This window comes from Sorex araneus, chromosome 1 (assembly GCF_027595985.1).
Source record: "Sorex araneus isolate mSorAra2 chromosome 1, mSorAra2.pri, whole genome shotgun sequence".
NCBI classification, from domain to species: domain Eukaryota; kingdom Metazoa; phylum Chordata; class Mammalia; order Eulipotyphla; family Soricidae; genus Sorex; species Sorex araneus.
This window is the reverse complement of record NC_073302.1, coordinates 4744631-4871618: the sequence shown is the minus strand read 5'-3', so window position 1 is coordinate 4871618 and position 126988 is coordinate 4744631. Positions and strand designations below refer to the sequence as shown.

The window sequence follows — 126988 nt, the reverse complement described above, 5'->3', positions numbered from 1 at the left end:
TTCCTGGCGGTGCTGCGGGACCCTATGGGATGCTGGGAATCAAACTCAGGTCAGCTGTGTGCAAGGCAAACGCCCTCCCCGCTGTGCTATCACTCCAGCTCCCCCTTTTTTTTTTTAAAGTGATGCGGGGGACACCAGACAGAGACAGACAGGGGTGCAGGCCTGGCACTGCCTGCGGCTGAGCACGTTTATGTTATTTCTAACACCATAGTTCTCGAGCAGCGTCAGGCGCTACCCTGCAGGCACCCCCGGCTCATCCCCGGCATCCCGGCATCCTCAGCTCTTCCTACTGAACCACTCGCCCACTGAGAGTCCCAGAGAGGCCTCCTGCTTCAAGAGAATAAAAACCAACCAACCAATCAAACACCCAAACAAGAAACACTTTTTTTGCGGGGGGTGGGGGTCCCGGCTGTGCTCAGAGAACCATTTGCTGCTGGGACTCAAACCCGGGCCTTGAGTTAGTTCTCCTGTCTGGGGTCTGAATATTTTTAAAGGGGGATGTAGGATAGACTGTTTTCACATTAAAGGTTTTCGAAAATGTACTCTGAGACTGTTTATGCCAGGGCAGGCCCAGGTGAACAACTTTGGAACCAAATCTTTGTCCTGTTCTGGGCCACACGTGCCGTGCTCAGGCTGCCGGCATCCCACTGTTCAGGGTTCGCCCGCCGCAGTGCTCGTAGGTCCCCACGTGCTGGACTCTGGCTTCCCGTGTGCCAGGCGCGTGTGCAACAGCCCTCCAGGCCGGCACTGTGGCCTGGAGCCCCGCCTTTCACCAGCCCTGAATTATTATCTCAGGATCAGTTGAGTAAAAGAAAGAAGTGCTGAGTTGAGTAGAGGAACATTTAAAAAATAGTTTCTGAAAATTTTCACGCTGGACAAGAACTGAGTGTTAAAAGTAGGTAAAGGGATAAAACTGATAACCTGGTGACCTTTCAGTATCTTTTGTGCTGCAAGGCACAGTGCCCAAAAGGGGGGGAAGAAAGGGGGAGAGAGAGAGAGGGAGAGAGAGAGGGAAAGAGCGAGAGGGAGAGAGAGAGGAGTGGAGAGGGAAGAGAGGAAGAGAGAGGAGAGAGGGAGGGAGAGTGAGGGACAGAGGGAGAGAGAGAGGGATGGAGAGTGAGGGACAGAGGGAGAGAGAGAGGGATGGAGAGGGAGGAGAGGGAGGGAGAGAGAGAGAGGGAGGGAGAGAGAGAGAGGGAGAAAGGGGGAGGGGAGAAGGGGAGAGAGAGAGAAAGAGAGGGAAAGAGAGAGAGGGAGAGAGAGAGGGATGGAGAGGGAGGAAAGGGAGAGAGAGGAGAGAGGGAGGGAGAGAGAGAGGGAGAAAGAAAGAGAGCATGCCTGCCACAGAGGCAGGCTGGGTGGGGGGTAGGTGGCGGTCGGGGAGGGACCCTGGGGACACTGGTGGTGGGAAATGTACACTGGCAGAGGGATTGGAACACTGTATGCCTGAAACCTAATCAGGACCAGCTTTGTAAGTACCTTTCTCAGTGATTCAAAGAATATATATTTTTAAAATGATTTTCTCAGCCCCAGAGAGATACTACAGTGGATTAGGCCGTGTTACCGGCCTTGCACCTGGCTGACCCAGGTTCCATGCCCGGCATCCCAGATGGTCCTCTGAGCACTGTCAGGCGTAATCCCTGAGTGCAGAGCCAGGAGTAACCTTTCAGCATCACCGGGTGTGACCCCAAAACAGAACAAATTTTCCCAGGAGGCCAGAGCAATAGTGTAGTGGGTCAGACATTTGCCTTGTGTGTGACCGACCCAAGTTTGATCCCCAGCACCCCAAGGAGTCCCCTGAGCCCCTCCAAGCAGTGACTCTTCAATGCGGAGCCAGAGGCCCCGGGTTTGATCCCTGGCACCGAGAGTGTCCTGGTGCCCACTGCCTGGCCGAGTGCGGACCCTTCCTTCCCAGACTCCAAGTATCGGGGCCACCACGAGCACCAGAAAAACAGCGGGGGCGGGGGGTGGCGCTTGCCTTTGGGTTCCCTCCCCGGACTCCCACATGGTCCCCAAGCACTCCCGGAAGTGATCCCTGCAGTCACCACGAGTGGCCCCAATACTCCGCACCCCCCAGCTGGGCGGCACTCGCAGTGGTGCCGAGAGTCCCGGCCTGTCCTCTCCCTGCAGGGTGCGGTGATGGCTCCGGCCACCCCAGCCCGCAGAGCCTGGGGTCTCACGGCTGCACCCGACAGCACTCAGGCGATCACCCCCCGAGACGAACAGAAGGAATAGAATGCTTTCTGGTCCCCAAACCTTTGTACACACTGTCCCGCCTGGAACCCCAGGACCTCTGTCCCCCTTTGCTTCCTCCTGGAAGCCTTCCCTGATGACCTGAGTGGAGGCTCGGTGAAGTGGTCGCTAGTCCACGTGACCTCTTCACTCCTTCCCATCTGTCTGCGTTCATTCACTTGCCACACACTTCCGAAGCCCCAAGCGTGCTGAGCCAGGCACCAGCCTTGGCAGAAGCTCAGGGACACGAGGATGAACCAACACTCCGCCTGGCATCCTGCTGGGGGGGCCATGCCAGCCCACGTAGGAACAGTGGGCACGCGGGTACCCGCCAGACCCCTGTGGGAGTTCGATATTCCTCCAGCTCTAAGAACAGAAGCCCCCATGTGAAGGGGTAGCTTGTGGCTGGAGACCGTTTCAGGATTAGAGGAGACGCCTGCAGGCAGGAGACCGGGGCTGGGTCCCCGGCAGCACAGAGGGTCCCCGGGACACAGCCAGAATGATCCCTGAGCACTGGGCCAGGAGTCAGCCCGAGGCACCACCAGGTGTGGCCCTAAAACAGCAGCCTTCGAGCACCCCTCCCGCACCTCCCCACCCACGGAGGCCTGAGTTAGTGCTGACCTAATCCCCTGGAGCCCTGCAGGAAGGGGCGAGGGAAGGAAGCCGACCCCCTGCTCTGAGTGTAGCCCTGGGGCTCGCTGGGGCCTTGGCCTGCCTGATTCCTTTTGTTTCCAAACCACAGGAAAATGTGGACAGTGAAGCTCTTGTCCTTCACTGGCCAAAAAAAAAAAAAAACTACTTATATGTAAACATTCTGGGACAGATAACACTTTGACATTGTTCCAACATTTCCACTGGCTGGCCGAAGAGATGGCGGCGGGTTGGTGGAGTGTAGACAGCGGGTTGGTGTGGAGTGTAGACAGTGGGATGCTGCTCCCTCCCTTCTCCCCAGAAGTCAGTGATAAGAGGTTTTATCGGTAGGTACAGGGTATATATACATGATAACCTGTCAGTACCCATATTGCAAACCATAATGTCCAAACGGAAAGAGAGAGGGAGGGAGAGAAAGAGAGAGAGAGGAAGAGAGAGGGAGGGAGAGAAAGAGAGGGAGGGAGAGAGAGAGGAAGAGAGGAAAAGAGAGAGAAAGACAGAGAGTGGGAGAGAGAGGGAGAGGGGGAGAGAGAGAGGGAGGGAAAGAGAGAAAGAGGAAGAGAGAGAGGAAGAGAGAGGGAGGGAGAGAGAGAGGGAGAGAGAAAGGAAGAGAGGAAAAGAGAGAAAGACAGAGAGAGAGGAAGAGAGAGGAAAAGAGAGAGAAAGAGAGAGAGAGGGAGGGAGGGAGAGAGGGAGAGAGAAAGGAAGAGAGAGGGAGGGAGAGAGAGAGGAAGAGAGGAAAAGAGAGAAAGACAGAGAGAGGAAGAGAGAGGAAAAGAGAGAGAAAGAGAGAGGGAGAGAGAGAGAGGGAAAAAGAGAGAGAGGGAGAGAGAGGGGGAGGGAGAGAGAGAGAGGGAGGGAGGGAGGGAAAGGTGCCTGCCGTGGAGGCAGACTGGGGCGGGGTGGCATGAGGGGATCTGGGAATGGTGGTGGAGTGAAAGTGCACTGGTGAAGGGACAGGTGGATTTGGAACATTGTATGACCAAAACCTAATCATGAACAACTTTGTAACTGTGTTATCTCAAGTGAGTTAATTTTTTAAAATTTTTATTTTATTTTTTAAAAAGGCTTCTTTCAGAAACAGTCTATGCAAACACACACATATATATATTTCAGGGTTTTGTTTCTTTTGGGGTCTTATTAAAAATGGAAGTTGGGGGGCTGGAGCAATAGCATAGCGGGGAGGGCGTTTGCCTTGCACGCAGCCGACCCAGGTTTGATTCCCAGCATCCCATATGGTCCCCTGAGCACCGCCAAGGGTGATTCCTGAGTGCAGAGCCAGGAGTGACCCCTGTGCATCGCTGGGTGTGACCCCAAACAAACAAACAAACACCAGTGGAAGTCAGGGCTGGAGCACTGGTGCGTGGGCGAGGCACTTCCCTCGCAGTGGGCCGAGTAGGCACAGTCCCCGGGATTCCAGCACGGTCCCCCCGAGCCCCACCAGGGTCCCTGAGTGAGGAGCAAGGGGTAAACCCCGAGCATTGCCGGGGGTGGCCCCCAAACAGAGCAAGACAGAAGCGAAAGGAGAGTTTGGGGACTGGAGAGACGGTACAGAGTCGAGGCGCTCGCTGGGCGTGAGGCCCACCCTCGTTTGCTCCCCAGCATCCGTGAGCACAGAGCCAGGAGTCAGCGCTGAGCACAGCTGTTACAGTCGGGACCAGCATACCCCAAAAGGGGGAAGTGTGGGGCTCAGGCCAGAGCAACGGCTCCACGCGCTGAGCGTGCAGGAGACCCGGGTTTGATCCCAGCATCGCCTGGTCCCCCGAGCACTGCAGGGAGGGCACCCTGTGCCAACAAGCCGGGAGTAGCCCCGGAGACCGCCGGGTGTGACCCCAAACAAACAGAACATACCCCACACCGGAAAGTCTCGTCCCAGCCCCATCCACAGCCCTGCTCCCTGCAGCCAGACGCTTTCCCACTGCGGCGGGCAGGAGTTCCCCACCCTGCTCACAGACAGGCAGTGACCTGGGCAATGACCAGCGCTCTCGGGGCCACCCTGACCTTCGCACTGGCCCGCCTGCCTCCTGTCGCCGGGCTAAGCCGTCTTCCGGTGTTTTTAACTGACTTCATTTATTTTTTTGGTCTTGAGCCCCCCCCGACCCCGCCGACGGTGCTCTTGTCCTACCCTGGCTCTGTGCTCAGGGATCGTTCCTGGCGGCGTGTGTGGGAACCACCTGAGGTGCTGGGAGGCCTGGGAGGCAGGTGCCCTCCCCCCTGTAATGCAATCTTTTTTTTTTCTTTTAGGGTCCACCTGGCGATGCTCAGGGGTTACTCCTGGCTCTGCACTCAGGAATGACCTCTGGCAGTGTTCAGGGGACCCTATGGGATGCCGGGGATCAAACCCAGGTCAGCCTCATGCAAGGCAAACGCCCTCCCTGCTGTACTATTGTTCCGGCCCAGGTAATGCCGTCTTAAAGGGACTCCCCAGTGATGTCGCTCTCCTCAGCATCACACAGACTTTGAAGACGAGTTCAGTGAAATCCAGGGGACCTGGAGGGGTTCTCAGGGACATGCTGGTGGCACGAAGCCGCAGAAACGCTCTTGTTTGTGAGTGGCATCTTCCACTGCCAGTGCTCAGGGGTCCTTGGACCCAGGAACAGAATGTCTCTCTAGAGAGCAAGGAATTGTCCAGAGAACACAAGGACGGGCATGTCCCAGCCGCCTGAAGGAGCGCCCAGTGGTCAAGGCCAGAACAACCCGAGCAACAAAGTAGCCAGAGGCTGGATGACAATGCAACGGCCTGAAGGCACCACAGCCGGTCAGCAGCGGGCAGAGCTGGGGGGGCGGAGCACAGGGGGAAGGTACTTGCCATGCATGCAGCCAACGGGGGCCTCCTCCCGGGCACCACATAGAGACCCCCAAGAGCACCACCAGGAGCGACCTCTGCGCAGAGCCAGGAGTGATCTCTGAGCACGGCCGGGTGTGGCTCCATCAGCAGTGCTCAACTAGCAAGGAGGAACGGGAGAGAAGGGCCGAAAGGTCCATCCGGTGGCTCCTGGGCGTGGACCACAAAGGCCCCTCCCCTGCTCCTGGCTTCCGGCTTGGACGAGCCTCGCAAGGGGAGGCCGACTGGCCGCAGGGAGGCAGCTGGCCTCCACCTCTGCCTTCAGGGGTGAAGGTCAGTCTCACAGGTGATGTCACTAGGCGAGGAAGCCCTCTGATGGGACGTTCCAGGGAGGGAGAAGCCCTTCCCGCCTCTGCTGGGATCCAACCCCCAACCCATAACCTCGAGCCAATGACGACAGCCAAGACCCATCCAGGTGGAGGGACATTCTACAGACCCTCTCGAGCTCACGGCCAGGAAGAACCAGGGCAGCCCGGCGGGAAAGGTGCTGACCTGGCTCATCCCGTAGGGCCCCCCTAGTGCCCCAAAGGGCGTGATCCCTAAATGCAGAGCGAGGATCAGGCCTGAGCACCGCCGGATGTGGACCAAAAACAAAAGCAAAAAAATAAACCAAGGGTAGATGAAGAAGCTGTCCCAAGCCACAAGAAATGGGGGGGGGGGGGGCGGTCAGAATGAAAGGCCTGAATGTGTTCTGGGGGCACCCTGGATCAAATAAATGACAAGACTAGAAGAAGGCAAGTTGTAGGTTACAGGGGTGGGGGGAAGGGTGCTCAGGGTTCGGTGCTGGGGCTAGAACCCATGCCCTCTGGTATCTCTCCGGCCCACGGACGAATCTGAATCTGAAGAGAGTGGATGTTAACAGTGCACCCAAGTGGGTTTCTCCCGCCCAAGCTCTTGGTGATCAAACTAGGGAGGAGCGGGCGTGGGGCACATAAGAACCCTCTGAACTACCTTTGTCCTTTTTCTTTTCTTTCTTTCTTTTTTTTTTTTTTTTGCTTTTTGGTTTACACCCAGCAATGCACAGGGGTCACTCCTGACTCTGCACTCAGGAATTACCCCTGGCGGTGCTCAGAGGACCATATGGGATGCTGGGGATCGAACCTGGGTTGGCCGCGTGCAAGGCAAACGCCCCACCCGCTGTGCTATCACTCCAACCCCCCTTTGTCGTTTTTCTAAAAACCAATCATTATTCTGAAATTTTAGGAGGTTATTGGCATCACTGGGAGTGGCCCCAAATGAAACAAGAGTCTATGGAGAGAACACCACGGTGTGTGGTCCAAAAGCCAAACCAGGGGCTGGAGCTATAGCACCATGGGGAGGGCGTTTGCCTTGCATGCCTTTGCTTTCCCAGCATCCCATAGGGTCCCCGAGCACCACCAGGAGTAATTCCTGAGAGCAGAGCCAGGAGGAACCCCTGTGCATCGCAGGGTGTAACGGTGTAACCCCCCCAAAAAAAAAACAGAAACTAATTTCAAGTGATAACTCTCTTCCTCATTTTCTAAGCCTTCACAACTTAGCAATGAGCAAAATCTATCATCTGGCTTTTCTTTCTCTAACTTGAATCTTGGTCTCTCTTGCGACCATCTGTTTTATACTGATGTGTCTTCTCTCAAGATTTTTAGACACTGTGGCAGCCACTGTGTGGAAATTTAAAGATGAAGTCAGCAAGCTGCATGCATTTGAAACGCATAGCCTCTCTCCTTACCAGAGTGTGTGGTTTGGTTGACAAACCAAAGCCCTGAGCTGGTCAGTAGGGCATAAGTGCAACCAACTTGCCTGCACGATGTCTCAAGGAGATGGAGGCCCTCAGTCAAGCTCCATAAAGCCCCTGAACATCTAACCCCTCTGGATGCTGATTTGCTCCTTCGAAGATGGAGTAGCACAGGGTCCAGCGCCCGCGACATCCTCCCTACCCCACACACAGCAGAGCCTGCATACACTAAGGTTGTGATGAATGAATGAACAAATAAATAACTGGATGGATGGTAGGATGGACGGATAGATGGGTGAGCGCTTTGCTATATGGATGGATGATGGATGGTAGGACGGATGAATAGGTAGATGGGTGAATGCATAGCTGGAAGAATGGATGAATGGGAGGATTGATGGATGAGTGAATGGGTGGATAGGTAGATATATGAATGGGTGAATGGGTAAATAGATGGATGGATGAGTGGGTAGATGAATAGGTGATAGTTCAATTGGGTGATGGATGAATGGCGGGTGGATGAATGGATGGGTGAATGGCTAATGGATACATGGATGATGAGAGAATGGGTAGATGGATGGGTGGGTGGTAGATAGATGGTGGTGGGGGTGGATGGATGGATGGATGAGTGGATGGGTGGGTGGGTGTGTGGATGGATGACTTGAATAAGGGCTTTGCAATCAGATTGCCCTACTCACACTGTCTGCCCAGTCTTACCCCATGGGAACCACGTGTGGGGACCTTGGATGAATGCCCTCACATCTCTGAGCCTCAGTTTCCCTTTTCACTGGAAGTACTCTGCTTTCATGTACAAGCAGGGCACAGGGCACCAAAACCCCCAGCATCTGACCTCCACGCACCTGGTGCTATTGGCTTGCAGATACACACGGATACACCTGGCCGTTTGCAAACAATTCCTGGGGCTCCGTGACCCCAGGTTCATCCTCCAAGGGCCCCACCCTCGGGGATGGGCCCAGCCCCGGAGAGGGAGAGGCAGGAGAGGGCACCGGTTCGAAGGCTGTGTTCCTGGCCAGGAACCCTGCTGGAGAGACAGGCTGTGCAGCCCTCCGCGGAGAGTGAAGGTTCTAGAATGTGCTCCATCAGCACCCGCTCCCTCTGGGTGGCTGGTCACACGGGGCAGCAGGAAAGTATCTCCAGCTCCTATTCCTGCGGGAGCGACGGGGGCCAGGGAGCCCCTCAAAAGTTGAGCAATTAGGCTGGGGTGGGGGTCAGAGGCAGCAGAGGGCCAGGCGCCCGGCTGGCTGGCATGTGGGCGCAGCAGAGCTGAGATGGTCTCCAACTTCACCCGCCCCCGCTCTCTTCGTCCTGTTCCCCTGCTGCCAGCTGGCATCTACACTGCCAGGACTGTCTGGGGACCCCCCGGAAAATGGCAGCGTCCTCGGCACCTCCCTGCAGCCAAACCCTTCTGCCCCACTGCCCCACTTCCTGCATATGGTTGAATGTCCCAGGACTCAGAAGCCCAGTGCTGGGGCTGGAGCAATAGCACAGCAGGGAGGGCGTTTGCCTTGCACGCGGCCGACCCGGGTTCGATTCCCAGCATCCCATATGGTCCCCTGAGCACCGCCAAGAGTAATTCCTGAGTGCAGAGCCAGGAGTGACCCCTGTACATGAGTGGGTGTGACCCAAAAAGAAAAAAAGAAAAAGCCCAGTGCTACTCCATCCCACACTGAGGTTTCAAGGGTGTCGAAGCGGGTTGGAATGTTTTTCTACCAGGACGGGCGTTTGCCTTACATGCAGCCAACCTGGGTTCAATACCTGGCACCACATATGTTCCCCAAGCCTGTTAGGAGTGATCACCGATGGCAAGGCCAGGGGTAAGCCCTGAGCACAGCTGGGTGTGGCCCAACCCACACCCCCACCTCCAAAAAACAGTGCTCTTCTACTAGGCTCATTGGCTGTTGATTGCTACTGGGGGCTGGGGGAGGGGACCCTCTCCCAGCAGTGCTTGGAAATAAAACCTAGGACTCCCACATGCAATGCACGCACTCCATGCATTTCCCCCCACACCCAGCAGTGCTCAAGAGCTACTCCTGGCTGGGTGTTTGGGTCCTTCCCTGGGGGTGTGCAAGAAACCATGTGGAACTGAACCTGGGCCTCTGGTGTGCAAAGCACGTGCCAGATCCTTTAAAGCATCTCCAGGTCCCAAGGAGCCCCCAAGATCTTCTTGAAGGCTTTTATAGGGGAACACTGGACTGTGCTCAATGCTTACTCCTGGCTCTGTGCTCAGGAGTTACTCCTGGCAATAAACAGTCGGGGAGCGTGTGCAGTGCTGGGATCCAGCCCGGGTAGACTGTGCGCAAGCACCTTACCTGCCATCCGATCTCTTTGCACTCCCTCCAGACTATTTTTTTTTCTCTTTTTGGCGGGGAGTCACACACCCAGCGATGCACAGAGTTTACTCCTGGCTCTGCACTCAAGAATTAACCCTGGCGGTGCTCAGGGGACCCTATGGGATGCTGGGAATCGAACCTGGATCAGCTGCATGCAAGGCAAATGCCCTCCCCGCTGTGCTATTGCTCCAGCCCCCAGACTATTTTTATAATATTTTATTTCCTACCACGTTTCCAGACTAAAACATGTACATATAAACAAATTCAGGCATTGGGCCAGAGAGATAGTATAGCAGATAGGGAGTTTGCCTTGCACAAGGCCGACCTGGGTTCGATCCCCGGCATCCCATATGGTCCCCCAAGCACCACCAAGAATAATTCCTGAGTGCATGAGCTGGAAATAACCCCTGAGCATTGCTGAGTGTGAAGGAAAAAATGCCTCGTGCATTTCAGGCATCCCAGGCTAGATGGAGGGAACCTGTCCAGCCCTCCCCCTCAGAGCTGCAAGGCCACAAAATCCCAGCAGTCTGGGGGTATTCGTCCAGATTTTTTATTTCATTTTCATTTTTATTTTGTTTTCTTTCATTTTGGGGGTCACCTCTGGCTCTGCTCAGGGCTTACTCCCAGCCCTGCACTCAGGGATCTCTCCTGGGGGGCTCAGGGGGCCCTATGGGGCTCAGGGGATCGAACCCGGGTCAGCTGTGTGCAAAGCAAGTACCGTTCCTGCTGTACTCTCACTCCGGCTCCCAGTCTTCTATTTTTGCTCTCCTCTGACAGATCACTGTGGCTTCTTTGTTTCCTCCCGGTGCGGTTCAGACCGGAACCTTCTGCACGCAGACCGTGCGAGCTCCCCCGAGCCAGCCCTGCCGGAGAACAGATTGCTTATCTGAAAGCATCGCACATGATCTGCTATCCCGTGCTCAGCGCTCAGGCACGAATCTCTTCACATGTGCCGGGGAGACCAGCACACGGCACCAAAGCGCATTTAGGTGGGGCCGGAGAGACAGCTCAAAGGGTTTGACTGTGGAAGGCCTGGGTCCTCCGGCCCGTGGCACCACTCCTGGATCTTTCCCAGATGGTCCCCTGAGCACTGTCACGAGTGACCCCCACAACCACCAAATCCCTGAGTATTGCCCAGGGTGATCCAGAAAGAAAACAACAAACAAAAATTTTTAATGTATTTAAGGGGGCTCTGTACAAGTGACTGACTCATCACAAGTGACCCCCCAAATATCACAGTAGAAAAACAAACACTATCTTTTTTTTTTTTTTTTTTTTTTGCTTCTTTTGGGTCACACCCAGCAATGCACAGGGGTTACTCCTGGCTCTGCACTCAGGAATTACTCCTGGCGGTGCTCGGGGGACCATATAGGATGCTGGGAATTGAACCCGTGTCTGCCTCGTGCAAGGCAAACGCCCTGCCCGCTGTGCTATCGATCCAGCCCCACGCCCCAGATTTCTAACCTCATAGGGAATAGAGGAACTTGGGGCACTTCCCAGACAGACAAAGAGGGTCCCACAGGGCGTCTCAGCCTGGAAGGTGGGGCCCAGCACACAGATGAGCACCCAGGGGTTGAGAGGCGGAGACGCGTTTCGGGGTGCACAGCTGTCGGGGAGGAAGCAGGGGCCACCCTGTGCTCTGACTCCTGCATCTTCCTCAGGCTCCACACCAGCGTCCCCTCCTCCAGTCTGCAAGAGCCTGAGAGGGAGCTTGGGGCTCTTCCTCCAGGCCAGCGGCCCAAGGGCGGGGGCTGGGGGGAGCTGACTCCCAGAGACTAGGCGGGTGAGAAGAAGGATCCAGAAGCCGGGCCCCGTGAGAGCTGAGCACCTGATACCATCAACCAAAACGCTGATCTTCAAGCGGAACCGGAAGCAGGATGCGGGTTAGCCTCTCGGGGCTGCGGCCCGCAGGGACATGGGTAACCAGCGTTGCATGCAGACGCTCTGACGGCCTCCTGGGGAGGGAGGCTGAGACACTCCGCAGATGGCCTCGGAGGCTCTTTGCCATGCTGGGAGGCAGAGCAATTCTTTGCCGCAAGGGGAGGCGAGGTCAGTGGACAGGTGTGGTGGCTGCTGTGACCCGGGGCCGCCCATCAGCCGTGGGCCCGGTCGCCCCTCAAAACTAAATGCACCATAAGTTTATCTCACACCAGAGATAATAAAAAAATAATACAGGGGAGGGGCTGGAGCAATAGCACAGCGGGGAGGGCGTTTGCCTTGCACGTGGCCGACCCGGGTTCGATTCCCAGCATCCCATATGGTCCCCTGAACACCACAAGGAGTAATTCCTGAGTGCAGAGCCAGGAGTGACCCCTGTGCATCACCAGGTGTGACCCAAAAAGCAAATAATAATAATAATAACAATAATAATAATAATAATAATACAGGGGATCGTGACAAAGATGGTTGGAAATGATCGCTCTGGATAAGAACCGCATGCTGCAAGTAAAGAAACAAATGTGATAACCGTTCTGGGTCTGTATCGCAAACCCTACTGCCCAAGAGGAAAGAGAGGGAAAGAAAGAGGGGGATGGAGTTCCTGCGAAAGTTCCTGCCTTAGAGACAGGCTGGGGGTGGGGGGTGGCGGGAGGGGAAGTAGGGATACCGGTGGTGGGAATGTAAATGTACACTGGTGGAGGGACGGGTGTTAGAACACTGTGACTGAAACCCGATCATGAGCAGCTTTGTAAAATAATAATAAATAAATAACTGTCACTGTCACTGTCATCCCGTTGCTCATCAATGTGCTCGAGCGGGCACCAGCAACGTCTCTCATTGTGAGACTTATTGTTACTGTTTTTGGCATATCGAATATGCCACGGGTAGCTTGCCAGGCTCTGCCGTGCGGGCGCAATACTCTCGGTAGCTTGCCGGGCTCTCCGAGAGGGCGGAGGAATTGAACAGGGTCGGCCGCATGAAAGGCAAACACCCAACCGCTGTGCTATCGCTCCAGCCCAATAAATAAATAAATAAATAAATAAATAAATAACTGCACCAAAACATAGAAAGAGGGGCTGGGGAGAGCACTGTGGGCAGGGCATTTGCCTCGCAATGCCCAACCCGGGTTTAGTCGCTGCCATCCCATATGGTTCCCCAAGTACTGCCAGGAATGATCCCTGAGCACAGACCCAGGAGGAGCCCCTGAGCATGGCCGGCTGTGGCCTCAAACCCAAAGGGAAAAAGGAAAATAGGGAGTTTGCTGGGCGAGGTCAGCTCCAGGCAGAACCGGGGTCCCGCATAACTTCCCTCTCCCAGAGGCACGTGGGTGGTGGGTCCTAGGCCGGCCCGACCCAGCACTGAGCCAGGCTCTGTCGTTGGGCACCGTGAGTGGACCGCCCTCCCAGGGACGGCCCTGGGCTCCCGGAGCCCACAGCCGGGGGTTCTGCAGGGCCTGGGAGGCCCCTGCCTGGGGAGCTGCTGGCCCCAGAGGAGGGAAGCGGCTCCAGGCACTGAGCGGAGAGGAAGGCCCGGCTGGAAGCCCAGGCCTTCACACTGCTGGGAACTTGATTTTCCCTTTTTCCTTTATTCTGGCATGTGGGCCACACCCCGCAGTGCTCACGGCCTCCTCCTGGCTCCGCGCTCAGGGATCACGGCTGGCTGTGCCCCGGGGAGCCTGTGCAGTGTGGGGGATCGGCCGCTGGCTGTGAACTCTGAGCCAACCCGGCCTTTCTCTGGCCCGACGATCAAAGGCCCCTGGATGGAGCTTTTCCAAACTCCCCACGGCAGAGGCAACCCGCGAAACGGGCGGCTCCCGGGCTGACTCAGTGCTGGGACTCGCGGGTCAGTTGACTTCACGGAGGCGTCTTGGCCTCTCTGAGCCCCAGTGTTCTCACCCCTGAGCCGCGATCCCTGATCTGGGGGGAGGCACCGGGAGGGGAGGCAGCTCAGCGGCAGGGCACTGCACGGCCTCGGGGGTGCGAGGTCCTGGGTGCTACTGGTTTGTTTGGGGGTCACACCCAGCAGTGCTCATGCCTTACTCCTGGCCCTGTGCTCGGGGTCACTCCTTGGGGGTTTCTGGGGGCCACCTAGGGGTACTGAGGATCAAACCTGGGTTGGCTGCATACAAGGCAAGCAGCCTACCTGCTGTACTATTGCTCCAGCTTCGGGCCCTGGGGTTTGAGGCCAGCATCAAGAGCACTGTTCTGTTGAGCTCACTTTTTGTTCTTTTTTTTTTTTTTTCAATGGTGCTGTCTTGAAGTCGGAGATGTCTCAACTGGCTGGACCATTTGCTTTGCATGCTAGGGCCCCAAGTTTGATCTGGTGTGCTGATTGTCCCTTGAGCACCGCCAGGAACAACTCCCAGCACTGAGCTGAAAGTAGGCCCCAAGGTCGAGCAGGTGTGGCCCCCTAACCCAAACAAAACCTAAGGCAATGCAAAACATAAAACACAGTTGTCCTGGGCTGGAATGATAGTACAGAGGGGAGGGCGCTTGCCTTGTACACCCAACCCAGGTTCCATCCCCAGCATCCTATAGGGTCCCCTGAGCACTGCCAGGAATAATTCCTGAGTCTAACGCTAGGAGTAACCCCTGAGCATCGCTGGGTGTGTCCAAAACCAAAACCAAACCAAAATAAACAAACAAACAAAAAAACCCACTGTTGGGGCCAGAGCGATAGCACAGCGGGTAGGTGTTTGCCTTGCACGCAGCTGACCCGGGTTCGATCCCCGGCATCCCATATGGTCCCCCAAGCACTTCCAGGAACAATTCCTGAGTGCAAAGCCAGGAGTAACCCCTGAGCACTGCTGGGTGTGACCAAAAAAAAACAAAAAACAAACAAACAAATAAAAAACCCACTGTTGTCTTGGACTGAGTTTAGCTGAGTTGTAGAGAATTTGCTGTTCATGTGTGAGTCTCTGGCACTACCAAACACAATATTAAAAATAGAATATCGGGGGCTGGGGCAATAGCATAGCGGGTAGGACGTTTGCCTTGCACACGGTCAATACAGGTTCGATTCCCAGCATCCCATATGGTCCTCTGAGCACTGCCAGGGGTGATTCCTGAGTGCAGAGCCAGGAGTAATCCCTGTGCATTGCTGGGTGTGACCCAAAAAGAAAAAAAATAGAATATCATCCTTGGGAGTGAGGGTGGAATCCAAGTCTCATCCTGGTGTAGTTTGTGTTGAAGCCACACTTGAAGATGCTCAGGGCTTACTCCTGGCTCAGTGCTCACGGGTCACTCCTGGTAGGGCTCAGGGGACGATGAGCAGTCCTGGAGATTGAATGAGGACGGGCCGTGTGCAAGGCAGGTACCTTAACCTCTGTATTGCCTCTCTAGCCGCTTTGTTTTATCAGATCCCTGGCACCCAGGACAGACTGGAGAGCCGTCTCCTGTGCCACTGTCCCGACAAGCCAGCCAGGACAGCGAGCCAGAGCAGTAGTACAGAGGGGAGGGCTTTTGCCTTGCACACAGTGGACCGGGGTTCTATCTCAGCATCTCAGATAGTCCCCGAGCACTGCCAGGAATATTCCTGAGTGCAGAGCCAGGAGTAATCCCCGAGCATCACTGGGTCTGGTCCAAAAGCAAAAATAAAAAGACAACCCAGGGGCTGGAGAGATAGCACAGCGGGGAGGGCGTTTGCCTTGCACGCGGCCGACCCGGGTTCGATTCCCAGCATCCCATAGGGTCCCCCGAGCACCGCCAGGAGTAATTCCTGAGTGCAGAGCCAGGAGTAACCCCTGAGCATCGCCGGGTGTGACCCATAAAGCAAAACAAAACAAAACAAAACAAAAACCAGCCCAGCGAGTGAGTGAACGGATGTGCCGGGGCGGTGAGGGCTGCCTTGGATTGTAAGGCTGCTGAACTGCAGACAAATACAACGATGGAACAAGGGTTTGTGTCTGGAGACCAAAACCAGGTTCCACTGAAGGACACAGCACTTCCTGCCAGCCGGCCCTGCAGCCCCCTCTCTGCTCGGGGCCGTGACTCTCTGGCACGTAGGCAGCGCTCCGAGCAAGAGCGCAGGGGCAAGACCCTGTTTTAGCCGTTATTCACCTGTTCCAGAAAAGGAAGGTTAGGGGCTGGAGCGATAGCACAGCGGGGAGGGCGTTTGCCTTGCATGCGGCCAACCCGGGTTCAAATCCCAGCATCCCATAGGGTCCTCTGAGCACCGCCAGGGGTAATTCCTGAGTGCAGAGCCAGGAGTAACCCCTGAGCATCGCCAGGTGTGACCCAAAAAGCAAAAAAAAAAAAGAAAGAAAAGGAAGGTTAGCTCTGGGGCCGGAGTCATGGTATAGAGGGGAAGGCACTGGCCTTGCACACGGCTGATCCGGGTTCAATTCCTAGTGCCTCTCCCAACCCCTGCCAGGGGTGACCTCCGAAAGCATACCTAGGAGTAAGCCCTGAGGACCCGCGGATGTAGCCCCCAAACAGAACAGACAGAAACCACAGGAGAGCCAGCTCTGCACCCAAGGTCCCCGTCCTCTTCTCTGTCATCCAGCGCCCATACTGCAGTTTGTTTGGGTTTCGTTTTCATTTGGCTTGGTTTGGTTTTGGGGTCACACTGGGCTTTGCTTTAACCCCCACAGTAAAAATCACCCATCGCACTTTAGATTTGCATACTTCCTACACAGCTCACTCTGTTTCATATTTCAGTTTCAAAATCTATTTTTTTTTTTGCTTTTGGGGTCACACCCGGCGATGCTCAGGGTCACTCCTGGCTCTGCACTCAGGAATTACCCCTGGTGGTGCTCAGGGGACCCTATGGGATGCTGGGAATCGAACCCGGGTTGGCCGCATGCAAGGTAAACGCCCTCCCCGCTGTGCTATCGTTCCAGCCCCTCAAAACCAATCTTTTGATGAGTTTTCTTTTGTCAATAATGTTCATAGCTGAGAATAGTGTTTATGTTTTTTTCTGAAAGGTTTTCTTTTCCCCCTGAACCACCTGCCCTAGTTAATTCCTTTTGTGGGGGAAGGGAGCCTCATTTGGCAGTGCTCAGGGCTTACGCCTGGCTCTGCACGAAGTGATCACTCCTGATGAAGTTTGGAGGGCCATTTGGGAGGCCAGGGATCGGATCTGAGTCAGATGCACATAAGCCAAACACCCCACCTATTGTACTCTCTCTCTGACCCTATTAATACTCTCTCTTTCTAACCCTAATTGATACTTTCTCCGGTAATTATTTTTTCTTTTTGCCCTTTGGCGCCACCAGGATGTGCTTAGGGCTTACTCCTGGCTCTGTGCTCAGGGATCATTCTTGTCAGGTGTTGGGAATATAACCTCGGTAATTAATACTGTTGTTATAACTTATTGAGCTATAACTGAGCAGCAGTAAATGGGGTGGTTCAATGACAAAAGGGCCTCTCTTGAACTCTCATGCCCCGAGTTCAGCCCCTGTGGGCTCCTGAGCATTATGGGACCCAAGTATTAAACCATCAATTTGATCCAAGTACTTCACCCTGGACCAAGAGGGTCCCCTGCCCCCTGCCCAGTGCACTTGGTTGGCCCAGTGGGGGAAAAAAAGTAGGTCTGTTGTGACAGCTCAAAAGCTTGTGGGACCCAGGGTTGATTCCCTGGACTATGGGGCTGGAGTGATAGCACAGCGGGTAGGGTGTTTGCCTTGCACGCGGCCGACCCGGGTTGGATTCCTCCGCCCCTTTCAGAGAGCCTGGCAAGCTACCAAGAGTATCCCGCCAGCACGGCAGAGCCTGGCAAGTTCCCCGTGGTGTATTCAATATGCCAAAAACAGTAACAGCAAGTCTCACAATGGAGACGTTACTGGTGCCCGCTCAAGCAAATCGATGAGCAACGGGATGACAGTGATACAGTGATGAGGTCCCTTGAATACTATGGGGTGTGGCCCCCAAACCAGAAAGAAAGAAAGAACAAAACGTGCAGTTTCGGGGCCAGAGCTGTAGCACAGCAAGTAGGGCAACTGCCTTGAATGCAACCAACCTGGGTTCGATCCCCGGCATTCCATATGGTCCCCTGAGCACCGCCAGAAGTGATCCATCCTTGAGAACCAGGAGTAAGCCCTGAGCATTGCAAGGCCCAACCCCCACCAACAAAAAATGTGCAATTTGATCTGTTTTGGCCCAACCTCCACAAAAAATGTGTAATTTGACCCATTTTGGCAAAGGTACAGCATCTGCCACCCAGAGTGTGACTAGCTTTGCCCCCCAGCTCCTCTCATGTCCCCTGTAATCCCATCCCTCCCCCACCTACGGGGCAACCCCCATCTCCTTTTCATCACATAGATCAAGTTTGTGTTCCCTGGGGTTTTACCGAACAGGAAACACAAGTCTGAGCTGCTTTTCACCTCTTCTTTTTGCTTTGTGACTGGAAATTCCTCTGTTGCTGCTTGGGTGGAGAATGCGTTCCTTCCCCACTTTCTTTCTTTCTTTCTCTCTCTCTCTTTTGTTTTGCTTTTTGGGTCACACCTGGCGATGCACAGGGGTTACTCCTGGCTCTGCACTCAGGAATTAACTCCTGGAGGTGTTCAGGGGATCATATGGGATGCTGGGAATCGGACCCGGGTCGTTCATGTGCAAGGCAAACGCCCTATCCGCTGTGCTATCGCCCCAGCCCTTTCTCTCTCTTTCTTCCTTTCTTCCTTCCTTCCTTCCTTCCTTCCTTCCTTCCTTCCTTCCTTCCTTCCTTCCTTCCTTCCTTCCTTCCTTCCTTCCTTCCTCCCTCCCTCCCTCCCTTTCTCTCTTTCTCTCTCTCTCTTTCCCTTCCTTCCTTCCTTCCTTCCTTCCTTCCTTCCTTCCTTCCTTCCTTCCTTCCTTCCTTCCTTCCTTCCTTCCTTCCTTCCTCCCTCCCTCCCTCCCTCCCTCCCTCCCTTTCTCTCTTTCTCTCTCTCTTTCTTTCTTGCATTTTTTGTGCCACACCCGTCCATACTCAGGGGTTACTCCTGGCTCTGCACTCAGGAATTACTCCTGGTGGTGCTCAGGGGACCCTATGGGATGCTAGGGATTGTATTATTGCTTTGGCTGCTTTTTTCCTCCTTTTTCTTTTTTTGCTTTTTGGATCACACCTGGCGGTGCACAAAGGTTACTCCTGGCTCTGCACTCAGGAATAGCCCCTGGCAGTGCTCAGGGGACCATATGGGATGCTGGAAATCGAACTCAGTTCGGCCGTGTGCAAGGCAAACGCCCTACCTGCTGTGCTATCGCTCCAGCCCCTTTTCTTCCTTTTTCTTTGCTGGGTCCTGGATATTTAACCCAGGGCTTCAGGCATGCAAGACAAGCTCTCTAGCACAGAGCCCTTCCCCATCCTAGTAAATCCTTTTGCATTCCCAGGCCGCGCCCTCTCTCAGTCTGCTCAGCCTCTGTCCTCGGAGATTGTGGCTGCTCTCACCGACGATGATTGAAGCTGCGAGGAGCATTTTCCTTTATTTATTTATTTTTGGCTTTTCGGGTTACACCCTGTGATGCTCAGGGGTTTCTCCTGGCTGCTCCCAGGAATTACTCCTGACAGTCCTCGAGGGACCTAGGAGATGCCGGGGATCGAACCTGGATCAGCCGCGTGCAAGGCAAAGGCCTTACCTGTTTGTTTTACTATTGCTCCAGCTCCTTAACTTTATTTGAGGGCCAGAGCGATAGAATAGTGGGGAGGGCGTTTGCCTTGCGCACTGCTGACCTGGGTTCATTCCCAGTATCCCATATGGTCCCCCGAGCACCACCAGGAATAATTCCTGAGCACAGAGCCAGAAGCAACCTCTGAGTATAGCCAGGTATATCCAAAAAGCAAAGCGAATGAATCATTAATTTAAAAAAAATTATTTTAGGTGGTTTTTGTTGTTGTTGTCTGTTTTTTTGCACACCAAGCAGGGTCAGGGCTTGCTCACTCCTGGCTCTACTTATGCCTCTTCTATTTGTTGTTCTTTTGGGGCCATATCCAGCAGTGCTCAGGGGTTACTCCTGGCTCTGCACGCAGGAATCACTCCTGGCGGTGCTCAGGGGACCGTATGGGATGCCAGAGATGGAACCCAGGTCAGCCGCGTGCACAGCAAATGCCCTTCCCTAGACTGTCTCTCCAGCCCCTTACTTTCTTCTCTAAATAGAGACAGTACCTGGCAGCCCTCGGGGTCGTGCCGCGCTGGCATCACACGTACTAGGCATGTGCTTTGCGACATGTGCCACCCTCCCCGTCCTGCTCTGAACATTTCCGAGCTTCTCTCGCCCACATGTGTGGATCGGTGGGTGTAGGGTGTATAGGGCAAGTTCCGGCCTGCCACACCCTCACCTGCTGGGCTCCCCCCACCCCGTCCCGGCCTCTCCCCATTCCAGTGGGCTCGCGTGGGATTCCGTGTGGCTTCCTTTGTACTTCCCCCGGACGGACCGGGTGGAGCATCTTTCGTGAGCGTATTGGTCACCTGTGTCTTTCGTCTGAGGCACTGTCCAAATATTTGGTTCCTTTGTAAAAATGTCTTGTTCTTGAGCTCTGGGCGTTGCTGGTGTATTCTGGGGCAAGCCCTTTGCCCAGAGAGGTATGCAACACTCCTCACAGTCTCACACCTGTCTGCTCTTCTCTTTATTTATTTGGTGAGGGGGCAAGAGGGGCGTGTTTCAGGTCACGCCCAGCGTGCTCAGGGATAGCACTCCTGCCTCTGTGCTCAGGGATTACTCCTGGTGGGCTTGGTGAACCCTGTGGGCTGCCGCGGATTAAACCTGGATGAACTTTGTGCAAGGCAAGAGCCCTCCCACTATTGCTCTGCCACCCTCCCTCCCTCCCTTCCTTCCTTCCCTTCCTCCTTTCTTTCCTTCCTTCTTTCTTTCTTTCTTTTTTTTTTTTGCTTTTTGGGTCACACCCAGCAATGCTCAGGGGTTACTCCTAGCTCTGCACTCAGGAATTACCCCTGGCAGTGTTTGGGGGACCATATGGGATGCCAGGGATCGAACCCGGGTCTGCCACGTGCAAGGCAAACGCCCTACCCTCTGTGCTATCGCTCCGGCCCCTCTTTCTTTCTTTCTTTCTTTCTTTCTCTCTCTCTCTCTCTCTCTTTCTTCTTTCTTTCTTTCTTTCTTTCTTTCTTTCTTTCTTTCTTTCTTTCTTTCTTTCTTTCTTTCTTTCTTTCTTTCACTTTCTGGCCACAGCCAGTGGTACCCAGGGCTTAGTTCTGACTCTATGCTCAGGGACCACTCCTGACAGTGCTCTCAGAGGTGATCATATGCTCTGCCAGAGATTGAACCAGGCTCGTCCATAAGGAAGGCAAGTGCCTTACCCTCAGTTTTATCTTTCTTGCCCTTGCTTCTCCTTTTCTTTCTTTCATTTTTTTTTGGGGGGGCTGCACCCAGTATGCTCAGGGCTGTCTTGGCTCTGAGCTCAGGGATCACTCCTGGAAGGGATCAGAGGACCATATCTGGTGATAGGGATCCAACCTGGGTCAGCTGCATGCAAGGCAGGTATTTTAAGGCCTATGCTATCTTTCTGGTCCTGTGTGTGTGTGTGTGTGTGTGTGTGTGTGTGTGTGTGTATTTGCTTTAAGATTTGGTTTGGGGGCCATGCCCAGAAGTACTCAGGGATCACTCCTGGCAGTGCTCAGGGCACCCTAGGCAGTGCCAGAGATTAAACCCAGATCAGCAGCACGCAAAGCAAACACCCTCCAGTTATACTGTCTCTCTAGGATCCTGGCTGGCTATGGCTTTAATAAATAGTACCAGGGCCGGGACAGTAGTGTAGCAGGCAGAGCATTGGCCTTACACATGGCCGACCCAGTCCCTGGCACCCCAGGTGGTTCTCTGAGGCTGCCAGGAGTGACCTCTGAGTGCAGAGACTGGCGTAAACATTGAGCATCACCACGTGTGGCCCCCAAAACAGACAAACAAAATAGTCCCTTGACCATAACTACTAGAAAGAAAATTTTGACTTGTGGGGTTAGCCCACCCTCGTTCGTACTGAGGGATTTCTCTCTGAGCTCATTTTCCTCTGGGGGTAATTCTCTCCCCCAAGGCTTTGGGTCTCTCCCACCGTAGGTTGACTGGCATCGGGCGCCAACGTCGTTTTCACTCCTGCTAGCCACAACTCACCCTCTGAAGCACTGGGAAAGGCTTTGGGGGGCCTCAGGTTCCCCACCCAGGGAGTCAGGGAATGTCACGACCTCAGGGGGGCTACACCGTCCTGCAGGGGAGACAGCCGATGGCTCGGGCCAGCTCAGAGCAGCTGGCCAAGCTCCGGTGTGGCCAGGACTCGGGTCCTCTGGTGTGGCCTGGACCAGGCCCTCCTGCCGTGGTGCTGGAGAGTGAGGTCAGGGGAAGGGACCAGAGCCCAGCTGGCCCTGACTTCGGTTCTTCAGTTCCTTCCCCGCCTACGGCTGCCTCTGGGCCAGACGGGCTTGTCGAGCTGGCCTTGTCCTCCCGCTGGGGTGGTGGAAAAGCCTGCTCCCAGCCAGGAGGGGACACTCCTCTCCAGCCTCGACAGCCTAAACGCTCCCCACCCTCCCTCCAGCCCCGAAATTCCCCTGGCCGGCGCCGGGGGACCGCAGCCAACTGTGGGTGTCAAGCGCCCCCTTCAGGGCCTAGGGAGAACGACAGGCTTCAAGGCCGTCTTGACGCTCCCTAAGGGTAAGGCGCCCGTGGACAGAGCGCCCCTAGTGGCCAGCACTCACCAGCGCTGGGCCTTGCGTGGACCTCAGACAGCCACACTGCCTTTAACACAGAACACGGGAGGATACGCTGGGCCAGGGACTGAGCCAGGCTTAGCTCTGCTCAAGGCAAGTGCCCTCGTATCCTCGCTTGCTCCTTTCCTTTCCTTTTGTCTTATGGGGAGGGGACACACCTGGCAATGCTCAGGGGGTTACTCCTGGCTCTGTGCTCAGGGATCACTCCTGGCAGTTCTCAGGGAACCATATGGGATGGCAGGGATGCGTGCAAGGCAAATGCCTCCCCGCAGTACTTCTGCTTCAGCTGATCCCCTTTTCCCCCTTTCCTTGTTTTTAGTTTAGTTTGTTTTGTTTGGGGGCTGCACCTAGCGTGCTCAGGGTTTAGTCCAGGCTCTGAGCTCTGGAATTACTTCTGGCAGGGCTCAGGGGACCATCTATGGTGATGGGGATCAAATCTGGGGGTGATCAGTTTGTTTGTTTTTTTTTCCCTTTTTTTGGGGGTCATACCCGGTGATGCTCAGGGGTTACTCCTGGTTCATGCACTCAGGAATTATTCCTGGTGGTGTTCGGGGGGGGGGCATATGGGATGCTGGGAATCGAACCCGGGTCAGCTGAGTGCAAGGCAAATGCCCTACCCCCTGTGTTATGGCTCCAGTCCCTGGGGTGATCAGTTTGAAACCCAATCTAAAACATCTGCAGTTGAGGGGCCAGAGCCATCATACAGGGGGAAGGGCACTTGCTGCTGACCCCGGATTCAACCCCGGGTATCCCATATGGTCCCCTGAGCACCACAGGAGTGATTCTGATTTCAGAGCCAGGAGTTACCCCTGAGCATTGCAGGAGGTAGGCCTAAAAAACAAGACAAAATAATTAAAATTTAAATTAAAACATCTTCAGCTGAAAACTCCATTTATCATTTTTTTGACCTCTAAAAGAAAAACACACTAAATAAAAAATGACACAACTCTTCCATATCTTAGAAATTTTATCTTGTACTCATCAAAGGTGCTCTTTTAAAGGCATGTAGACATTTAAAAATCATATGCAGAGGCTGGAGAGATAATGGATGGGGTGCTTGTTTTGTATGCAGTAACCAGGGTTCAATCCCCACATCCCATATGATCCCCCAAACCCTACCAGGAATGACCCCCAGGCACAGAGCCAAGAGTGAGCCCGAACCCTGCCAGGTATGATCCCAAAGCCAAAATAAATGAATAAAATCCTATGCAGAATTCACAAAATAAATAATGGGCTGGAGAGAGTACAGAGAGAAAACGTGTCTTGCATGTGACAGATCCCAGCTCAATCCCGGACACCACATGGTACTCTGAGCACTGCCAGGCATCACTCCCAAGCATGAACAAGGAACTAGGAGTCGCCTCTAAATACTGCTGGGTATTTCCCCCTCCCCCACAAAAAAAAAAGAAAATGCTGATCAAAATAATTAAGTAAAGATGTTTTGGGGGCCAGAGAAATAATACAACAGGTAAGGCGCGGGGGCTGGAGCAATGGCACAGTGGGGAGGGCGTTTGCCTTGCACGAAGCTGACCCGAGTTTGAGTCCCAGCATCCCATATGGTCCCCTGAGCACCGCCAGGGGTAATTCCTGAGTGCAAAGTGTGACCCAAAAAGCCAAAAAAAAACAAAAAAAACAAACCAAAGCAAAACCAGGTAAGGCACTTGCCTTCCACATGGCCAAGCTAGATTCCACCCCCAGCATCCCATATGGTCCCCTGAGCACTGCCGGGAATGATTTCCGAGTGCAGAGTAAGGAGTAACCCCTGAGCACCACTGAGTGTGACCCAAGGCCCCCCACTCAAAAAAAAAAAAAAAAAGAAAGAAAGAAAAAGAAATTAAAGAATGAAAGTAGATATTAGGGCTGTAAGTGCGTGTGGGGTGGGAGCTCGGGGGCTCCAAAGCTGGGGTATAATGAACAAGGGGGACGGCATTGGAAACTGGGAGGTGCAGATCCCAAGACCCTTCCCCCAGAGCATAACCGGAAGCCATGGCAGGGCCTCAAGCGGGTTAAGAAACCGAAGCACGAAGCGGCTGTGTCACTTGCCAAATCCCGGAGAGTGGGCTCAGAAAAGCTGGCTCTGCACCGTGCCTGTACCCTCGCCAGGGGGCTGGCAGAGACTCCGGCTGGGACCTTCTAGCGGGGACCTTCTCCCGGGAAACAGTGGCCTGGGAGAGGAAGGGGCCGAGTGAAGTGGCCCGGCAGGCCTGGTATAACCTAGAACTCAGGCTCCCAGGCATCTGTTCTTGCCCCACCTCGGAGTGCCCCAAGAAATCGTTGGTGCTTCGAGAGCAAAGGTCTCTCTTCCCTCTTCCCAGGGAGCTGTCGGCCCTGCTTCCTGCTTGCACTAGGGTGGCTGGATCCAGTCTGATATGCAGAGTCTTCCCCATGCCAGATTCAGGGGTCGTGGCACCCCGCTGTGATCCGTGAGACCTGCACTAGCCGAAGCCCACCCCCCTGGGCATGCCAGTCCCATGAAAGCCTCCTCTACCGGGCGGTCAGAGGCTCTGAGCACCTCAGAGCCCAGTGCCGGAACCTGGGGTCAGCCAATTAGGTCAGCCCATAGCTCCGCCCCTCAGCGCACCCCGAGACCAGATGAGGGCACAGATAACTTAGGTCTGCTGTTTGGTTTTTGTGTTTTGTTTTGTTTGGGTCACACCCAGCAATGCTCAGGGGTTACTCCTGGCTCTGCACTCAGGAATGACTCCTGGCAGTGCTCGGGGGACCATATGGGCTGCTGGGAATTGAAGTCAGGTCAATGGTTTGCAAGGTTTGCAAGGCAAATGCCCTACCTGCTGGACTATCACTCCAGTCCCTGCTGTCTGATTTTGATTCCTCCCTCCCTTTCCCTTTCTCCCTCTCTCTCCCTTTCTCTTCCTCTCTCTCCCTCTCTCTCCCTCTCCCTCCCTCTCTCTCCCTTTCCCTCTCTCTCTCTCCCTCCCTCTCTCTCTCTCCCTCTCTCTCCCTCTCTCTCCCTCTCTCTCCCTCTCTCTCTCTCTCTCTGTCTCTCTCTCTCTCTCTCTCTCCCTCTTCTCTCTCCCTCTCTCTCTCTCTCTGTCTCTCTCTCTCTCTCTCTCTCTCTCTCCCTGGTTTTTTTTGGGCCATACCCAGCAATGCTCAGGAATTACTCCTGGTAGTGCTCAGGGACCATATGGGATGCTGGAACTTAAGCGCAGGTCAACTGTGTACAAGGCAAACTACCCTGCTGTACTGTCTCTGGCCCCGATCGGTTTCGTTTTTCTTTTTTGTTTGTTTGTTTGTTTGTTCTTTGTTTTTTGCTTTTGGGTCACACCCAGCGATGCACAATGCACAGGGGTTACTCCTGGCTCATGCACTCAGGAATCACTCCTGGCGGTGCTTGGGGGACCATATGGGATGCTGGGAATCGAACCCGGGTCAGGCCGCATGCAAGGCAAATGCCCTGCCCACTGTACTATTGCTCCGGCCCCTGTTTTGTTTTTCAAAAAAATTCTAGAACTACACTTGCTGAGTCAGAAGAATTCACGCTGAAAGTTTTTGTTTTTATTTTGTCTTGTTCATTTTGGGGCCACGCCCAGGGTTGCTCAAGGCTTTTTCTGGCCTTTGAGATTACTTACTCCTGGCCTTGTTCAGGGGGCCACATGCGTGCTGGGCAATCAATCCAGGTCAACTGAATGCCGGGCAAATGCCCTACACAGTGTAGTATCGCTCCTGAGAGACACTGGCTGGACCATTAGTGCAGAGTTCTTTTATTTTTTTTCTTTTTTTGGATCACACCCGGCGATGCACAGGGGTTACTCCTGGCTCTGCACTCAGGAATTACCTCTGGTGGTGCTCAGGGGACCATATGGGATGCTGGGCATCGAACCCGGGTTGGCCGCGTGCAAGGCAAATGCCCTACCCGCTGTGCTATTGCTCCAGCCCCTATGCAGAGTTCTTTCAGATCTTGCATCAGTTTTCATTCCTAACAGTACTAGGAGCAACCCCGATACCAGTAATGGAGGGCGAGGACCCTCTTGCTCATGCTCTTTGAAGGAGAGAGGATTGGGGGACACTCAGGACAGGACTCAGGGGCTATTTCTGGTTCCATGCTCAGAAATGATCCTTAGTGGTGCTCCAGGGAGCACTATGCAGCAATGGGATCGAACCGAGGTCAGCCATCTGGAAGGCAAGCGTCTGAACCGCTGTACTCTGTCCAGTTCCCGTTTTCGTTCTTGCCAGTGACATAGGGCTGCATCTCTCCCCTCTGTTTGCATCTTATTACTATTTCACAGGATTTGTTATGGAAATGGAAAGGTGAAAATGTGTGCAAAATATTGCTGACAGGGCTGGAGCGATAGCACAGTGGGTAGGGCGTTTGCCTTGCATGAGGCCGACCCGGGTTCGATTCCCAGCATCCCATATGGTCCCCTGAGCACCGCCAGGAGTAATTCCTGAGTGCAGAGCCAGGAGTGACCCCTGTGCATCGCCGGGTGTGACCCAAAAAGCAAAAAAAAAAAAAAAGATGTATAAAATATTGCTGACAGAGGACTTGGGGTTAGACAGGTAAAGGAGGCGGGGCGTAGGCTTCTGATGCCGAGGTCTCACGTTTCATCAGCACCAGGTGATTCCGAAGCCCCCCTGCGATGGCCCCTAGCACGGCTGGCCTCCCCCAGACAAAGAAAGAGAAAGGCTATTCAGCAGTTTCCTTTCTTTTTCTCATTTCTTATGTGATAGTTACAGTATAAGTTACATATTTATAGCAGCCTTAATGGTTAAGGAGGGGGTGTGGTTTGTTTGTTTGTTTGTTTGCTTTTTGGGTCACACCTAGGGATGCACAGGGGTTACTCCTGGCTCATGCACTCAGGAATTACTCCTGGCGGTGCTCAGGGGACCATATGGGATGCTGCTGGGAATTGAACCCAGGTCAGCCGCCTGCAAGGCAAACGCCCTCCCCGCTGTGCTATTGCTCTAGCCCCAAGGGGGTGATTTTTGTTGTGGTGGTTTGGTTTTTGTTTGGGAGCTATACCCAGAGATGCTTAGGGGTCACTCTTGGCTCTGCACGCAGGAATTGCTTCCGGCAGTGCTCATGGAACTATATGGGATCCCGGGGATCAAACCTGGGTTATCCTTGTGCAAGGCAAGCGCCTTACCCCTTGTACTATGTCTCTGGCCTGTGTGCATTGAGGGGGGAGGTTTAAGGGAGTGTATTGGGGGGGCGTCACATCCAGCAGTGCTCAGGACTCACTCCTGACTCTGCTCAGAGATCACACTTGCTGATGTTCAGAGGACCACAGGAATCACGCCTGGGCCAGATGCATGCAAGGCAACAGCCTTACCTGTGATACCATCGCTCCAGCTTCTATATTTATGGTTCTGATGTATAGTGACCTCACCTCACCTCCACCAAAGTGCCTAAACCATCCGCCAGTGTCTCATGCTACTTCTACTGCACCTCTTCCTCCCTTCCCCTCCACTTCTCCCCTCTGCTTAGTAATCTGTTCCATAGCCCAAGGTCAAGGCTTTACCCCCATCTATATTCTCTATGCCCTTGCTTTATCTCTCAGTACATGCAGATGAATGAGGCCAGCTGGCATCTGTCCTCTCCTGGACTTATTTCAGCTAACACAGTACCCCCCGGTTCCTCCCAAACTGCAGCAGGCCTCAAGATCCCATCCTTGGGTGGCTTGCCTTGTACTGAGCTGCCCGGGGTTCCATCCCTGGTCCCATAGGCCCCCAGACTCGCCAGTAGTGACCCCTGAGTGCAGAGCCAGGAATAAGCCCGGAGCACTGCTGGGTGTGGCAAAAAAAGACGTGCAAATGGCCAAGAGGTGTATGGAAAAATGTTCCACATCACTTACCAGGGAAATGCAAATCAAAACAATGAGGGGCGTGGAGACAGGGCATGGGTCGGGCACGTGCCTGTCCTATCTCTCCGTGACACTCCAGCCGCCAACCGCCACCACCCTCTTTTCCTGTTTTTTAACAAAAAACTGGGGAGTCTGGGACTTGGGAAGCACAATACTCAAACAGCCGCGACTCACTACGCTGGCCCGGGAAGCCAAGTCCAAACATAGAGGAGAGGAAACGATTGGTCCAATTTGAGCCACAGATTCTTTCCTCAACCAATCAGCTCTGGCCAGAGGGGCGGGGCCATGTGGTTCAAAGCAGGGAGAGGCGGAAGGAAAGGGTCTGCAGAGGGGGCGCGTTCAGCAGTCACGTGCTAGCACAGCCCAAGGTTCCCAGCCCACAGCCTGCCCCCGAGCTGTTTCTGTTGTTCTGAGCTGGGACTCAGGCAGGTAGGAACACAGCTCAGGCGGCGTTTCACTGGCCAAACAGCTGGTCTAGGCAAATCCCCTGCAGGAATTTTGAGGGAGCCTGAATCCCAGCCCCTTAGGGTGACAAGTACCTGCTCAAAATGACACACACTGAGCCAGAGCCATGGTGCAACAGGACGGCGCTTGTCCAACCCAGGTTGGCTCCCCCGACACCACATAGGGTCACCTGTGTCCACCCAGGAGTGATCCCTGAGCACCACCGGGGAGGGGTGGCCCCAAATTCAAAACAAAATCATGTAAATGGATGAATGAAAAAGAAGAGTCGATGTCTGCAGGTCTGGGGTGATGACTCTGTGGCATAAGCAAGGGGCCAGTGGCTCTGCTGTCCTGGGGCCCTGGCACCCCGACAAAATGTGGGTCCCACACGTACTGCATCCAGCTGTGTACAAGCACCAGCACCCCAAGTGGGTGAGCCCGAGAGGTCAAGCTGGGAGCAGTTCAAGCTGCCAGTCTCACATCACCCCAAAATTCCCATCACCATGGCAACGAAGAGTGAAGAAGGGGGTGAATCAAGGAAAATGGGCTCGGTCCTTCCGTGTTCACATCCTATTCCTCATCTCTCTCGGGTTCATCCTCCTGTTCACAGGCCCCCCGCCCTCCCCCTCCCCAAATCCTGGGAATCTCCTAAATGTTGGGAATGCTGAAGGCATCCTGTTACGTGAAGGGAGTGAGTCTCCAAGGGGCTGGTGGTGGGCTGCCAGGAGAACCCACCGCATGATTCCAAGGCCCTGGAAGGAGCTGGAGGCTGGGTTCTGTGAGCCCATGCTGCAACCCATCATGCCTACGCAAAGAGGCCTCCTTAAAATCCCCTCGGTGGGGGCCGGAGAGAGAGTACAGTGGGTAGGACATTGGCCTTGCACACAGCCGGCCCTGGATTTGACCCCTGGCACCACATATGATCCCCTGGGTCCCACCAGGAGCAGAGAGCCACAAGGAAGTCCTGAGCACCGCTGGGTGTGACCCAAACACACACACACACACACACACACACACACACACACACACACCAAAGATGGGGCTATGAAGAGTTTCAGGGTTGGGGAACACAGGGAGACACAGGAAGGGGGGCTTTCGAAAGAGGCCCTGGAAGCCCTGAGCCCTCTCCCCACCTTGCCCCGTGCCCCCCCATCCCTCCATCAGCTGACCCTAAATCAGAACCTTGCCAGAAAGCCATGAGCGAGTGCGCAAATGGGTTTCCTGCGCTCGGGAGCTTCCCCGGCAAGTGACTCAAACCTGAGAACGGGGTGGGGGAAGCTGCTGGTTTATGACCAGTTGACCTGTCGGGGGAGCTGGCTCAGAGGGCCGGGGCATATGCTTTGCACGTGGGAACCCTGGTTCAGGTCCCAGCACGGCATGGTCCCCGGGCGTCACTGGGGCAGTCCCCAACACTTCTAGGTGTGGCCCTCCCCTTTCAAAAAATAACCAGTGGGTCCGAGCACAGGTAGTAATTTGGGTTTGCCACTGGCACCCAAAGTCTCAGGAGGGTCGTGGGAACCTCTAATCTGCAGCCGGTTGGGCAGACACGCAGTAGCTTCCAGGCATGCGCCCGGGGACGTCCGCAGAGCAGAGCGGGCTGGAGTCTCAGCCCTTCCTCTGTGGTGTCTGGGCGAACTCCAGGCAGACGGTGTGGGGGCTGCGCTGACTCCCGGACGCCGGCTCTTGCCCTCTGATAACTGAGCATGGCTGGTCGGGGTGCAGAAGCTTCCAGAATACCCTCTGGAATGCAACTAGGAAGCCCTTTTGATCCCTTAGGGACTCACCGTGGATGGACGTGGCAGGTGGGGACGGGTGGGGACCTGTGGCTTTCCCCTTGTACCAACCCCAGGACACTTCCTGACCCCTGAAGCCAGAATTGGGGTGTCGGGGCCAGAGCGACAGCACAGTGGGGAGGGCGTTTGCCTTGCACGCAGCCGACCTGGGTTCGATCCCTGGCATCCCATAGGGTCCCCTGAGCACCGCCAGGAGTCACTCCTGAGTGCAGAGCCAGGAGGAACCCCTGAGCATCGCTGGATATGACCCAAAAAGCCAAAAAAAGAAAAGCAACCAGAATTAGGGTCCCTTACCCCAACTGCACGGCCTGAGAGTGAAGGAGGGATAATGAAGCTGAGGGGACGGGTGGGTGCAGAGAGCCGGGCTGGGTGCAGGCTTTGCAAACAGGGAGCCCCGGCTCTATGCCAGCACTGCATGGTGCCGGGAGTGACCTCTGAGCACCACTAGATCTGACCTACCCCCAACCAAAAAAATAAATAAATAAACCTGGGCTAGAGCGATAGCACAGCGGGTAGGGCGTTTGCCTTGCACTCGGCCAACCCGGGTTCAAATCCCAGCATCCCATATGGTCCCCTGAGCACCGCCAGGAGTAATTCCTGAGTGCAGAGCCAGGAGGAACCCCTGTGCATCACCAGGTGTGACCCAAAAAGCAAAAAATAAAAAATTTAAAAAATAAAAATAAATAAATAAACCCCAAAACGAACAACAATAGCACAGAGCTCGGAGTCCCTCGCCGGAAGCAGCCCCCGTTGGCGAGTAGGCACTGAGGACACGCAGCCGTGATCACAGGCGTTCCGGGCCAGCTTCCCTCCCTCATAGCCCATCTGACAGCCAACAGCGTTACTCAGCCTCCACCTGGGTGGGGGTCCCGGAGCAGCCAGGCCCCCTGGGTGCTTGGTGCCTGGGGGCAGGTGGGAAGGGACAGGGCTGGGGTATGGACAGAGCAGAGCCAAGCCCCGGGGAGTCAGGCCGGGGGCGCCCCGCCAGGAGCCAGTGCACCCCAGGAGACCAAGCCCCTGCGCAGGGTTTGGGTGGGAGACCGAGAAGCAGGAGAAAGAGTGTCTGACTCGGGGTCTCCAGCCGCCCCCACAGGCTCCGGCTTCCTCCTCTGGCGCCTGCCGAGGGGCGCAGACGGGCCCCCAAAGGCTGACGCACGAGCTCAAGAACTGACTCCACTGCCGGGGGCTGTGGATGGGCTTGTGCAGGGCCGCCTACTGCTCCGAGGCCCGTGTGTTTGGATCAGGAGCCGGCCCGGAAAAGGCCCCGGGGCTGAGCCGGGGGGATTGTGCAGGGAGGGAGCACTGCCTGGCGGCTACGCCCGGCCCTCCCCACACCTGCAAGTCTCAACTTCCGAGGGCAGGCCTGGGCTCGAGGGCTGGCCCCGCACGGTCCCCTGAACCCCACACGCAGTGACCCCACCACCAGCAACACGGAGCCGGGCCGGACTCTCCAAGACCACTGGGCGTGGCCCCAGAGCAAAGAAAAAAGATCCACAGGTTCGAATCCCAACATCCCATATGGTCCCCTGAGCAGCGCCAGGGGTGATTCCTGAATGCAGAGCCCGGAGGAACCCCTGTGCATCGCCGGGTGTGACCCAAAAAGCAAAAAAAAAAAAAAAGAAAAACAAAGAAAAAAAATCCAGTTTCAGGCTGCTTATTTGGGTTTATTTCGGGGCCACACCCAGCAATGCACAGGGTCTACTCCTGGCTTTGCTCTCAGCAGTTACTCCTAGGGGTGCTCGAAGGACCCTACGGGATGCCAGGGACCAAAGGGGGGGGTGGCATGTGCCAGGCAAGTGCCCTCCCCATTGTGGTATCGCTCCCGCCCCTTCCTGGCTGCTTCCGCAAGATGTGTCTCTCCCTAGTCCCCCTTCCTGCCTGCTACAAACTCAGTGGCTGCTGCTCAGCGAGGTCCCGAGCAGGTCAGGGTGGGGGGCCGTGTTACAGAGAGGGGGGCGCGGGGGCCGTGTTACAGAGAGGGGGGCGCGTGTTATCAGGGCACAGCCAGCAGGGCTCTTGTCCCGGTCACCAGCACCCTGAGCTCCTTAAATCTGGCTTAGGGCTGGAGCGACAGCATAGCAGGTAGGGCGTTTGCCTTGCACACGGCCAACACGGGTTCGATTCCCAGCATACCGTATGGTCCCTTGAGCACCACCAGGAGTAATTCCTGAGTGCAGAGCCAGGAATAACCCTGAGCATCACCGGGTGTGACCCAAAAAGAAAAAAAAAAAATCCGGGGCTTAGCCGTCCCCGAGGAAGGGCAGGGAGGGAGAGGTCAGTTGCCCAAGGTCATACAAGGTCAATAGGCCTCAGGGTGTGTGTGTATGTGTGTGTGTGTGTGTGTGTGTGTGTGTGTGTGTTAGGGGAGGGCCCAACTCAGGGAGGGGCTCCCACTTCACCTGCGCCCAACCCTGCGTCAAGGTTTGCAGTTCTCCAAGGCCAGGTCCACCCCGGGCTGAGTCACACTCTCACCCGCTGAGTCACCAAGGGTGTCTGTGGGGTGGCCGCCCGGCTGCCACTCACCCATCAAGTGCAGGTCGGGTGAGTCTTGGCTTTTGTCCTTCATCTCTCCTGCTCCGGAAATGCCAGACACCTGACAGGAATGCGGCCCAGGGCTCACACGTGTCCGTCCGCGGTGCGCGTCTGAGTGTGCCACCCTGCTCAGGGCTGGGCCGCGTGCGGAGGAAGTTCCTGTGAGGGTTGACTCGGGCTACGCCATCGCCGATTGGGGGACCAGGTGGTGTCGGGGATCAAATGCAGGGCCTCGGGCATCCCTGGCCGCTGAGCCAGGTATAGTCCTTCCTCCCCACCCCTCCACCTTCGTGTTGTTCTGTTCTGCTTTGTTCTGTTCTGTTTTGTGGCCACACCTGGCAGTGCCCAAGGGACCACATATGGTGCCAGGAATCAAACCTGGGTTGTTTGTGTGCAAGGTCAATGCCTAAAGCCCTATACTATCTCTCTGGCCCTTTACCCAAAGTTTAAAAGAATGTATTGACTATTGCAGAATTATATCATATACAATATATAGGGGGAAAGTTTTCAATTAGCAATAATCGAGCCTCAGATAAACCTCATTGGCTATGATACTGCCACTGCGCAAAGCAATAGCACAGCGGATAGGGCGTTTGCCTTGCATGCGGCCAACCTGAGTTCAATTCCTCTGTCCCTCTCGGAGAGCCCGGCAAGCTACCGAGAGTATCCCACCCACACGGCAGAGCCTAGCAAGCTCCCTGTGGCTTATTCGATATGCCAAAAGCAGTAACAACAAGTCTCACAATGGAGACGTTACTGGTGCCCGCTGGAGCAAATTGATGAATAACAGGAGGACAGTGTTACAGTGCTACAATATTTAGGGGCTGGGGTGATAGTACAGCGGGTAGGGAATTTGCACCGCAAGTAGTCCGCTCACGTTGGATCCCCGGCATTCCATACGGTCCCCTGAGCACCAGCAGGCGTGATTCCTGAGTGCAGAGCCACGAGTAATCCCTGAGCATCGCCGAGGTGCCCCCCAAACACACACTCAAAAAATTTGCACATTGGCTCTATCTTTGTAACATGATAGAGGGATGATTATATCTAAAATTGGTTTCTGCAAGTTTGAAAATGCAAAGAATAAAGCTATCTGATAATATTCTCAGCAAAAAGGGGGAGGATAAAATGTCAAGACCATGGAATGTGGAGAGTCAGATTCCCAAGACAGGAGGGTACGTAACTTCTGGAACAGAAGTGGAAATACTAGTACATGAATCCTGCTTGGCGCGGGGGTGTTGGGGGGGGACATCAGTGGTCCGCACTGGCCCAGGCTCGTCCCTGAGCATGTTCCGTCCTCATGTTCCTCGAATCTTACCAGGTGGCACGGTTGTTCCTACCCAGGATTACATCCCCACAACATCCAGATACATTTCTTTTTTTTTTTTTTTGCTTTTTGGGTCACACCCGGCCATGCACAGGGGTCACTCCTGGCTCTGCACTCAGGAATCACCCCTGGCGGTGCTCAGGGGACCATATGGGATGCTGGGATTCGAACCCGGGTCGGCCACGTGCAAGGCAAACGCCCTACCCGCTGTGCTATCGCTCCAGCCCCCCAGATACATTTCTGAGGGTCCCGGCTGGAGGGGAAGTGCTGCGGGCTCCCAGCGTGAAGAGGTTGGAAATGTTTAACACCCCAGAACGTCGGACAGGACCCCAACACTAGGGAACGACCCTACCCCGGGTAATCGTGCTGAGGCTGCGTGTAGAGCTGGGAGTAGCCCCCGCGGGGAGCAGCCAACATTAAAGTGAAAAGATCTGGCGCTTATTTGGAAGGTGTCCAGCTCCTTCTGCATGACCTTCCGGGCCTGCAGGGGCCTCACATGACCAAGGTTTGACACGATTGATCAGTCCCTTTGCGGGGCGGGGATGGTGGCGGCCGCACCCCATAGCCGCCATCCTAGCTGGGTGCCTCCGCTCAGTTCTCTATCGGAGGCCGTTGTCAACGGAAGTTTCCCCCAGGGTAAAGGCCACCCCCGGGTTGTCCCTACCTGGGAGTTCGGAGACCCTTACTGGGCTCCGGCTCAGTAAGCAGGACTGCTCCAACACACACCACACGCCCCCACACCCGCACACACCCAGGTGTGGAACAGACCGTCTCAGAGCTGCCTGGCGTGAGGGGGTAGGGGCTCGGGCCACCTTCCCCTCTCCCCAGAGGCCGTCACTCACCTTTGCTGCTTGAGCCTGCGGGCGCCCGGGCGAGGCTGCTGCTCTGTCTGCCCTTCCCAGAGTGCCCACAGCAAGAATGTCCTGGCACCCAACATGCCCCAGCACTGCTGGCCTCCTACCCCAGCCCCCCGGCCTTCATCCTTCCTGCCCCTGCGCCCTGGACCCCAGACATTGGCCAGTTCCACGATCTCATCTTCTGTAACATGCGGCAACCACGTTGTTCTGTTTTTTTATTTATTTTTTGGTGGTCTAGGGATTGAACCTGGGGCTAAGTTGCTGAAATCCATCCCCTGGCACTCCAACCACCTTTTAAATTTGTGTGTGTGTGTGTGTGTGTGTGTGTGTGTGTGTGTATGTGTGTGTGTGTGTGTGTGTGTGTGTGTGTTTTGCTTTTCAGGTCACCCCCAGAGAGAGATGCACAGGGGTTACTCCTGGCTCATGCGCTCAGGAATCACTCCTGGTGGTGCTCGGTGGACCATATGGGCTGCTGGGAATCGAACCCGGGTCAGCCACATGCTAGCCAAATGCCCTCCCCGCTGTGCTATCCCTCCAGCCCTTTTTATTTGTGTTTGGGCCACGCTCTGCACTCAAGAATTATTCCTGGGGGAACACAGGGGAGGGGACCATATGGGATGTTGTGAATCGAACCCAGGTTGGCTGAACCCAGGTTGGCTGCGTGCAGGGCAGATGCCCTACCCACTGCACTATCTCTCCAGCCCCAGTCAGGTGGTTTTTGGTTTGTTTTGTTAGGGGCCACACCCAGCGGTGCTCAGGGCTTGCTTACTCTGGCTCTGAGCTCAGGGATCACTCTGGGCAGTGCTGGGGGATCATATGGGGTACCAGGGATCGAGCCCAGATCAGCTGCGTGAGAATCAAGATCTCTCCAGCTCCGCTTCCAACCGCCTTTGACAACCACCCTTGTGCTCTTCAGAAAAGACTCACCACTTCCTCGGTGGCAGTGGCGGCCGGGTGAGCTGTGCTGGCATAGCACTTCCCGCATACGCAGCCTGGGTAGCTGTCCCCATCATCCCGTCACACCCCTATCAAGCTGGCCCTTTGCTGGGACCTTAATTACCTTTTGTTTGTTTGACTGGGGGCAGTTGGCTCTGGCGTCAGGGCTCACTTCTGCTGGGGCCCAGGGAGCTTAGGTGACGGGAGGGAGAAGGCGGGATCAAACCCAGACCCACTGCGTGCAAGCAAGTGCCTCCCCCCCCCCCCCCCCCCCCCGACTCTCTCCAGCCCCCTTTTATTAATCTTCCTTCGGGGGTGGGACCTGGGCCACACCTAGTGGTGCTTAGGAAGTACCATGTGCTCAGAGATCACTGCTGCCATGCTCGGGGGGAACCACAGGCAGTGCTGGAGATCGAGCCAGGTCAGCCACCTGGAAGGCAAGTACCCCATCTGACCTCTCCCCCCCCCCCTCCTTTGAGTGCTGAGAAAACTGGAACCCTCTGCCTTTTGCACTTAGAGGGGGAAAAATGTCTATTGAATAAGTAACTAGGAAAAACAGTTCTCAAAGGATCTTTTTTGGGAAAATTTCCATGAAAATCACTTAAAAAAAAATCACTCCTGGCAGTGCTCGGAGACCAGCTGGGAATCGAACCCGGGTCGGCCGCGTGCAACGCAAATGCCTGACCCACTATGCTATCACTCCAGCCCCAAAAGTTTCCCATTTTATGGCTCATACCAGTGGTGGCTATGGTTTACTCCTGACTGTGCTAAGGGCCACTCCTCAGGGAACCATATGTGGTGGGGCTGAACCCAGGCCAGACGCATGCCAAGTAAGCATGTTACCTCCTGTATTATCATACCACTCCACCCAAGTGTCCATTTTTATTTTTTTAATTTTTTTCTTTTTTTGTTGCTTTTTGGGTCACACCTGGCTCTGCACAGGGGTTACTCCTGGCTCTGCACTCAGAAATCACCCCTGGCGGTGCTCAGAGGACCATATGGGATGCTGGGAATCGAACCCGGGTCAGCTGTATGCAAGGCAAACGCCCTACCCACTGTTCTATTGCTCCAGCCCCTTTATTTTATTTTATTTTATTTTTCTCCAAGTGTCCATTTTTAAAGTAGTTGACGTGGGTGGCTGGATTTTCTCTTTGTCAAACTCCACATTTCAGTAAGGACTGTAAATCTGTCACCTGTGGAGCCGTCTTTTAAGTGCAGTCTGGAAACGCTTCCAGAGAAATGGCTGTGACAGCACAGCCAGTCACCTGCATAGCAGGCCCTGGGCCTTTGAATTGGGCCCAAAGCAATTAGTTTTAGAAACAGAAACAGGAGTCTGGAGTGATAGTCCAGCGGGTAAGACCTTGCCTTGCATGCCAGCCGGGTTTGCTCCCTGGCATCCCATACGGTCCCCAGAGCACCGCCAGGAGTGATCCCTGAGTGCAGAGCCAGGAGTAACCCTTGAGCATCGCCAGGTGTGGCCACCCCCCCAAAAAAAATCCCCAAACATAAATAAGCAATTGCTGGGTGATTATGGACTCAGCCAGCTCCCTGTTGGCCCTCACAGAAAATCAGCAAGAATAGTGTCAGCCTGGCAGCAGGAACCAACTAGTTCCTCTCATCTCTACAGCTTACCTCTTCTTCCTCCTGTAAAGGTCCCTATTGTATCCCTTTGTGTGGGGAGGAGCATGTTTTAGGATTTCTGCAAACTGATGGGCTCCCAACCACAATTCTTTGATCCCTAATGAGCGAGCTTTGCCTTTTATTTACCTCCTGAATTGCACCTCAAGTGAGAGTTTTCCACTGGCATAATTGAGGTGCTGTGGGTTTCATTCCGACACCCTTCTTATGACACCTCTGTCCCCTCTTCATAAACACAAAGCCTAAAGCAGTAGGAGTAGGGGCCGGAGAGATAGCACAGTAGGTAGGGCGCTTGCCCTGCACATGGCTGACCCAGGTTCAACTTCCAGCATCCCATATGGTCCCCTGAGCACTGCCTGGAGTGATTCTTGAGTGCAGAGCCAGGAGTAACCCCTGAGCATCACTGGGGGTGGCTTCCTCCCCCGCCCAAAAAAGAAAATTAAAGAAGAAGCATCTGAATTCCCAGCAAGGACAACAGGAACCAATCCTAGGCCTTGCCTTCACCTCACCTCCTCGTGATCAGGCTCAAATGACTTCTGACTAGTGTCACATCTGGCTGACAGTCAAGGCAGAGGGGCTAAGGCGGCATGAAGGGGAGGGACGCATGTCCTAGGATGCTACTCAGTTGCACATGCTTTGTATGCATGACTGGGTTCCATCTTACTACCAAAGAAAGAACAGTAGGTAAGGGCTTGGACCAGGGACCAGAGGTGGCAGAACGAACTGGACCTTGCTTTGCACGCAGGATGCCGGGTTTGATTCCCAGCCTCACGGCCATGGACAGGGCCCTGCGCCAGGGGTAGGCCCTGAGCTCTGCTGGCTGTGGCCCTAAAACAAAAGCAAGCAAGCCTAGGAGCACGGGCCACGCAGAGGACTGAGGTAGATAGCCTACTGTGTTACTTAAGCAAATCACTAAACCTCTCTGAGCTTCCTCAAAACAATCCAGGAACAGGATCAGGGTTTAGTTTCTGGGACTGTCACAAGGCATCAGGGAGGTAATGCTTAGTGTCCTGGACAGAGCACGGGCAAGGGCAAGGGAGAACGTGAGAGAGGGAGAGAGGAAAAAGGGCAGGGGGAAGTGGGGAGAGAGAGAGAGAGAGAGAGAGAGAGAGAGAGAGAGAGAGAGAGAGAGAGAGAGAGAGAGAGAGAGAGAGAGAGAGAGGACGCACATGAGCGCCAAGTCCAGGGAACTGTGACCCCTCAGAATGAAGGCCAGCCTTTTTCTTTGTTTCGGGGCCACACCGGAGGTGCTCAGGGCTTACTCCTGGCTGTGCTCAGGGATCACTCCAGGTGGGCTCCTGGGAGACGGCATGGCGTGCCAGGGATCAAACAGGCCAGGTGCGTGCGAGGCAGGTGTCTTGCCCGCTGTATTGGGCCCTAACGGCCAGTCTTATGAAAGGTGAATCTGCTTGGCCAGACTTTTCATCTGCTCAGCAGAAACTCCTGCGAACCAGCCGTCCCAAGGGAGGATCTGTCTCTCAGCCGCTCTGCGGCCGGGAGTCCCAGCGCGCCCGGGGGCGGGGGCGGGCGTTGTTTACCATGAATACCCTTAGTGCGCGCCCTCCCTCGGCCCGGGAGGCCAGGGACTGGGTTTCTCTAACAAACACCATGGTGGTTCTCCTCCGGAGCCGGAAACCCCGCCCGCAACTAGGGCCAGGCCGAGCCGTTTTCCCCCTTTGGACCTTCGCCCACGATGGATTGGCTCCATCATCTCGGGGTCTCAGAAGGGTCCCTGTGTGGGGTGACGCGGGTCGGACAGAGCTCGATTCTTCTACCAAGCTTGGCTCTGCTAAGGCAGCACAAACGCAGCCAAAGACAGTGTGTGTGTGTGTGTGTGTGTGTGTGTGTGTGTGTGTGTGTGTGTGTGTGTGTAGGGGGCACGTTGGGTTCTGATAAGACTTTTTTTTTGTCTTGTTTTTTTGTTTTTGGGTCACACCCGGCGATGCACAGGGGTCACTCCTGGCTCTGCACTCAGGAATTACCCCTGGCGGTGCTCAGGGGACCATATGGGATGCTGGGATTAGAACCCGGGTCGGCCGCGTGCAAGGCAAATGCCCTACCCGCTGTGCTATCGCTCCAGCCCCTAAGACTTTATTTTTAAGTACACACATTGGGTGGGAGTTGATCTGTGGGCCCTGGATGCCCGCCTCGGCGCTCTGGCAGGACCCGTCTCTTCCCGGGACACCCATCAAAGACAGACCCAGGTGTGTATAAAAAAAAAAAAAGTGATATGTGTCTTTTAATTTGAAATTCTCCTCTGGAAAGGACGAGCTGAAGTCGCCCAGGCCCCCTTCCTCCCCAGCTGGATCAGACGATCCTGGCTCAGGTTCCCACCTACAGAGAAAACAGTTCGAGGCAAGAGCCCTTGCAAGCCGTGGCCCGGCTGGGCCCCCGGGCTCCTGGGCGGGAGGGCCGGCGGCCAGCGCTGCCCTTCCACCCGCTGCGACACCCTCCGGCTGATGCTCTCAGTCTCTGCAGCCGGCCCCCCACACATGTCCCACGGGGGAAGGCTGGCGGCACGGGGGTCCCATTCCGACTGTCTCCGGGGCCCCTGTCCCCTGCCAGCCAGGGTGGAGGTGAGAGCCCGGAGCGCAGAGCACCTCCGTGTCACTGAGTCCGGGGCTTGGGAGCTGAGCCCGAGTCCTGTGCCGGGGAGCAGGCCGAGGCACCAGCAGCAAGTGGGGCACCTTGAGATCCATCCGGGAGCACGCATGTGGGGCACGGGAACCACCAGCGGTTCTGCAAGAGAGACACACCAAGGCCGTGTGGAATGATGGTCCCGAGGCAGCCACTTTGCACAGAGACCAAAACCACCAAGTTGAGGCACAGCCAACCAGACGTGGGAGGCCCGCCAGTCCGAGGGCCGCTCTCAGGAGCCCATGGGGCTGGGCATGCCCATTCTGTGCACCAAGTCAGAGAGACCCCGGGAAGTCCTGGAAGGGGTTCACAGACAGTAAATTCAACGGGCTCTGGGCCCGCCTTCCGGGACAGGCCAGCAGGTCGCCTCAAACTACCGCAATGGACCAGTTTGTGCACTTGAAGACTTACGGCTGTGGGGCCGGAGCGAAAGTACTGAGGGTGGGGTGTTTGCTTTGCATGCAGCCGTCCCGGGTTCAATCCCCGGCATCCCTGGGGCACCGCCAGGAGTAATTCCTGAGTGCAGAGCCAGGAGTAACCCCTGAGCATCGCCAGGTATGACCCAAAAAGCAAAAACACCAACAAAAAAGCCCAAAAGGATTGATGGCTGCCGGATCCTAGTCGGGCCAGAGGACAAACCCCCCAGGGGCTGATGACGAGGTGGCAGAGAGCCACAGCCGGGCGTGGCATTCTGGAGCCAGCTGGCACCAAACAGGCCCTTCTTGGTGAGCATGAACAAGGAGAAAAGGGCAACTTCCCCCTGAAGCCCTGTCACCCGGACCCCCGAGGGAGGAGGAAGACCACTGACATTCTGACTCAAAGGGACGGCACCTGGGGGTGGGCTGTGACCTGCCCCCCGCCGCTGCACAGAGAGGCCCCGCAGGTGAGACCCTTCCTGACCTCAGCCAGCCTGGAACAACTCACAAGCTTTGGCTCCGGACATTGCGACCACCAGGCCTGACCCCTGCGTGACCCCTCTTGGAGTTCTCTGCACGGCTGCCCCAGGAATGTGGGGGGAGGGCACGGATATTTGGGAAGTGCCCCCCAAGGAACCTCTTCCCAGGCTCATTCCTTAGAAACACATCCCCCCCCACCCACCCCCGGGCCGGAGCGATAGCACAGCGGGAAGGGCCTTTGCCTTGCACGCGGCCGACCCGGGTTCGATCCCCGGCATCCCATATGGTCCCCCCAAGCACCGCCAGGAGTAATTCCTGAGTGCAGAGCCAGGAGTCACCCCTGAGCATCACTGGGTGTGACCCAAAAAGCAAAAAAAAAAAAAAAAATAGAAACACATCCCCCCCACCCCCCGTCCCGCAAATGCCCGCCGCCAAGCACAGAAGCACTTACGAGCCCGTGCGGGAGTGACGGGTCTCGGGAGCAGCTGGCGCGGCCCGGCCCTCACTGGATGAGGCCGTCGGGCTGCCCGTTCTGGGCCACCTGCGTGGTCTCGGGGGCCGGGGCGGGCGCGGGCGTGTTGCTCTGCAGGTAGCGGCGGAAATCCTTCATCATGGGCCGGAGGACCTGGATGAGGACGCTCAGGGCGGCCTGGGTGCCCTCCATGGCCTGGGCCTGGCGCTCCTGGGCGCAGGCCTGCACCTCCTGCGAGCGCCGGATCATCTGCAGCAGGTCGTTCTGCTGCTCCAGGTGCTGCGCGATCTCCTTCACGTGCAGGTTGGTGACGCGCTGCTCCTGGATCAGCTTGGCCGAGTTGAGGGCGATGCGGCTCTTGAGGGCCTGAGGCTTGACCGAGGCGTCGGCGGGCGGGGCCATCATCTCCACGGGGGTCTCGGCTGGCAGGGCCGGCGGGGCCTCGGCGGTGCAGTACTCCACCACCCCCTCCTCCAGCGTGTGGTAAGTGGTCTCGGCGGGGACTGCGGGGGAGGGAAGAGCAAAGGTATCACTCTAGAGAGAGACCAGCTGGCGGCGGCGGTGGGGGTGCAGGGGGGTCTGTGAGCCCGGCCGGCATGCCCAGAGTAAGGCTTGTGCAAAGGAGTCTCGACCCTGGGCTGGGCACGCACAGGAATCCCGTGAACCCGCTGGAGGACACCCAGAGGGAAGTCCTGCCGCTCTCACGGGGAAGCCGCCTAAGGTCAGGGCTGGAGCAACAGCACAGCGGGGAGGGTGTTTGCCTTGCACACGGCTGACCCGGGTCCGATCCCCAGCATCCCATATGGTCCCCCGAGCACCTCCAGGAGTAATTCCTGAGTGCAGAGCCAGGAGTGACCCCTGTGCATCACCTGGTATGATCCAAAAAGCAAAAAAAAAACCCCAAAAAACAAAAATAAAAAAGCAGTCCTCACTGAAGCCAGTGGGGGGGGGGGGGGGGAAGACTTGCCTAAGGTCACACCAGTTATTCAGCAGACCAGGGAGCAAAGCCAGGTCCCCTGACACATGTGCACCCAACACACAGCACCAGCACCCAGGGACACTCTCGGCCAGCTCTCTGCAACCGCGCCCCCCCTCCCTCCTCCAGCCCTAGAGAAGAGGAGGTGCAGGTGGGACGGGCAGCACCTAAGCCATCTCTCTACCATCTTGGGCACTTCCCTCCTTCCCAGCAATACCGAAAGGTCCTGACTGGTATTCAGTTTAGCAGTAACTCACATCCTTCGGCCCTACTAATCCCCAAAGGTCCTGACTGTTCCTCAGGCCCCTGATGAAGACCGACCTGGCCTCCTCCTCCTCCTCCCTGGGGAAGCCACCCCGCCGCAGGACTCCTCATCGCCAGAGCTCCCCCCAGACCTCTGCCACCAGGCACGCTGGCAGTCACTGCACAGAGTCCAATCCGAGTGGCGCTGATGTCACTCATCGCTGAGAACCTCTGAAGGGGTGCCAGCCCCGCTGGCCTCCCTGCAGGCAGGTGGCACAGGTCATTCTCACCCCCTCCCCTTGTGCTTTGGGTTTCCCTGACACGGCAGTTATTCGTGATTCCTCGCTGGGTCCAGCCTGTGCCTCAGAGCGTGTAACTGGCCCGCATTTGGGCACAGGTCAAGCCCGGGCCTGGCCACAGCGTCACTGCTGACGTGTGGACAAACAAATGAGACGAACACCAGTGACTCTGGGCTACCTTTGCACCGGACCTCACTGTCCTGTGAGGACAAGACTTTGCCCTGAGCAGGCGTGGCTGTTCCATTCACTTGGTCAGCTGAAAACTGCCCTTGTTTGTTTGTTTATTTGTTTTGGGGCCACGCCTGGCGATGCTCTGGATTATTCCTAGGTCTGCAGTCAAGAATCACTCCTGGCGGTGCTTAGGGGACCATATGGGATGCTAGGGGTTGAACCCGGGTTGGCCACGTGCAAGGCAAATGCCCCACCCACTGTCAATCCCTCTGGCCCAGAGAGCTTGTCTAGATGCCCTGGGAACCATCAACCCTGGGGCGGGGGGCGGGGATCCCCACGGTGGGTCTTCAAGGACCACACAACTCAATCACGGTGGTGGCAAATCACCATCCAGAGGCAGCAGAGTGAGGGCGTCCCCGACGGGAGGGACTCGTGTCTACAGGGAGTCGAGGGGGCGGGGGAGTTCTGGGCAGGCCTCTGGGTCTTCCAAGACCCCCATGGAACATTTAACCCTTGCAGCCAACCTTCCCCAGTTGGCCTGTGCCCGCTGGCCCTTCCCATTCTGCACTCAGACCTGGACAGGAGAGGTCACTCACTCTGTGTCAGGGTGACCGTGGCTGCGGCAGCCGTGGCCGTGGGTCCCAGGGCCACGGGGTGGATCTCCGTGGTACTAGGCAGGCTGATGATGGTGGCCTCGCCCAGCAGGTTGCAGATGCGCTGCTGCATGGGGGTGAGTAGCACAGGGGCCACGGCGGGACCCGTGCCGCCACTGCCACCACCAGCGCCAGGACCACCAGCTCCATCCTCCTCATTAGGCCCCGGGGCCTCGCCCCCCTCCACGGCTGCCCGGACCTGGGCCACCTTGCGCCGGACCTCGGTCTTGAGGTCAGACCACTTCTTCTTGACCTCGGGCAGCTCCCTGCGGCACGTGGCCACGGCGTTGACCCTCCGCAGGATGCTGTGCCAGGCTGCGCTCTTAGCAGCCAGGGGGACCCCAGCGTTGAAGTGGTTCACCAGCAGGTGCTTTTTCAGTTCCAGCTCCTCCACGATGATCTCCACCTCTCGCTCTGAGAAGTTCATCTTCCTTTTCTTGGCTGGGACGGCCATGGCCTCGCCCCAGCCCTCTTTTTTTAAAAAAGAAACTTTAATTCCCCTCTATAGCCTCAGTACCCCTTCTCTTCTTCCTCTGTCTCGCCCCTCACCCAGCCCCCTCCAGGGGATGGGCCGGGCTTGCCCAAAGTCAAGCACCAGGCCTTAGGTAACCCCTCTCGCTACGCAAAGTGCTTAGGGCCCAGTCCCGACCGGCCCAGCCGCTGCCAGCCAGCTGCGTAATGGCTTCCTGAATCTGCCTCTTCCGCCGGGGAGTGCGTAGTTCCGCCCACTGCCCCAGTTCCCGCCTTCCCCAGCTGCTCCCGGGGAGCCTGCCCTCCCGGTTGGTCCCTGCTGAAATGTCATGTCGCTCATTGGTCCGTTTGAGCTATCACTCAGCCAAGGAACACGCCTTCCTACAAATACTGGCCTGTTCATTGGCCTAAAGATATATCTGCGCTACAGAACGCACCGCCTACCTCGCTGTACTCACTCCAATTGGAAAATCGTTCTGTCATTCAATCATCAGCATTGCGACTACCACGCCGTTAAATTTAGCTTTTTTTTTTTTTTGGCAGTTAAGGGAGTGAGATTACCAAAACCTGATCTCCTGAGGTTCCCTTGCTGCTTTCGGCCTTGAAACTCTAGCCAATTTTAAACTCTACCCGCGGGCGAAAACTCTGCTTCGAAACCGCAGCTCCCCGAATGCGTCTTCTCCCAAACCCAATTTCCCATCTGAATTACGGTCATTCCGCACACTACCGCTCCTTCCGTCGTTACGATGCCGTCGCCTAAGCGGCGTTTCTCAATGGAAATTGGACGCGGGGTCTTTCGCCTGCCAATCACATCACTTCTACCAATCGTGGCGTGCTTTCCTCTCTCCGGGCCCGGCTCAGCCAATCCTCGCCTCCCTCAGTTTGAATCGGTCCCAGGCTGGGCTCGAGTAGCCCCGCCCCCTCCATTGAGCTGGGAAGCTCGGGGCGCTGTGGGCGGTCCCCGGGAAGTCCCCGCCCAGCCAGGGTGGCCGTTCTTGCCGGTGATTGGCCGGCGGCAGCGCCGGGGCGTGGCCGGGGAGGAGGCGCGCGGCGGGGCGGGGTTCCCGGAAGCGGCCCCCTCCCGCCAGCCGGCCGGCATCCCAGAGCCCGCGCTCGCCGAGTGGAGACGCCCGGCGTGTCTTCCGCGTTCTCCCCGCCGGCCCGTCGCCCCCGCCCGGCGCCCGGCGCCCCCGCCTCGCGCCCGATGGTGAGCAGCGTGTTGTGCCGCTGCGTGGCCTCCCCGCCGCCGGACGCCGCCGCCACCGCCTCGTCGTCGTCGTCGTCGTCGTCGCCGCCCGCGTCCGTGGGGGACCCGTGCGGCGGCGCCGTGTGCGGGGGCCCGGACCACCGGCTGCGCCTGTGGAGCCTCTTCCAGGCGCTCGACGTCAACCGCGACGGCGGCCTGTGTGTCAACGACCTGGCCGTGGGGCTGCGGCGCCTGGGACTGCACCGCACCGAGGGCGAGCTCCGGGTAGGCGGCGCGGCGGGCACCTCGGGGCGCGGGGGGGCGGCGACAGGTGCGCGCCGCCGGGTGACAGGTGCGGCCGGGCCCTCGGACGCGGCGGGGCGGGTGGGCGCGGCCCCCCGGCGTCCCGGCTGGACGCCCGGTCAGTGCGCGGGGGGCGCGGGGGCGAGCGGAGAGAGCTCCGCGTGCGCCGCGAGGGGCCCCCCGAGAGGCCCTTCCTGCCCCCGGAGTGGCCGGGCGGGTTCAGGAGTCCGCCCGCGGCCGCCCCCCGGCCTCGAGCTGTGCTGGACGCAGGTGGGCCCCCCCCGCCGCCGCTGCCCCTCCCCGCCTCGGCCCTGCCAGCCAGCCCTGGGCCCGATCCGGTGCCGCCCCGAGCATGTGGGAGGCGAAATGGGAACTGGGCTTGCGGGCAGCAGCTGCGGTGGGCGGCCGGGACGCGCAGTTCCCGGCCTCGCGCGCTGGGAGGGGGGTCCCAGGAGGGCAGAGCTGGCAGGGCAGAGGGGAGGCAAGGGGGGAGGCAAGGGGGGAGCCGGCGGCATGGTTCCTAAAAAGCAAACGCCCGGCGCTTGGAGGCCGAGTGGTTTCGATTGTCCTGTGGGCACCTGGCCTGAGCACGGGGGTGGCAGGGGAGCGCCTCTGAGACACACACACACGGTCGGTCGCATGCTCACTGGGTGCTTGCAACATACACACTCAGTGTCATTTGCCTTCTGGATGAACCACACACAACACACGCACCTGGCATTTGCATCCAGATGGACACACACACACACACACACATAATACACACATACACATACATACACATTCTTGCCTCCCAGAGACCTTTTCCCAGTAATCTGTTCAACACACACACAACACACACACACTCTCTCTCTTGCCTCCCGGAGACCTTTACCCCGTAACCTGTTCCTGTTAAACACACACACACACACACACACACACATGCACACACACGCCTCCCAGAGACCTTTGCCCCGTAACCTATTTCGCTCCCACTTGCCTCCCTTTGCTGGCTCAGGGCAGTGACCTGGCTCCTCCCCACACATGCAGAAACCACCTGGTTAAGCATCAGGGAATTACACTGGTGTGTTGCTGGGTGGGCATCCAGAAGGTGTTTTTGAACTCAAGTCCCCCATATCTTAGATCAGCGTCCCGGGATGGACCTCGGAAGCCCAGCTCACTGGGTTAAGTCCAGGCGGTCTCGAGACAAGTTAGGAGAAAACATTGGTAAGCGAGTTTCACACAAAATGGCGTGAGCTGGCTCTTTCCCCACGCATATCTGATGAATAAGTCCCTTAGAGGGAAGATGGCTAAATTCAGGCACTTAGGAGGAAGGACCCCTTGGCAGCCGGACCCCCCTGTTTTACGGGGCCTTACTCCACTTGGTGGACTGCCTGGCACCCTGGGGTGTACGCATGGGGGACACCAGGTGCCTCGGCTCAAGTTCCAGTATTCACGTGGGTCAGAGCACATCTGATATTGAGCCTAATCCATTTTTTTGGCAGTAAATGTCTAAGGGCAAGTAAGGAGAAAGTGATCGTTTTTCATTCCAGTGTGGAAAGAAGATGTTTTTGATAAAAGTGGGGAGCCAGGTCTTTGGTGGTCGGGTGGGGGGGGGGTGTGGAGTGACCTATGGGCTCTAAGATCTTTAATTCTGTAAGTTTTATGAGATGAAAGAAAGTATATTTGAAGCAATTGGTTTTTTGGTTTGGGGCCACACCTGGTGGTGCTCAGGGCTGACTCCTGGCTCTGTGCTCGCTCAGGGGACCCCAGGGGGTGGGAGAACCTGGATCAGCCATCTACAGGACAAGCACTGAGAACAATTTTGCGTTTTGTGTGTAGGCTTACTATGGGCTGTTTCTTTTCTTTCTTTTTTGCTTTCTCCACTGGTCATTCTACACCCAGGGCTAAGTTAAATTAGATCAGTGACATCTGCAGTTTTGAGAGAGAGCAGACAGCCACTTCTTTCCCTTCCTCCCCTCTCCTTTCTGTTTTCAGCCACACCCCCGGCAGTGCTGAGGGTTTACTCCTAGCCGTGTGCTCAGGGATCACTCCTGACGGGGCTCGGGGGACCGTACGGGGCTCACGGGATCGAATATCTCTCTGGCCCCTGTTTCTTACGCTGGAAGGGAAGCACAGATTGTCCTGCGGGGTGTTTTCAGTTTTCAGGGCTGGCTTTTTGTAACTCACCGGGCAGCCGGAAAGCAGCCGGAAAACACCCTATCTTGAGCTCGGTGCCACTTCCTGTTGAAACAGTATTAATATTAACTACCTGCTGCACTTTTGCAGATCCAGGGGGAACTGGGGCGGGCCGAGGCATCCGCTGCCAGTTGCAGGGAAATAGCTTTTGACAAACATCAAACTTGGACCACTGTTTTGTCTACCCCACTGGGCCAGGCTGGAGACGCCGGGGTTTGAGCAGGAGTCAGGGGGTTTGAGCAGGAGTCAGCTGTGGGTGGGGGGTGAATTGGGGGCGAGCTCTCATTTGAAAAGAACGGGCAGACTTCAGCGTCTGCCTTTGTCTCTGAAGAAATTGAGAGCGTTGAAGGGAAAATGACTTAAAATGGAAGTGGACAGAGAGGTGGATGGCCGCCAGCCAAGGAAATTTACTTTGGAAGGAGCATGTGAGCACGAAGCATCCTGGGACCAAAGGGAAGGTTTGTTAAGGAAGGAGAAGACGATGACAGCATGACAATGGCAGTGACTTTGGGAGACCAGCTTCAGCTGGAGCTAATTATAGCATTGTCTATTTAAGGCATTTTCATGTGACCAAGCGAGACCTTTGTCTTAAAACAAATTTCAAGCATGGGCTAGAGCTCAGGCAGCCAATCAGAGGAAGAAAGCACTCTGGGTTCTGAGTAAGTAGTTGGCCCCTTAGCCGAGGTGCCCCTGTGTGGCTGGCATGGAACCCAGGTGGGAGTTCTGGAAGTGGGGGAGGGGTGCTTGCTAATCCAGTGCCTGTGGTTTCAGGTAGAGCCTCACAGGAACTTTGGGAAATAGAGGCGAGACCAGGGTTTTACTCTTTTACCAGGGGTCTACACCAGGATCCACACGACTTTCCAAAAAAATAACCCAACTGCTTGAAAGAAGGATCTGGAACCATCTTCTGATCCTGTCCTGCATCTCTTTATTGTTTGCTGTACCTTTCATTTTAAGTTTTGGTTGGAGGGGCCACATCATGTTCCATGGGGGTCTACTCCCAGCTCATCATCAATCATAAACTAACCTTTCGGGTTAGTTTATCCCCCTTACAACCCCATCCCTGCCATTGTGTTTTTCTTTCTTCTTTTTTTTTTTTCTTTTTTGGGTCACACCCAGAGATGCACAGGGGATACTCCTGGCTCTGCACTCAGGAATTACTCCTGGCGGTACTCGGGGGACCATATGGGATGCTGAGGATTGAACCCGGGGCAGCGGTGTGCAAGGCAAACACCCTCCCCGCTGTGCTATCGCTCCATCCCCCATTGTGTCCCTTGGTTTTTTTTTGTTGTTGTTGTTGTTTGTTTATTTGTTTTTTTGTATTTTGATGGAACTTGGGGCTGGAGCAATAGCACAGCGGGGAGGGTGTTTGCCTTGCACATGGCTGACCCAGGTTCGATTTCTCTGTCCCTCTCAGAGAGCCTGGCAAGCTACTGAGTAGGTATCCTGCCCGCATGACAGAGCCTGGCAAGCTACCCGTGGCATATTCAATGTGCCAAAAACAGTAACATGAAGTCTCACAATGGAGACATTACTGGTGCTCGCTCGAGCAAATCGATGACCAAAGGGACTACAGTGCTACAGACAGATGGAACTTGAAGAGGGCTCTGCTCAGGACTTTTGGAAGAATTAAAAGATACGAGATCAGTTTCTAACCCTCTGAGGGCTTTAAAATAGGTTTCTAGATTATCTAGAGATTATCTGTCAAATAATGCAAATCCTCCCTCCCCTGCTTCTCCTTGACCCAGCCAGCAGGGGAACAGTCTTGTGTGCTGAAAGAATCCGACAGAACATCGATGAGGTGGTCGCTTAATCAACAGTGCTATTGAACTAGTGTGCCTTTTAGATACTTGATGATGTGTAGTGTGGGAAAGCTGTTTGCCTCAGTAGCTGGACTTAGATCTCATAGTTTGCAGAAAAGCATTTTCTCATTGAAAAGGGGTAGCCCATTAGAAAAAAAGAAAGCTGCCGTATCGCTGGGTGTGACCTCAAAGCCCCCCCAAAAAAAGTGCTGTACTACTTGAGTTAATACATGAAAGGAATTGGATTGTATCTTGAAAGATTGGTTACTGACTTGAAAGTAATATCAAATTAATGAGATATATAAAGAGGGGGAGAGGATTTGGCCCACCCATTGGTGGTGCTTGGGGGGGATCATATATGGTGCCAGGAATTCAAACTGGTGGAGTGAGATTCGAAGCAAGCACCTTAACCTCTGTACTCTCTCGTGTGCGTATTTGGCAGCGTGGAGCCAGGTGCCCTGATCCTAAGACTAAGTAAATAAGAACATCACAAGAATATGCCGGGCAGCCCTGTCGTGAACTTTGGTTGCATGAAGTCCTTTGATGTTCAGTCATTAATTGCTGAGGATGCACAGAAGCCCCCGAGGGGGGGTGTGGGGCAATAGTACAGCAGGGAGGGAGTTTGCCTTGCACGAGGCTGACCTGGGTTCTATCCCCAGCATCCCACAGGGTCCCCCAAGCACCACCAGGAGTCATTCCTGAGTGCAGAGCCAGGAGTAACCCCTGAGCATAGCTGGGTGTGACCCAAAAAGCAAAAAAAAAAAAAAAGAAAGAAAGAAAAGGAAAAGAAACCCTGCGGGGAATGAGAAATATTTTGCTGGTATGCATTATTCATTTCTGTGGCAGCTGAATGTAGTAATGGGATGGATTTTCATCCGGGCAGACTTTTCCTTTCCAGTCATTCCTTCTGATACCGAGGCTTTACTGTGGGGGTTGGAGAGCTGGTACGGTGGCACGGGGCACGCCCTCGGGCACGCATGTGGTTCCCTGAGCACCGTCAGGGTAAGCCCCAGGCATCGCTGGTGTAGCTGAACCTGCCAGCGCCCCCCCCCCCCGCAGTGAGCTCATGAATTTAGACCTATACTAAGTTCCTCTCTGCGTCTTCTCCTTCCCAATAAACATTCCTATTAAAAAATAAATAAATAAAGACCACGGGCTGGGTCATTGGTCATCAGAGCCCACGGGGGCAGTGTCAGCCCCTGTGTTAGACTGAAGTCAGCCTGCACTTCCTGCTCCCCCATCTTCAGCGTGGCCCCAAGTTCATCTTCAGGAGCGAAAGGGATCCAGGACCCTCTGAGTATCTGGGAGCAATTGCCTTACCGCAGTTCGGCTGCTGCTAAAAGCAGCACATCATGCATCGCTCATACGTCTTGCTCCCACGCCTCTCACGGCTCTTAGCTGGGGATTTAGGAGCAGAGCACCCCCACCCCCAGCCATGAGTTCCTGCTCTGCAGGTCATGGTTACCCCTGTGGTGTCAGAGGAGCCCAGCACGGCCAGGTGTTTCGAGACCCCGCATTCTGTCTGGCTATTGCTGCTCATCTCCCTCTGTGCCGAATTTAGAAATCAAAATTCTCAGCGGTGTGTCCATGTAGGGAAAAGACCTTTGTCTTGAGCAGATTCCGTACTTTTTGCAGTTGCGGGGGTTATCTGGGAGCCCTGGGAGGTGGGCCGGGGCTACTGCAGTAAGGTTCCTGTGTAACCAAGTCCAGCTGGGGCAGGCTGCTGAGACAGGAAGTGGAGCCGGGAGGGAAGAGAGATGGAGGTGGGGGAGGGCCCCACGGAGCTGAAGTGAACAGGGGTTCTCTCCAGGGGAATAAATGTTCTGAGAACCGGTGCTGGAAACAGGATCCCGTGTGGCGTGTGAATTTATCTCAGTAAAACTGTTTCTTAGGGGTGGAGCGATAGTATAGTGGGTAGGGCGTTGACTTTGCACGTTGGGTGACCTGGGTTCGACCCCCCCCCCCCCGACTCCCCCAAACACCGCCACGAATCATTCCTGAGTGCGCAGCCAGGAGTAGCCACTGGGCATCGCCAGGTATGCCCCACTCCCCACAGAAAACAGCTTTATTGAAAACCAGCTCCCAAAATGAAAAGATTTTTAGAAAACGGGGGACCGGAGAGAGTCCCCACACACGACCGACCGGGGTTCAGTTCCTGGCATTCCATGTGGTCCCCTGAGCACTGCTGGGTGTGGCCCCCAAACCAAAAACTGGAACAAAAAAAAATCAGGGGATCTAGGGAGCTAGCTCTGAGGACTGTGTGAGGGCGGGCCAGGCTCAGGGCCAGCTCGCCGCCACCAAGCTCAGGTAGCACAAGCACTGCCGGGGCTGGCCACAGAACAGCAATGCGAGGGGCCCGGAGCCCAGGTGCTGTCAACCTGCATTTTGATTCCAACGTTTCCTCCGGGTAACCTGGAGTGAGTTTCCGCCTCTCCACCGTTCCCGTGTCCAAAGGGAAACCTGCAGAAAGGGCAAGACAGAGTCTCTCAGAGGCCGCCACGGACCCGGTCAGTGCACAGCGACATTTTTGCCTGCTGGGACTGGAAGACACCCAGCATCGGTCACTAGGTCCCCCCCCTCCAATTTTGTCCTTGGAGAATGGCAAGGAGACTGGCCGGGGCCCCCAGCAGGAGCCCTGGGCCTTCTGCAGCTCCTCAGGGAAGCTCTCGAGCCCGTGGCCTTCAGGAAGTGACCCAGCAAGGAAGATCCCTGGGCCAGGGAATTTCTGCGGGGAGGGACAAAGGTCTGAGTGTCCAGAAGTTTCCCAAGCCGGAAGCGGCCTCAGCACGGCCCGCCCCTTGCGGGCTTCCAGCAAAGCTGGCGTTCCCACGGAAACGGTAAGCGTTGGGGGGGCTGTGGCTTGAGCTGAATTCAGAACACGGGTGGCTTCCTCACTGGTGCCCTGTTCCATGGACACCGGTGGGTAGTGCGCCAGCTCTGACCCGCCTGAAACTCGGCCACATCCATTTTTCACCCTTTCCGGGCCCCCTGCGGGACCGGGGCTCCAGCTTCCGCCGCCCCGGGGTTCAGGAAGCAGTGACTGAAGCGCTTCCTCCCTGTGGTCTAGAGAAGACCCAGCCAGCGCCTCCGATAAAACCAAGCGGCTGCACCTTGCACACACAAGTACCTGAGTGCCAGGGGCGCTGTAGACGGCAAGGGTCCCCAGGAAGCTTGCAGGGGAGGGAGTCACTTCTCTAGCTCAGGACAGAGGGAAGCTAGCAGCACCCTGCCCCACCCTCCAGCCTCTTTCAGCCTGTGCTCCCCCAGCCCTCTCCTCAGCGGGAATCTGAGGGGACTCAGAGTTGGGTAGTGCCGGGGATCAAACTCAAGCATGCCAGGCAAGTGCTCAGCTGCAGGGCTCCACCCTGACGCGCTGTGACGTTTCTTGCCAAGTTCCATTGCCTGATGGGAAGTGTCCAGGGGCAGAGGGCAGAGAGGGGAGTTTCCTGTCTGGGCACGACAGAGTGGACAGCAGCCTGGGAGCCGTGAGCCGCAGGTCGCGCCCACCTGTACTGGGGGCGGTTCTTGGCCTTTCTCCTCGCAGCTGCCACTTGGGCCAGCACCCCAGGACCGAGCATGCTGGCCATCGGGAAAGGGGTTCCCCACTGTCCACCCTGGCCAGCTGCAATGCAGGCTCTGCCGAGGCGCCGGGAAGATACAAGCGAGGTAAACCCAGGTGCAGTGACTTCTTCCTTTTCCAGTCACATTTTAGGTGTGCTGTTTTTGTTTGTGTGTTTGGGGCCACACCCAGCGATGCTCCAGGGCTTCCTCCTGCCCTTGCTCCAGGGACCACACGGGATGTATGCCGGGGACCCCACAGGCAGTGTGCAGGGCACGTGTCCTGACCCCTGCGCTATCTCCAGCTCAGGTGTGTTGTGTTTTGTCAGTCACTTACATAAAACCTACAGGGGAAAAGTAAAGGTTAAAAAAAAGTAAAGGTAAAGCTAGCTTCCTTAGATAGTGGCGGAGACACTGCCTTTTGTTTGTTTGTTTGTTTGCTTTTTGGGTCACACCCAGCGATGCACAGGGATTATTTCTGGTTTGTGCACTCAGGAATTTGTGCACTCCTGGCTCTGCACTCAGGAATTACTCCTGGCGGTGCTCAGGGGACCCTATGGGATGCTGGGAATCCAACCCAGGTTGGCCGCGTGCAAGGCAAATGCCCTCCCCGCTGTGCTATTGCTCCAGCCCCGAAACTGCCTTTTCTTTGGGGGCTAGAGAGATAGTAAGGGGGCTAAATGCTTGCTAGGACTAAGCTCTGAGCCATGACCCAGACCTGGCCCAAACTGACGTGCCCGACCCCCGCGCCTCTCCCCCTGCAAAAAAAAAAAAACCCAAACAACCCTTGTTTCTAAGAGCTGTCTAGGTATAAACTGATTTTTTTGGGTTTGGGGTTTTTTTGTTTGTTTGTTTTTGAAGCCCAAGATTCTTTGTTTTTGTCAAACCTCCAGAGGTAATTCTTCATGTGGGCCTCCCCCTCCCCCCCACACCCCCCTCTTTCCTGGTGCGGGGGCTCGAAACCCAGGGCCTTACAGCAAGGCAAATGATTCCACTGCTAAACTTTATCTCAGTCTCATGGTTGTTTTTTTCTCTTATAAAATTATTATTTTGGTTTTGGGGTCGCACCCGGTGGTGGTCAGGGGTTACTTCTTGCTCTGCACTAATTACTCCTGCTGGTGCCTGGGGGACTATGTGGGATGCCGGGATCAAACCCAGGTTGGTCTCATGCAAGGCAAATAGCCCTGTACCTGCTGCACTGTCTCTCCAACCCCAGTTTTCTTTTTTGATTGACAGTAAGACTAATATTGTCGAGTTTTCCTTCCTCCACCCCCTCTCCTGGTAGCCTCGATTTATCGTCAGAGTCCAAGGGTTTGCTTTTATTGGCCATCAGCCGTTCTCCTCTGTTTCTACCTATGCCACATAAAAGTGGGATCATCTGGCATCTGTCCTCCTCCCTCTTATTTCACTCACTGTGACATCCTCTAGTTCTGTTCATGCTGTCGCCAAAGGAAAGATTTTACCTTTTCAAGACCAGTTATTTTCCTTTTTTTTTTCTCTCTGTTTTCTTTTTCTGTTTTGTGGGGAAGGGGCTGGCTGGGCCACTCCCAGCTGTGCCCGGGGCTTATTCCTGGCTCTGTGCTACGGGATCACTCCTGGCAGGCTCGGGGCCCCCTAGGGGTGCCAGGGACAGAATCCAGGTCAGTCACATGTGAGGCCAGTGCCCTACTCGCTGTGCCATCTCCGGCCTCCAAGACCTATTCTCTTACCCACGGGACGTGCCCCTGGCACTGCCAGCCTGAGAGGTGGGGGACTGGGCAGGGCTCACTCTCTGCCCTCTGCAACCCTCCCGAGGCCCGAGCGAGCAGCTGGCAGCAGCGGTGTGCCTGCACTCAGTTTCAGCTTGCGGGTGTGACTCTGAAGTGTGCCAGTGGGCCTGCAGGAGCCTGGCATGGGCTGAGGGATTTCTTGGCTGCAGCGGGTAGATGGCGCTTGTGTGGGGCATGGTGCAGGCGTGGGGGGAGGGAAGGGCGGTTGCGGACTCCTAGGGATCACTTTGGGATAAGGGAGTCCCTGGCACTCACTCCTGGGCTCAGGAGCATTTTCTCCCCCCTCGCCTTCCGGCCTGGGCCCAGCACAGCTAATCCGAGGGAGTACCCGCCTCTCCCGTGAGCAGAAAGCGAGAAATGCTGGGTGCCCTTCTCCTTGCTCTGTTTCTTTGTTTTTTTTTTTTTTTTTTCCTTTTTTGGGTCACACCTGGCAATGCACAGGGGTTACTCCTGGCTCATGCACTCAGGAATTACTCCTGGCGGTGCTCAGGGGACCGTATGGGATGTTGGGAATCGAACCCGGGTCGGCCGTATGCAAGGCAAACGCCCTACCCACTGTGCTATCACTCCAGCCCCTGTTTCATTTTGTTTTGCTCTGGGGGACCAGATGGGGCGCTGGAGATCGAACCCCGGTCAGAGGTGTGCAGGGCAAGCGCCTCCCCCCTGTCCTAACTCTCCGGCCCCATCCCTGTCCATGTTACGGCTCAACTCTTGCACTGCCCGCTGGGCTGCCGTTGTTTACCGCGAAGCTTGTTCTAGAGGAGAGGAAATGACATCTGTTAGTAGACATTGCCTTGGACTTCGTACCCCAGCGGGGTGTGGACGTGTCCGGGGAGTAAATCACGCGACCCGAGAGATTTCGTGCGCCCGCCGCTCTCCTCCTCCCGCCACACACCGGGCTTCCTGCAGGGACTGTTGGCCCCAGCTTGATTTTTTTCCCCTGTGGAACTTCCGCCAAGGAAATTACTTAAGGGGATTTCAGCCTTTTTCATCACTGCAGGCTTGTCCTCATCCACGCCCAGGGTTTCAGTTGTGGCCCAGAGGTGGGTGTCTGGCCCTGTCCTGGCTAATTGCGGGCGAGTCGGGGCAGGAGGGGTCCTACCTGCCTCCGCTGTGCCGAGAGACACCGGATGTGAGCGTTTAAATTGGACAAAGGACTCATGTCAGAGGCTGAGTCATCTCAGCTGTGCCCGAGAAACACCCAATACCCATCAGCTACGCCCTTATCAATGGCGCAAAGAGATCCTAGAGGGCACGTGGGCAGAGGGCTTAGCTCAGGCTTTAAACAGGCAGGAGGCCCAGATTCCATCCGGGCATCAGGTGGTCCCTGACCTTTCCCCTGAGCACTGTGGTCCCCCCGCGCCTCTCAGGGACCACTCCCGGCTCTGTGCTTAGAAGTAGCCCCGTTGGCACGCCGGAGTGAGGCCTTATGTAGGACTGGGGATTTGAACTGGTGCCAGCTCCATGCCAGGCAAATGCCTTAACCCCTGTACCATCTCCCCGACCCCGATTATCTACCTTTGTGTTATTTCGTTGGTTTTGATTCCAGTTGTGATCCAAGATGATTTTGCAGTTTTGACTCGTTCAGATTCCTAGAAAATGCCTCCCGTGTAACCAGTTTGGCCCAGCCGCCCCCATTTTCATATCCGATGCCCTTGGGCCTGAGAGATGGTGCAGTGGGTAAGGCGCTGACCCAGATGCAATGCCCAGCATCCCACATGGTTCCTCGGCACCTCCAGGGGTGATCCCTGAGCATCCCTGGGTGTGGCCTGAAAATAAAACTAAAATCCAATCCCATCCTCTGGCTTTCTATTTAGTATAATCTGGCTGCATTAGTCTAACCCAAATCTTCTTTTCCAAACGCTGAAGGTGCCGGCGAGGCCCGCAGGGGGCAGGTCGTGTAGGTGGGTGAACTGGCATCATCGCCCTGGAATCCTGGCTAAGCCCCGCCACCCTGTGGTTACAGGTGCCACCGGGCAGTCCAGGTGAACTTGGAAGGGTTCCCTTCCGTCCCATTGGGAGTTGGGTGTTTTCTCCAAAAACTGGGCGGGGGGGGTGTCCTCTGACTCCCTTCTATCCAGCGGGTCTCTGTTTTCTGGATTTCGGGCTCCTGCAGGTGGTCAGCTGGAAGGTAACCAGGCCCCGCTCGGGTTTGTGTGGCTGTCAGAGGAGGGTTACGCTTGATCGTCTGCCTCTGGACGCGGGCGATGACTCAGGCCAAGAGCGCCCGCTGTGGCAGAGCCCCTCACAATCGCATGCTAGCCCGGTCTGGTCTGCCCACTCCTGCTGCTTGTGGTGCGGTGTGGCGTCAGGAGAGAGTTGAGCCGTATTAAACCCACTGTTTTCTTTTCTGGCCTTTGGGTCATGACCTGCTGTGTCTCCTCCTGATTCCGTGCTTAGGGCTCACTCCTGGCTTTGCTCCAGGGGACCAGAAGCGGTACTGGGGACCAGACCAGGGTCAGCCTTGTGCCAAGCGAGAACCCGAACCCCTGTGTATTACTCTGCACCCCCATTTAGCAGATTTGCAAAAAACAGCCACTTCCTGGTTAGTTGATTATTTCCTTTCCAATGTCAACTATGAGTTTAATTTGTTGTTTTATTTCTTGAGGTGGAAAGGTGAGACCATGAATGTCTTTTTTTTTCTTTTTTTGGTGGTGGGGTGAGTGCACACCCAGCAGTGCTCAGGCGTTACGCCGGGTTCTGCACTCAGGGATCACTCCTGGCGGTGCTCGACAGACCATATGGGATGCCAGGGATCGAACACGGGTCAGCCGTGTGCAAAGTCAGGAGCCTACTGGCAGCTGTCCTGTCACTCCACCCCGAGGCCAAGGATTTCTGTTTGTACACAGGAGCCCCCGGTTTGTTCCCTAACACCACGTGGTCCCCCAAACACTGCCACATGCCCCCACCCATAGACGACTCATATAAGCATTTCCCCTGCGTGCTTGGCTGCATCTCACACTTGGTTGGTTTTGTCTTTGTTTGAGAGGGTCCTATCCAGCGGCGCTCAGGTGTGGCTCTGTGCCCAGGGATCAGTCCTGGTGAGGTCGGGGACCCGAGTGGTGCTGGGGGTTGAGCCCAGGTGCTCGTGCAGCACGTTGCCCGCGGCAGTAGCTCCGGCCGTGCAGCTCCTCGACTGTGTGTTCTTCCGTGCCATTGAGATCAATCTCCTGCACTTCTTTTTCATTTCTTCTCTGACACACGGCTCGCTTAGAATTGTGGTCATCGCTGAGCATTTAGGTATTTTCCAGACATCTGTCATTAGTTTCTCGTGAAATTTTCCCCGTCAAAGTGGGTTTTTTGCGTTAGGCGCACCTGGTATGGGTCCTTGTGTGCTCAGAAGGGAGAGGTGGCCACTCTGTCCACACTGATTCTGGCGCGGTGACTGAGAGAAGAATGTGAAGGCTTTGAGAGTGTGATTGTGGATTGGTCACCTTTCCCTTGGCTTTACTGCATGTATTTGTTTTTGTCTTTTTGTTGGTTTGGCTTTTTGGGGTCACGCCCAGCAGTGCTCAGGGTTTACTCCTGGCTCTGCACTCAGGAATCACCCCTGGCAGTGCTTGGGGGACCATATGGGATGCTGGGAATCGAACCCAGGTTGGCCGCGTGCAAGGCAAACGCCCTATCCGCTGTGCTGTCACTCCAGCCCCTCAATTCCATTTTTATTTCTTTTGCTGGGGGGGGCGTGCTTGGGGGAGCATATTCGGTACAGGAAGAGAACCCCAGAGCCTGCCACTCCCTAGGCAAGTGCCTTAACCCTTGCGCTGGTCTCCCTGACCTCAGTTTATATCTTGAACTTGCACAATCATCCTCCACTGAGATTCGACCATTTACATGGAGATAAAGAACTGAAGCAGGATATTTCTTTTCCCCCACCCTGGCCTTTGTTTGATTGGGGGTGGGGTACACCTTGAAGGGTTCAGGGGCTGCTCCCAGCTCTGTGCTCCAGTATTACTCCAGGCGGTATTTGGGGGATGAAGTGACACGCCCCCCTCCCCCTCCCTCCTTCCCTCCCTCCCTCCCTTCCTTCCTTCCTTCCTTCCTTCCTTCCTTCCTTCCTTCCTTCCTCCCTCCCTCCCTCCCTCCCTCCCTCTCTCCCTCCCTCCCTCCCTCTCTCCTCTCCTCCCCTCCTCCCTGTGCTGGGGTTCAAACCCAGGACATCATTCATCCTACCAATGAGCTCCGTCCCTGTCTCTTCTCATACATTTCGGAACAGTTGTAAACCCAAATACAATGTCAATGCCAAACCCAAATACAGTGTTTTTTTTTTTTTTTAATCTTTCAAAGAGTCGTCCATAATGGGGAAAGAGTGTTGTGTGTTTGCCCACAGTTGGCACTTTGAGCCCTGGCATTTCTTGCCAAGACCCGGGTTGCTGCCAGCGGCAGCCCTGTCTGCCTGGCTCCTATAAGCCCTTGTCATCGTGGATCTGCCATTTTCTGGGCCTTTGAAAAATGTTCCCCTTTCAGAAGATGTTTTTCTGAGGCTAAAATTCTGGAGTAACAGTTTCTAGCAGGAAGTCCCGGTCATTCTCTCTTCCTCTAGCTAGAATGGATTCTTGTTTTCCCGCTGTGTGGCAGTGGAACAAAGCAAAGAATTTCCCCTTCAGGATTTAAGAATTTTCCTCTTTTCGCTGTTTTGGGTTTTTTTTTTTTTTTAATGTTTTCTTGTGAAGGGCTGAAACAATACTCCAGTGGGTTGGGTGCTTGCCATGCACACAGCCAATCCAGGTTCGATTCCCCAGACCCCCAAACGGTTTTCTGAGCCCCATCAGGAGTGTCCCTGAGTTCAGAGCCAGGAGTAAGTCCTCACCGCTGGGTGTGGCCCAACAACCAAACCAGACCAAATGGCTTTGTGATACGCCTGGGTGCATGTAGTTTGTTGCTTAGTCTTGGCATATGCTGAGATCTTGCATTTGTCATTTTCAGGAGGTTCAGGAAAGAAAATGTGGCCGTGCTCGAACCCAGGCCCCCGAGCTGCACGCGGAGCATGGCGCTCCAGCCCAGGGGTAGACGTAGCGCTGGTTCCCCGGCCCAGGCGGTTCCTGTTTCTGTTGATAAGTCTTCGAGTTCACTAAGCTTTTCTTCACACGGTCTCATCTGCTCTTTCAGCGGGCCCAGTCTGTCGTTTGTACCAGCCGGCTTGGTCGTCCGTTGGTCCTTGAGCTTATAGAGCACAGCTGTGGCGTGCTGGCCCTGTCCACTCTGGGGAGTGGCCCTTCCAGCTGAGTGGTTTCTGTTTCTGCTGGGTCTGCCCCTGCTTCTGTGCATTCATGTCGACCTTTCCTTGGACCTGATCTGGTGGGGTGCTGGCTAGATCTTTATTCCTATGAGTATTCTTTCGTTTGTTTATTTTGGGGTAGGGGCCACCTCTGGCTCTGTGCTCGGGGATCACCCCTGGCGGTGCTTGGGGAACCGTATACAGTGCTGGGGATCAAACCCAGGTCAGGCCTCTAAACCTCTGGACGATCTCCCCAGCCCTCCTTGAAATGCTCTTTAACTTGATTGGGGCTGCAGGCTAGTGACTTGACTGCAAACCGGGAACCAGCTTGGCTTTTCCCAAGGCATTTGAACCTTAGCAAGAGCAGTGGCTAGAGTGGGCTGACGCTGCCTCGCTGCTGAGGAAGGCCCCTCCGAGTACCTGCCGGAACCTTCCTGGCTGGGGTTGCAGGCGCTGTTCTTAGTGCTGTCATCTGGGGGCCACTCCCAGCAGTGCTCGGTGGATTGTGAGGTGCTGGGGACCAAAGCCCGGCCTTGCCCATCAGGGCACGTGCCCAGCCCGGGAGGCTGCCTGCAGCCTTGCCTGTGGTTCTGTCGCATCAGTTAGAGCTGTGCATGCGTCTCAGCAGCCGCATCGTGCAGCCGGGCGGCTTCTCAGTGGACCTACACTGTCCAGACCTGGGCAGCTTTAGACCGGGACACCGAAGCTCTCCTTTGTCGATGGTTGGGTCGCCTGTGGGTCCCCGTGCATGCATGCTTCCCAGGGCACAAATAAAGCCCTAGAATAAACTGCAAGAAGTAGGGGGCCGTGTCAGAGGCTGCGTGCTGATTTCCTCTTACAGCACTTGGAGGCGTTTCCCCACGCTCTTCCCAACACAGCGTATTAAACTTTTTTGGATGTTTGTGCTTTTTTTTTTATTATTATTATTAAACTTAAAAAACATATTTAGTTTGAAGGCCACACTTAGGAGTGCTTAGGGGCTTCTCCCAGGTCTGTGCTCTGGGGTCACTCCTGGCGGTTCTGGGGGTGGAAACATCATGCCAGGGATCAACCTGGGCCACGTGTAAGGCCAGCACATTACCCAGCTACTGTCTCTCTAGACCCACTTTTTTTTTTTTTTTTTTTTTGCTTTTTGGGTCACACCCAGCGATGCTCAGGGGTTACTTCTGGCTTTGCACTCAGGAATTACTCCTGGCGGTGCTTGGGGGACCATATGGGATGCCGGGGATCGAACCATCGAACCCGGGTCGACCGTGTGCAAGGCGAATGCCCTACCTGCTGTGCTATCGCTCCGGCCCCCAGACCCACATTTTAAAAAGAGTTAGTGGACAGAGTATCAAGTCACCTTCACCCCCTCCCCGGTTTTTTTGGGGCCACACCTGGCAGCGCTTAGGAATCGCTCCTGGCAGGGTTCAGGCGAACATATAGGATGACGAGTGGCACATGAGTCTGCCGTGTGCGAGACAAATGCTCTGCCTCCTGTACTGTTGCTCCAGCCCCTCAAGGGTCACCTCTATGAAGGGTGACAGAAGTTGATCCCTGCTAATAAAACCCAAAAGAAAGAACTAAAGCATAATTCCTTTGTATTCATGATTTTTATTTGGCAGGATGGGGGGAACACCTGATGATGCTCAGGATTTACTCCTGGCTTTGTTCTCAGGAATAACTCCTGGTGGTGTTCAGGGGGCCGTATGGGATGCCGGAGATCGAACCCGGGTTGGCTGCGTGCAAGGCAAACACCTCCCCACTGGACTGTCCCTCCAGCCGATCCAGGACTTTGTAACTCGGTTCAGCCGACACACGGGCTCTGCCTGGCTCGGGGTGCTGGGAAGAGAACAATCTGTGACCTGGCCCCGCCATACAGACACAGCCCCTCTGTCCAGACACGGGTTAAAGGCCTCCTGGTTGGATAGCGCAAGAGAGAGCGTGGCTGTGTGTGCGGGGGGGAAGCCCCGCCCGGGACGCCATCCCGCTGTTCCTCGGGGTGGCGAGTGGCATCTGGAAGAGCATTCCAGGCGGCCTGGGGATGCTGGTCCCAGGGTTACCGCGGGCGCCTCCCTGCAGAAGCGCGGCCGCCTGTGATTGGAGGGCTGCTGCGGGCTGTGAGAATGAACTTGGTAGTGTCGGCAGAGGTGATTGGCCGCGCCCTGCTGCAGTGGGGCTGCAGCCTGGATGCTGGGTCCTCACCGGCAAGCGGATTGTTAGTGGAGCGGGGACGGCAGGATAATCGGGGCGCCACTTGCTGCTGTCTCCCGAAGAGGTCTGCCCGGCGCGGGCCTTGGCCTTTCGCTCCCAGAGCCCAGCGCCTCCTCCCCGCCCCCCTCCTCCCCTGCAGCAGCGCCGGCTTTTCTGGAAGAAGCTCCAGCTGCCCCCGGCCGCCAGCAGCCCGCTGGGCTCTTTTCGAGGGAGCTACTTGTCAGGCCAGGCACGGCAGCAGCACTCGCACAGTTGAAAGGGCAGGGGCCGGGCCCTGCATGCGAGCGCCCGGCAGCCCGCGACCCCGCCGCGGCAGTCACCTTCCCAAGGGAGCAGTCACCACCGGCGACCAGAGCCCGCCGCGATGCTGCAGGCGCTGTGGCAGTTTCTGTACAGCTTTCTCCCCGGGGCCAGGTGCCAAGGCTCCCGAGAGGGGCGCGGTAACGAAGTCCCCGGCACCCCCGCCCCGGCGCGGGGAGAGCCAGGGCCGGGCTTTCTGGGGAAACAGGACGCAAGGGCTGAGGCCACAGAAAAGAGGCCCACCATCCTGCTGGTGGTCGGACCCGCAGAGCAGTTTCCTAAGGTAACTGGTCGCGGCTCTTGTTCCTGGAAAGACCTGGATTGCGGGGAGGGAGGGGGGACAGGGCCCAGCCCGCTGGGGTGCGGGGGTCCCGGGAGGAGTGTCAGGCAACGGAGAAGCCCAGATCTGCAGTCTGGAATCTTCTCTGGCCGCAGTAAAAGCTGGATTGCCCGCAAGGAGCACTTCAGTGTGACCGCTTAGGGCCGGAAGGGTGAAGGCAGCAGACTGGCCTGAGGAGCGTCTGTGTGACCCCAGGAAGGAGCAAGTGTGTCGTCTTAGGGCCTCTGAGCCCGCCCCGTAGGCAGGAGGGAGAACCTGCGAAGTTGGAGCCAGGGCGGCCGTCCTGCAGCCCGAAGGTCAGGCCTTGTGCCCTGGGCTGCGCTGCTCCAGGGCGGTCTGAATAGGGGGAGCACCAGGCTGGGCTGTGGGGCTGCGGAGGCTGCCCCAAGTGCAGGTTACCTCGAGGTGACAGGTGAGCACAGGCGCCGAGGTAAGTGGTGGCACCCCCATCTCATAGGTGAGGAAACTGAGGCGCTGAAAAACTACAATGTCATCTGCCGGGGGCTGGGCCGGCGAGACAGATTTCGCCCCTAACCTGGCGAGCGCCTTGCCTGGCCCCCGGCTTTCCCTTAGCCGAGCCGGTCCCTGCCTGCGGGGGAGTGACCGCGTCCCCCTCGCAGACTTTGGTCACTCTGACTCTGGCCAGGGTTCCCGGCCTTCACGTGGAGGACAGGCTGGATGGAGGTGGCCGTCAGCGCCGCACTTGAATCCGTGTCCAGGGTGCCTGCGTGAGGTGGGAGGGTCTCTGGGTGGAGCCCGGGTTGCAGCCCCCCAGCTCAGCACGGAGGAGAACCCGCAGGCCACGAGGGGCGTCCCGGGGTGACCCTCTCCACCTTTGGTCTCTCCGGGCGGGCGAGCTCAGAGGTCCACATACCCACTTCCTGTATGCCCGGGGCTCCCTTTTAAGCCCTCCCCCTCCCCCTGCCTTTTGACCTAAACAGTTGGCTGCCTCGTTCCCCAGACGCAGACCGGCCCTTGTCAGGACTTTCTTGAACTTCTGGTCCCTATCCAGCAGAGCCCCCCAAAAGGGAGTCTGGTGGGCTGACCGCAGGGCGGGGCGGGGCAGGGCATGGGGCCGTGGAGCTGCCAGTTTGGTTTCGTGGTGAAAGGAAGCCCCCTCTGATGGGGCGGACTTTCAGAGTGGATCTGGAGAAGTTGGGAGTTCCTGTCGCCCGAGAGAGTCCCTTTTCCGGGGCAGGAGCTCTGGGAGGGACTAAGCTTCCTCAGGACCTCATGGAAAGTTTCGAGAAGGCACTGTGGTTCCCAGGCTTCTCCCTTTGCCCGCTGTGAGAGGTGCCACTCTGTTCTGTTCTCACGTCCCCTTCTAACTGGGTCGGTTCCAGAGGCAGCGTCCGGCCACGCGGTCAGTCTGCAGCCCGGGGGAGCCCAGCTTCAGAGAAGGGTTAACTCCGACTTTGGCTCATTGTGTGTGTCTAGGTGCCAAGGCTAGTAGGCAGGTGGCTTTAGGAAGGGCTGTCCCGGGCTGCCATGGCAACCGGAGCAGCGAATGAGGCTGCAGTGGGTGGGGCCCTGAGGCCGCGCCTCCTGCAGGCTTCCCTGGGGTCTGAGTCACTGCAGGCGGGGCGGGAGCCTTCCCCAACTGCCCCCCCCTCCTCCTCCTTGGGGCGACCTGCTGGCAGCAGGCACCTGCCCGGGGCTCGAAACCCGTGACAGGCCCCGGAAGCTCCTAGCAGCAGCTGGCAGGTCGGAGGTGAGCCGGGGCTCAGGACAGAAACTGCCACTGTGCACGGCAGTGAAACGGGAGTAACTAGCAGATTCTGCGGCATCAGAGGCTCTGTCCTGCGTTCCCGGGAAGAGAAGAGGCACATGGATGGCCTGGTACTGTGGGTCGGTCACCCAGAGAAAACTCAGTAGCAAACGCAGGATCCGAGCTAGGTGACCTCCGAGAATGGAATTCGGGCCCCCGATTTTGTCTTTGTCCTATTTGTATTTCTCGCGTGTGTTCAGGAAAGATCGGGACCACGCCAGTCCTTAGGGCTGGGCGTTTCTGCGCAGGCTACGCCTGAGCGGGCCGCGCCGGCCGCCTCCCACTCCCACGGCGGGGTCTAGCTTCCTGTCCTTCTTAGCTCCGGGCTCTGGCCTTCCCTGGAAGCTGAGCTCTGAAATCTCTCCGGCGGTATCGGGGTTGGGTGCCGTTTTTGGTGGATGTTGTAACAGGAGCCAGACTCTGGGTGAGGTGCGGCCCTGGCCTGTTGGCTCCTCTCGGGTTAAGGCAGGGTCCCGGGGACCCCACGGGGCAGGCCGCCTGCAGTCCTACGGCTAAGGAAGCCTTCCTGCTCACTCTAGGCCTCCACTGGGAAGAACCCCAGTGCCCGGGAGAAGCTGGAGTTTTGGGCCCGGGACACGGCTCAAGTGGCAGAGCACCCCCTGAGCTCTAAACTGGGTCCTGGGACCCGCACTCCTGTCCCCCACACCGGGCGCGGCCGCCACAAAGTGTCTTGATAAAATGGAGTTCTGAATTAGTGTGCAGTTCAGTAGGCCGGTTGGTTTAACTAAATAAGCAAGTGGCAGTGGCAGTTGGCCCAATGAAGACTTTCCATGAGACTCAAACTCAGATGCAAAATGAAAGTGTTAAAACCTCATTTAAAAATTATCCTTCATGGGGGCCGGAGCGATAGCACAGCGGGGAGGGCGTTTGCCTTGCACGCGGCCGACCCGGGTTCAATCCCCGGCATCCCATTTGGTCCCCCAAGCACTGCCAGGAGTAATCCTGAGTGCAGAGCCAGGAGTAACCCTGAGCATCGCTGGTGTGACCCCAAAGAAAAATAAAATTATCCTTCACACAATAACCTTTTGACAAATAAAACACACACAGAATTTCTCAGATATGGGGCCGGAGTGATAGTACAGCGGGTAGGGAGTTTGCCTTGCACGCAGCCGACCCAGGTTTAATCCCCGGCATCCCATATGGTTCCCCGAGCACCACTAGGAGTGATTCCTGAGTGCAGAGCCAGGAATAAGCCCTGAGCATCGCTGGTGTGACTCAAATAGCCAAAAAATAAATAAATAATTTCTCAGACATAACATTTCCAGACCTTCAGAGCTTTGCTCTATTCCAGAAGATTCTGTTCTGCTTTTCCTAGGAAATATTGCCTCGTTTAAGAACAACTAAATAATCTTCCCTTAATTTTTTTCCCATGGCGGGGCTGGAGTGATAGCACAGCGGGTAGGGCGTTTGCCTTGCACCCGGCCGACCCGGGTTCGATTCCCAGCATCCCATATGGTCCCCTGAGCACCGCCAGGGGTAATTCCTGAGTGCAGAGCCAGGAGTGACCCTTGTGCATCGCCAGGTGTGACCCAAAAAGCAAAAAAAAAAAAAAAAAAAATTTCCCATGGCTGGAGTGATAGTACAGCAGGTAAGGGCATCTGTCTTGTGCACAGCCAGCCCGCCCAAGTTCGAGACCTGGTACCCCACATGGTCCCCCAAGCCCTCCAGGAGTGATCCCTGCGTGCAGAGCCAAAAGTAAGCCCTGAGCACTGCTAAGTGTGGCCCTCTCCACAAAATAAAAATTTTTTCCCCTTAGAAAAAGGGATCAGAGAGACGGTCCAGCGGGGAGGCACTTGCCTTGCATGCGGCCGACCTGGGTTCGATCCCCGGCACCCCAGTGGTTCCCTGAGCCACACCAGGACTGATCCCTGAGTGCAGAGCCAGGAGTAACCCCTGAGCATTGCCAGGGTCTGGCCTAAAAATCAAAACAAAAACTAGAGAATCGATTGCACTTCCTGGTCTTGTTTTTGAACCTCTCCGATTCGTTCTGTGAATCTGTTCTAAAGCTCAGAGGTGCCAACGACGGTGCCTTTTTCTCTAATGAAATTCTCTGCCGCGTGTAGTCCGATTAGGAAACGGCATCTCCGGGGAGCGGCGGTGGGCACATTTGCCACTTTGCACTGAAGCCAGTGGCCGCCTCAGCCCCGAGAGGCGATGCCCCGTGGCACAGGTGGCAGCTTGCTCCCGGCTCAGGCGCAGCTGTGAGTGGCTTATCAAGGGAGCACTCCCGCCACTTTCAGTCAGCTCCTACTTATAAACATCAGCTCTTACAGTTCCTTTCTGTTCGGGGGCCACACCTGCTGGCACTCAGGGGCTGTTCCTGACTCACTGCCGGGGTGGGGACCGTGTGGTACCGGTCTCAAACCTGCTTTCCTGCAGCCGGCCCTTTGAGCCTCTCTTTGGCCCCTGAACCTTTTTTTTTTTTTCCTTTTAGGCCACACCTAGCTATATTTGGTAGCTACTCCCAGCCCAGTGCTCATTGGTTGCCAAGTGTTGAACCTGGTCCTCTCACGTGCAAACCATGATCTGCATAGATGCTCTGCCCATTGAACCATCTTTCCAGCCTGCCCTGAACTTCTTTGGGCATAAAAATAAGGCAGGGGGAGCTGGAGGGATAGTATAGTGGTAGAGCTCTTGGTTTTGAAGGTAGCCGACCTGGGTTTGACCCTCAGCACCCATTATGGTTCCCTGAGTACTGCCAGGTGTGGCCCTCAAGCCAAAGTGTGTGTGTGTGTGTGTGAGAGAGAGAGAGAGAGAGGGAGGAAGGGAGAAGCAGTGGCTAAAAACAAGCTCTCTCGCTCTCTCTATATGTGTACATATATGTAATAAGAGAAGGGGAGATGGCTAAAGCAAAAAAAAATAATAAAACTAGTAATAGGGGACTGGAGAGATAGAACAGCAGGTAGAGCACTTGCCTTGCACACAGCGACTTGGGTTCGATCCCCGGCATCCCATATGGTCCCCCAAGCAGCGCCAGGCGTGATTCTTGAGTGCAGAGCCAGGAGTAAGCCCTGAGTAACGCTGGGTGTGTCCCCAAAACGAAAACAAAAAATAATAACCTATGATTGGTGAATTGGATAAAAAGTCCTGATGACTCTAGTTCAGACCTCAGAAAATCAGAGCCGTGGGCGAGATTGCAGCTCAGTGGTCGCCCGCTTGTCTCCTTAGGGTGGGGCCCGGGGTTCCAGGAAAGCAGGGCAAGCCTACGTAAGGTCTTCGTGGCCGTGGACAAGGCTGTTTGTCCAGGCCTGCCCGAGGGCAGTCCAGGGCAGCTCCCTTTTCGGACCATCTTCCTGCAGGGCCCTCTGCCCTGGGAGAGGAGGGGGCGGCCCAGAGAGCCTCAGGCCCCCACAGCGGACGCCAAGTGGGTGCAAAAGTAGCTCCCCCGAGCAGCACCTTCCTGATGGGGGGGTTTCGGGATTTGGAGTCGGCCTGGCCTGAGGGCCCTGGGCGTCCCAAGACCCAATTTTCCAGCCCCTCGGCACGCCTCTCTCACGCAGACTGAAATGCCTTCTAAGTTATTTAAGATCCGTTTCATAAGCTTTTACGTAAGCATCCACATCGTTCGCTTGGAATTCATTTTTAGCATTCTTCCGCGAAAGCTGGTGGGTGAATGACGAGCGTTTGTGGGTCCCGGGAAGATGGGCGTCGTGCTCGCCCCTCCTGGCGCCCAGGCGTCTATATTAGGAAGTAGCACGCTGCAGAGGGAGCTCGAGTGAGGCGACTCCGCTGTTGCGTGGTAACGTGGCCGCTTCCTCCGCAGCGGTACTCCACGGCAGTGGGGGGGCGGCGGGCGGGGAGACCACACTGACCTGCAGGGGCCCCCTCTTAGGTCCCGGGTAGAGCCGACCACCCAGGGCCGAGGCACATGTGAGACCCCTGGGTTCCTGCCCCAGCCCTGTGGGGAATGCACGAAGAGAGGGAAAAGGTGGCTTTGGAGAGGACCTCCCAGGAGGGAGTTTGCCCTCGCCCACCTGGAAGGGGTGGTCAGCCGCAGAGCCGCCCACCAGAACTTTCTGTGCCACTACGAAGCTGGTCCACTCTGGGACACAACCCTGTGGCCGTGTGACTGACCTGCGGCATTGTCCATTTCAGCTAACCTGAGAATTGGGGGTTCTTTGGTTTGTTATGTCTGCAGCCGCACCCGCGGTGCTGACTTTACCCCCGGCTCCGCGTTCAGGGCTCACTCCTGGCGGGGCTCTGACCCAGGTCAGCCGCATGCAGTGTGGGCCTGTGTTTGGGGGTTTTCGTTAGTGCCGCGGCTGGAGCTCGTGCAGGGCAAGCACTCCCCCGAGCCAGGGCCCCGGGCCTCAGTCACTAGTTTTTGTGTAGTTTGTTTTGATGTTGGGTAGGGGCCTGCCCGGCAGTGTGGGCACCCCGCCAGCCGGCACTACACCAGGCGGTGCTGGTGCCGAGGCCAAACCGGCCCGGTCTGCCCCCCCCCCATCCCCGACCCCCCAGTTCACGGTTAGGGCTTCTGAAATGGGCCGTGCGGGCTTTCCTGGGGACCCCGGATCGATTACTCGGGGAAGCCCCTGCCCGTCCATCCGCGTCCATCGGACGCCACGTGGATCTCTTTCCCTGGCGGGACTGCCTCCCGCCGCGAGCCGTCACGGATGTGGAGTGACCATCTGCCGGCCTTGTGTGGACACAGCTGAAGGCCCGAGGCCGCCAGGTTTGGCCCAGAGCGAGGCGGGGTGGAGCCTCCCGGGCCCCCGAGGGTTAACCGGGAGTGGGCGGCGCCAGCGCCGTCTCCCGCGCCCATTGGCTGGCTGCGGCGGGGGCGGGGCCCGGCGGGGTAAAAGGAAAGGCTGCGGCGGGGGCGCGTCCCTCAGTCCGTCCATGCGCAGCCAGCCGGCATGCTCTGCCTGTGCCTGTACGTGCTGCTGCCCGGGGAGGCGCAGACCGAGTTCCAGTGCTTCGAGTCCCGGCGGCTGCCGGCCGGGCTGAAGTCCATCTTCAAGCTCAGCGTGCTGGTGCCCTCGCAGGAGGTCTCCACCTACCGCCAGTGGAAGCAGGTCCGTGCGGCGGGGCGGGAGGGAGTGTCGGAAATGTGGGCGCCCCCGGCCCCGTGTCGTCCTGCGCCCCAGCGGGCACGAGGGCTGTGGCTGCGTCCCAGGGTGACCAGAGCTCGGGAAACTTCCCTGATTCGTTGGGGGCAGGGGGGTGAAATAGGAGAAGCACAGATTTAAGAATCGGGGAGCCGCCTAGCTGCCCTGGGCTGTTCGCAGAGCCGGGGTCCGGGCTGGCCCCGGGGGCTCTCGGCTGGAGTGGGGCCGGGGAAACCCTCCATTGCGGAATGAGGGCGGTGTGGGGTGACAGAAGCCTTCCTCTTTGAAAATGGAGGGCCCCCCTGCGGCGTTGGGGCTCGCCCCTAAGGAGGTGCCTGGGCTTCTCTCGACACCCGCCCCGCCAGCTGGGGTGGGTGGGGAGGAGCTGGGTGCGCACCCTCTGAAGGTGGTAGGCAGTGGACCCTGAAGTTGAGAGGCAGGAACCCACACTCTGAGAACCTGGGGCGGGCACTGAGCTCCTCCTTGCCAGCTTCTTGGGGCACCCATCCTGGAAGGCACGTGGGTGGGGGCGCCCCCTTCCCCGCCTCCCCCTTGGCGGGGCGCTCCCACTTCCGCTCGTGCTGGGAGTCCCAGGGTGGCAGCCAGGCCCACTCAGCAGGAGCACAGCGCGGCCTGGGCCCCGCGGCCCCACCATGCTTTGTTCTCGGGATCCTGACAAGTGACGGGTCCGAGTCCCTGAGTCCCACCAGGAGGTGAGAGAGAGGCAGGCGGCCACAGGACCGTGGTGATCAGACCCGCTGGGGTGCCAGCGATCTCACAAATTCCAAACGGGCTGCTCAGTAGACGTCACCTATTCTTGGCCGGGGAATGGTGCCAGCAGGGATCTCCGAGAACACTGGAATGGCGCAGCGTCTCCCCAAGCCTCTCAGCCCAGTTTTGGGGTGTGTCCCGAGCTGTCGTGACTCAGGGGTGCTCCCCACCTGGGGATTCCCCACAACTATAGTAGCAGGATTCATGACCTTGGGTGAGCCGCGTCACCTCTCTGCTCAGGGGAGCACTGGGGAGGACTCAGTGGCTGCAGGGGTGCTCTGTGGAGGACCAGCTTCAGAGCAGGAGACGGGCACCCTGTGAGCACAGGGCTGGGGCTCTGCCTCTGAGGCCCGCCTGAGAGTTGGGGTGCTTGGCCCTCAAGCACGTGTCCCCCTGGGCTCTGCCCCGTCTCCTGTCTGCAGATCTCCCTGGTAGCGTTTCTGCCAAGCAGGCGTTGGCAGGGCCGCCCGTGTCGCACAGCTGCAGGGCTCCTGGTGGGACCGGGAACGCCGGGGCCTGGCCCTGGACAGTGCCGCAGGGGGCCGGGCAGCTGACCTGGCAGCCGTGTCAGTCTCGGGAACACTTGGCACGCGGAGGCGGCTGGCCGCGGTGTGTGGGGCCTCCCGCGCGGCCTCGGGCTCCAGCCTACACTCGCGAGCCCTGAGAGGTCTGGGTTGGGTCAGGAGCGGTGTCCTGGGCCCCGGGGCCACTTCTGGCCCTAGATCTGCACAGGTGTGTCATGAAGGTGGGCCGGGAAAAGGCGGCCCTGCACCCGGCAGACCGAGCCTCGCTTCTGTCTTAACAGAAAATTGTCCAAGCCGGCGACAAAGACCTGGACGGGCAGCTGGACTTCGAGGAGTTTGTCCACTACCTCCAGGACCACGAGAAGAAGCTCCGGCTGGTGTTCAAGAGTTTGGACAAAAAGAACGATGGTGAGTGTCCCCTCTCGGGCCCACGGCGCCCGGCCTCCCCGGCCTGGCTGCCCGCTCACCCCTGTCCCTTCCAGGGCGGATCGACGCACAAGAGATCATGCAGTCCCTGCGCGACCTGGGAGTCAAGATTTCCGAGCAGCAGGCGGAGAAGATCCTCAGGAGGTGAGTGTCCGAGGCGGCCCCGAGTCCAGTCTGAGCCGGGCAGCGACAGGCCAGCTTTGGGCTGCCTCCGATCTCACCTGCGAGCCTCACTTCTCTGGGCTTAAGCTTCGGGCAGGGTGACGGGGTGCACGAGCCCCCCTCCCCGGGACCAGCGCCCTCTGCTTCCGGCTGGATGCCCAGGGAGGGTTCCCAAGAGCAGCACCCTGTGGTGGGCATCCCCCCCGCAGGCAGACAGCCGGACTTGGCACAGCCTTGCCCCTGCCGCCCGGCAGCAGGGCACTCCCAGCTGGGCCCGAAGGCTGACTGGGCCTTGACACGCCCCAGACTCGGGAGTGAGCATGGAGGGCCTGAGTCCTTCCCTGGCACCCCCACCCGAAAACAAACTGGACCCCAAGCCACTGGTGGTGGGGCCCGTGACTGATGTGCTGGCCCCTGGCGGCTGGGAGTCGGGGGCACCCTCCACTGCTGCCTCTGTGTCTGTGCCGTGCGCTCCCTGACTGCTGGGAGTGGGGCACCGTGTATCCGTGCTGTGCTTCCCCGGCCACTGAGGGAGACCGTGCTTATGCTGTGCATTTCTGGGCCACTTGCAGGACACCACACACCTATGCTGCGTTCCCCTGCTCAGGGGGCTCTGTCTATCTATGCTGTGCGCTCCCCAGCCACCCGGGGGCGCTGTCTATCTATGCTGTGCGCTCCCCAGCCACCCGGGGGCGCTGTGTATCTATGCTGTGAACTCCCCAACCACTTGGGGGCTCTGTGTATCTATGCTGTGCGCTCCTCAGCCACTCGGGGGCGCTGTGTATCTATGCTGTGTGCTCCCCGGCCACTCGGGGCACTGTGTATCTATGCTGTGCGCTCCCCAGCCACCCGGGGGCGCTGTGTATCTATGCTGTGAACTCCCCAGCCACTCAGGGACTCTGTATCTATGCTGTGTGTTCCCCGGCCACTTGGGGGCGCTGTGTATATCTATGCTGTGTGCTCCCTGGCCACCTTGGGGCGCTGTGTATCTGCTGTACGCTCCCCGGCCTCCATGGGGCGCTGTGTACATCTATGCTGTGTGCTCCGCGGCCACCCGGGGGCGCTATGTATCTATGCTGTGTGTTCCCCAGCCACTGGGGGGCGCTCTGCCTCGTGCTGTGCGCTTGCCTCTCCTACTGCTGCTCAGGCACTTACTCGTGTTGTTTCTCCTCTCTCCTCTGCATCCTCCTTTGTCTGTCTGTCAGAATACGGACGGGCCACTTCTGGGGCCCTGTCACCTAGTAAGTATCTGCAGCCTCCTTGGTCTGTACCTGATCAGCATGGGGTCCCGGGGGGCCGGCATTCTGTTCCTGTGCACCGTCGGGGGGGTGGCCACTAGGCCCTCCCAGCAGTGGAGGGCAGCGCCTGCTGACCGCAGCCCGGTCTGTCCCGCAGCATGGACAAGAACGGCACGATGACCATCGACTGGAACGAGTGGCGCGACTACCACCTCCTGCACCCCGTGGAGAACATCCCCGAGATCATCCTGTACTGGAAGCACTCCACGGTGAGCCCTCTGGGCCCGCGCGTGCCCTCCCCGTCAGGAGTCCAGGGGTGGGCAGGGATACTGTGTTGGTCGGGCCAGGCATGCTGAGACCCCAGGTTCCTTCCCCAGCACCCAAAGACAAAATGAAGAACGGGGACTGGCGATAGAGCAGGCGGGGCTCACGGCGATGGCCTTGGACATGACTGGCCCTGGTTTGGTGTCCAGCGCATCTGGGACCCTGAGCACAGAGCCCAGAGGACTCCCCGAGCACCACTGGGTGTCGCCCAACCCACCCCCCAAAATTGGGCTGTTCCCTTTTTTTTTTTTTTTTTTTTTGCTTTTTGGGTCACACCCGGCGATGCACAGGGGCTACTCCTGGCTCTGCACCCAGGAATCACTCCTGGTGGTGCTCAGGGGACCATATGGGATGCTGGGGATTGAACCCGGGTCGGCCGCATGCAAGGCAAACGCCCTCCCCGCTGTGCTATCGCTCCAGCCTGGGCTGTTCCCTTGAACAGGAAAGAGAAATCTCTCATGCTTGGTACCGCCCGGCCCTCCCCGAGCCTGGCCCACGTGTGGGTCCCTGCAGAGCTCACGGGGGTGGCATCTTGGGGTTTGGGGTTTTGTTTGTTTGGTTTTGGTTTTTGAGGAGGTTTGGCAGTGGCGGTGCTTGAGGAGGGACCCTGTGGCGCCAGGGATTGACCCTGGGCTGCCCCGTGCCAAATGCAGGCTCCAGCCCTCAGCTCGCTCCTACCCTGCCCGTCCCTGCAGGACCGGGGCTCAGAGGTGCTCCGCCCCGACCCTTGCGGTGCCCAGTCTCACCCTGGGGGCTCCCGACGGGCCCCAGCAGGCGTGGCAGGCTGGCAGGGGTGGGACCCGGAACCCAGCAAGCCGCCTGCCAGCCAGGCTGCTGCCAGGACGGGGCATGACGCAAGCATCGCCCCTTCTCGTGTTTGCCGAGGCCTGACCTTCTGTCCCGCCGGTGTGATCCAGTTCCAGACCGACTCTCAGGCCTGTGGCACCTGGCCCTGGGCTCGAAGCGTGGCCCAGTGCTGCGTGTGCACTTCCTGCGGGAGCTCCCAGGAGGGTTATGTAACTGCCCGCTCCGGGCCGGGCTGTGCTCAGGACCCCCAGCAGGGCCCCGGGGACGGCCCCGGGACCAGCCGCTGCCCCCAGAGCCGGGTGCCTGCCTGGCACCGGGGTCACCTCGGTCGTCTCCCCGCAGATCTTCGATGTGGGCGAGAACCTGACGGTCCCGGATGAGTTCACGGTGGAGGAGAGGCAGACGGGCATGTGGTGGAGACACCTCGTGGCCGGCGGCGGGGCGGGGGCCGTGTCCAGGACCTGCACGGCTCCGCTGGACAGACTGAAGGTGCTCATGCAGGTACGGGGGGCTCCGTGTAGCCCCGCCAGGTCAGCGGGTGACATTAGATCCAGGTCCAGGTGACCTTTAGCTCCAGGCTGATGTCATTTTATCCGGGCCACCCACACTGGGTCTGTCACAAGGCCACCGCGCCGGCAGGTCAGGCCGGGGCAGGCAGGCGGGTGGGAAGCTGCTTCCTTCCCTGCATCTGGGACATGCCCCTGCGGGCTGGGCTTTGGGGACACTGACCGTCCACGGGGCAGAGATGAACTCACCCCACGTCAGAACAGCCCATGGACGTGCGAAAAAGGGCTTCAGGGGGGAATGGGGGCCTGGGTCCTCCCCACCCCACGGGTGGCCTTGGGCCGTTACTCCACCTTCAGGCTTTTGTTTGGGGCCACACCCCGTCACACCACCTGGCTCCAACTGGCACTCCCACCCGAGCGCGCCCCCCACCCCCTGCCCACACTGTGACGTTTCCCCCCAGCCCCCAGGGAAGAGACGGGGCTGGCCTGTGCAGGACAGACTGTCTGTAGGGGACTTCAGACATCCTGGGTGCTGGCGCCCGAGACCCCGCCCTGGGCAGTGGGTTCGGGATTCTGGGAGCGGATCGCGCATGCTCCTCATGTGCTCGTGCTTGAGCACATGTCTGACGTGTCCCACGAGAAGGGGCTCCCTTTATCGTGTGCAGTGTTGGGGATTAGACTCGGGGCCGCGTCCACACGAACCAGGTGTTTCCCCACTGGCAGTGAGGGGTGCCCGGCCCATCTCAGCAGTACCCCACGGTCAGTGGCACCCCGCCCACCAGCCATCCGCGTGATGCTGCCAGGGACCCCACGGCGACCCCTCCTGGTGTCAGGCCACTCAGTGCCGGGTTCAAACTGGCCCTGTGCCCAGCCCCGAGCCAGCTCCCAGGCACTCCGCCTTTTTGTTCCGTTACATGGTCGTGGGGCCACAGCCGGCAGTGTCCGGGCTCACCCTGGCTCCGGGCGCGGGGGGCTCTCCCAGTGGGGCTGGGGGTTGAGCCCAGGTTGGCTGCTCTCGTCAGGCACGTTAGCTGCTCCATTAGCTCTTTGTCCTATTTTGCTTTTTTAATATATGCCAAAAACCACTTGGGCAGGAAGGGCCACACAGAGGGCACACGCCTGCCCTGCGGGCGGCCGGCTCCAGTCCCAGTGCCCAGCTCCTGTGTGGTCCCGTGAGCACAGAGCCAGGAGTAGCCCCTGAGCACCTGTGGGTGTGTCTCCCCCGTCCCCCCCCCATGAAGTGGGTCTTGACACGGCTGCACAGAGCCTGCGGCCAGCGGGCAGCTGCCGTCTGCAGCCCTGTGCCCACGCGCCCCTCCCGCAGGTCCACGCCTCCCGCAGCAACAACATGTGCATCGTGGGCGGCTTCACGCAGATGGTCCGCGAGGGCGGCGCCAAGTCCCTGTGGCGGGGCAACGGCATCAACGTCCTCAAGATCGCGCCCGAGTCGGCCATCAAGTTCATGGCCTACGAGCAGGTGAGGCCGCTGCCCCGGGCCGGGCGCCCCCCCACCCCCAAGCCGGTGCGAGCCGGTGCCTGGGTCTGGTCTCGGTGCCGGACCCGGCGGAGGCAGCTCACAGGCTCCCCCGTTGCAGATCAAGCGGCTGGTGGGCAGTGACCCGGAGACGCTGCGGATCCACGAGCGGCTGGTGGCCGGCTCCTTGGCGGGCGCCATCGCCCAGAGCACCATCTACCCCATGGAGGTGAGGCCCGGGCCCGCGGGCGGGGGGACACGGGCCGGGGCCCGCGCTCACCCTCCCTCCCCGCCAGGTCCTGAAGACGCGGATGGCCCTGCGGAAGACGGGCCAGTACTCGGGCATGCTGGACTGCGCCAGAAAGATCCTGGCCAAGGAGGGGGTGACGGCCTTCTACAAGGGCTACGTGCCCAACATGCTGGGCATCATCCCCTACGCGGGCATCGACCTGGCCGTGTACGAGGTGAGCGCGCATGCCCGGGGGCTCCCCGGACCCCCGCCCCATCCTCAGCGGTCAGGGAAGGGGGTCTGCCTCCAGCTGGCCCCGCCCGGTGACGGGGTTCCCCTGGGGACGCGGTGCTGGTGTGTGGGGCCTCACCCCTGCCCTGCCCCCCAGACCCTCAAGAACGCCTGGCTGCAGCGCTACGCCGTCAACAGCGCCGACCCGGGCGTGTTCGTGCTGCTGGCCTGCGGCACCATGTCCAGCACCTGTGGCCAGCTGGCCAGCTACCCTCTGGCCCTGGTCAGGACGCGGATGCAGGCCCAAGGTAAGGCCCTCCCCATCCCCCTCCCCTCCCCCACCCCCCGCCTGGTCCCAAACCTGGCCTGGGGGTCCCGGGAGGGGCGGGCAGGGCTCTGACGGGCACCCATCTCCACAGCCTCCATCGAGGGCGCCCCCGAGGTGACCATGAGCAGCCTCTTCAAGCAGATCCTGCGGACCGAGGGGGCCTTCGGCCTGTACCGGGGGCTGGCCCCCAACTTCATGAAGGTCATCCCGGCCGTGAGCATCAGCTATGTGGTGTACGAGAACTTGAAGATCACCCTGGGCGTGCAGTCGCGGTGACGCGCCGGCCCGGAGCATCGCATCCCGTGAATGTGCCAACACTACGCCGACGCGCCGCCAAGGGGTCGCGGGGCCCGGCCCTTGCCTGCGCCCCCACGCTTCCCTCCTGACCGCTGTGCCCCGCCCCGCCCCGCCCCGCGGCTGTTCGGGCAAGGGGGCAGGCTGGCTTCATGCACCCCCTCATCTGAGCTTGGCAGCAGATGGGGACCCGGGTGGGGCGCTGTGGCCGGGTACCCGGCTGCTGGGAGCCGGGACCTCACCCGGGCCTGTCCCAGCACAGACCGGCCCGACCCGGCTCGGGCAGGGGCCAGGGGGGCAGAGGACAGGGCGTGCTGCCCCGTGCCAGGCTTCCTGGCAAGAGAAAGGGGGCGAGGGCCTTAATTCCAAGGGGCCAGGAAGAGTCTCGTTCTGCAAGTCTGGCCGAGCGCGCGGGCTCTGCGCTGCGGGGGAGGGGAGCGGGCGGCCACGACCACCCTGGGCTCCGGCCCGCCCGGCCCAGGGCCACCTCACATTCCACCACGCAGCCGACCTCTGCTTGGAGCCTATTTATTTCATATTTATTTGAACAGAGTTACGTCCTATTTTTATAGATTTGTTTAATAGCCTTGTCATTTTCAAGCTCGTTTTTTATTCATATTTATGTTTGTGCTTGATTACGCCTTCCCAGCACCTGTGGGGTGGGGCGAGGAAGGAGACGGGCCAGGGCCTGGCCTGTCCAGAGAAAGGCCTCGGGGTGGCCGTGCACCAGGGCCCGGCAGGAAAGAGGGGGAGGGTCGAGCCATGGCTGGCGAGGTGGGGCCCTCAGCCTGGGGCACGAGTCTGCAGTTCACCAGGCCTGGGGTGTGCGCCACTGGGTGGGGGTGACGCCAGCCCCCCTCCCTGCTGGCCGCCTGCTGGCCCCGGGCTCCCCACTGAGGCGGGGTGTGATGCGTGCAAACCCCAACAGAACTGGAATTTGTGCAAACGGATGAAGACTTGGAAACGATCTTGAACAGCTTCAATAAAGTTTCAAAACTCAGCCTGCAGCCGGCCTGGTCTGGGCTTGGCTGGGGACGGGGCTGTGGGGGGCCACAGGGGAGACCCTGTTTCTCGCATCAGATGAAGAGGGCACAGGGCCGGGGAGATGCTCGGGGCCTGATCTCAATGGCATCCGCGGGGAGGCCCTGGACATCCTTGGTCGCCCGTCCCTGCCTCCCCGGGCCACTGTGGTGGTCCCTCCCCGCCCAGGCTGCCTGTGGGGGCCGTGGTGGCTTCCATCATCACCCCCATGGGACCAGAGTGGCAGCCTGGGGAGGGCCCTGGCTGACCGCAGCCTGCAGTCCTGGGCGCTCCTCCCGTGCAAGGCCTCCCTGTGCACCGAGCCCCCGCCCTGGGTGAGGCTGGTTAACGGGAGGGGGCGCCCAGCTCGCCCTGGGGCTTGTGGGGCCCCTCCCCCCGGAAGGTCTCCCCTCAGGCACTGGGTCTTAGGGGGATGTCCGGCACCCACCCTGGGGGGTCTGGGAGCGCTGGATGCACAGGAGGCCTGAAACTGCCCTGGGGCCAACGGCAGCCGGTCTCTGAGCCGTGGGTCCCGTCCACCAGATGGGAGACTGGCGGGGGAGGGGATCCTCAGGGGCCCTTCCCAGTCTGGGGTTCCACTCGCTTCCCCCGGGGCCCCCTAGCTGCAGGGTGTGGAGGCAGGGAGGCCTGTGCTTTGGTCCCCGCAGCGTGGGGGAGACGGGAGGCCCCTGGCAGGGCAGGCAACGGGCGCCAAGAGGCAGAGGAGGGACGGGGGCCACCTGGGCCGGCCTCCCCCTGCTGCTCCCCAGGCCAGGAGGCCACACCTGTGGACACGACCTGATATTTCAAGTACTAAAGGATGCGGCTGACCAAGGTCACAGTGGGCAGCACGGGGGCCCGGAGACCAGGACCCAGGTGTGATCCAGGACCCAGGGAGCAGGGGGTCCTGGCAGACCCCTTCGTGCCCCAGGCGTGTCAAGCCCCTGAGGAAATTGATTCAGAATGTAATCCTGGATTTGGCCACAAGGTGGCAGCACCTGGTCTAGCGCCACCCTGCAGGGGCTTCCCATCCTCTACCGCCCTCTGGTGGTGATGGGAAAACATTTCCAGAGACCCCACGGGAAAACTGAGGCAGGAGTAAGCTGCAAGCACCTCCAGCTTTCCAGCCTGAAGCCCTGGCTCCATCCCTGGGAGCCGACCCCCAAGCACAAAGGCAGGAGTAGTAGCCCCCAAACAACCAACAAACCTAGGCTGGTCCTCAGGACTGGAAACCCCACCAGACACACACTATGCCCATTAGGCAGATGAGGAAACTGAGACGGAAGCATTGCTACTCAAGAGTCCCCGTGTCTGCATGCCTGGTGCCAAGGTGATGAGAGAGCCAGCTGAGCCCCAACACTCATTAGCCTGCGTGAGCTGGTCACCCCCACCACCTGGCTCCATGGCCCACTGCAGAGGTACCCACACGTGTGCAGTCACACACTGCGCCCCCGTGTGGCCAGAGCTGCATACTACACCCCCACATGGACAAAGCTGCTCACTGACCCCCTCTGGCCAGAGCTGCACACAGCATTCCCTGCACGGGCAGAAACACACACTGCACCCGCCTGGGTCACCTCGGCTTTATTGTGAGCGCGACAGTCCGGGGCTCTCCGGAGGAGTGGGGGCAGGGAAGAGGCCTCCGCCCCACCCGAGGGAGTCCTGGGAGAGCCAGCACTGCAGGGCTCCGGGCAAGGGGTGCCGGGGACGAGGTGACCCTCCAGGACGGTCCGGGGGCCCAGGAGGGAAAGTGGAGCCTGACTCCACTTCCCAGGGCCCACCAGCACCAGAGCCCGGGGCCGGGGATAAGGCAGGGGTGAGCTCCTGACTCCGTGCAGTGCCCCCAGCCCTGCCCTGTTGCGGCAGCCAGTTTGTTCGTGGCCACATGGCCCAGCACGAGGCTCAGTCACCAGGGGCCTGTGCGATGGCCTTCTCCACCCGCAGGTACCAGGGCTGGATGCGGGAGTGTCGCATCAGGTCGTCAAAGGCCTCCAGGCCCTCCATCACCCGCAGCACGCCATACACCGCCTGGGACAGAGGGCACGGCCCATCACCCGCCTGAGGGACCCACTGGCTGGTGCTGAGTGTGTTTGTGCGTATGTATGAGCATGCATGTGTGCGTGTGTGTGCTGTGCACATGTGTACGCTCACGTGTGTTGTGTGTGTGCTGTGTGCATACTGTGTATGTATAAGCATGAGTGTGTTCTGTGTGCATGTGTGTGTACGTGTGTGCATATGTATAAGTATGCATGTGTGTTGTGTGTGCATGTATGTGCGCAAGTGTACATGCATGAGTGTGCTGTGCGTGTGCATGCTGTGTGTGCATGTGTGTGCATGTACAAGCACACATGTACTGCATGTGCATGTGTATGTCCTGTAAGTGCATGCTGTGTATGCGAGTGTGTGTGTGTGTGTATGAGCATGCATGTGTCTGTGTGCTGTGCACGTGTGCTGTGTGTGTGTGCACTTGCACGTGTACCGAGGGGGCTTGCTGGTCCTCTCGCCCCTCCCCGGGCACCAGCACCCCTAGTTCCCTCAGGGACACTCGGCCCGAGCCCCAGGCCTGACAACATGATCCACCCCGGATACTGGACCCAAGATGCAGCAGGGCCGGGGTTGGCTCAGCAGCCAAGTACACGCGTGTCCATCCCGCTAAGACAGGCACCGAAGCCAGAAAATGTGCCACCCCTAACCTCAGCGGGGCCCAGCCTCCCCCAAGCTGAAGGCCAGCGCGTGGGGCGGGGAGAGCCTGAGCCCCATGGACACTCCCCACCCCGGAGCCTGGATCCAGCTGTGCCTGAAGCCGGCCCTCCCCGGACCCTGACAAGGACCCAGGCGGCCTCACCGGGGTTTCCCTGAAGGCCTTGCCCGCGCTGCGGAGGGGCTGACGCTGAGGCCAAGGCTCTCCCTGCCCAGTCCCCGCGCTCACCAGATCCGCCAGGTTCGGCTTCTGGCCCCCCATGAAGGGCCGGTCCTTGCCCACGGCCGCCACCCACTTGTCGGCAGCCTCGTAGAGGTCCTCGCGGACGTCGTCCCGCAGGTGGTGCCTGCAGGGCGGGGGCGTCACGGGAGCCTCGGGCAGGCTCAGGGGGTCGGGGCCAGTCCGCTCCCCGGGGGTCCGGGGTTCGAGCCGGGGCTCACCTGCTTTTGAGCCGCTTGCTGATGAGGTACATGGCGGCGGCGCCCAGGTACTTGGCCAGGGCGCCCTCCAGCGCCCCGAAGCGGCCCTCCTTGACGATGTAGTCGAAGGACGCCAGGGCCTCGGCCGGCGTGCGGTACACGTTGGGGGAGATGAGGTGCACCAGCCAGTCGTCCGCCCACTGCCGCCACTTCATCTCCTCCCTGCGGCCAGGGCACCGCTGAGGCTGCTGGGTCCAGCCGGCCGCACCCCTCCCGGCAGCTGGGCCCGGGCCCGCCGCACCCCTCCAGGCAGCCTGACCCCCGGTCCCATCACATCCTCCGGACAGCTGGGTCCCGCCCCGCCGCATCACACCCTCCCAGCAGCTGGGCCCCCGCCCCGCTGCACCCCTCCCGGCAGCTGGGCCCCCGCCCGCCGCACCCCTCCAGGCAGCCTGACCCCCGCCCCGCCGCACCCCTCCAGGCAGCCTGACCCCCGCCCCGCCGCACCTCTCCAGGCAGCCGGACCCCCGGTCCCATCACATCCTCCGGACAGCTGGGTCCCGCCCCGCCGCACCCCTCCAGGAAGCTGGGCCCCCGCCCGCCGCACCCCTCCAGGCAGCCGGAACCCCCGGCCCATCACACCCCTGCGGAGAGCCAGGCCCCCCTCCCACTAGCCAGGTTCCCCCTCCCGGCGGCCGCGCCCACCCACTCACGTGCGCGCCTCCTTCCCGCCGTACATGCGCTGGGCCTCGCGCTCGTCCAGCATGAGCCAGTACTTGTTGCAGAACTCGGTCACCTCCTTGCCCTGCTCGTTAGTGGCCTTCATGGGGGGGTAGTAGCTGATGACGTCTTCCAGGGGCTGCCTTTAGGGGACACCCAGAGTCTCACCCACTCCCCTTCCCTGGGGCCAGGGGGTGGCGGGCCGGCGGGGGCGGGGCGCGGAAAGGGGCGCGGGGGAGGGACGCGCGGACCCGGAAGTGCGGGCAGCGGCACCCCCGCTCCGATAAAGGGGGCCAAGGCCGCGGGCCCCTTACCCTGACACCAGGTAGGTCCCCAGGGCGCTGATGATGACCGAGGAGTCGTTCAGCTGTTGCTGGAGGGGGAGAGGCTGGTCAGCCGGGAGGCGCCGGGGCTCCAGCCGGGCCTTTGGCGGGAGCTGGCCAGTGGGACCAGGCCTGGTTTGTCCAGCCCCGGGCTGTCCCCTGCATCCCATATCCCGTGCCCACTGCGCCCCCAACCCGAGGACTGTGCCCGAAGAGTAAACGCTTCTCTATGGCACGAGAGAAGCACAGAGAGGTCGAGGGGCGGTTCCCGCGCCACACAGCCTCACCCTGAGAAGCCCAGAGCTTGAGTGGCCACTACGGTCCCACACAGCCTCACCCCTGCACCACTCTGATTTCAGGATGTGGCAGGCGGGGTGGGAGGGAACTCCACCCGGCTTTGGCCCCATTAGTGCTTGGAGTTCGGAGGGTTAAGGGAGGAGTCTATATTTATTGAGCACCAACTGTATGCAGGCACGCCCGCGATCCTGCAGCCAAGGCTACTGACAGGGCCCCGCCGAGGGGCGCAGCACGACCCAGGCGGCGGGGGGCAGGCGGGGGGCGGGCGGGGGCAGCCGGGGGCTCACCAAGCGTTCCCCTTCCTGCGCCACCAGGATGGGCACTTTGCGGTAGGAGGAGAACTTGATCTCGGTCCTGCGCACGGGGTTCACCTCCACCACCTGGTAGGGCAGGGCGTGGAAGTCCAGGAAGGCGCGGACCTTGCTGCAGAAGGGACACGTCTTGTACTGGTACAGGGTCAGCTGCAGGCGGCCCGACAGGGAGAGCTGCGGGTGGGAGGGGGCGGAGTCTGAGGCCCCGCCCCGGAAACCCGGATCCCCCCTCTTCCCCTCCCCCCACCCCGCCTGGAAGACCAGGGCAGGGGGCGGAGGATGGCAGAACCGAGGGCCCGGGACAGTCCAGGCTCTCGCCCACCCCCGGGTCAAAGAGGAGTCCGGGTCTCTGCTCAGCGCTCCCCGGAGGCCCCGCGGACGCAGAGCGATGGTTCCCGCCGGGTGTGCCCAGCCCCGGGGTTCGGGGAAACCGTTCCGGAATAACTAGCCAATCGCCTGGCACTTGCCAGGGTGAAGTCCAGCTGCACCTCCAAAACGGGTGGTGGCCGCGCCCGGCCCTGGGATCAGGCAGGCGCGGCAGGAACAGTCCTGGAGCGAGGAGGGGGGGGGAGAGCACATTCCTAGGTGAAAGCCACGGCTGCAGGAGGGGAAACTGAGGCTGGGCGTGGGGGTGCGCAGGCAGCTGCGAGGAACGCCCCCTCCGTGCCGCGTGCGTGTCTGCGCCCCCACATCCGGGAAGACACTCAGAATCGGGTCGGAGCGACAGCCCAGCGGGCAGGACACCTGCTTGCACGTGGCCGACCCGGGCTCATCCCCCGCACCCCGCAGCGTCCCCACCGAGCCGCGCCGGAAGTCATCCCTGAGCACCGAGCCCAAGCACCGCCGAGTGTGCACAACCCGCCCCCCAAAAGGCTCCGAGGGGCCACGCCAGGCGGCGGCGGCAGGCTCGGATCTGAAACCCGGCCACTTCCCCAAGGTCACAGGCGCGGCGCAGGGACGGAGCTGACCCCGCGGGTGCCCGGGGAGCCTCAGGCCCGCGCCGGGGTCGGCCGCACTCACCTGCGCGGCGAGGCGCTCGGCTCGGAGGTCCTGGGCGCACAGGTGCCCCCGCGCCGTGTGGTACAGCCCCAGGGCGCCCCCCAGGGCCAGCGCCGCCGCCCCCAGGAACCGCGGGCTCCCCTTGCGGGCGGCGGCGGCGGGGTCCGGGCCTCCTGCCGCCCCCGCGAGCCCGGCCCGGCCCTGCGCGGGGAGTCCGGGCGGGGGGCGGCTGCCCAGCCTCCAGGCCAGCGAGCGGCCGGCCGGCCACAGCGCCCGCACGGCTCGGGCCATGGTCAATGCACCGGCACCGCGGGCGGGCGCGCGAAACCGAGAGGGCGCGCGCACGCCCGCCTTAAAGGGCCAGGCCGCGGTTGCCAGGGGCGACGGTGACGCCGAGCGGGGCGGAAGGTCCTCCCGGGAAAAGGCGTGCGAGCCCACAGCCCGGCTTCAAACACCGGTCCGAGTTGCTCAAGTCCTCCTGGGCTGTCTGGAAGCCCTTCGATGTCTCTGACTTCTGACCCTGGGGTTGTGACCGACGCGGGGGGACCCGGGCCTCTGAGCCGCAGCGTGGCCCAGGGTGTGTGACTAGTAACGTCGACTAATCACCCCCGCAAGAGGCTGAAGTGTCCGGGAAAGGTCCCGGCTTCGGATCCTTGACGGCCGCGGAAAGGGTGAGCGCCTGCGGCTCGGGCTTTTACTGCCCTCCCGCACAGCGGCAATGTTTCCCGAAACATAGAGATTTCTCTCCGTTTGGGGTCTCAGAAACCACGTGTCTCCGCGCCGGCCACGCGGGGGCGCGGGCTACAGACCCGGCGGCCCCCAGAGGCGGGGTAGGGCAGTCGGGGGTCCCGGCCTGCCCCCCGCGCACTGCCGGGCTCCCGCTCCCTGAAAGTGGAACCTGCAGGGCCCCGGCCTTTCCGCGCGCAGCTGTAGAACAGACCGCCCCGCGGCGGCGCCGCAAGGACGGGGAGGGGCGGGGCGGAGTCCGGAGGGGGCGGAGTCTGGAGGGGCGGGGCTATCCCCTTCTGCCGGGTGTGGAAACGCGAGACTTGGGCCGCGGCGAGAGTTGAGCGAGAGCCTGGGGGCGGTCTAGAAGTGGATGGGGCGGGCCAGCCCGCGCTCCTCTGCTGCGGGGCGGGGCCTCTGGCGCCCCCTAGCGTTCGGCCGCGTTCCACGGTCCCGAGGCCCTGGAGCGCCCCAGGCTTGAACCCGGACCTGGGCATGCAGGTGGAGGCGGGCGCGGAAGGCGAGCACGACGGCCCGGGAACGACCCGGGAGGGCTGCCGACGCGCCCGCCTGGGAAGGGGAGCAGGGCCGGGTGCGGGTGCGGCGGTTCCGCAGAGCCCGCCCGGCCTTGGGCCTCGGGGCGAGCACCAGCCCGTGGGTCCCCGGGAACGCAGTGGCTAGACTCGATCCGCGGCATCCCATGTGGTCCCCCAGCACCGCCAGGGTAATTCCTGAGTGCAGAGCCAGGAGTCTGAGCATCCCCGAGTCTGGCCCAAAAAGAAGAGAGAAGGGGCTGGAGCGATAGCGCAGCGGGGAGGGCGTTTGCCTTGCACGCGGCTGACCTGAGTTCCATTCCCAGCATCCCATAGGGTCCCCTGAGCACCGCCAGGGGTGATTCCTGAGTGCATGAGCCAGGAGTAACCCTGTGCATCACTGAGTGTGACCCAGAAAGCAAAAAAGAAGAAAGAGGGGCTGGAGCGATAGCGCAGCGGGGAAGGCGTTTGCCTTGCACGCGGCCGACCCGGGTTCGATTTCCAGCATCCCATATGGTCCCCTGAGCACAGCCAGGAGTGACCTCTGAGCATCGCCGGGTGTGACCCAAAAAGGAGAACAGCAGCAGAGAACCAGCCTGTAACGTGGCCAGGTTCTGTATTTGTCATTCTAGGTCAGGCCGTGAAGCTGGAGGGAAGCGTGGGGGGGGTGGGGGGGCACTTGCCCTGCTCATGACCAACTTTGTTCCCCAGCAGCTCGCCTTTCTCTGCCACCCCCAGAGCAGAGGCCACGCCCAGACTCCCATACAGACTATCCTTCCTGCCCCAGGGCCCGCCCCCTGGCCCGCTCCTCATTCTCCTGGCCTCCCCCTCCATGCTGCCCTGTGTCCTTTGCCGGGATTTCTCTCCCTCTTCCCATGCCCCTGGCTGCTGTTTTATTGTTCTTTTAGTAGGGTTGGTTTTATGATTTTCAGGGATGGGGCTTTTTTTTTTTTTTGGCTACACCCAGCAGTGCTCCCGTGGTGCTGAGGGGACCATATGGTATATTGGGGATGGAACCCAGGTAGGCTGCGTGCAAGGCAAGCGCCCTCCCCGTTGTACTATCGCTCCAGACCCTCCCTTGCTGCTGTTTGCAGTGACTGGCGCTCACAATCGCTAGCTTGCGATGCTCCGGTGCTTGCCCACCTGCTCCCAGACAGCCATGCTCCTGCTTATGGGCTGGGATGAGGCGAGGCCTTCCCTTGCAGGCAGGCGTTTTTTCTGTTTCCCCTAGCGGTGGCCCGGGGCTACTCCTGACTCTGCACTCAGGGACTGTGTGTGGTGCCGGGACCAAGCCACTGCAAGCCAGGGAAGTGCCTTAACCCCTCTCCGGTCCGCAGGCCCCAGGGAAGACGCTTGACCACTGAGTCATCCCCCCGGGGCCCTGCCCTGCCCCTTCTTTTTTGCTTTTTGGATCACACCCGGCAATGCTCAGGGGTTATTCCTGGCTCTGCCCTCTGCACTCAGGAATTACTCCTGGCGGTGCTCAGGGGACCCTATGGGATGCTGGGAATGGAACTCAGGTCAGCCGCGTGCAAGGCAAACGCCCTCCCCGCTGTGCTATCGCTCCAGTCCCTGCCCTTCCCCTTCTGCAGGTCCCCTCTCAGAATGGAGCTCTGGGGTTTCCCTTGCGCCTGTCCAGGCTCCCCGGACCCACCCTGTTGCCGCTTAGCCCTGGGGGTCATAACAGCCCAGCCCTTGGTTCAGAGTCGGCCCAGTACGGACCTCGGGGAGAGCGGGGGTGACTCCTGGCAGCCCCCCTCAATCCAGACCCAGAAACCCACCTGGCCGTCTGCCCCGCTGCCCCCTACTGGCTCTTCTCCCATAGCCCTCCCCCACCAGCTCTCCCCTCGGCCCAGCCCCACCCGCCACTTCTGCCGCTCCCTCTTTACGACCTTTACGACACCCCCTCCCCAGGCGTCCCTGCCCTCCCCAGTGCCACCAGCCCACCGAGTCCACCATGCTGGGGCTGCCGAGACAGCACAGCGGGGAGGGCGTTAGCCTGTTAATCCGTGTTCCATCCCCAGCACCCCGTACTGCCCCCCTGAGCCTGCCAGGAGTGAGCCCTGAGCACAGAGCAGTTGTGGACCCCCCCAAAAAATGCAAGTTATGCTGAAAGTCACAAGGTGACCTATATGTGCCTGTCAGCCAGCATCACTGCCAGGAGGGGCTGTGGGGGGCTGGGAGAGAGGTGCAGGGGAGAGGCAGGGAGGGCAGCCGACAGGCAGGAAGGGTCACGAATATGCTCACGTTCCCCGTCAGGAGCAGAATTCATCAAGAAGCAGGAAGGAGATGAAACCCAGCAGGGTGGGAGAGCCCGTCCTCAGGGGGCAGGGGAAGACGCCCGACACCCAGCCCGGTGCTGAGTCGCTCCCCAAGAGGCCAAGGGAGCTGGTGCGGGTCCCACACCTGGGTGGGTGCCCAGGGGCGTGCTGGGGGTGGGGCCATGGCAGCAGGTGGGAAACGGGGGCTTCACCTTCGACTGTCTGCATCAAACCCTAGGCCTTACATTAAGGCTGTATATAGTAGAAGAATATCCATGGCCAGAGGGGCTGGAGCGATAGCACAGCGGGTAGGGCGTTTGCCTTGCACGCGGCCGACCCGGGTTTGATCCCCAGCATCCCATATGGTCCCCTGAGCACCACCAGGGGTAATTTCTGAGAGCAGAGACAGGAATAACCCCTGTGCATCGCCGGGTGTGACCCAAAAAGAAAAAAAAAAGGATAAAAAATATCTATGGCCAGAAAACGGGCTAGGAGGACCGGTCAGTGGCTGGAACTAACCACTAGTGGAGGGGGGGCTGAGGTAGGTAAGAGAGAGGAGAGACCACTAGACTGGGAATGACTGCGCTGGATAAGCTCTGGCGGTTAAACGTAGGTAAGGGACATTCTTGATAACCTTTCAGTATCAATACTGCAAACCACAATGCCCAAAAGGAGAGGGGGGCCGGGGAGGGGAGGGAGGGAGAGAGAGAGAGAGAGAGAGAGAGAGAGAGAGAGAGAGAGAGAGAGAGAGAGAGAGAGAGAGAGAGAGAGGGAGGGAGAGGGAGGGAAAGGAAGAGGGAGAGAGAGAAGTGCCTGACATAGAGGCAGGCAGGGGCTGGAGGGGGTGATGGGAGGGGCCCTGGGGACACTGGTGGTGAGAAGTGCACACTAGTGTAGGGACGGGGCTTGGGACACTGTAGGACTGAAACCCAAGGTACGGCTCACAGTGACTCAATTAAAAAAGTTAAAAACAAATGGCTGAATAGATAGCAGTGCTCCTACATTATTAATCACGAATCACGAAATCCCCTTGATCGTCAATTTCTCGAGCAGCCTCAGTAACGTCTCCATTCGTCCTATCCCTGAGATTTTGGAAGCCTCTCTCTACTCGGCCTTCCCAACGATGCTGATGCCGAGTTGGAGGCTCTTTCAGGGTCAGGGGAATGAGATCCAGCTTGTTACTGGCTCTGGCATATAGATACACCATGGGAAGCTTGTGAGGCTGTCCCAGGTGGGCAGGAAGCTCTCAGTAGCTTGCGAGTTTCCCCCAGAGGGAGGAGTAGGCTATAAGGCATGGCTTCTGGGAGCTCGCTTTTAAGTCCCTGGATGTTGGCCGTTGATGGGATTATACACACCTGTGTTCCTCTGCGGTACCTTCATTCTTTAATACATTATTAAAGAAAAAAATAAAATAAAACACACACACAAGGGGCTGGAGCGATAGCACAGCAGATAGGGCGTTTGCCTTGCACGCGGCCAACCCGGGTTCAAATCCCAGCATCCCATATGGTTCCTTGAGCACCACCAGGAGTAATTCCTGAGTACAGAGCAAGGAGTAACCCCTGTGCATGGCTGGGTGTGACCCAAAAAGCAAAAAATAATAATAATAATCAAAATAAATAAATAAAATAGAACACACACAAAAAAAGTTAAAAACAAACAAAAACCCCCACCCCTGTGGGGCTTTGGTAGAAGCGGCCGCCAGGCCCTCTGGAACCTCCAAGGCTTTAAAAGGGGGTAACAGCTGCTGGAGGCTGGGGAACTCCGTGCCTTTGCCACTTCTCTGTGACTCTAACATTAAAAACACATTTGAAAAAAACAAAAGCACCTTGCATTGTCCCCAGGGAGAGCTGCAGTGGCTGTGCCGCCTGCTGTCTTCTGGAAAGATCTGTGACGCGAGTCCATTTCTGGGACGGCTGAAGAGTGATTGGACCTTTCTCGAACCCATTTGGTCGAGAAAGTTCTCTTAGCCTTTCACTGTAATGTGTGTGGGTGGGGGCAGCTGGAGGCGCTCAGAGGAACCCCAGGGTGTGAACCCGGAGTGTCTGCGTGAACCCCGGGCCCTTTGCACTACCCCCCGCCCGCCCCGCATCTCTTAACCTTTTACTATCTGGATCCTTATCCTTGTGTTCAACTCCTGCTCTTGTTTACGCCTCTTCTATTTGTTTGTTGTTGTTTCGGGTCACACCCGGCGATGCTCAGGGGTCACTCCTGGCTCTGCACTCAGGAATCACTCCTGGCGGTGCTGGGGGCCATATGGGATGCTGGGAATCGAACCCAGGTCGGCTGTAAAGCAAATGCCCTATCCCTTCTATCACTTGGCCCCTGGCGTTGTTTTTTGGGGGGAATTGTTGTTTTGCTTTTCACGGGTGGGGTGGCGGCACATCCAGTGATGCTCAGGGCTGACTCCTGGTTCTGTGCTCAGAGAGCACTCCTGGCAGAGCTCGGGGAATCCTAAATGGTGACGGGATTAGAGCCCGGCTGGCTGCGTGCCAGGCAAGCGCCCTCCCCACTGTGCTCTTGACCCCGGCATCGTTTTTTTTCGAGTTGCTCACCCGCAAGGTAGGCTCAGGCCCCCAAGATTCAGCAGGTGCCCGTCCCCACCTGCTGGCCCAGGGTCCCAGCCTGCTGCTGGGGAGATAGAAGCAGAGATAAGGTGCTCGCCTTTCAAATCCCGGCACCCCCTGAGGGCACGGCCAGGACCACTGCTGAGCTCAGAGCCAGGAATAGCCCCTGAGCACCCCTGGGTGAGGCCCCACCCCGAAAACAAAGAAGGGGAGAGACTGGCTCAGAAACAGGAAGAAGGCCGGTGAGGGCAGCAGATGGACAGCTGGCCCCTGGCCTGCAGTGTTGGATCAATAACGGGGTGTGATCTGTTGCCGTAACTGACCCACTGGGGAAATTCTCCGGCCTCTGTGGGTTGCAGAAGCCACGGGGCAGAGTGGGAACCTGCGTGTTGGGAAAGTGGGAGGGAGGGGCGGGGCGGAGGAGGGGGAGGAGTGATATCGCAGGTGGGGGGGAGGCTGAGTTCCTGCAGGGTTTGAGGGCTGCCCGGCCTGGGGTTGGGGGGCAGGCACCACCTAATCACCGGGATCACGGCAGCAATAAATATATTCCCAGGGCTGGAGGGCGTTTACCTTGCACACGGCCAACCTGGGCTCAGTCCTGGCATCCCCTTGGGTCCCCTGTGGGTCCCCTGAGCACCGCCAGGAGTGATTCCTAAGTGCAGAGCCAGGAGGAACCCCTGAGTACCGCTGGGTGTGGCCCATAAAAGAAAAAAAGAAAAAGGTGCAATCCTTAAAAAAAAAAAATGGTCCCTACAGAGGATTGGGGTGGGGGGCTCCCCCTGCAGCCCTGGAGACACAGGCCAGGGGCAGTCCAGGCGCTGTGTGGACTCGAGGCGCTGGGGGGCCGGGGAGGGTGCAGGTCTGCCCCTCAGGCCTCTCTTCAAGGCCCCACCTGAGAGCTGATTCCCACGGGTAACAATAAGGCCCCGCCCCACCATCCCCCCCTTCTCTCTGATGTCCGTGGGCCCCACGATGACTTATGTGACGTGGGGAGGACAAAGACGGTCACTTTCTCCCCATCCGCCTCTGCCACCCGGGACCCAGGGTCACTGGGGTCTTGGCTCCTAGAAAGGAGTTTCAGGAGTAGATCAACAGTGAAGTAAATAGATTTTATTTTGGAGGGTTTTTGAAGGTGCAGAGATGGAGAGAGAGAAAGAAAGAGAGAGAGGAGAGAGAGAGAGAGAGAGAGAGAGAGAGACAGAGAGAGAGAGAGAGAGTAACACGCTCAAGAGAGAGCCCGGGCTTCTCCAAGGGCGGAGAGACCCTGCACACACTTAGACAGGAAGGCATGGAGTCCACCTCTCGAGAGGGGAGATGCGGACGACACCTGTGCTCGGCCACGTGGGCGCAGGGAGCACCTGGGCCCGGGCAGCGCTTGCCCTTCCTTTGTCCGAGGCGGCCTTTACAGGCTCTTCTTGGGTTACCTTGTCAGCCTTAGGGTCCCCCCCAGGAGTTTTGTTGGCCTACATCCCATCGCCGAGAGCCTTTCCCTGTCTGCCCGTGGCCCCACCAGCAAAGATAAACCAGGCACACGTACAGGCAAAGGTCGGGGAGCCCCGGCTTCCACCCCTGGCACTCCCGGTGCCCCAAACACCACCAGGATTGACCCCTACCCCAAGCACCCCACTGGGAGTAATCCCTGAGCACTGCCACTGTGGCCCAAAATAACCCCAAAATGAGATGTGAGGTTGCTCGGACCAAATGGCGGCTGGGACCGAATAGCGACCAGCTGATGGGACAGTAACACCCTAGTGAGGAAGACAGGACTCGCGGCCCGCCCGGCGCCAGGCGGCCACGGGGCTGCATCCCTGCCTCCGAGCCCCCGAGCCCCTGCAGGTGGCGGGAGCCAGACCAGCGACTAGCCCTGGGTCCCTTTTCCCACCCAAGACACCTTAGAAACCTCCTTGGTCCCTCCCAGGGTGCGGCTCTACCCCAGCCTCACCCGAGGACACCCCAATAAACTCCCTGTTTCCTTCACTTCACTCATCTCTGTCCCTCTGTCTGCCAGACAGGGTTCCCCAATCTAGCGGAAAATAAGATGAAAGAAAGAAAATGCGTTTCACACTTCACGTGGTGTCTGGGATGGAACCCGGTCCCCCGCGTCACAGCCTGTGTTCCGTCCCTTGGCATACCCCTCACCACACACACACACACACACACACACTCACAGAAACACACATACTCTCACACACACACACTCTCACACACACACTCATACACACGTACTCTCACACACATACACATACTCATACACACACACACATACTCACACACACTCATACACATGTACTCTCACACACACATACACTCACACACACTCATACACACTCACAGACACACACACACTCACAGACACACTCATACATACTCATACACATGTACTCTCACACACACATACACTCTCTCACACACATACACACTCACAGACACACACAAACACTCATACACACACTCACACACACATACTCACATACACACTCATACACACTCACAGACACACACACTCATACACACTCACATACACACTCACAGACACAGTCACACACACACTCTCACACACACACACACACACACACACACCACACACTGCCAGGCAGGGTTCCCGGGGTCCTAGTGCCGCTGGCCAGGTCCTGTCCAGGTGTTCCTGCGGGTGAGCCGTTCAAGGAGGGGCTGAACTCTGCACAGGCTTCCAGGGGCCGGACCCAGGGGCTAGGCGGGATCATGAGGTGCTGGACCCCCAGAGGCCAGGTCAGACTCGGTCCCAGGGGCCTCTGGGAGAGCAGGCGGGGGGGGGGGGGGGCTCTGGAGCAGCCAGCGGCACCCCTGCTCAGGGGCAGGAGGTTCTGAGTTCCCGCACACAACTGTGGGTAGTTCTGAACCCCAGTGATAGCTCAGCGCGGAGGGCGTTGGCCTTGCATGCGGCTAACACGGGTTCGATCCCCAGAATCCCACTGTGTCCCTGAGCACCGCCAGGAGTGACCCCTGAGCACTGCCGGGTGTGGATCCTGGGGAAAAGCGGAGCCAGAGAACAGGCCAGCGGTCTGCATGGACAGGCCCAGAACCTGCAGGAGACGGGCCCTGCGCGGGTTTGGCCGGACCCCCAGAGGGGAGCACTGTGCGCTGGCCTCCTGGGTGCTCCGGGCTGCACGGAGCTGCGTCACAGCGCCCCCTACAGGGAGTGACAGGCAGGGCTGGGCAAGCCTCGGAGCAGCCAGAAATCCGGCATCCCATCCATCTCTGAGAGGATTGGGGGGCCAGAGCATGAACCCTCGTGACCCAGGACACTCCCGCCCTGACTTAAAATGGGGGGGGCTGTCCTGGGCCGGAGAGAGAGGACAGCAGGTAAAGCGCTCGCCTGGCAAACAGCTGACCTGGGTTCAGTCCCCAGCAGCACGCTGGTCCCCTGAGCCCCGCCGGGAGTGAGCCCCGAGCACAGCCAGGTGTGGCCCAAACCCCAGTCTCCAAAACTGGGGTGCCAGAGAGCTAGCTCGACGGGGACACAGGCTTTGCGTGCAGGAGGCCCTTGGTGATCTCTGGCTTCTGCCCCCAAGTACAGAGCCTGGGGTCGCCCCTGAGCACTGCCAGGTATGGCCCCAAAACAAGACAAAAAGTGGGGGGCTCCTTCCTCCAGTCTTTCCATACCACAGTCACTGCCCTCAGGGATACCTTGATACTCACTTTGGTTTGGGGGTGACACCTGGAAGTGCTCAGGGCAGAGTGTGATGGGGGTTGGGGGGCTCCAGTGCTTTGAGCCCTCTCCCCATACCTTTTTTGGGGGGCCATATTCTTCAGTGCTCAAGGGTTACTCCTGGCTCTGCACTCAGATTCCCCATGGCAGTGGGGGGGGGCATATGGGATGCCGGGGATAGAACCGGGGTCTGCCGCGTGCCAGGCAAGCACCCACCCGCTGTGCTATCACTCCAGCTCTCCCGACACCTCTTAAGTTCAGAGTGGCGCCCGGTGCAGCCACAGGTGGGGGGCACCCCCGAGGTGGTGGGGCCACCTGGAGCACCCAGCCATGCCCGCTTTCACTCCCTGCCCTTTCTTCCCCCAGAAAGTGGGCGAAGTCTGGGCTGCACCAGCAAACTCCCTCCCTGGCACCATCCTGCAGACCCCGCCCCTCCTGATGAAGTCCCCATATGGTGTGGTGCTCGGTGCTTGGTGCTCGGTGCTCAGAGCTTGTGGCCAGGCCTGCTGGGAGCCGGCCCAGGCGCCCAAGGCATGGCCAGAGATTATTCAAAGTAAAGGGCAAGGCCTTGCCCTGGCCCTGACCCGAAGCACCGGGCCGGCTTCCTGGGGAATGAGCTAGTTCCTGTCAGCCCCTCTGGGATGGTGCCAGCTGCCCCCCCAGCCCCACCAGCAGGAAGCTGAGTCTGGCTTCATCCCAGCCTGTGCTTGCACAGGGGGCAACCGGGCTGCAGGCAGCAGAGGGGACGCAGAGGGCCTGGTCTGGGGTACACGGGTGGCCTTCCCCCTGGGAGTGTCCACGGGCTGCCCCGCCCTCCTGGCCCCTCGGAGACCCAGGAAGCGCCCGGCCAGTTGGGCTGCCACATTCCCAACAGCATTGTGTGGGAGGGAGGGGCCTGAGGCCCGCGGGGCAGGGGAGAAAAGCCCCGGGGCAGCCCCAGAGCCCCAGAACCCCAAGCCACGCCCCTTCTTCCCTGCCCTCCGGCTGGTCCCTCCTTGCACCATTCGAATGGGGGGGGCAGGAGGGGGGGTGGAAATCTTGCCAAGTGTTTCCGCTCGGCAGGAGTTGCTGGGAGTTGCCTCACCCTTCCTGGATTTGGCAAAGGGTGAATCACCCGCCCTGAGTGGCTGGGGTCCAGGCGGGGCCCCATAAATAGGGCTCCCCAGGCCGGCTCCCGCACTGCCCGCCTCCCCGCCCGCCCGCAGGACGCAGCCGCAGCGGCGACCATGCGCAGGTGTGTGCTGTGGTGGGGGCTCGCCCTGCTGGGGGCCCTGCAGGCCCAGGCCGAGCCCCGCCCCCCGCAGAACCGGATCCCGGCCCCGTCCCTGCTCAGGATCCCCCTGCAGCCCGACTTCGAGGACGACCAGGTGAGAGGCCGGTGGGCGGCGCCAGGGAGGAGAGGGGGATGGGGAGCCGGTGAGGGAGGTGAGGGAGGAGCCGCCCCAGGGGGGAAGGCACTTGCCTTGCGTTGCAGGTGGCCCCGGGTCTGGGTTCTGGCCCCTGCAGCCCCCTGAGCCCTGCCAGGAGTGGGCCCTGAGCACAGAGCCAGGAGTGAGTCCCACTGGACGTGCCCCCCGCAAAAAAAATAAATAATCCACAAAACCACAAAATAGTACAGACCATAAAAGGGAAGGGCGAAGGGGTGAGTCCTGCCGCACAAGTGCGGGGCCCTGAGTTTGACCCCCGGCCTGCACGGCTCCCCCAAGCCTCGCTTGTCAGGACCCTTTGCAAAACTTTTTAATAACGGGGTGGAGGGAGCAATGGACATCGGGGAAGGGAGGCAGGGCAAGACTGGTGTTGGCATATTGTAAGCCCGAGACTCAACTACCAATAACTTTGTCCATCATGGTTCTTTGATTAAATTGTTCTTTAAAAATTTAATAGTCTTGGGGCTGGAGCGATAGCACAGCGGGTAGGGTGTTTGCCTTGCACACGGCCGACCCGGGTTCAATCCCCGGCATCCCATATGGTCCCCAAAGCACTGCCAGGAATGGTTCCTGAGAGCAAAGCCAGGAGTAACCCCTGAGCATCGCTGGGTGTGACCCAAAAAAGCAAAAATAAATAAATAAATAAATAAATAAAATAAATAAAATAAATAAAAATTTAATAGTCTTGGGGCTGGAGCGATAGCACAGTGGGGAGGGCGTTTGCCTTGCACGCGGCCTGCCCAGGTTTGTTCCCTGGTATCCCATACGGTCCCCCAGCACTGCCAGGTGTAATTCCTGAGTGCAGAGCCAGGAGGAACCCCTGGTGTGACCCAAAAAGCAAAAAAAAAAAAAGGGGGCGGAGGAAGCGTGGGACTTGGGGGACCCCTGACCCTCACTGAGGCTCAGCCTGTCCTTGGGGCCCTGATGTAACCTGCACCTCATGTCCCCCTTCGTCCCCACCTGAATCGGGCGTCCTCTGCGAGGGGCCCCCGAGTCCCCACAGCACCCGCTTTAGGACCTCCTTGAGGCTCCCTGCCCAGCGGGGCGCCCCTTCCTGCCAGCCCCAGTGCCCGGCGAGGCCCCGCTGCCCAGGGAGGGGTGCCCCGCGCTCAGCCCGCCCCACCGCCCTGCAGTTCCAGGGGAAGTGGTACGTGGTGGGCCTGGCGGGGAACAACGTCGACAGAAACGCTGAAAAGCAGACTAAGATGTATGCCACCGTCTACGACCTGGTGGACGACGGCAGCTACAACGTCACCTCCATCCTGCAGCGGTGAGCCCCTCTGCGGTGTGGGACGGCCCCCGGGCCACGAAGGAGGCTGACATCACAGCCAGGGCCCAAGGGAGGGAGGACGCCCCCTCCTGCCCTGTTGGAGTCGCTCACTCACTCATTCACTCACTCATTCATTCATTCATTCATTCATTCACTCAGTCACTCACCCATTCATTCATTCATTCACTCACTCATTCACTCACTCACTCACTCACTCACTCACGCACTCACTCACGCACTCACCCATTCACTTGTTCCCTCACTCAGTTCTTCAATCAGCAGTCCAGCACAAAAGCAGAACTAGGGGACAGACTGGCATCAGGAAACGGGCAGAGGGGTCACGGGGTCAGGCTGGGGCTGGGCCCTGGAGGAGCCCCCACCCAGGGGCCACACTGGCGGCCGCAGCGCCCAGCTGGAAGGTGGAAGGGCCCTGGGAAAGGGGGTGCAGAGGGAGAGGAAGGGGCCGAGGGGAGACGGGCCACTCACTCACGCTGGGCTCTGGCACCGGGAGTGCGGCTGCACAAGGAGCAGAAACAGGTTTGGGGAGCGGCTTCTGGGGTGTCCAGGTGCAGGGCGTGGCGCAGGTGAGGTGTCAGAGTTGGGGGAGTCCTGGACCCCGGGGGTGGGGGGAGAGAGGAGACCGGAGGGAGGGAATGCCAGGCTTGGGGCATCAGGAGACACCGGGCAGCGGGTGCTGAGGGGCCGAGCAGGCGGGCTGAGGGGGTGGGCTGTCTCGGGCCTCAGCATTCTGCCCCTCTGGGAGCACCCCCCCCGGGCCTGAATGCCCTCCCTCTCCCTCCCCCACCCTAGGGGCAAGCACTGTGATTTCTGGGGCAGAACCTTCGTGCCCAGCTTCCAGCCCGGCCAGTTCAACCTGGGCAACATCCAGAGTGAGTGCCGGGCGGGGGGGGGGGGCCCGGGTGGGGGCAGGGATGCTCTCCCTGGTGGGGGGCTTCGCGGAGATGCCGGCGTGGGGGGCTGCTTCCTCCCGCCCGGCTGGGCCAGCCACGCACTTGCCCCCCCCCACACAGACTACCCCAAGCTGCTGAGCTACACGGTGCGCGTGGTGTCCACGGACTACACCCAGACGGCCATGGTGTTCTTCAAGAAAGTGGGCAGGGACCACAGGGAGCACTTCAAGGTCACCCTCTACGGTGGGTGCTCGCCCTCACTCTCGGGGCGACCCTCTACGGTGACTCCGCCCCGCACTCTCGGGGCGACCCTTTGCAATGGGTGCTCCCCTATCATTCTCAGGATGAGCCTGTCTGGGGGGTGCTCCCCCCTACTCCCCAGGGGACCCTCTCTAGTGAGTGCTCCCCCCTCTCAGGGTGGCTGTCAGGGTCGGGGAGGGAGGATCGTCTCCCACCCACACCCCAAGGCCCAGTGGGGCTGCAGCTCTGCTCTGCTGGGGGGCCCTGGGTGCAGGGAGAGGGTGTCCCCGAGGGAAGGCGGTTCCCACGGTGCTCATGGGACATTTCTCGGCCACACACAGGGCGAGACAAGCTGCTGAGGCCCGAGCAGAGGGAGAAGTTCATCCTTTTCGCCAAATCCCTGGGTCTCAGGGACGACAACATCGTCTTTCCGGTCCCCATCGGTAATGAAGGGGGGGCGCACAGGTGGGGGCAGGGAGGAGAAACTGCACCCCTGCCCTGAGCTCAGATGCCCCTGGTCCCCACCCCAGAGCTCTGTGGCCCTGCGCCCCGGCAGAGAGCCGAGTTGTGTCAGGCGGGAAGAGGGGTAACAGGTCTCACTGGCCGGGGGGGGGCACCTCCCGCTAGTGCCCAGGTCCCCGCTGGCCAGAGCCACCTCCTGAATCTTCAGGTCACCCCCAGCTTGGTGTTGAGACCACTTTGCTCCCCAATGCTGAGGGGTGCCAGGGCCCCATGGGTAAGGCTGCACATGTGGCCTGGGGTGGCCCAAAGGGGGTGTCTGGGCCTCACTCCCTCCCTCTGGAGTCGGGGTACCCCCGGCCTACTCATGTCAGGTGTTTTCCCCAGCCCCCTTGAGGGGTTCTCGGGTCTGCTCCTGCTGGAGCCTGGTTCTCAGGGGTCACACCCCACCCCACCCTCTTTCTCCCCAGATCGGTGCATCGATAAGTAGTAAGAGCAGGGCCAGGCTGAAGGGAGCCCGGGGCCCACCTCTGGCCCCCACCTGTCTGCCCACCCGGCCCTGTCTCCCTCCCGCCAGCCACAGCCACACGCCACCACCGTGCTCCCAGCCCCGCGCAGCCCTCGGCGCTACTCACTGCCCCCCTCGCCCCAAAATGCTAAATAAACATTTGCCCCTACACCCCCGTCTGTTCCTTGACTCCTGGGCCGAACCAGAGAACAGGTCCCAGGGAGGGGGGCCCAAGACCCCAGCCCAGCCCTGACCCACACGCCCAATATGCAGTAACCTGTCCAGCACGGTTGGGGGGTGGGGCCGTGTGCACCCCCACACCTGACCCCTGGGTGCCTGTTCGTTCTGGTCCTACAGCCCTGGGCCAGCCAGGACGGGGGAGCTGGAGGGAACGAGGGGCTGAGGTGCTTCCGGGATCCTTGTGGAGATTCGAAACAAACATCCCTGGTGACTGGAGGCCAGAGGCTGTGCCGGGCACTGTCCCCAGGCTGCTGTTTTCCTGGGGCTCTTGCTGTGGGCCCTGCCCTGAGGAAGGTCAGGCAAGCGCTAGCCTTTGAGCTAAAGCAGGGGCTGGCCTGGGGAATGATGGTACAGTGCGCAGGGTGTTTGCCTTGCTCGCAGCTGACCTGGGTTCGATCCCTGGCATCCCCTAGGGTCCCCCGAGCACTGCCACGTGTGATTCTTGAGTGATGAAGTGGGAGTAACCCCTGAGCACTGCCGAGGGTGACCCCTCCAATGAAATGAAAGGGCACCCCAGGAAGGGGGCCCCTGCCTGCTCCTCATCCTTAGTGGGGTGAGGAATGAGGCTTTGATGGGTTCCAGTCCTCCTGCTCCCCTCCCCCTCCCCCTCTGCCCAGCATCAGACTGCAGCAGCCAGCTGATGGGGTTCAGGCCCAGACCCTGAAATTCCTTGGAGATGCTAGCCTTGGCGTGGGCCTCGCATGGTGCGGCCAGCCCTGCCCAGTTCTCCATGGGGTACAGACCAGTCTAAAACTAAGGAGTTACCTGCCAGGTCCCCCTGATGGGGACAGCCCCTAAATAAGGAGGACTGGGCTGGCTGTCTCCCTGGGCAGGGCTGGTTCTTGGGGAGTCTTACAGGGAACATGGCTTTTCACCAGCCCAGAGAGGATGAACCCCTGTCCCCGGATGGGCACAGACCTCGTGTCCAGAGGTGGAACAGAGACAGCAGAGCATGGGTCACTGATGTGGACACAAGGCATGGGCATCTTTCTGAGCCCTGGCTTGTCCCCTGAAGGACAGAGGGCCAAGGAGAAAGGCAGGCACAGGTGTGAGACCAGGGTTTGGAGTCATAATACAAAGCGTTTACCTTGCACAAACCGACCTGGGTTTAATCCTCGGCATACCATAGGGTCCCCTGAGCGCCACCAGAAGAGATCCCACTGCTGGGTGTGACCCAAAATATCAAAAAAACAAAGCAAAACATGTATTTTGTCCCCGCGGAGGAGTCGGCTACAACCTGGAGGTGCCCAGCCGCGGAGGATTAGTCTCTCCTGGAGAAGTCAGACAGTCTGGAGCTCGGGAGAGACTCTGTGCTAGGGAAGTGGGCGGAGTAATTGTGAGAAGGGAGTGGGCGGGGCCCTGGAGGAAGAGCCTGGAGGTGGGGCGGGGCCGACCTCTCTGCTTGCTTGGAGGAGAAGACAAGGGCGGAGCTCTGTCCTTGGGGGCGGAACCCAAGTGAGAAGAGGGCGGGGCTCCTGGAGGGAGGCGGGGCGGGGGCAGAACGCTCCGCCTGCGGATAGGGGAAGGGTGAGAATTGGGCGGGGCCGTGACCCGGACCTGGAGGCGGGATTGGAAGGCGGCCGGGGGCGGGGCCTGGGTCTGGAGGCGGGATTGGAAGGCGGCCGGGGGCGTGGTCCTTGCACCTCCCCTTTGGGGGCGGGACCGCGCTCCAGCTTGAGTCCCGCCGCGGCGTCCCGCCCTTCCGGTCCCGAGGCCGGTCCACCGCATCTGCTTTCCGCCCGGCGCCGGCTGTGGGCGCGACGGTCGCCTCGTTCCGCCGCCGCGAGGCCCTTCCGGCGCACAAGCACGCAATGTCGGGCCCCAACGGGGACCTGGGCATGCCGGTGGAGGCGGACGTGGAAGGCGAGGACGGCGGCTTCGGGGAAGCAGGTGACCGGCGTTGCTGCCGACGCGACCGTTGCTCTCTCGGGGCGCCCTCCGGGGAAGGGGACTGGGCCGCGCTGCGGCGTGGAGGTTCCGCAGAGCCCGCCCCGCCCCCGCCAGCGGCGAGCTGCGAGCTGCAGGCGCCTTCTCGGGGCTCAGGGCGAGCACCAGCCCGTGGGTCCCTGGGAACGGCAGCATCGGAGAACTGTGAGCTGTCGGCCCCGTTTTACAGATGGGGCTACTGCAGGGGTACTCGGCCTCTTGGGATTTGCTCGCACCGCAGTGGAGAGGGGCCTCGGGCAGGCTAGGACGTTTTGACTTAGCGAGGCAGTGGGCGCTGGCTGGGAGGGCCACGCCCACCCTGCTGAGTCAGCGTCTCCGGCCCAGCAGGCCCACCTTTGCTGGGCTAGCCAGAGCATTGAGGCCAGCTCCGCTTATACAGCAGCCGTCAGGGGTAGGGGGTGCGGGGAGTGTAGGAGTCAGCCGCTGGCTCCCACCTCCCCGTCTCCAGCCTGGTTCTCTGCAAAATAAGCCTCATGATGCGGACCTCCTGCGTTTGAGATGTGTCGGGATGAGATGGAAGATGAGAGAAAAATGCGTAGTGGGTTCCCAGCATGCAGATGTTTAATAAGTGGTTATTCTCTAGTATAATAAAGATCATTCATTTACCGGGAGGCCAGGCTAGTGTAAAATAGGGAGTGAGTGTGTCCCATAGTTCTGGCTGAAATTCACAGCCTGTAATTGACTTCTTTGACTGGGCTCCGTCTGGGGCTAGCGACATAGGACAGGAGTTAAGGGGCTATATCGTCTTGCATCCCACTGACCTGTTCAAATCCTGGGCCCCACATAGGATCCCTTCAGCACCCGCAGTAGTAATCTCTGAACACAGAGCTAGGAGTAGTCCCTGAGTACCTCTGGGGGTGCCCTCGAACAAAATAAGTCTGGGCCAGTGGGGTTTAGGCTAGTCAGAGTTGTATACCCAACGACTCATGTCTCCGTGGCCTTGGGAGAGTTGAACACTCCACCACCCGGCTTTGACTAATTAGGGACAGAGACTGGCTAAGTGGGGGTGTTGGTGGGTCTGCCATGGGCACCGCTGGTGGCCAGTGGCCAGAGGTATGTGGAAGCCTTGGAGGGGGCGTCAGGAGCAGGCAAGGCTAGGGAGAGCAGATATGGGAACCGAGACCCGCCCTTAGCACAGATCAGGCCCCGCCCCCGGAGGCGGGTCAGCCGCTACCGGCTCTGCTTCTGACCCAGAGTGGGGAGGTTAGGGAGGCCAGCCCTGTCGGGCTCCTCCTCACCTCCTCATCGTGGCCCAGTGACAACCCCCCCTCTCCAGACAGGTCGGGTAACTTGCTGTCGGAGGCCCAGCTGGGAACAAGACCCAGTGCCCATGTCCCTTCTGCCCCTGCAGGACAGGCTGCTTTTCCCATTTGTACCCCAGTGTGGGTAGACGCGTAAGATCCAGCAGGCTTTCGAGGGGTCTCTGCCCTTCGAGAGATGTGCCAGTGTGGGCCCTGGGTGCTCCTCCCCAGACACAGTCACCCCCAAAGCCCAGGGCACGCTCCTCCGACCCTGGCCTTTTGCAGATTCAGCCAGCTGGACCCATGCTTGGTGGCTGGCTGAGGGTTTGAGTGAGTCACAGGCTGGCTCGGAGCTGGATCCGGCAGTGGGCACAGGCCCAGACCTTGGGACATAAGGGACCTTGGCTGAGAGGTAGGTCAGGAGCGGCTGTGGGGGAGGGACTCATGGTTTCTAGCAGAAACCAAGGCAGGCTTCTTGGAAGAGGAGGCATTTCTGAGCTGTTTCTTGAGTGACTGACAGTTAGGGTTGAGGCATTCTGGGGCGGCAGGGAGAGTCGAGCCATGGCAGAGGCTTCATTCACTCAGTCACTCAACAGATACTATGTGGCAGTGAGGGCACTGGGCAAAGAGCAGTGAACACAGCCCCCCCCCCCCCCGTCCCTCGGAACTTTACGGTGGGGGGGTGCGGCAGAGGGGAGGACGTGGGGCGCAGGAGCAGGGCCTGGCCTGGTCTTGGGGACATTTGCAGCTGCTACATGCGGCTCAGAGGCCTGGGGAGAGGAGGCCGCAGCAGGCGGGGCCGGCAGAGGCCTGGACGCAGCAGGGCAGGGCTGGCTCCGGAAGCTCTGCCCCCAGCTGGAAAGGTCGGCAGAGGACATGTGAGCCTGGGGGGGATGTCCGGAGACCCTTCACCCGAGTGCCCCCAGGACAAAGGCCGGAGGGGCTGGAGAGACAGCGCAGTGGGGATGGTGCTTGTCTCGCACGTGGCCAACCGGGTTCGATCGCCAGCACCCCATAGGGTCTCCCGAGCCCCACCAGGAGTCATCCTGGAGCAGAGACTCAGGAGTAAGCCCTGAGCGCCACCGGGTGTGGTCCAAAGACAAGAAAAAAAGAATAAAGGATGGAGCGCCTTGAACCCTTTCCCCAGCCTCTTTTCCCTGAGCATCCACCCACTTCTCAGATGGTGACACTGAGGCCCAGGGAGGAGGAAGGGAGGGGTTGGGGGGGCAGTACAGGGAGGAGGGCGCTTGCCTTGCATGAGTCTGAGCCCCAGCGTCACATAGGGGTCCCTCTGAGCACCACCAAGAGTGATCCCCGAGCACAGAGCCAGGAGTAAGCCCCAAGCACGACCAGGTGTGGCCCCACCCAGGAAAAACAGGGTAAGGGGCCCCAAGCCCCTTTGGAGGCAGATGGGGGGTGCTGGGGGGCAGCCGAGCCCCCAGAGACAGGGGACTGTGGGCGGCTCTCTCCTCCCAGAGTACGCGGCCATCAACTCCATGCTGGACCAGATCAACTCGTGCCTGGACCACCTGGAGGAGAAGAACGACCACCTGCACGCGCGGCTGCAGGAGCTGCTGGAGTCCAACCGGCAGACGCGGCTGGAGTTCCAGCAGCAGCTCGGGGAGAGCCCGGGCGACGCCCGCTCCTAGCCCAGCACGGCCCGCGGCCCGCCCGCCAGTTAGCGCCCTGCCTGCCTGTCCCCGGGGCGCTGCCCACTCCGCCCAGGCCCGAGTGCCCGCATTAAACGGATCTCTGACGTCACCTCCCCTCTTTCCTGCCTCTCTGTCCCCCCAGGTGAGGACGCCAGTGGCTGGGCTGGGGGCAGGAGGGCCCGGGGGGTGCCGGGCTTCTTGGCCTTCTTGTGCATTAGGGCTGGCGAGGCAGCGTCCTCCTCATGGCCTGGGTCCTAGCCGAGGTGGCACCATCCGCCGTGTGGCCCTTCATAATGCACTCGGCCTCTCTGGATGCACCAAGCAAGGCTGTGAGCCTGGGCCACTGCTGCCCTCCTATCTTGGCCTCAGTTTCCCCAACCCATCAACAGGGCTGGCCTGGGTATGTCTAAGGGCCTTTTAAGATGGGGAAGTGGGGGGGCTGGAGTGATAGCACAGCAGACAGGGCATTTGCCTTGCACGCAGCCGACTTGGGTTCGATCCCCGGCATCCCATAGGGGTCCCCGAGCACCATCAGGTGTAATTCCTGAGTGCAGAGCCAGGAGTAACCCCTGAGCATCGCCGGGTGTGACCCAAAATAAATAAATAAATAAATAAATAAGATGGGGAGGTGGGGGCTGACATGGCGGTAGCACGCTGGCCTTCCACACTGCCAGCCCGGATCTGGCCCCCAGCACCACTTCCGGTCCCCCACCAGGAGCAATCCCTGAGCACAGAAGCAGGAGTAAGGCTCTGAGTACTGTGGGTGTGGCCCCCCCAAATGAAATAGGAAAGCTGGGGGCCCTGGGACAGTGGTGGGGAGAGCGGGCCCTGGTGGAGGGTAGTGCCGGAGCCGGCTACACATGAAACTCAGTCACGAACAGTATCGGAAACTGGAAATAAAATTGAGCATAAAAAAAGAAATAGAGGGGCTGGAGCGATAGTACAGCGGGGAGGGCGTTTGCCTAGCACGCGCCGACTTGGGTTTTACAACGGCCAGGAGTAATTCCTGAGTGCAGAGCCAGGAGGAACCCCTCTGCAACGCCGGGTGTGACCCAAAAAGCAAAAAAGAAAAGAAATGGATGGGCCAAATCAATAGTACAGCGTGTTTGCCTTGCATGCAGCTGGCCTGGGTTCAATCCCTGGCTTGCCAGGATTAACCCCTAAGTACTGCCAGGTGTGGGCCACAAACCAAAAACAAGTGAATAAATAAAATGGGGGTACAGGGGCTAAAGACAACACAGCAAGACACTTGTCTTTTTTTTTTTTTTTTTGGTTTTTGGGTCACACCTGGCGATGCACAGGGGTTACTCCTGGCTCTGCACTCAGGAATTACCCCTGGCCGTGCTCAGGGTACCATATGGGATGCTGGGATTTGAACCCGGGTCGGCCGCGTGCAAGGCAAACACCCTACCCGCTATGCTATCACTCCAGCCCCCAAGACACTTGTCTTGCATGCAGCCGATGCTGGTTTGATCCCTGGCCCTGCAGGAGGTCCCTGAGCACCACCAGGGGCCACTCCTGAGCAGAGCCGGGTGCAGCCCAAGCATCTCCCCGTCGGTAAGTGGACAAATAGGGATGGCCAGAGTGATGGTGCAGCGGGCAGCGAGGGCACCTGCCTTGCGCGTAGCATCCCTTATGGTCCCCAAGCCTGCCAGGAGTCATTCCTGAGTACAGAGCCCGGAGCAACCCCTGAGCATCCCCAGGTGTGACCCAAAATAATACAAAGAAGATAAATTCTAAAAAGAGAAATAAAATGGGGAAGCAGCAGAGCCTCGTGAAGGGCAGCCAGGCCTGCCGAGGGGCCGGTCCAGAGCACCCACAGGTGAGCCGCAGCCCCCGCCCCCCGCAGGGCCCGGCCACAGGCAGAGCTGGCCACTGGCCTCACGGGTCACCAGCCTTCGCAGGGCTCCTGTCACCTGGGGTGATGAGATGCCCCTGCTGGACTCTGACACAGCGACCTGGGCCAACTGGGCCAGCAGTTCACCGCATCGGGCACCCTGGCAGTCCCAGGGGCTCGCAACGCTGCATGGGAGGTGCTGGGGGGACACTGGGCTGGACCTGACCTGGCCCAGCACAGGCCCTGCCTGGGGCCTTAGCCGTGACCTGCGTCCCTGCGCTTGAAGGCACCTCCCAGCCTGACTCAGCCCTCGGAGCACTGCAAGGGGAGGCACCCCCTGTCCTGGGAACTGGGGAGCCTCCCGCTGAGACGGAGACCTGGTGTGGGTCTGCTGGGCGCCCTCCCTGCCCCCCGCCCCGACAGGCATGCGGCAGGGGCACAGTGCATGTGCTGCTTTATTAGATGTTTGAGTGAAAATACACGTGTCCAAAAGTCAATGCAGCACAAGAAGAAGGCGCAGCAGGGCCGGCCCCAGGCCGGCAGACGCAGGTGGGGGGCGGCGCCACTCAGGTTTTGAGGCGGGAGGAGCGCCTGGGCGCGGGGGCCGGGCGCGGGGGCGCCGTCATCTTGCTGGGGGCTTTGGCCGCGTTCTGGCTGCTGGCCTGGGTGGGGGAGCGGCCCCCGGCGGTGAAGAGGGCGGTCAGTGCGTTCCGGGCGTTGACGGCACAGCGGCGGCTCACGGGCCGGGCGGGGGCGGGCTTGGGCTTCTTGGCCTTCCTGTATTTCTGCACACAGCGGGCGGGTGAGACGGGTGAGACGGCGAGTCCTCCCACCGCGGTGCTCCGGGGCGGAGCCCAGTACAGGACCTGGGCACCTCTGGCTCCTCCCAGAACCACAGGACAGGCTCCCAGCCCTTTTTTTTTTTTTTTTGGGCCACACCAGGCGATGCCCAGGGGTTACTCCTGGCCCTGTGCTCAGGGCTCACTCCTGGCTGTTCTGGGGGACCCTATGGGGCGTCGGGGAACAAACTCGGGTCCAAGACAAACGCCCCACCCCCGTCCCACTGCTCCACTGCCCCGGCAGCAGGGAGGCCGCCCCAGGCCCCCGCCCACGGCCCCCACCCCCAGCCAGCTCACCTGCAGATTCTCAAAGTGGGCCAAGGACTTGCAGTGGCTGAGCTGTGCCCCCTCGTCCCCCGGGTAGAACTTGTGGCAGATGCGACACACGTGGCCCGTGGCGGGCACCAGGAAATCCACCCCTGTGGACACATGGTGTGGCCTTGTTCCCCTCGCTAGCCAGAAGCCCCGGCTTCCCGGGGGCCTGGGTGACCCTCATCCTCCAGGGAACGGCTGCCCCGCCAGGACCAGGAAGCGGGACTTTGGCCCCGCCCCATCTGCCTGTCAATCACGGGGGTGGGGGTGCCTACCGTAGGCCTTGCTGGGGCTGTAGGTCTCCGACTCTTTCCGCTCCGGCTCCGGGGAGGGCATGTCGGGGGTCTTCATCTGGAAGATGCAGGCGTGCGGGCCTCAGTCCTGGCCCCCCCACCCCGGCCAGACTCCTTCCAAAGGTGGGGTGTGGGGGACACCTGCTTCCAGGAGGTGGTGGTGGCACCCCTGGCCCGGCCCGGGTGCACGTCCCTGGGCCATACTCTCTAGGCTCGGCTCACTCCTCCAAGAAGCCCGCCTGCCCCCTGGGGGCCTGAGCAGCCATGCCCGATGCTCGGGTGGTGGCGAATCCTCTTCCGGCCCCTCTGGGGTTTGCGCATCTTAAGGTCACGTGAACTCACTGGACTAGCACAGCTACAGCTCAGCCGGGTTATGGAGCAGCCAGGCCAGGACCCAGGGGCTCCAGCCCGTCTGCTCCTTAGCCGTGAGACCCCCGCCAGCTCTGAGTTCCTGACGGGACATCAGTGCCCTCGGGTCCCCTGCAACTGGAGGGGGTGAGGTCCTGGCGCTGGGCGTGGCACGGGGGAGATGTGGGGTGGGCCATCGCCTTGGTGGGGGTTTCGGAAGCCCCTTTCCAGCAGCTGAGAAGCGGTGCTGACTCTCCATGGGCTGCAGGGTCCCCCACCCCCACCCACCTGCAGTGGCCCCCTTACTGCTCACAGCTCTGTGGGGTGTGGGGCCAGGCCTTGGCCCCCAGGGATTCCTTGGGATCACTGGGAACACTTTTTTGGTTTGGAGGCCACACCTGGCGGTGCTCAGGGCTTACTCTCAGCTGTACTCAGGATCACTCCTGGAGGGCTTGGGGACCATATGGGGGTGCTGGGGATCAAACCCGGGTCAGCTGTACGCACCCACCTGCTAACCCCCCGGAAACATTCAACAGAGAAGCAGCCACTTGCCCACGGGGCAAAGAGCGGGTCCCAGCATGTCTGGCACCCAGGCAATTCTGCCAGGAAAGTGGCGTACACGTGAGGCATACTCAGTGCACCCCAGATATCGGCTGCTCCCGCCTGCTCCTTGTCCGACTCCTGCGGACATCACCTCACCCACTCTGGGCCGTTACGAAGACTGTCGCCCAGCCGGGAACACCTTTCCTTCCTGGCACATGGCGATTCCCGCCAGCCTGCAGCACTTATGCATTTCTTTCCTCCTTTTTGGAGGGATTTGGGCCATACATCGTGTTCAGGGGGGCCCTGTGAGGTGTCAGGGGTCAAACCAGGGCCAGCCATGTGCCAGGTCTGTGACATACCTACTATACTATGGTTACTGCCTTGGCCCCTGCACACTGCACCTGCGCCTGCCCCAGGAGGATCTATAGAACCACCAATTACAGAGCGCGTGGCCCCAGGGGGCGGGGCTGCAGGTTCCACGGCCTTAGACTGACCTATAGACCCACCAATTACAGTGCGCGTGGCCCCAGGAGGCGGGGCTGCAGGTTTCTTGGTCTTAGACTGATCTCTAGACCCACCAATTAGAGTGCGCGTGTCAGGAGGGGGCGGGGCTACGGGGGTCCTGGCCTTAGACTGATCTATAGACCCACCAATTGCAAGGGGGCAACACTGCGCAGAGTCCAGCCTGCTGCCAGCAAACCATCCCAGCTGCCCTCAGCACCTGCTTGCAGAGTTCCTCCTCCACCTCTATGTCTTCTTCCTCCTCATTCTCCTCCTCCTCTTCGTCACCCTCAAAGCAGCCCACGGCGTCCACGGTGATGAAGTGCTCCTCGTCCTGGCCAGCTGTCTCCTGGAGCATATTCAGCTTCCCAAGAGCACGGGCAAGGGCTTAGGTCAGCGCTCGCTGGTGGCTCAGAGGGCGGGGACGGGGAACACCCTCTGCCCACCCCAAGCGCCTCCCGATCTGCCGTGAGCTCAGCCCAGGGTGAACCTCCACTTTATGCTGTGTGCCCCTGGCCACGGCACTGTACCTCTCTGGGCCCGTGTCCATACGGGAGCTGAGGGTTACCTCCTTGGCTTTGTCCTTGTGTCCCTGGGACTTCACGTGTTCCACAAACTTGCGGGGGGTCTTAAAGTAGCGGTCGCAAGCTGTGCAGAAAGGCCTCAGAGACTGTTTTGCAATCTGGGGGCAAGGGTAGGCAGAGAGATCTGGTGGGCAGTGTCCTTGTCGCCCACCACACCCCGCCATATCGGGGATCAGCCGCCAGAGCCCCGGGGGGAGATAGCAACGCGGACAACTGCCTGTGCAGGGCAGCCACTGGGGGTACCCCCAGGAGCCCAGGGCTGGTGAAGGGGCCCCCCTGCCCACACTACTCAGACGGGGAACCGGAACCGGAAGCCACGCCCTGGGCATCGGGGCCGCAATTCCCACACACACCTGCAGATGGCAAGGGCGGGACGGGGGCAGCGGGGGCGTCTACCTTGTGCTCCTGGGTCCGGCGGTGCTGGATCAGGTCCCCCATGTAGTACAGCTGGCAGGTGTGGCACCAGCGCTGGGGCAGGGGCCCTCTGAGTGACCAGGGGTTAGGGTTAGGGCTGGGCATGTCCCAGCTGAGTCCCGGCGAGCCCGCTGCCCCCACTCACTCATGCTCTCTCTCCAGGACGTCCCGGGGCACGGGCTGGAGGGACAGGAGGCAGGCCTGGCTCCTGTGCTGGACCTCGCCGAGCCGCTGCTGGTGCTCGGCCCCTGCCATGTGCTCCTGAAACTCCTGCAGGGGGAGGGGGGGCCGGGCGTGAGGAGGGGCGCCGGCCTCCACCCTCAGCCCTGCCTCCGCCCCTCCATCACGGACAGGCTGGCCAGAGCCGGGTGGTAAACTGAGGCAGCGAGTCAGCACGCCGCGGCCAGAGCTCCTGCTCCTTAGACTTGGCTCTGGCTAAGTGCCGGGTCCCTGGGACCCTGCTCAGGCCTCTGGGACGCAGCCACCACAGATGGCGCCACCACAGCAGCACAACGCAGTGTGGGCCCTGCCCAGCCGGCTCGGGCGCAGAACGCGGCAGCTCGGTTCCCGGGCATGCGCACACGCCGCCTGGGCTGGGATCTTTCTCGGTGGCCTCCACAGCGGCCAGCGCCCAGCCCAGCCTGCGCACTCCTGCCTCCCGGGCTACCCACGGCCTCCCGCCAGACCCCTGCCCCCCCTCCCTCCCTCCCCTGGCCTGGGGGTCCCTGGCAGTACCTGCTGGCTGCCGCAGTTGGCTTTGCAGATGCAGCAGAAGAAGTGCAGGGCCTGCGTGGGGGATGGGCCGGTCGCGGCGGGGCTGGTAGAAGTCGAGTCACCGGGACGCGGCACAGGGGTGACAGGTGTGGTGCTGAAAGCCCGGCTATTGCTGCTCTGCTGGATGGTGACCTTCAGGGAGCCCCCAGCACCCCACATCTGCACCAGGACCAAGAGGAGAGCTAGCATCAGCTGGGCGCTGCTAGCGGGTGACCCAGCCATCATGATGCACCAAATGGCCCATTTTACAGATGGGGAAATTGAGGCTTCCAGCTGCTACGGGTTACTCCACAACCCAGCTAGGACATCGTAGAGGCCGCACTCTCCCACCCTCATGTGACAGAGACTCAGATGCCTTGGCTGGGCCACATCCTCCACAGTCAGGCAGCTGGGGGCCAAGCCCACCCCCAGGTTTCTATTAATTGGGCGCTCTCCCCCTGGAAGTGCTGCCCGTGAGGGTAATTTTGATTTTATTTTGGGGCCACACTCGGCAGTGCGCCTCCTCCTGGCTGTGCTCAGGGATCATTCCAGGAAGAGCTCAGGACACCCTATGCAATGCCCGGGATGAACTCCTTCCGGCCGCGTGCGAGGCGAGTGCCTTGACCCCTGCACTGAGTCTCCGGCCCGGGGCGCTAATTCCGGACACAGCCAGTGTGAGGATCGCCTGTCACTGGAAGCCCGTCCAGGTCTTCCATGGGGAGGGAGTGTAAATGCGGGTGCAGTCACTCATGTCGGGTGGATACCAACATGAGACCTTCCTGGGCCAGGGATCAAAGTTGGGGCTCCTGAAAACAAAACTTCTGGGCCATCTCCCTGGCCCAGGAGCTTGGGAGTTTGATGACCCCTAGCAGGCCCTATTGGCCTTGTCCATGGCACCCGCCGAGGGCTGCTGGCATGGCCTCAGGTGGGGAGCACTGGGGTGCAGAGGTAGGCTGGGAGCAAAGAGGCTGTCCCTTGGGGCTGGAGCAATAGCACAGCGGGGAGGGCACGTGCCCTGCATGTGGCTGACTTGGGTTTGGTCCCCTGCACCCCCTTACGGCCCCTCAAGCCCTGCCAGGAACACAGAACCAGGAGTAGAGCTCTGAGCACAGAATCAGGAGTAAGTTCTGAGCACCGCTAGGTGTGGCCCCCAAGCCCAAACCAAAAAACACCCCAAACCACAGAGAGGCCGTCCTGCTGCGGGCTCGGCAGCAGAGCCCAGACCGGCCCCCAGGAGCCGCGGGCTCGGTCGCTGTCCGAGGGCCACGCTCTTACCCACCCCGAGCATCTCCCTGGATCTCCTCTCGCCTTCTCTCTCTCCGGGCGGCTCCTGCGGGGGCTCCTCTGTGCTGAGCTGGGGACCCGCTGGCTCCTCTGGGCCTGAAATGACAGCCATGCCGCTCACTGGACCCAGAGGCCCGGGCCCGAGGGCCACCACTCTGTCCCCAGCCCAGACCCTGAAGCTCTGGCGGGGACGGTCCTGCAGCGCGGACGGGGTGTCCACGTCCCAGCACACGCACCTCCGGCTGCTCCTTCGGGCCCGGGTGGCCGGTTGGGCACGGCGCAGGGTCCCGGCGCTGGAGCGCCCTCTGCTGCTGGCACCTGGGTCTGCGCCCGCGGCTGCTCTGCGGGCGGCGCGCTACTCTGGCCCGGTGGACACGTCTGGGTCTGCGCCAGTGGCCGCATCTGCCCCGGAGGCTGAGGGTGTGCCTGGGGCAGCGCCTCTGGCTCCGCCTCCTCCCGCCGCTGCAACTGCTGCGGTACCGGGGCGCGCTCTGGAGAGGTCTGCGTGTGCACCTGCTTCTGCAGTGCTGCTGGGCCGCGGGCCTCAGAGGGCGGCACCTGCGCGTGGATCTGCAGGGCCCGGGGCTGGAAGCGAGGCAGCACTCGGGCCTCTGGCGGCTCGGGGAGCAGCTCGGGCGTCTGTGTTTGCTTCGGCACCGCCATCCGGGCCTGGGGCTGCACCTTTGCCCTCAGCTGCCCTGGGGGCCCCTTCGCCGTGGGCTCAGAGCTAGGAAGAACCAAGAAGATCAATTTGTGGCTGAGGCAGGAGCTTCAGCAGTGGGCTGGCTTCCCATCCCTGGGGACCGCCTGGCTCCTCCCAGCAACCCCAGGAGTGAGCCCTGAGCACTGACAGGTGCGACCCAGAACCCAGAAAGGAAGATTAAATCTACGGCTTCCAGGTGGCTCCCGAGAGACCAAGTCCAGGCTCCAGGCCTGGCACCTCCATGCTGGGCCCCGCTGTGTTGCTCTCTGAGGCCTGGGTTTGCCTGAGTAAATAGGACTACTTGTGGTGAGCGACTGGGGCCACAGCCGGCCCCGTTCAGGGCTGACTCCCGGCTCTGTGCTCAGCAGTCACTTCCCGGGAGGGCTCCCGGAGTGCCTGGGATTGAACAGGGATCAGCTGCATGCAAGGCCAGCGCCCCGCACACTGTACTATCTCTCCGGCCCCAGGCCAGAATAAACAGGGAAGACACTAGGGCCACTTCCCGTAAGTTTCTAGCGTGGTGGCTCCTGGATCCTGCGGGCTGCCAGCCTCTGCTCAGGTGCCCCTGTCATCTGCACCCCACGAGCCTCGCCCCCTGCAGGGCCCTGTGGTGGCACAGACCCAGGCTCAGTGTGGAGGGGGCCGCCTGGGGAAGGAGCATGAGTGACTTGGCCGGTCCTGGCAGCCCCTAAGACTCTGAGCATGCTGCAGCGCCCCTAGTAGTCCAGTCCCCCACCCCGCCTACACACACACACACACATGCATGCATGTACACACATGCACAAGTGCACACATGTGCTCACACATGCACACACGTGTTCACATACATGCACTCTCGCACACAATAACACACATGCACACGTGCGCACACACATGCACACGTGTGCACGCACACATACCGCCTCTGCAGCAATGAGACCCAGGCCACCAGCCCCGCAGACTGTCTCCGTTACCTCTTGGTCCTCTTGGCTGGGGGCCCGACAGGTTCCCCCTCTAGAGACTCGGGCTCGGCGGCGGGCAGGTCTTTCTCGTGGGCGATGGCGTCTGGGCAAGGCGGGGAGTCTTGGTCTGCAGCAGAGGGCAGGCGAGTGGGCGCCAGCGCCCTTCACCAAGACGCCTGCCCCCCTCCAGGCCCACCACAGTCCCCATACAAGGCCCTCACCTGGTGATTCTGGTGGGAGCTCCCCGCCTTCCTCAGACCCGAGGGGTCCTTCCACGGGCATCGTCTGGGAAGAAGAGTCCTGCTTCCTCTCAGAAACTGCGTGCATCCCGTCAGAATCCCCGGGGCAGGGGCTGTCTCTGGTCCCAGAGCTGGCGTGACCTTGGGGCTGCCGTGAGCTAACCCTATGCCTCCTCTGGGGGCCTTGACCAAGGGTTCCATTAACTGTCCAATTTTTTTCCTTAGCTGGGGGGGAGGGCGCATGCCCAATGGTGCTCACGGGTTACTCCTGGCTCTGCGCTCAGAGATCACTCCTGGTGGGGCTCGGGCCACATGGGGTACCAGGGATCAAACCCTCCCACTGTACTATCACCTGTCAACTGCCTGTCTGTTCAGTCAGTTCAGCTCTGGGGGACACGGGCCCTCTCTTGCCCCCTGACTTCTCACCCCTTTCTCCACAAAACAGCACCTCTCATTGTCTTCAGCACAAAATCCTCCTGAGAGTTCTCCCAGCCCTGGGGTACTCCCTCCTGAGTCCCCGAGCCCCTCCCCACCCACCGTCCTGCATCACCGGGTCTCTCTTCCCCATGCCCACCCCTCTGGCCTCAGCTCTTCCTGCTCACCAACACTGACCTCTCTGGCTCCACCCTGAAAGACACCTCCTACAGCATCTCCCTGGCAGAAAGGCCTGACCCCCCCAGATGTGGGCTGGCTCTTCTGGTCCGTGTCAGGGAGACCCTCCCGTGGGCCTTTAAGAACTCACACGCAGGCTGATGGTACAGCGGGGAGGGCTTTTTTGCCTTGCATACGTCCAGCCCAGATTCAATCCCCGGCACCACATATGAGCCCCTGAGCCCCACTAGGCGTGATCCCTGAGTGAAGGGCCAGGATAAGGAATGAGCTCTGCCGGATGAGGCCCCAAAGCCAAAAGAATAACATAAATAAGGGGTGTGGAAGGGGCAGGGCAGGTGCAGATAAGAGCAGGGATTCGGATCTTTCACTTCGGGACTATGTTACTTTTCCTGACCCCGTATTTGCAACGGGTGATTTAGACTGTTTCCAGTGTCTGGGTGGATACAATGTTGCCTCTTTAGAAGAAAGGGAAAGGCAGATCTCCAGACTGGTTACAGTAGCCACTGCAGGATTTAAGGTGCTTGACTCAGGGGTCCCTCCTGGGGCGCTCCGCAGACCATATGGGGTGCTGCTGACTGCTTGTGTGCAAAGCAGACGCTCCCCCTGCTCTCGTCTCTCTCTCTGGCCCTGGCCCCTCCGTTTCAATTACACTGACCAGACACGGGAATGACAGGCCGTTAATGTGTCGGGTCAAGTTAAAATACACTCGTGAAATTCCTTTCACCTGTCGCAGTTCACTTGGTGCATGCGGTCACTAGACCGACAGAAATGACAGGGGTGGCCTGCACGGCCTGCCCGTGGGACAAACACAGGGTGGACGTGACAGTAACCACATCAGGGACGCAGGAGTAGCTGGAGTTTGGGGCACATGAGACACCAAACCCAACCGACCCCCCCCCCCTCCTGGTGAGGAAACAGGCACAAAGCGAGGCTGACCTGCCCGTAGCCGGGAATGAGGTGCTGGCTGGGCTGGTGAGCAGGCCCGCCCGTCCCTCTCCCCGCCCCCCACCTCCCCAGTCACCTTCCGAGCGGGGTTCGTGGTGGGGCTGGGCCGCGCCTGCTTCTGATGGCTCCTGCCGGGAAGCTGGGCCTGGGCAGGGGCGATGGGCACCCCCACGGGAGGGGGCCCCAGCAGGGACTGCCGGGTGGCCTGGGGAAAGAACTGCTGTAGATTCGGGGTAGCCAGCTGGGGGGGCGTGAGGCTGGGGGGCGGCACGCTTGGGGTCCCCAAGCTGTAGCCGCGGACGTTACCTGCAGACACGGAAAGGGGAGAAGACGGGATAGGAACGTGAGCGGCAGGAGAGGGGAGAGGCTGGCTGGGTGCTGGCTGCCCCCCACCCCCCCGCTTTCTGCCCTAGTGCGGAAAGGGAGGGAGTGGCCTTCTCCCCCCTTTCCAGGCAGGGGGTGGGGGGTTAGGACTCCCCCAGGCATACTTTAGGGGATGTGACGATCCCAGCTTGGGACCCACCAGAACCAGTGGGACAAACGGTTCCCCTCTGCTCTGCCCCTCCAGCCAGAATCAAGAAAGTCTTGGGGCCCCTCTGCTAAGTGAGCCAGGACGGGGTTCGGTCCCGTGCCAGCATATGTGTGTGTGTACATGTATGTGTGTGGGGGATCATCGTTATTTGTTTTTGTCTTTTCTTTTTGGGTCACACCTGGCAATGCACAGGGGTCACTCCTGGCTCTGCACTCAGGAATTACCCCTGGCGGTGCTCAGGGCACCCTATGGGATGCTGGGAATCGAACCCAGGTCGGTCGTGTGCAAGGCAAACGCCCTCCCCGCTGTGCTATTGCTCCAGCCCCGGATCATCGTTATTGATGACAAAAGAGATGCAACATGACTTTTGGGGGAGTCATGCGGGTCATGCTCAGGGGCTATTCCTGGCTCTTTGCTTCAAAGTGACCCTGGGTGGGGCTTGGGGGACCCTACGTGGTGCCAGGGATTAAATGACAAAGCCACACACAAGGCAAACGCCTTCACCCCCGTACTTGTTTTGGGTTTTTTTTTTGGGTCACACCTGGTGATGCTCAGGGGTTACTCCTGGCTCTGCACTCAGGAATTACTCCTGGTAGTGCTCAGGGGACCATATGGGATGCTGGAATCAAAGCTGGGTGAGCCTATACAAGACAAACGCCCTCCCGCTGGGCTCCAGGCCCCTGTACCATCTTTCACAAGTGAGAGCACATGAGGATGTAGCTCGAACATGCATGCCTGGGGCGTGGGGGTGCCTCTTGTCTCCCCAGGGGCCTCTTTGCCCATCCCCCCAAGCTCTCACCAAATCCCACCTTCTTCCCCCGTTTCCCTGCCAGTGTGACCCCCCCTGTCCTTCCTCACTCCCAACCACCCCTTTCAAAGCCACCTCATTCCGGGCCTGAATTTCGGCCTCAGTCTCCAGGGCCCAAACAGACAGGTCCCCATCTGGGCTGGGACAGGCCCGGCTGGGGGAGCCTGAGGGCAGGGCAGCCTGGGGAGTGGCACTGCATCCTGACTCTCCAGCAAGCCCCATGGCCCTGAGCCAATCAGCTCCCCCAGCTTGGCCTCAGTCCCCTCCCCTGTTAAATGGGCACAAGGCTGTTTGCCTCACAAGGTTTCATGGGAGACGCGAGGCCCATGGTGAGCCTGGTTTATAAGAGTCAATGGCCTTTCACTTAAAACAAATATACACGGTTGCACATGCCCCAACCAGCTCGAAAAAATAGTCAAACAGAAGATGGAACACTCTAGAAGTGAAATGGATCATCCCAGGGGACACACACACACACACACACACACACACACACACACACACACGCTTAACAGGCAAATACAAAATGTTCACATGCACCAGCATGCAAAAAAACAGAAACGAGGACATGAATAATTAAGCCTGTTTTTGCCGACAAAACTGGTAGCAGACAACATGTACATAGATGGAAACACAAGAAGGAAATACTACCCAATGTTGCCGTGGGCACGGTGAGGCTGGCACTGTCATACATGGCTGGCGGCATTGCAAACTGGTCCAGTCCTTTGGGGAAGCAATTTGCGACACTTATCAAGAGCGGCAGACATCCATCCCGCAACCCACGTGCTCACCAGGTGGGAGTCAATCCTCGGGAAATCACCTCAAAACAGCACGGCACCAGAGCGACAGTACAGTGGGGAGGGCCCTTGCCGTGCACACGGGCTCAAACCCCGACACCCCATATGGTACCCCTGAGCCCTGCTAGGAGTGATCCCTGAGCACAGAGCCAGGAGTAAGCCCTGAGCACTGCTGGGTGTGACTCCAAAACCCAATACCGGGGCTGGAGTGATAGCACAGCGGGTAGGGCGTTTGCCTTGCACGCGGCCGACCCGAGTTCAAATCCCAGCATCCCATATGGTCCCCTGAGCACTGCCAGGGGTGATTCCTGAGTGCAGAGCCAGGAGTAACCACTGTGCATCGCCAGGTGTGACCCAAAAACCAAAAAAAAAAAAAACCAATACCACCTCCCCTAAAATAAAAATAAAAATTAAAATAGGGGCTGGAGCAATAGTACAGCGGGTAGGGCGTTTGCCTTGCACGCGGCCGACCTGGACTCGAATCCCAGCATCCCATATGGTCCCCTGAGCACCGCCAGGAGTAATTCTGAGTGCAGAGCCAGGAGAAACCCCTGTGCATTGCTGGGTGTGACCCCCCACCCCCCCAAAAAAAATATATATATATATATAAAACCTTTCACTGACTGTCAAGTCGCCTGGTGAACTATCAGGCCACTTGATTTACTGAAAAACAAATAAGATACAGACCTTCGTAAATCAAGCTTCAAGTCTGTGCCAAGAAAAACAGAGGGGTAAGCTGCAGGTTTTAGAGGAGAAACTAAATCTTTGGCAGGTGGGTTTTTATTGTTCTTTTTTTGGTTTCTGAACTACATCCGGCAGTACTCAGGGCTTCCTCCTGGCACTGTGCTTTGGAACCACTCCTGGTGGGGCTCAGGGTACCCTATGGGGTGCTGGGGATCGAGGCCAGGTACCGTGCAAGTGAGGCAAGCACCCTGCCCATGTAGGAGGAAGGGACATCTGCACGCAGTGATCTGGGCTGACTGTCCTCTCTGATATTTGTTTGCTTGAAGTGTGACTTGGGCAAATGAAGACAGGAGAAACAGCAAGGGATGCATCGTGGCACCCCTGTGAGGCTGTTCTCTGTCCCCAGCTCCCTACAACGTGTGTCCACTCCAGGACCAGCCATGTCCGCATGGCCACGAGCAACAACGCTCAGCAGAGCAGGCTGCCGGCCCTGGGCCACGCGCTGGCCTTGCATCTGAGGAACAGCCGCGGGGAGTCCCCGACTCTGAACCTCCTTGTGATCAGCACCAGCTGATTATGGGATCCTGGGCACAGGGTCTGTCTCTGGGCCTCAGTTTCTCCATCTGTATATGGGGACCATGAGAACATCACCCCTTTGGTGTGTCAGCAGAGTCAAGAAATTACTAGTTTAGGGGCTGGAGTGATAGCACAGCGGGAAGGGCGTTTGCCTTGCACGCGGCTGGCCCAGGTTCGAATCCCAGCATCCCATATGGTCCCCTGAGCACCGCCAGGGGTGATTCCTGAGTGCATGAGCCAGGAGTGACCCCTGTGCATTGCTGGGTGTGACTCAAAAAGCAAAAAAAAAAAAAAAAGAAAGAAATTACTAGTTAAAGGCCCCAGATTGGTTCCCAGCCTAGAAGGTGCTTCCAGAAAGTTACAACTATTCCAAGGGATCTGCAGAGGCGCTGTCCCCCACACTCATCTTTGGACCCCTACATTATGCTTCAGAGGGGAAACTGAGTCCAGGCAGGCCTCAGGTACCAGGCCAGCAATACTGAGAGAGCCTGAGCTCCTGGACTGGGTCTCACTCAAGTGGCTGGTGCTGTGTGACCCAAGATTAATAACTTCCCCTCTGATTCTTTCCCACACCCAGAAGAGCTCAGGGCTCATTTCTGGCTCTGTGCTCAGGGGTCACTCCTGGCAGGGAGTACGAGAACATATTGGGAGAACATATGGGGTGCGGGGATGGAACCCATGTCGGTAAGTGCAAGGTAAGTGCCCTCCCTGCTGTACTGTCGCTCAGTCCCCACCTTTCTGATTCTTCTGGCTGCCCGTAAACAATGGGATGCAGAAGAGCTATAAATGCTGCTAGCCGGGTGCCAAGTCATCTCAGGTGCCAAGTCATCTCATCCGAGGCACAGGGAAGGACACCCAGGGTCAGAGTCATGGCCAAGGGCAAGAAGCCCAGAGCTGTGTTTCCTGGGGAAGGAAGCGGAAGCCCGGAGTCTGGCTCCCCTTGCCTGTGGCCCTCAGTTGCTCAGGGCTGCCTCCTGGTTCTGCGCTCAGGAATCACTCCCGGCACACCAAGAGAGGGGCTCTATGGGTTGCTGGGGAGGTGCACTGGCTCAGACACGTGTGCAAGGCAAACGCCCTTCCTGCTGTACTATGACTGCTGAGGATTTGGTGAGGTGTGGTGCCCTCTGGGCACACTGGGCACAGTACCTTGTAACTGTTGCAGAAACAAAGCTCTCTGCATCACATTGCTGTTGAGGAGGGAGGTGGAGGCCGGGAGGTTCAGGAGCTGCTGCTGAGACGCTTGCACGGGGAGCCCTCTGCGGATTGTGGGAGGGAGTAAGGGGGGGCACTCAGACACTCACGGCCCCGCCCCTCCCCGGCCCCGCCCCTCCCCGTGAAGAGGGGCCGGGCGGGCGTGGCGGTACTCACCGACTGAGGGTCACAGGCAGCGGGGCCTGCTGTGGGGGCTGCTGGAACAGCTGCTGGAGCTGCAACAGCTGCTGCTGCTGCAACTGCTGCAATTGCTGCTGCTGCAACTGCTGCAGCTGCTGCTGCTGCTGCTGGCTGAACATTGCTGCTGGGGGCGGGGAGGTGGGGGCATCAGAGGTCAGTCCAGCGCCCCTTGAACTCCCTGGCCACCACCCCGACCGGAAAGCCTCAGTTCCTGCCTCTGAGGGGACACAGCACACCCTCCTTCCAGGGTCGCCTCCCCCCCAGACCCCCCCCCCCCCGCCTTTGTGGTCTGTCTGCCCCGCCCCCCAAGCCCCCTTCCTGCCAATAGTTTCTCCTCCAGCCTGGCTCTCCTCCACCGCTCTCAGGGCCTGTGTCCCCCCCACCGCCACCCCGGATCTGCCGGGGCCCCCACCCCCACCCCCCCACCCCGGGTCACCTGACGACCGGGAGTTAGCCCCGCCCCGCCCCCAGGTGCCTCCATTAAATCCATACAGCTCCAGCACCCCGCGGCCCCCCTTTCCTCCTGGCCCCCGGGAGCCGACTTCCCGCCCGCCCCCGAACCGCACCCCCGCTCCGCCACCACCCCCCCGCCCCGGCGCAGACACAACGTGACGCCTCCGGCCCGGTCCCACCACCTGCCGGCGCGGCCCGCAGCCTCCATCCACGTGGCCCCGCTGAGGTCGGGGGCGCGTTCCCCGCAGCCCGCCGGCAGCCGCGTCACCCCGCGGGCCGGGTGGGCGCGCGCGGAAGCGGGAGTGCGGGTCCCACGGCTCCGGGGCTGCCGCGCTCGGGCCGGGCCTGCCGGGGGCCGAGGCCGCGCGCGCCGCCGGCCGGGGCAGCGCCCTCTAGAGGCGCGGAGGTCCGGGCGCCGCGATCCGCGCCCGCCGCCCGCTCACCCCGCGCCCGGGCGCCCGGCAGCGCCGAGCCTCGGTCCCGCGGCCTCCGCGTCGGCTCGTGGCGGCCCCGGGCCCCGGGTCCGTCGGTCGCCCTGAGGGATCTGGCGCCTGGCGGTGGCATCGCGGGCGCCCTCGGGGAGCAGCGTCCCCAACCGACCTCCCGGGGGCCACCACTGTTCGGCGACCTGGGGGCCCCGCGCGGGGCCGGGGCGGGAGGGGGCGGGCCGCCGGCTGCTGGGCATTCGCGGGCCGGGAAGCGGCGAGAGGGCGAGCGCCCGCGGGGGTCCAGGCGGGCCGGGGGCCGGGCCCGGGGAGCGGGCAGGACTCTCGGCGGCTAGACATGTGGCCCGGATTTGGCTCCGGAGCGGCGGGACTCGCTGGGTGCGGGATCAAACCGACAGGGCTCAGGGGCCTCCGGGGGGAAGCGCAAGCCTGGCCCGGGCAGGGCCCGGAGCGCGACCCCGGGCACGGCTCATGCCCCCCAACGTCGCGGCCGTGGCCTTGATGGACCCCCTGAACCACCGCCGGCCGAAGCACCCCACCTTCAGGCCCGCACCGGAGTGGCCCCCCATTAACCGGACTAAAACCCCGCGCTCCTATGCTGCCCCCGAGACGCTCGGGGCCCCGGGGGCCCCCTGGGCTTCCGACGGCTCCGCCCCCAGCCCCCCGGGTCCGTGCGCGTCCCGGAGGGGCAGCCCTCCCGGCGGGCTCGTCTCGGGGGCGCGGGGCAGGGCGCACGGGGGCGCTCGGGGCGCGCGGAGCCGCGGACGGCGCCGCAGTCACGTGACGGCCGCCCGCAGTGGCCGCCGCGCCGCCCGCGTCCCCGCTCCGCCGCGCCCCCGCTCCTCCGCGCGCCGGCGGCGGGTGGGCACTGCGGGGCCGCGGGCCGTCCCCAGGTGGAGAGGGGCCGCCCCGCGCTCCGAGGGGCTTTGAGAAAGGCCCGGGGAGGAGCCGGGCTCTTCCCCGCAGAGCAGGCAGACGCGGGTAACGGCTGCGGATTAGGGGGAGAAGCAATTGCAGGGCAAGCTCGAGGCTTCCGATCGGGTCCGAGCACCCCGACCCCCACCCCCGCCCCCACCCCGACTCTGAGATCTGCTGCTAGGGAAACCCGGGTTTGCTCGGGGCTCCCTGGCTAGCGGGACCGTGCTTCACGAGGGAGTCTGTTTTCTCGTCCGTCAAATGGGTGCCCCCTCCTAACGGGCCGCTAACCGTATTACGTAATGCTGAGCATTGGCGCCTGGCACGGCGCCTGCTGAGCATATTGCCAAAGGAAGAAAACTAAAAATAATGCTCGGGTTGGTGAAGGTAAGGGAGCCAAGTGCTGCTGGCGTCCTGCGCTGGTTCATCTTTCTAGAAAGCAACTGCACTGTTCTCTACTGAGGTTCTTGAAGGGTTCAGCCCCTTGTCGTGGCCCTGGGGGAGGAATCTGGCCTGGAAATATAATCAGAAAGGAGACCTAAAAACCAGCAGGTTGTTCCCAGCAACGTAACGTAACCACCATATGGGGAATGATCAACGTTAGGGGAACAGACAAACGGATCACGGAGTCCGTCTGTGGAGGACTAGCAGAAAGCACATTCATGCAGTTGCCATATGACAGCATGGAACGCGGCACACTCATAACCTGAGTGCATAGTGTCATTTTGCTTGCATGATGTCTGTGTATATTTCTGCAGTTATATAGGATTAATCTATAGACACGGTGGGCTCTTAGGGACTTTTCCTTCTTTATCTGTTGATTTGCATAACTTTAGGAGAATGTGAGATTCTTGTTTTTTTCTTGGGAACCACACCTGGCAGTATTCAGGGTTTGCTCCAGGCTTGGTGCTCAGGGATCACGCCCTGTGGGGCTGCGGGGCATGGGGAGACCATATGGGATGTGGTCAAACCCAGGCACTCAAACCCAAGTCAATAACATGTGAAAGGCAAGAAGTGGGGTCTGGAGCGATAGTACAGTGGGTAGGGTCTTGCCTAGAACCTGGCCAGTCTGAGTTCAATCCATAGCATCCCATATGGTCCCCTGCGAGCACCACAAGGAGGGATTCCTGAATTCAGAGTCAGGAATGACCCCTGAGCAATGCTAAAAGAACACAAACTTAAGGCGAGAAGAGGGCCGGAGTGATAGCACAGCGGGTAGGGCATTTGCCTTGCACACAGCTAACCCAGGTTCAATCCCCAGCATCCCCTATGGTCCCTCAAGCACAGCCAGGAGTGATTCCTGAGTGCAGAGCCAGGAGTGACCCCTGAGCATCGCTGGGTGTGGACCAAAAAGAAAGAAAAAAAAATAGGCAAGAAGAGCCTTTTCCAATATACCATCTCCTGGCCCCAAGAGATTCTTTTTAATATGTCTGACCCGCTGGCCTCTTGACCCAACAGGAGAGTGGATGGAAGTGCTTCGGGACTGTCTGGGGCTGGCTCTGTACGGGTTGCTTTTCATCAACCCTTGCAGATGAAGTCTGTCAGTGGAGAAGTTTTCAGGATGCAGCCCCACCTTATCCATACTGAGTGAAGTTCCAGGCTACATACAGCATGTCCTCGCATCTCTCTGGTCTCTGAGCTGTGTCCTTAGTACCTACTAGATCCTTCCACTTCGTGGCTCTACATCCAGACCGTCCCTGCCGCAGGGGCCACACCGTGTTCTCCAATATTAGTCCGATCAATCTGGTCTGGAACATGGCTTAATGTCTGATTGCACAAATCTTGCTGCTTCTCCAATCATGGACATTGATTTTTTTAGACAAATTAGAGAATAGCTTTGGGCTGGAGCGATAGCACAGCGGATAGGGTGTTTGCCTTGCACGCGGCTGACCCAGGTTCGAATCCCAGCATCCCATATGGTCCCCTGAGCACCGCCAGGAGTAATTCCTGAGTGCAGAGCCAGGAGTGACCCCTGTGCATTGCCGGGTGTGACCCAAAAAGCAAAAAAAAAAAAAAATTCTAGAGGATAGCTTTGTCAAACCTTTGTCACCCGCTCCCCCAAAATCCCATCAGATTTTTCACTAGGGACTGAAGGGAATGCAGATGGTGAGAGTGGATGCTCTGGGTGCAGGAGGCCTGAGTCTGACGCCCATCTTCTCCCACAGCCCCGCAGGGTCCCCAAGCATCCCGGGAAGGGCCCCCATGCACTGGGCCAGAGGAGCCCCTGAGTCCCAAAGTGCAACACAACAAATATTTGGGAAAGAACATGAGGTAGACACACACTTCAGTTTTGTTTCTGGGTGTTATGCCCAACGATTCTCAGGGTTTACTCCTGGCTCTGTGCTCAAGGATCACTCTTTTTTATTTTATTTTATTTTTTTGCTTTTTGGGTCACACCCCAGCATTGCTCAGGGGTTACTCCTGGCTCTGCACTCAGGAATCACTCCTGGTAGCGCTCGGGGGACCATATGGGATGCCGAAAATCGAACCCAGGTCAGCCGCGTGCAAGGCAAAACCCTACCCGCTGTGCTATTCTTCCAGCCCCCTCAGGGATCACTCTTGATGGAGCTCAGGGAACCATTGGGATGCCAGGGATCGAACCCGGGTCAGCTGTGTGCCGAGTTGACACATGACACACATGTGTCGGGCATGTGCCTTGCCTGCTGTACCATCTCTCTGGCCTCTAGAAAGCATACTTAGTTCATATGAGAACTGACTTTCTGGAGCCAGAGTGATAGTACAGTGAGTAGGCCATTTGCCCTGCACATGGCTGACCTGGGTTCGATTTTCAGCATCCCATATGGTCCCCTGAGCACCACCAGGAGTGATTCCTGAGTACAGAGCCAGGAGTAACCCCTGAGCAACGCTGGGGTGTGACCCAAAAGGCAAAAGAGAGAGAGAAAAAAGGAACTGACTTTCTATTTTTCATTTTTGGGTCACACCTGGCAATACTCTGGGGATTGTGGGGTGCAGGAGCGGAGCCTGGGCCCCGAGATCTGGTGTCAGTGCCTGAGTGTTTCAGTCTTAGAGTGAGGTGAGCGGCCGGGGAGACGGCTCGGGGGACCGCAGCGTAAGCTTTGCCTTCAGGAGCCCTGGGTTCAGTCCTGGTACCAGGAGATTCCCAAGCACCCCTTGGGGGTGCCCCCAAAGGCCAGGTAAGATGTGTCCCCAGTGGCAGAGCACAGTCCTAGCATGTTGGAGGCTCTGAGTTTGATCCCCTGCCCCTCTTGGTCTCCTGAGCACTGTTGGGTATGGCCGTGAGCCACCTGATGGGCCTCAGCCCTCTCCACCAGTGCAGCTAGTTTGTTCCCTACAAAATATTGTTAGTATTGAGAAGAGGCCAGGCAGTCTGGTGAGCAACGCGGCCGGAGCAATGCTCCGGACCCGAATCCGGGCCAACAACACCGGGGAGCCAGACGGAGAAGCTGGTACACCTTCTCCAGATGGAGCCCTGGCGACACTGAGCAGCAACTAAAACAGCTCCGGTTTGCGGGACTGGAACACATCACGGCCGCGAGACCTTTTCTAAAAACTGAAAACATACAATCTTTTAATGGAAAACCAATTATCAAATGCTTCCTCAGTAGGGCTGTCTTTCTTGGGGGGAAACTCCAACAACAATAGTGAGTTTTGTTTTGCAATATGGAACGTAATCAAGGTAAAGAGAAAATGAAGTGAAATTCATCAGTTATACAGTTGGGGGTGGGGGGCAGGGGCGGGGGGTATACTGGGGATTTTGGTGGTGGAATATGGGCACTGGTGAAGGGGTGGTGTTTGAATATTGTATAACTGAGACATAAACCTGAAAACTTTGTAACTTTCCATATGGTGATATAATAAAAATTTAAAAAAATATATTGTTAGTGTTTTTTTAAAGGGATGAGGAGGGCTGGAGAGATGGCTTGCCTTGCATCCTGCCAAAACTAATTTTTGTTCATTTGGTTTTTATTTTGGAGCCACACATGGCTGTGCTCTGGGCTGACTCCCAGCTCTGTGCTTAGAGCACTGCTGGGAGAGTCCCCCAACAAAACCAAACAAATCAGCCCTCTGGGGCCAGAAAGATAGGAGAGCAGCTAGGACACTTGCTTTGCCTGCTGCTGACCCAGGTTCCATCCCCAGCACCCCATACGATCCCCTGAGCCCTGCCAGGAGTAATCCCTGAGCACAGAGTCATAAGTCAGCCCTGAGTGCAGCAGGGGTGGCCCAAAACAAAAACAAAAAAGGAAAGAAAAAAGGGGGGATAGAAATACAGGGTCTGGAGCGAAAATACAGCGGGGAGGGCGTTTGCCTTGCACACGGCCGACCCAAGTTCAGTCCTCAGCATCCCATATGGTTCCCCAAGCACCAAGAGTAATTCCTGACTGCAGAGCCAGGAGCAACCCCTGAGCATCACCGGGTGTGATCCAAAAAGAAAACAAAACAAAACAAATTAACTGAGTGGTGCTCTTATTCTACGGTGTCATTTAGTCACTAAATCTTTCGGGGGGGGGGTCTGGTCCTCTGGGATTCATCCATTTAACCATTCACTCACCAGAAGGCATTAACCATGGCTACTTACTGCCAGAGCTCCAAAGAGACGGGGAGATGAAGGGCTTCCTGTGACCTCAGGCCTGGCCTGTAAGAGTAGGGCTCCACAAGGGAGAGGACGATAAACCGAGGGCACAAAGCAACAGCACCTGGCTTCTTCTAGGTTGAGTGGGTACTGAACCCAAGCTTGGGTGCTTACCACTCCGAGGCTGATTGCTTAAGAGATAGGGTTGAGGGGGCTGGAGTGATAGCATAGCGGGTAGGGCGTTTGCCTGGCACGCGGCCGACCCAGGTTCAAATCCCAGCATCCCATATGGTCCCCTGAGCACCGCCAGGAGTAATTCCTGAGTGCAGAGCCAGGAGTAACCCCTGTGCATCGCCAGGTGTGACCCAAAAACAAAAAAACAAAACAAAACAAAAAAAAAAGAGATAGGGTTGACATGAGATAGCATTCATTCAAGGGCCAGAGAGATGGTGCAGAGAGATGGTTAGGGCACTTGCCTTGCACATGGCCAACCCAGGCTCAATCCCCAGAACCCCATATAATCTCCTGAGCACTGCTATGAGGAATTCCTGAGTGCAGAGCCAGGTGTCCCCCTGAGAACCACCAGGACAGAGAGAGAGAGAGAGAGAGAGAGAGAGAGAGTTTATTCAGGGGCTAGCAACCCAAGACAATGGATTGCATTCTGCGTTGACCACCAGGGCAAGTGGTGGTCCAGAAAGATTAGTG

The 126988-nt window shown here is 59.1% G+C and overlaps 6 protein-coding genes and 1 non-coding gene across 17 annotated transcripts; 3 read left to right on the top strand and 4 right to left on the bottom strand.

The window, feature by feature from the left end:
• Window positions 1-33376: 33376 nt before the first annotated feature.
• LOC129401208 (U4 spliceosomal RNA) lies at window positions 33377-33515 on the bottom strand. The gene has a single exon (XR_008628148.1). It is a non-coding gene; the product is annotated as a U4 spliceosomal RNA (small nuclear RNA).
• A 6397-nt stretch (window positions 33516-39912) lies between these two features.
• NAIF1 (nuclear apoptosis inducing factor 1) lies at window positions 39913-44760 on the bottom strand. Its single transcript, XM_004613301.2, has 3 exons — window positions 43989-44760; window positions 41683-42206; window positions 39913-40437 (listed from the first exon to the last, which is right to left on the bottom strand). Exons 1-2 carry the CDS (start codon window positions 44497-44499, stop codon window positions 41734-41736), a joined length of 984 nt encoding a protein of 327 aa, XP_004613358.2. The 5' UTR covers window positions 44500-44760; the 3' UTR covers window positions 39913-40437; window positions 41683-41733.
• Window positions 44761-45598: 838 nt separating this feature from the next.
• SLC25A25 (solute carrier family 25 member 25) lies at window positions 45599-78520 on the top strand. Of its 6 annotated transcripts, none has more exons than XM_055124727.1 (11): window positions 45599-45987; window positions 71783-71909; window positions 71984-72071; window positions 73295-73330; window positions 73485-73596; window positions 74801-74959; window positions 76289-76441; window positions 76560-76667; window positions 76735-76902; window positions 77056-77206; window positions 77318-78520. In XM_055124727.1, the coding sequence occupies exons 1-11, from the start codon at window positions 45721-45723 to the stop codon at window positions 77500-77502; spliced, it is 1554 nt and encodes a 517-aa protein (XP_054980702.1). In that variant the 5' UTR covers window positions 45599-45720; the 3' UTR covers window positions 77503-78520. The 6 variants fall into 6 exon arrangements, with proteins under 6 accessions (XP_054980702.1, XP_004613354.2, XP_004613355.2 ...); XM_004613299.2 differs by lacking the exon at window positions 45599-45987 and adding an exon at window positions 62676-63309; XM_055124735.1 differs by lacking the exon at window positions 45599-45987 and adding an exon at window positions 69997-70173.
• A 1587-nt stretch (window positions 78521-80107) lies between these two features.
• On the bottom strand, window positions 80108-84628 carry PTGES2 (prostaglandin E synthase 2). The gene is made up of 7 exons (XM_004613483.2): window positions 84332-84628; window positions 83288-83485; window positions 82695-82753; window positions 82374-82523; window positions 81682-81882; window positions 81470-81587; window positions 80108-80568 (listed from the first exon to the last, which is right to left on the bottom strand). Exons 1-7 carry the CDS (start codon window positions 84599-84601, stop codon window positions 80443-80445), a joined length of 1122 nt encoding a protein of 373 aa, XP_004613540.2. The 5' UTR covers window positions 84602-84628; the 3' UTR covers window positions 80108-80442.
• Window positions 84629-84704: 76 nt separating this feature from the next.
• On the top strand, window positions 84705-99069 carry LCN2 (lipocalin 2). 2 transcript variants are annotated; one of them, XM_055124748.1, is made up of 7 exons: window positions 84705-84981; window positions 95291-95452; window positions 96646-96782; window positions 97593-97672; window positions 97814-97936; window positions 98275-98376; window positions 98863-99069. In XM_055124748.1, exons 2-7 carry the CDS (start codon window positions 95312-95314, stop codon window positions 98880-98882), a joined length of 603 nt encoding a protein of 200 aa, XP_054980723.1. In that variant the 5' UTR covers window positions 84705-84981; window positions 95291-95311; the 3' UTR covers window positions 98883-99069. The 2 variants fall into 2 exon arrangements, with proteins under 2 accessions (XP_054980723.1, XP_004613539.1); XM_004613482.2 differs by lacking the exon at window positions 84705-84981 and having other exon boundaries at window positions 95113-95452.
• A 1755-nt stretch (window positions 99070-100824) lies between these two features.
• BBLN (bublin coiled coil protein) lies at window positions 100825-104089 on the top strand. Its single transcript, XM_004613296.2, has 2 exons — window positions 100825-101030; window positions 103805-104089. The coding sequence occupies exons 1-2, from the start codon at window positions 100952-100954 to the stop codon at window positions 103975-103977; spliced, it is 252 nt and encodes an 83-aa protein (XP_004613353.2). The 5' UTR covers window positions 100825-100951; the 3' UTR covers window positions 103978-104089.
• A 2165-nt stretch (window positions 104090-106254) lies between these two features.
• On the bottom strand, window positions 106255-121518 carry CIZ1 (CDKN1A interacting zinc finger protein 1). 5 transcript variants are annotated; one of them, XM_055147217.1, is made up of 17 exons: window positions 120814-121518; window positions 119894-120041; window positions 119672-119781; window positions 117120-117191; window positions 115205-115434; window positions 113554-113617; window positions 113345-113459; window positions 111925-112415; window positions 111684-111784; window positions 110387-110584; window positions 109797-109921; window positions 109634-109721; window positions 109222-109335; window positions 108874-109017; window positions 107244-107319; window positions 106954-107075; window positions 106255-106602 (listed from the first exon to the last, which is right to left on the bottom strand). In XM_055147217.1, the coding sequence occupies exons 1-17, from the start codon at window positions 120932-120934 to the stop codon at window positions 106384-106386; spliced, it is 2538 nt and encodes an 845-aa protein (XP_055003192.1). In that variant the 5' UTR covers window positions 120935-121518; the 3' UTR covers window positions 106255-106383. The 5 variants fall into 5 exon arrangements, with proteins under 5 accessions (XP_055003192.1, XP_055003182.1, XP_055003187.1 ...); XM_055147207.1 differs by having other exon boundaries at window positions 113554-113632; window positions 120814-121515; XM_055147212.1 differs by having other exon boundaries at window positions 113554-113632; window positions 119894-120038; window positions 120814-121515.
• Window positions 121519-126988: the final 5470 nt, after the last annotated feature.

Bases quoted from the DNA above. Each gene is read 5' to 3' on its own strand.
- BBLN (XM_004613296.2), top strand. From the start codon at position 100,952: ATGTCGGGCCCCAACGGGGACCTGGGCATGCCGGTGGAGGCGGACGTG. The intron at 101,031-103,804 runs GTGACCGGCGTT...CTCTCCTCCCAG, and splicing joins CGGCGGCTTCGGGGAAGCAG to AGTACGCGGCCATCAACTCC.
- NAIF1 (XM_004613301.2), bottom strand. From the start codon at position 44,499: ATGGCCGTCCCAGCCAAGAAAAGGAAGATGAACTTCTCAGAGCGAGAG. The intron at 42,207-43,988 runs GTGAGTGACCTC...CCTCCCCCGCAG, and splicing joins CACGGTCACCCTGACACAGA to TCCCCGCCGAGACCACTTAC.
- LCN2 (XM_055124748.1), top strand. From the start codon at position 95,312: ATGCGCAGGTGTGTGCTGTGGTGGGGGCTCGCCCTGCTGGGGGCCCTG. The intron at 95,453-96,645 runs GTGAGAGGCCGG...ACCGCCCTGCAG, and splicing joins CCGACTTCGAGGACGACCAG to TTCCAGGGGAAGTGGTACGT. The intron at 97,937-98,274 runs GTGGGTGCTCGC...GGCCACACACAG, and splicing joins CTTCAAGGTCACCCTCTACG to GGCGAGACAAGCTGCTGAGG.
- CIZ1 (XM_055147207.1), bottom strand. From the start codon at position 120,934: ATGCCACCGCCAGGCGCCAGATCCCTCAGGGCGACCGACGGACCCGGG. The intron at 109,336-109,633 runs GTAGACGCCCCC...CCTTGCCCCCAG, and splicing joins GCCGGACCCAGGAGCACAAG to ATTGCAAAACAGTCTCTGAG. The intron at 109,018-109,221 runs GTAACCCTCAGC...GCTCTTGGGAAG, and splicing joins ACAAGGACAAAGCCAAGGAG to CTGAATATGCTCCAGGAGAC.
- PTGES2 (XM_004613483.2), bottom strand. From the start codon at position 84,601: ATGGCCCGAGCCGTGCGGGCGCTGTGGCCGGCCGGCCGCTCGCTGGCC. The intron at 83,486-84,331 runs GTGAGTGCGGCC...TCCCACCCGCAG, and splicing joins CCGAGCGCCTCGCCGCGCAG to CTCTCCCTGTCGGGCCGCCT. The intron at 80,569-81,469 runs GTGAGCGCGGGG...CCTCTGTCCCAG, and splicing joins AGCCGAACCTGGCGGATCTG to GCGGTGTATGGCGTGCTGCG.
- SLC25A25 (XM_055124727.1), top strand. From the start codon at position 45,721: ATGGTGAGCAGCGTGTTGTGCCGCTGCGTGGCCTCCCCGCCGCCGGAC. The intron at 71,910-71,983 runs GTGAGTGTCCCC...TGTCCCTTCCAG, and splicing joins TTTGGACAAAAAGAACGATG to GGCGGATCGACGCACAAGAG. The intron at 73,331-73,484 runs GTAAGTATCTGC...TCTGTCCCGCAG, and splicing joins TTCTGGGGCCCTGTCACCTA to CATGGACAAGAACGGCACGA.